This window comes from Erpetoichthys calabaricus, chromosome 18 (genome assembly GCF_900747795.2).
Source record: "Erpetoichthys calabaricus chromosome 18, fErpCal1.3, whole genome shotgun sequence".
Lineage (NCBI taxonomy): Eukaryota > Metazoa > Chordata > Cladistia > Polypteriformes > Polypteridae > Erpetoichthys > Erpetoichthys calabaricus.
This window is the reverse complement of record NC_041411.2, coordinates 49,285,484-49,429,662: the sequence shown is the minus strand read 5'-3', so window position 1 is coordinate 49,429,662 and position 144,179 is coordinate 49,285,484.

The following is a 144,179-nucleotide window of genomic DNA, read 5'->3' as shown; positions in this document are numbered from 1 at the left end:
TTCTAATAGCCTCATTGTATCCATTATTGCCAATCACTAAGATTTCAGTTTTCTCTTTATTTAACTTGAGAAAGTTACTATTCATCCATTCTGAAATACAAGTCAGACATTGTGTTAGTGAATCAAGAGATTTGGGGTCATCAGGTGCAATTGATAAATACAGCTGTGTGTCATCAGTATAACTGTGGTAACTGACGTTGTGCCCTGAGATAATCTGACCTAACGGAAGCATGTAGATTGAGAAGAGCAGCGGACCCAGGATAGAGCCTTGTGGAACACCATATAGAATATCATGTGTCTTTGAAGTATAACCACAACTAACAAAGAATTTTCTCCCTGCCAGGTAGGATTCAAACCAATTTAAGACACTGCCAGAGAGGCCCACCCATTGACTAAGGTGATTTTTAAGAATATTATGATCAATGGTGTCAAATGCGGCACTCAGATCTAAGAGGATGAGAACAGATAAATGGCCTCTGTCTGCATTTACCCGCAAGTCATTTACTACTATAATGAGTGCAGTTTCTGTGCTGTGATTTGTTCTAAAACCTGACTGAAATTTATGAAGAATAGCATGTTTATTGAGGTGCTCATTTAACTGCATAATGACTGCCTTCTCTAAAATTTTACTTAAGAAAGGCAGGTTAGAGATGGGTCTAAAATTTTCAAGAGCAGAGGGGTCGAGGTTATTTTTCTTAAGTAGGGGTTTAACTACCGCAGTCTTAAAACAGTCTGGGAAGACCCCCTTATCTAATGATGAATTTACTATGTCAAGAACATTATCAATTAGCACGCCCAATACTTCTTTGAAAAAATTTGTTGGTGTTGGGTCAAGGACGCAGGTGGAGGGTTTCATTTGAGAAATTATTTTATGTAAATCAGGTAAATCTATCCTAGTGAAAGAGTTTAATTTGTTTATAATGGAATGCTGGGGTTTAGGAGGATCCTTAGTGTTGGGGAGATATACTATGTTATTTCTAATATCATTAATTTTTGATTGAAAAATATAGCGATAGCCTCACAGGTTTTACTTGAAGTACTTAGGAGGCATTCCTTTGAGTTACTTGAGTTTAACAGACGTATATAATATACCATGATTGTAAAGAAATTACTTTGACTTGAAAAATAACAAATTTTTCCTTTAACTTATTTCAGTGTTGTTATTGTTTGCCACTGAAAATCCCCCACAGGAAAATTTAAGGTTGATGGCTCATGAAACTTAAAAGAGATTCTCATTGTTGTTTAATTTAAGAATCAACTTTGTCACCAATGTTTTTCATAAAATTCCATAAGAATGTCAAGATGTCATATTTTTTTCTGATCTAAGTGGAGCACAGCCATATACAGGGTACAGTGCATCCAGAAAGTTTTCACAGCGCATCACTTTTTCCACATTTTGTTATGTTACAGCCTTATTCCAAAATGGATTAAATTCATTTTTTTCCTCACAATTCTACACACAACACCCCATAATGACAACTTGAAAAAAGTTTACTTGAGGTTTTTGCAAATTTATTAAAAACAAAAAAACTGAGAAAGCACGTGTACATAAGTATTCACAGCCTTTGCCATGAAGCTCAAAATTGAGCTCAGGTGCATCCTGTTTCCCCTGATCATCCTTGAGATGTTTCTGCAGCTTAATTGGAGTCCACCTGTGGTAAATTCAGTTGATTGGACATGATTTAGAAAAGGCACACACCTGTCTATATAAGGTCCCACAGTTGACAGTTCATGTCAGAGCACAAACCAAGCATGAAGTCAAAGGAATTGTCTGTAGACATCCGAGACAGGATTGTCACGAGGCACAAATCTGGGGAAGGTTACAGAAATATTTCTGCTGCTTTGAAGGTCCCAATGAGCACAGTGGCCTCCATCATCCGTAAGTGGAAGAAGTTCGAAACCAACAGGACTCTTCCTAGAGCTGGCTGGCCATCTAAACTGAGCAATCGGGGGAGAGGGGCCTTAGTCAGGGAGGTGACCAAGATCCCGATGGTCACTCTGTCAGAGCTCCAGAGGTCCTCTGTGTAGAGAGGAGAACCTTCCAGAAGACAACCATCTCTGCAGCAATCCACTAAACAGGCCTGTTTGGTAGAGTGGGCAGATGGATCCCACTCCTTAGTAAAAGGCACATGGCAGCCCACCTGGAGTTTGCCAAAAGGCACCTGAAGGACTCTCAGACCATGAGAAAGAAAATCTCCAGGCACCGCTCATCACCAGGCCAATACCATCCCTACAGTGAAGCATGGTGGTGGCAGCATCATGCTGTGGGGATGTTTTTCAGCGGCAGGGACTGGGAGACTAGTCAGGATAAAGGAAAAGATGACTGCGGCAATGTACAGAGACATCCTGGATAAAAACCTGCTCCAGAGCGCTCTTGATCTCAGACTGGGGTGACGGTTCATCTTTCAGCAGGACAATGACCCTAAGCACACAGCCAAGATATCAAAGAAGTGGCTTCAGGACAACTCTGTGAATGTCCTTGAGTGGCCCAGCCAGAGCCCAGACTTGAATCCGCTGAACATCTCTGGAGAGATCTTAAAATGGCTGTGCACCGACGCTTCCCATCCAACCTGATGGAGCTTGAGAGGTGCTGCAAAGAGGAATGGGAGAAACTGGCCATGGATAGGTGTGCCAAGCTTGTAGCATCATATTCAAAAGACTTGAGGCTGTAATTGCTGCCAAAAGTGCAGCGACAAAGTATTGAGCAAAGACTGTGAATACTTATGTACATATGATTTCCCAGTTTTTTTATATTTAATAAATTTGCAAAAACCTCAAGTAAACTTTTTTCACGTTGTCATTATGGGGTGTTGTGTGTAGAATTCTGAGGAAAAAAATGAATTTAATCCATTTTGGAATAAGGCTGTAACATAACAAAATGTGGAAAAAGTGATGCGCTGTGAATACTTTCCGGAAGCACTGTAATTTAAAACAACTAATACAATTATTCAGAATCATGTACTGCTAAAACCTGGCAGGATATAATCAATAAAATTTTAGAATAAGCTCTTAAAGCACAGAGGAAGCAATTATCTCCGCATTTCTTTTTCTTCTCCATTCATCTCTACTGGCCTATTAAACTCATCAATTTAGGTATGTTTTACCCCATTGACCATGCTCTCTCTCTCAGGGGTGGGGGTCGACTTGTATTTCAATCCTATTTTTTGTAAAAATTGATCAATTTGTATGAATGATTACAATAAAATTAATAAAATTTAAAAAAAGAAAAAAGAATCAAGTACTGCATAGTCATGTTAAAGTGTTTTATTACCACAAACAACTGTCCATACATTTCACCAGATATTACTGAACACACAGTGCAAATACTTTCAAATTCCAAAACAATGTCAAGACATTATTTGGAAGACCTGAGCCCAATTGTGTGACTTTGCTGAGATCTCTGCTGAAACTCAAGAGGAGACTCTTCTTATGAGAATATTGTTTTTTTTCTTCCAGAAGAAAAATCTGAGAAGCATGAGACCAAAGAATATGTCTCCATTTTGTTTCTTTCTGATCTGACTGATGTCTTGGAGAAGCCAAAAAGGTATTGAGGAGATCTCTTTTTTGATACTTCATTCTTGGACAGGTCACCACTTCATTTCAGAGTGTACTAATGAACAGACACACAAAAATGTAGGATTGCCAAATGCCCAATGTTGCATGACTTTGAGATGTGGGAGGAAACTGAAATACATGGCGAACACCCAAGATGACACTGGGAGAACTGCATGAGCATGAGGTTTATGCATTCATTGTGTTCTCAGGGATTTCTACATCTCTGGTATGAAATCTAAAAGTCATGCTAAAGAAAGTGCAGCCAGATCATTTGAGTAGGATATCAGGATGTGCTGGTTAGTGTTTTGTGTAGGCAAGTGGACTCCCATGCATACCGTAGCTTTTGATTTGCATTAGTGTGACAGCTAGAGTCATGTTGCTCTCTTCATAAATACTATAGAAGAAAGCTTTAGGGTTTTTAGGGATTTTAGTGTTTTAAAAACCTCTGATTGCTAGTTTGCATTGGATTTACAGATTTTTTTTGGCTTTGCCAGCCACTATTTGACCATTTGTAAGGCTGTCCATGTGTACATCTGCATGCCACATAACTTCTGAACAGACCAGCTGATGACAATCAAACCTGGCACTCATGTCAATGCTACAACCCTTATTGATTTTGAACAACATTGGATCAAGGCAAAGTTCACTTTACTCATTTGCCATTTATCAGAAAAAAAATAATAATTTAGAGTAAATTTTTTTTTATCATTTATGTTTCCCAACACGATTCAGGATGCATTCGTGACTTACATGCCTGAGCTCTGGGTATTTGCCACTGTGCTGACTGCATAAATTGGCAGCAGCTTTTATATGGAGATGGAATCGGATTAGCAAAACCAGAGAGATGAACGGTCAAGCAGACTATCTCAAGTATGTGAAAAAAGAATCATTGTCAGAAAGCATTGAGGGAGTTGAAAATGAAAAACTTGCCAAAAAAACACGTAATCAGAGCCAATTCATTGAGTGTTAATCCTACTCAAAAAGCAAAGGAATAATTTCCAAATCTCGGATTAAGAAAGAAAGGTAAATGCAAGCAAAGGTCTTAAGGGAGAATCCAATAGCAGTCAAATGGGATATGTATGACACTGTTATTATAGCTATGACCCAATTAGGTCACGCGTCACACACTTCCACTTGACCCTCCATTGAAATGGCATAGCAACTAAATAGTCAAAATGGTGGTGCCCATATGGAAAACAAAATGGCGTCACAGAAGTGATGAACTTTGAGAAAAACAGACGGCACAAAAAACAAATGTGAGCACAAGGTTCCTTGACCTTTGATTCCCAAAATGAGGACTTGATGATTTTTAACGGGCAATAAAAAAATTTAATCCTAATCATGACACAAAAGGAATTTATAATGTGACTGCCGTGAAGTCATCATTGTGACAATCGAGGTGATATGGCACATCCCAGAAGTGTAAATAAGACTTTAAATTAAAAAAACGTTTCAAATAAGGTCAAAATGAACAAGGAATGACAAAAACAGACCATCAAGTTATGTGTATAGAAAATATTGTACTACACCATGACAAAGTGGTTAACAGGTATGACACAATGCAGACGTTTTTCATAAAATCTGCCTATTCGTATCTCTCTAACAGGTGATGCTTGATGTGCATGGAGAGGGGCAGGAGTGATGATCTCATGGCAGTGGGCAGCAGAACCCCAATGAACAGTCCCAGGGATATTGAGAAGCTCAAGGCGGTATTCTCAGAGGAGAGAGCAAAACACCATAGTGCACGTCTACAGTTTGAAGCTGAGCTTGTACACCGAAGGAAAGGATTCCAAGAGAGATGCATTGGAGCAGCGGATCTTTTACATGGGCAGACAGGGCAAGGCAATCAACAGGGTGAAGACAATGACTTGAGCATCTGTTCCCAAAGAGATAATAAGCCAAACCCGAAAGATTGTTCTGGTGATATAAAACAGGATTCAAAGCCAAACACAGACAGGAATTGGAGCAATGCAGCGAGACGTACACACACATGGTCATCTGAAGAAACCTTTGACTCTGGAAACAGTGTATCTTTGGAGGTAGGCGTCTTTGCCTAGAGATAAAATCAGGTCACGTGAGAGCTTTGGTAAATGGTTAAAGCGTATTTGAACTTTCTAGTGGGTCAAAGCCAGCAGCTCTGTGTGCCAACCTGCCTAGTGATTTTGTATTCTCAAGAGCTTGGGTGTTTCTCCTTGCATTAAATTATCTGCTGTGAGAGGAAAACCATAATTTGATTACTAAACTATATGACATAGAGGTGAAGCTCAGACATCTGGAAAAGTAGCCCTAGACAACTTGATACATAAGCACTGTCAAAAATGTGGCTTTGTGGCTTTCACTTACAGTAAACCCCTGGCCTCCTCCATCTCTTTCCATCTCTCTTTTAAACCGGTTAGTCTACAGCATCCTGAATTTCTGAGCATAGGGGTGACGTGTTGCATGTTAGTTGGAGATACAAATAAGAATTTCATGAAAATGGTATTCATTTATTAATTTTCTCTTTTTCAGAATGAGATAACTACCTTGAAAAGGCAGTTGGCTGAGATCACTAGCCAGCGTGATTTAGTATCGATGGAGAACAAGTTGTTGCACCAAAAAGTAAAGACACTGGAGAAGGTAAGAAGAACTAATGCCTTCTAGCTATACAACAAGCAATAGCTGTGAAACTCCGGTGCACTGGGAAATGTCTGAGTTTCATGAGACGATATGTTCACCAAAATGTTTGGGCGTTACTTTTACATTCAGTTTGTAAATTGTAAATTCTGAATTTATGCAGGGAGAATGTAACCGAGGGCAGCACGGTGGCACAGTGGGTAGCGCTGCTGCCTCACAGTTGGGAGACCTGGGGACCTGGGTTCGCTTCCCTGGTCCTCCCTGCGTGGAGTTTGCATGTTCTCCCCGTGTCTGCGTGGGTTTCCTCCCACAGTCCAAAGACATGCTGGGTAGGTGGATTGGCGATTCTAAATTGGCCCTAGTGTATGCTTGGTGTGTGTTTGTGTGTGTCCTGCGGTGGGTTGGCACCCTGCCCAGGATTGGTTCCTGTCTTGTGCCCTGTGTTGGCTGGGATTGACTCCAGCAGACCTCAGTGACCCTGTGTTCATATTCAGCGGGTTGGAAAATGGATGGATGGATGGAATGTAACCGAGGTTCTTATCCTGTTGTGGTCCAATGAACAGAAAATAGATATGTCAGTTAGCTGTTAGATTGCTTGTTGGTTTTTTTTAAATTTTGTTAATTTTATTGGAATCAAAAAACAATCCATACAAGCAAGTCAAGTTTATCAAAACTATGTTCAAAACGAATCAACCCCCACCCATGAGAAAAAGAGCCAGGCCAGCAGAGCAAAACTTTAACAATAGTAAAAATATGTAAATAAATGAATGAATATAAAAAACTAGAATAAAAAAGACGGGAAAGAATCCGTTTCCTCAATTTAAATGTTTATTTTAAAATGTTATTGATTAGACCCTGCCAAGATTTTAAAAAGTTTTGTATAGATCCTCTAAGTGAGAATTATATTTTTTCCAATTTTAGATACTATTAGGGGGCTTTGGTCCCTGCTCATTTCACTCGCCCACCCGCTCCCATCCTCCCCCCTGGGTGCGCTACGCTCCTGCCACTCCGCTTCTCTGCCGCTCGCGTTGTCAGGAGGTGGGAGAGGAGATTGGGGATGTTCTGAATGCACGCTGAGGAGATGTGGTCTGATCAGCTATTGTCTTTCTGCTGCTACTGCCTTGCTGCGTGTTCTGCTTGTCGCGCTGCGCGTCGATCATTTAAAAGCCTGTACAACAGCTGTCCTTTTGTCTCACTGCCTTGTCTCACGGGATGTCAAATTGTCTTCCGAGAAGATCACGTATCGTCTCCTTCCAAGCCTTCCAAGATTTTTTTTTTCATAATAGAGAGATATAACATCAGTTACCCACCGACTTAAAAGAGGTGAGTTAGGATTCTTCCAGTTGAGCAAGACAAGTCTACGTGCTAATAGTGAAGTAAAGGCAACTACAGTTTGTTTGGCCTTCTCCACTTTAAGCCCATTTTAAACACAGATGTTAGTGGATTAGGAGGGACTGTGATGCCCAGGCTGTCTGAAAGGCATCGTAGCTCTATTGCTGACGCCTTACTGCCGGAATTATCCGGCACATTTGCCTGTGGTTATGTGAATGCCTGGCGCGTAGTATAACTGACAGTTTGGCGTGGATATTATTACTACGTTGTATTTCGACAACTCTGTGCTTGTATTGGCCGATCACGTGATGTGATTCGAAAGTGAAAGCTGTGAATATGGCGAAACGTAAACTGACTTCAAGTGAGGTTTTGCAGGCGATTTTGGACAATAATTCTGATCATGATTGTAGCAGTTCTGAAGAAGATTTTAGTGACAATGATGATCAGCAACGTGCGCTGCTTGATACTGTGAATGATGACGCATCGGATGATGGCGATGAGTGGGTGTATCCCCAGCATCTCAACTGGACTGCTGCCCGAGGTAAACTACCTTTTCTGCATCCGTTTGAGGCAACGTGTGGCTTTATTGTTGATGTAAACAATTACACTGCTGAGCAGTTTTATGAGCTGTTTGTGTCACCTGATTTGATCAGACATTTTGCTCATCAGACAAATCTGTATGCAGCACAGTTTATTGAGAAAAATCCCAATTTACCTCCACATTCCCGTGTTCGTGCTTGGTTTGACACTGATGAAAACGAAATGAAAAAATTCATTGGGATTTTGATGTTGATGGGAATAATCAGAAAACCAGATATTGAGATGTACTGGTCTACAGATCCTATGTATGCAACACCTATTTTTGCAGGTATCATGACACGTAACCGATTCTCTTTGCTGCTGAAATTCTTTCATTTGAATGACAACAGAAATGAGCCAGATAAGAAAGATCCAAACCGCGACCGCTTGTTCAAGCTACGTCCTTTGATTGACCATTTATTTGAAGCATTTCAGTTGCCCTACATGCCAGGACCATCAGTTACAGCTGATGAAAGTTTATTGTTGTGGAAGCCTGAGAAAAGGTACATTTTGTGTTTTATTATGTGTTTGCCCATTTCTAGAACTTGCACAACATTTAGTAGTCAATACTGCTTGAATAAATGTAAAAAATGTAAAAAAAATGTAAAAAAGTAAAAAAACGAAAATTGTTCAGATTTCGCCTGGCGTGGGGAATATTTAAGGAGTTGGCGGTTAAAGGGTTAAAGATTTTGGTCCAGAATGATGTTAATTTGGTGTATGCCCAAAACATGTGGCCCAGTGAGGCTGGAACTTGACTGCAACGCTCGCAGGTTTGATCTTGCCCTGGAAACATTTAGGACAATTGTAAACAAGACAGATGTGCTCAATATATAATATTAAATTGAATAATTGTATGCTTTGCAGATATGGAGCTCGAGTGAATTCTGTGCATTGTTACCTTCCACTCCTTTTCTGAGATGTTGAGTGAGAGATTCTTTTCCTACTGTACTCTGGGATCTTTAAAAGGGAGAGATTTTAAAATGTTTTTATATATTACAGAAATCCTGTCTCAGTCTTCTAGACTGATCAATATTTTTTCCCAAATAGAGGTAGGTGGGAGATGAGAGAAATTGGGCAGATTTTGTTTAACAAAGTTTCTAATTTGAAGGTAGTGAAAGAAATGTGTTGCTGGAAAGATAAATTTGGAGTGTAATTGTTCATAGGATGCAAAGACATTGTCTATGTACAGATCTCTAAGTGATTTAATCCTAAATGTTTTCTGGACTTTAAAAGCTGCGTACATTTCAGAGGGAGGAAAAAGGTGGTTCTCATGCAGAGGTGCCACAGATAAAAGCTTCTCCATCTTAAAATACTTCTTACATTGGTTCCAAATTCTGAGTGAGTGAAGCACAGTTGGGTTATTAGTATATTGACGATGACTTGAACTTATTGAGGTACAAAGCAAGGAATATAAAGACAATACTGCAAGATTTTATTTCTATTGCGGACCAAGCCTGTGTCTATTCATCTATTTGTGTCAATTTCCAGGTTTTTATAGTTATAATAATAATTCTTTACATTTATATAGCGCTTTCTCACTACTCAAAGCGCTCTCCACACAGAGACGACCCAGGAAGCGAGCCCACAATCTCCCTACTGCAAAGCAGCAGCACTACCACTGCGCTACCTGTGAGGATTGTTTTAGAAGATAGTTTGTATGTTTGCTGCCCAGTAATAAACTTGAAAGTTAAGTAGAGCCATGCCACTTTCTGCCTTAGGTCTTTGTAGGGTCGCCCTATGGATACGTGGATGTTTTGAATTCCCAATAAATGAGATTATGATTGAATCTAATTTCTTAAAAAAATATTTATTGATGTATATTGGAATGTTTTGAAATAGAAAAAGAAATTTAGGAAGGATATTCATATTGACAGTGTTAATTTCTTTCAGCTAAAGTGAGATGGAAGGTAGACCATCTATGCAAGTCTTAATTTTTCTGTGCAGACAGCAAAATTTATTTGATAAAGAGCTTTATGTTTACTCGTGATGTTTACCCCTAGGTATTTAAACTGATCTTGAGAATTCACTGGAAAGAGCACACTTTTGTTCAAATTAGTTCTGAGACCAGAAATCTTTTGAAATTCTATAAGTGCTGTTAGTACTGCAGACACAGTATTTTGTGGATCAGATATATACAGTACCATATCATCTGTTCAAGTCTTTCTCTGATAATCCCCTTTATCTCATAAGCATTTCGACAGTGAGCTGCCAGTGGCTCAATGGCGATTGCAAAAAGCAGTGGTGACAAGGGGCATCCTTGTCTAGCACCACATTCTAGTTAGAAGTAGTCTGAATTAATGTTGTTAATCCAAACTGAAGCTTCTGGACTGGTATACAGTAGTTTGATAAATGCACAAATGTTCAGGCCAAACCCAAATTTCTCCAATATATTGAAAAGGTAGTTCCATTCAACCATATTAAATGCTTTTTCTCCATCCAATGATAAAAATATCTCCAGGGTGTTAGAATTTGTGCATGAATATATTATATTAAAAAGGTGTCGAAGATTGCAAGCTAAGTGTCTACCTTTAATCCAGTTTGGTCTTGTGATATTACTGAAGGAAGCACTTTCTCAATCCTTCTAGCTAGGACTTTGGAGAGTATCTTAACATCATTATTCAAAAGTGAGATTGGTCTGTATAATGCACATTGTATTAAGTCCTTTTTTTTTAAGAAAGATGTTAATTAAGGCTTGACGAAAAGTTTGAGGCAGAATTTTATTGTCTCTAGCTCCTGTAAATGTTGCTAATGAAAGTGGAGCTAGCTTAATTGAAAATTTATTATAATATTTGGCAGGGTATTCATCAGGGCCTGCTGCTTTCCCACTCTGAAGTGAGTTTATAGCATCTAGTAATTCTGGTAGTGCCAGAAGTTTATCCAATTCCTCTGCACTGGGAGTATCTAGTTGTGGCATCTGTATTTCTTCCAGAAATGAATTAGGTTGTGTCTTGTCTTCTTTAAACTCATTAGAATATAAAGACTTATAGTAGTCTGTATATTTTTATGGTCAATGATTTTGTCTCTGTCTGTGTTGGATTTTGCTGGGATTCCTGCTTGTGGATTTATTGAGCTAAAATCTTATTAGCTTTCTCTCCATGTTCATAGTAATATCTTGATTTAAAAATTAGATTTTCTGTTTCTTTAGTTGTCAAGAGGTAGAGTTCTCAATGCAAAGCCTGTCTTTTCCTATGAAGTACCTCATTTGGACAGCTGGCATGTTCTTGATCTTTTCTGGTAATTTCATTGATTAGCTCTGATACCGTCTTGGTTTCTAATTTATTTTTATGTTTAAGATATGAGATAATCTGTCCTCTTAAGATAGCCTTCAGAGTTTCCCAGAGTATTCGCGCAGAAACCTCTAAGGAGGTTTCTCTAAAAAATAATCAATTTGCTTTGATATATAGTCTGTACAGATCTCGTGTGCTAATAAAAGTGGGTTAAGACCCCATCTGTGAGATGAGTATGTGGGGCATAGTAATTTCAGCTCCATGATGAAAGGGGCATGGTCAGAGATAATAGCGTCATACTTATGAGATTTAGTCATCAAGAAATTATTATCTATAAAAAATGATCAATTCTTGAGTAGCAGTGATGCACTGGTGAGTAGAAGGAATATGCTCTTGAATTTGGGTTTAGAAATCTCCAGGGGTCTGATAAGTTGTGATCAGTTACAAACTGTGTAATTGTTTTTGCAGTGTTAGACATCATCGCCCCTGTGGCAGGAGACCTATCTAGGTCTGGATTTAAAACACAATTAAAGTCCCCAGCCATTATAATTTTATGAGTGTTCACATTGGGAATGGATGCAAATATGTTTTGGATGAGTCCCTATCATCCACATTGGGTACATAGATATTTATCAAAATCACTTTACAGTTAAATAGATTACCCATGATGATCACATATTGCCCTTCAGGATCACATACTACATCTGTCACTACAAATGAGATTGTTCTATGTATAAGAATTCCCACACTTCTAGTTTTCCTTGTAAAGCTGGAATGGAATATTTGGCCAGTCCAGTCTCTGTGCAGCCAAAACTGATCCTTACTTAATAAGTGGGTCTCCTGAAAAAATACTATTTTAGCATTTAGACCTGTTAGGTGCGAGAATACTTTTCTTTCTCTTTAATTCCTGATTTAACCCTTTAACATTCCAGCTCAAAAAGTTAACTGTTTGGTCATTTAACGTCATTTGTTCTCTTTCTTCCCTCTGCCATGCAGGCTCCTTTATACAATCTGATCGGTGCAGATGTGACCCTCTGCCCATTCCAAGGTGTGAATGAGGTATTTGACAGACTTGCAATTGCATGTCAGTGCGCGATCAGCCAAGCACTGCAATCAACCCTGGAGTAGCGCCATCACACATACACCTGCACCTGTTCTAAGCCTGCATGCTCTTGGGACATAATTACTCCTTTAAAAACTTGCACAGCACCATGAACTACTTATCACTTTCAAATTTTGCCATTCAATCAGCCTTTAATGAAAGTCCATCCTGTCGTCCTTGACACACCTCTTGGTCAGGCAGACTCAGCTCCCATTCCAGTCCAGTTGTAGTCTGTTCACATCCTTGCTTCTCAGCCACCTGTATTCTCCCAGGCTAGCTGGCTAGTCAGATAACACCAGAATGATGCAAAGCCTTAAATGTCCTAGTCCAGCACTTAAAAAAGGTTCTTTTCTGATCTTAATTGTCCCAGAGCAACAATTGGCGTATCCAGCTTCCTTGAATTTTAAAATTAGACAGTTGGACAATAAATTCCCTGAAAGTTTAAACATTTTAAAATATCATATTGTTATTAGCCCATATGCTTTCCATTACAATGAGCACATGCAGACGTTAATTCGAGTGTAGTTAATTAAGGGGAAGTTTTTTCTATTGGATTGCTATTTATTTGCCTTCCATGTAGAGGACCAGACACAATTTTGGGTCCTGCCTTGGATTTAGAACAACTAGGGTGCTGGCTATATGAGACAATCCTCAGTGCACACATGATGGCATTTAATTTGTGTAAGATTGATTTAACAAACGATACAGTATATTGCTTTACTCACTTGTCTTTGTGTTCCTCTCATATTCTTAGTAATTTTAAAATCGCCTGATTTAAGTGAGAAAATGTGTGTGTGTGTTCAGTTCAGAACTATATTTTCACTCACCTCCAGAAAACAGATGAATGGATCCTTCAACCAAAACATGCAAGGCTGTGTAAATGAAAAAATGTTAAACCAGTTTTAGAAAAAAATGAAACTGAGCCATTAGTTGCATCAAGCAATGGTGATGACAATGTGAATTGGACATCAAATGTTGACACAGATTCCGAAACTGATGCATGCAGCACTGCATGACGGAGTTCCGTAAATTCAGTGTGGCAAGAAAGGTAAAATGATTGTGAGCAAGTGGAAGGACATTAAAGACATTAGCTCCCTAAGCACTGTTCATACTGTAGCAACCATCAATGTTCATGTCAGGGGAAATGTGGAAGTCACTAAGCCTTGCGCTGTGGTAGCCTATAATAATACAAGGGTCGCGTCGATCATGCAGATCACGCACTGACATTCTACCCCCTCATGCTCAAGCAACAGAAAAGATACACGAAATGAGAACAATGAAAAATAGTTCTTCTGTCTTGATTACAACATTGGGTTGTGTGTTGGTGACTGTTTTAAAACATATCACACGAAGGATGTGTACTAAATCTGCATTGGTACAACAGTGGATATTAGACATACTGTATTCATGCTGAAGTTTTGGTATTAACATGTTTTTGTTACACAAAATAACATTTTTCTTGTTCAAAAAATTCATTGTTTTTGGCTTGTTCTCTCGCTGGTAGACATAATGCTAAGGATGCTACATATGAGAGCAATTAATAGTGCAGAGACTGTATCCACAGTCTGGCAGATCTTTTCAGCTCAACCAAGAAAGTTGCTAATGGGTCCTGTCTATGTCAAATGATCATGGACAGATAATATGGGTGAAAATAATGAAAACTAATTTTTTACTACTGCATCTTTGTAAGCTGAATACTTTATTCAAACAACAAACCTATAAAATATGTGTTCCAACTTGAAAACTGCTTTTGAAGGAGAAAGAATTTGGTGAATTGAGACATGTGCAGTGGGGAAGTTGTGATGGACTGGAAAATGGCAAATATTAGATGACAATTAATGTACGTAAATATCAATTTTTATACGTAGGAAGTACAAATGCTAGATTTGAATACACAACTGGAGGTCTGAAACTTGAAAGTACATCTTATGAGAAGGATTTAGGAGTCATTATGGACTTGACACTATTAGAATATCAGGTTAAGTAGCGGCCTGGTGTGTGGAGTACAACTCAAAGGAGGTTCTGCTCAATATTTATAACATACTGGTAGTGCCTCATCTGTAGTTCTGTGTGCATTTCTGGTCTCCAGGGTACAAAAAGGACATAGCAGCACAAGAAAATGTCCAGAGTAGAGCGACTAGGCTGATTCCAGGGCTACAGGGGGTTAATTATGAAGATAGAATAAAAGAGCTGAGCCTAAGCAAAAGAAGATTAAGAGGTAACGTGATTGAAGTTTTTAAAATTATGAAGGGAATCAGTACAGTGGACCGAGACTTATTTTAAAATTAGTTTATCAAGAACACGAGAAAAGTATTGGAACTTGTTAAGGGTAAACTTGGCACAAACATTAGGATCTTTTTCTTTACACAAAAAACCACAGACACATTGAATAAGCTACCAAGTAGTGTGGTAGACAGTAAGGCTTTAGGGACTTTCAAAACTCGACTTGATGTTATTTTAGAAGAATTAAGTGGATAGGACTGGCAAGCTTTGTTGGGCTGAATGGCCTGTTCTCGTCCAGATTGTTATAATGTTCTAATCAGGTATTGTGTTTCAAATGGTCATGCTTTTAATATTAATTGCTCCAGTAGTTAAATTACTTTAAGAGTCCTTACTTTAAGAGCCCTGCAAATTCAGTTCATCCTGGTTTGTCTGAGCAAAATTAAAACTTATTATAAACAGTCTGTAATTTCAAAGTATGACAGTTTAACACTCCAGGATAAAGGCAAAGATTCTGAACATCACTGAAGGGCTCAGTAAATTGAGTGAATGGTGGTCAAAGCACAGTCAGTTTTAGGTCAGGACCAAAACTGTCTGAAATGGAGGAGTTATGGCCAGAGCCTAAACTTACACTAGGGAGAGTTCTGATGCATTGAAGACTGGTGTTGTTGAATATTTCTGAAATATCTGTAATCTATCTGAAATCAGTTTGTTTGGTTTTCATTCTGGTAGACATCTGCAAGGTTAGACAGCAGGCCTTGCTTAGAAAAATGCATGCAAAGTGTGTCGTTGGTTTCAACTACTGAAACGGCAATGCTCATCTTTTCTATATATGAACACGCCCGCCTGATCTGCCACTGAATTCAGGGAAAGGTAATACTGTAGTTATTTTAGATGTTAATCAAAAAAAATGATACTGTGATGGTAACATTTGTTTGCTTTCTATGTTTTTAGCAACTGGAAGATGACCCTGAAAAGAACCGACAGCTAATGATATTGCGCAGCAAGGTGATTGAGAAGGAGAAGCAGGTTAAGAGATTTCTCCAAGTGCTTCAGGTAACTTTCTGCAAATTGATATCCTACAATATGTTCATTCTTTCAGATCATAAAGGCTACATTTATTTATTTCATCTGAGCAAATTCAAACTTTTTACGGTATCTGATTCATATTGAATCAGTCTCCCCTGCTGGAAATAGACCAAAAACAGAGGCTGATCCCCTTGGACACGAGCTGTGGTGCATCTAATCAGTTGTGATGCAGTTCCAAGTCCCAGAATGCAACTCATGCAAAAACATTGGAATCTGATTTTTGAAGATAATTGTTTTTTGATGCTACTGTCTGTACAAAGTAAATGATTAAACTAATCGAATTATGCCATATGTAAAGAATGATGGATGAAAAGTGATTGATACAACAGGTCACTAGGAGGTGATGTGGACAAAACTAGATGGAGATTTGATTAGATAAACTTTATTACTACTTAGGGGAAATTTTGATTCATACAATAGCAGAAACATAAAAAACAAAGATAAAGACTGATGGGACAAATAATGCAGCCAATCAGTCAATCAAATCAATCAATCAATAAATTAATTCATAAATTAAATTAAATAATTGTATGTTGTGCAGAAATTCCAAAATGATCCCGACAAGCATGTTGAAAGGAAGCATTGTATAATCTTGACATCAGCAGGCAGAAAAGACCCCAGAGGCTCTCCTCAGCACACTGAGGTGCACTAAGTCTGTGGTTAAGTCTTCAAGAAGAGCGCTCCCTGGATGGGGTTTTTCACAATGGCATCCAATTTTGCCACCATCCTCTGTTCTACCACAGCTTTGTGTGTCCAGGGTTTGCCCTGTGATGACACAGGCTTTCCTGATAAGTTTGTCCAGGTGTTGTGCATCTTTTGAGCTCATGTTGCTTCCTCAGAACATCCCACTGGCTACTATGCACTGGTAGAACATTTTCAGCAGCTTGCTGCATACATCAAAATAAAACCATATTTGAAGAATTATCTAATGGCATGGCTGGAAAGGTCTACAAGTATTAACAGATCCACCAAAACTAAAATTCCTTAAAGGTTAGGATGCGTGCAAACTCTTGCTCTCATGTTATGTCCTGTGTTTAAATCAAATGTTTCCTTGTGCTGTTTTCATAAGTGCATTGTCCCGTATCTACAATGTTAGTCATTTGTACATGATGGCCACTTCCGAGCCTTGCATGTGTAAACACAGAAATTGGCTATAGGTTGCATGCAGATAATATGAGGGTAACTAATTAATTATCTCCATTTTTGTATTCATTTTATCTGGTTGGCTGTACCCATTTCCCTGTGCACATATGGAACCCTGTTGTGTCTGTGGTCACAGTGGTGAAGCTTCGATCAGTTAGTTTCTCTGGTTGTTTTGTAGGAGTAAACATGGCCGCTTCACTCTGCGTTTGCACCAACGAAGAGCAGCGAGCAGTGATCTGCTTTATATGGGCTGAAGGTGAACCAGTAACTTAAAATGATCAAAACAACAATAAAACATAAAATAAACATAACTTTGGACCAATACATAATATTGCAGATGTCACTTGTGCTTGGTATTTAATCCAGCAACTGGCATATCGACATGTCCATGTTCTTGGATATCTGAACTCTACAGCAGATCTGTGGAAATCTTACTCGAGCTAGAGAAAGGAATCTTTAGTCACTGCCAGAAGCTTTTCCCTCTGTTTTTAGACTCCCGAGTTTTGATCAACATTTTAGCGTCATGAGTAGCAAAAATTGTTTTTATTTTAACTTGTTCAACAGTACCGCAGATATCTTGCTATAGTTTTAGAATATGTGAAAAAAATATTTTTAGGATTGGTTTCTATTTGGTGTTGTTTTCTACCATGGTAAGCCCCACTTATCCACAATCTTTTTTTTTTGTTCTTTATTTTGCCTTATACAATTTCTTGTATTAGGAATTTGTTAGTTTTCGTATACCCCTTGGGGTCAGAGTGCAGGGTCAGCCATTGTACAGCACCCCTGGAGCAATTGAAGGTTAAGGGCCTTGCTCAAGGGCCCAGCAGAGTAGGATCTCTTTTGGCAGTGAAGGGGATTCAAACCGGCAAACTTCAGGATACCAGCGCAGATTACTAGCCTCAGAGCCACCACTCCGCACTCCACAATCTTGTATCAGTAGATCCATCCATCCATCCATCCATTTTCCAACCCGCTGAATCCGAACACAGGGTCACGGGGGTCTGCCGGAGCCAATCCCAGCCAACACAGGGCACAAGGCAGGGAACAATCCTGGGCAGGGTGCCAACCCACCGCAGGACACACACAAACACACCCACACACCAACCACACACTAGGGCCAATTTAGAATCGCCAATCCACCTAACCTGCATGTCTTTGGACTGTGGGAGGAAACCCACGCAGACACGGGGAGAACATGCAAACTCCACGCAGGGAGGACCCAAAAATCGAACCAAGGTCCCCAGATCTCCCAACTGCGAGGCAGCAGCGCTACCCACTGCGCCACCGTGCCGCCCATCAGTAGATCCAGCTTTGCAAAAGGAGGATGGATGAATGGATATTTTCTAGAGTTCTTAATAATTATGACTCTTTATGTATTTAATGATCCTCTCTATATTGAGCATGGAAGCAATATGACACTCAGTATGTGGGGTGTAGAAGTAATTTGATTGATGTAGGGATTGGTTGTTTTTATTTTATTTAACTAGTGAATAATGTGAGTATCCACGTTTCCCATATACAATCAATGCCATAACTAAGCATTCTTTGTTTATTATCGTGGAAATCACCATGTTTGTGAAGTGTTGTCGTACTCTTAACACCCTATGATTGACACACACATAGAAAGAATCACAGACCCTATCCACTTGAGCACTGATTATGAGTGAAACCTGCACAGCCTGTCACTCATCTGTACTCCACACAGGGACTAACTAGCTTTAGCATGAACAACACACGTGTTTTCTTCAGACATAACTGAGACCTAAACGCTGGCATACCTTGGTCCCCTAGAATAACCTAAACACACAAAGGCTGACACCCTTTCATATTCTTCCAGACATAACCTAGGCATATGGTAGCTAAAATACCTTGAGTAATACCACTTACCAACCAATGATGCTTTACTATCACTGTGGTGTTCTCTGTTGGAGGCGTCTCTCCTCAGCCTACTAACTTGTGGGAAAGAAACTGGCATTCTACCTACACCAGATTCTTCGTATCCACTTTATCCTTCAATCACTCAAGATATACAAAGCATAAAAATTTAAAGGCAAAACATTATTAAGAATAGAGCTAAATATAATAACAGAAAATACAGATTAATAGAAAAGTATGGATATAAAGCCCTGTATAATTAACACAGGGACAAGAAAAAAGGTTTGTGGATTCACCCCATATACTTGAAAATAAGTGATTGCAATGAAAGATCTTTACAATTGTGAGCTCCAAACAGAACTGATCATGGTAGAATATCACTTTGCTCGCCCACCCCACAACCCCCACCCCCAGGGGCGCGCTTCACGCTAGCCACTTCGTGTCTCTGACGCTCACATTGTGAAGGGGGGGGGGGGGTAGGTTTGAATCCTACGTTAAGGAGAGGTGGACAGATCAGCTGCTGGCTTGCTGCTAGCTGCTACTGAGCTACGTGATCTGCATGTCGTGCTGCGCGACGATCATTTAAAAGCCTGTACAGCAGCTGTCCTTTTGTCTAACTTCCTTGTCTCATGGGACATTATAGTGTCTCCGAGAAATTGTTTGTAAGTAGGCCGTGACTTGCAAGTAGTCTTGCAGGACTTCAAAGTGTCTTTCCGAGATGATCACGTCTCGACCCAAAATTTTTTTATATAATATATATATATATATATATATATATATATATATATATACACATACAGTTGTCACAAAAGCCACAAAGAGCCATAGCAAGGTTTGGGGCAGCCACCCGTGTATTTGGTGTCCTGGCAGCAAATCGAGAGTAATGATAGCACTGCTGTGCACAAAACTGAGTTCAAAATAGAACTATGGGAATAGGGAAAAGGTGGAGGCTTTTAAAGGGAAAGACAGGAAGTGAGGTCAAAGGGGACGGGCTCATGAAGGTCTTCAGCCATAGGCTCGAGCCCGGACGTGACATCACAGGGGCCGGAGCCGGCAACGTCTTCTTCCATAGACTCAGACCTGGAAGTGATGTCAAGAGGGCCAGGTGGAATCTCCCATGAATGGTTTGCAGGAAAGGGAGAAAGAGTCAGTGCACTCTGTCACATCCCGGTATGATTCGGAATTGCCCTTACTTAAGCCCCTTTAGCTGCCTCCCATGCACACGTGTGTGACACAGTATTTAGATATATACAGTATATATATATATATATATATATATATATATATATATATATATACCCCTCACATTTTTGTAAATATTTTATTATATCTTTTCATGGGACAACACTGAAGATATGACACTTTGATACAAAGTAAAGTAGTCAGTGTACAGCTTGTATCACAGTGTAAATTTGCTGTCTCCTCAAAGTAACTCAACACACAGCCAATAATGTTTAAACCACTGGCAACAAAAGTGAGTACACCCCTAAGTGAAAAATGTCCAAATTGTTCCCAATTAGCCATTTTCCATCCACGGTGTCATGTGACTCGTTAGTGTTACAAGGTCTTAGGTGTGAATGGGGAGCAGGTGTGTTAAATTTGGTGTTATCGCTCTCACACTGTCTTACTGGAAGTTCAACATGGCACCTCATGGCAAAGAACTATCTGAGGATCTGAAAAAAAGAATTGTTGCTCTACATAAAGATGGCCTAGGCTATAAGAAGATTGCCAACACCCTGAAACGGAGCTGCAGCACAGTGACCAAGACCATATAACGGTTTAACAGGACAGGTTCCACTCAGAACAGGCCTCGCCATGGTCGACCAAAGAAGTTGAGTGCACGTGCTCAGCGTCATATCCAGAGGTTGTCTTTTGAAAATAGACGTATGAGTGCTGCCAGCATTGCTGCAGAGGTTGAAGGGATGGGGGGTCAGCTTGTCAGTGCTCAGACCATATGCCGCACACTGCATCAAATTGGTCTGCATGGCTGTCGTCCCAGAAGGAAGCCTCTTCTAAAGATGATGCACAAGAAAGCCCGCAAACAGTCTGCTGAAGACAAGCAGACTAAGGACATGGATTACTGGAACCATGTCCTGTGGTCTGATGAGACCAAGATAAACGTTTTGGTTCAGATGGTGTCAATTGTGTGTGGCGGCAACCAGGTGAGGAGTACAAAGACAAGTGAGTCTTGCCTATAGTCAAGCATGGTAGTGGGAGTGTCATGGTTTGGGGCTGCATGAGTGCTGCCGGCACTGGGGAGCTACAGTTCATTGAGGGAACAATGAATGCCAACATGTACTGTGACATACTGAAGCAGAGCGTGTTTCCCTCCCTTCGGAAACTGGGCTGCAGGGCAGTATTCCAAGATGATAAAGACCCCAAACACACCTCCAAGACGACCACTGCCTTGCTAAAGAAACTGAGGGTAAAGGTGCTGGACTGGCCAAGCATTTCTCCAGACCTAAACCCTATTGAGCATCTATGGGGCATCCTCAAATGGAAGGTGGAGGAGCGCAAGGTCTCCAACATCCACCAGCTCTGTGATGTCATCATGGAGGAGTGGAAGAGGATTCCAGTGGCAACCTGTGAAGCTCTAGTGAACTCCATGCCCAAGAGAGTTACGGCAGTACTGGAAAATAATGGTGGCCACACAAAATATTGACACTTTGGGCACAATTTGGACATTTTTCACTTAGGGGTGTACTCACTTTTGTTGCCAGTGGTTTAAACATTAATATATATATATATATATATATATATATATATATATATATATATATATATATATATATATATATATATATATATATATACACATATATATACATGACAGACAGGAAGTGATGTAATTGATAGGATCCTTTGAATGGGAAATGACATCAGGGTAAGGCAGATCTTGAACAACAGAAGTGGAAGTGATGGAGGGTGGCTTCTGAGGACCGGAAAAGGTTTTATGAGGAGGATTCTTCTGCTGGTCTCTGACAGAATGGAGTACAGCTCTCTCTGTCTATTGTCTCTGTTTGCTCACCCTTGGACAGTCCACTCTTTAATCCAAAAGGCATACTTAGGATCCTGGACCTCATGATGTTACACACCACTAGCTGTACTGGGGATGGACAGCTCTGCTAAAATAATGTGGGTACAAAGCACTATATCTTGTCAAAGGCACATATTTGTTGTATTTCCAGTGACTTTTACTCCTGTCTAAAGTTTAAGTTGTAGGCTTTCAGTTCTTTCTATCCTAAGATTATGTGAGTTATACACTTAGAAGGTATCTCACAGTGTTGCTCTTTGCTAGGTTTCAGTACACTGCATTGTGTAAGGTAATTGTGAGTAATGTCTAATTTACAAGTCATTGATAGATAGATAGATAGATAGATAGATAGATAGATAGATAGATAGATAGATAGATAGATAGATAGAGTACTTTATTAATCCCAATGGGAAATTCACATTCTCCAGCAGCAGCATAATGATACAATAAATAATATTAAATTAAAGAATGATAATAATGCAGGTGAAAAACAGACAATAACTATGTATAATGTTAAATGTTAATGTTTACACCCCCGGGTGGAATTGAAGAGTCGCATAGTTTGGGGGAGGAACGATCTCCTCAGTCTGTCTGTGGAGCAGGACAGTGACAGCAGTCTGTCGCTGAAGCTGCTCCTCTGTCTGGAGATGATACTGTTTAGTGGATGCAGTGGATTCTCCATAATTGATAGGAGCCTGCTGAGCGCCCGTCACTCTGCCACAGATGTTAAACTGTCCAGCTCCATGCCAACAATAGAGCCTGCCTTCCTCTCCAGTTTGTCCAGGCGTGAGGTGTCTTTCCTCTTAATGCTGCCTCCCCAGCACACCGCCGCGTAGAAGAGGGTGTTCGCCACAACTGTCTGATAGAACATCTGCAGCATCTTATTGCAGATGTTGAAGGACGCCAGCCTTCTAAGGAAGTATAGTCGGCTCTGTCCTTTCTTGCACAGCGCATCAGTATTGGCAGTCCAGTCTAATTTATCATCCAGCTGCACTCCCAGATATTTATAGGTCTGCACCATCTGCACACAGTCACCTTTGATGATCACGGGGTCTATGAGGGGTCTGGGCCTCCTAAAATCCACCACCAACTCCTTGGTTTTGCTGGTGTTCAGTTGTAGGTGGTTTGAGTCGCAACCTTTAACAAAGTCATTGATTAGGTCCCTATACTCCTCCTCCTGCCCATTCCTGATGCAGCCCACGATAGCAGTGTCATCAGCGAACTTTTGCACATGGCAGGACTCCGAGTTGTATTGGAAGTCCGATGTATATAGGCTGAACAGGACCGGAGAAAGTACAGTCCCTTGTGGCGCTCCTGTGTTGCTGACCACAATGTCAGACGTGCAGTTCCCAAGACGCACATACTGAGGTCTGTCTTTAAGATAGTCCACGATCCATGCCACCAGGTATAAGTCTACTCCCATCTCTGTCGGCTTGTCCCTAAGGAGCAGCGGTTGGATGGTGTTGAAGGTGCTAGAGAAGTCCAGAAACATAATTCTTACTGCACCATTGCCTCTGTCCAAGTGGGAGAGTGATCGGTGTAACATATAGATGATGGCATCCTCCGCTCCCACCTTCTCCTGATATGCAAACTGCAAAGGGTCAAAGGCGTGTTGAACCTGTGGCCTAAGGTGGTGAAGCAGCAGCCTCTCCATGGTCTTCATCACATGTGATGTCAGAGCAACAGGCCGAAAATCATTCAGCTCACTAGAACGTGATACCTTTGGGACTGGGGTGATACAAGATGTTTTCCAAAGCCTCGGGACTCTCCCCTGTTCCAGGCTCAGGTTGAAGATGCGCTGTAGAGGACCCCCCAGCTCCGATGCACAGACCTTCAGCAGTCGTGGCGATACTCCATCTGGACCCGCTGCTTTGCTGGCACGAAGTCTCCTCAGCTCTCTGCTCACTTGCGCTGTTGTAATTATGGGTGGGGATGTCTCTCCTATGCTGGTATCAGCAGAAGGATGTGTGGAGGGTGCAATACTCCGAGGTGAGAGTGGGTTAGGGTGGTCAAACCTGTTAAAGAAGTTGTTCATTTGGTTTGCTCTCTTCACGTCTCTCTCGATGGTGGTACCCCGCTTCGAGCTGCAGCCAGTGATGATCTTCATCCCATCTCATACTTCTTTCATGCTGTTATTCTGCAACTTCTGCTCCAGCTTTCTCCTGTACTGCTCCTTCGCCGCCCTGAGCTGGACTCGGAGTTCATTTCAGTCTATCTGTGTAAAAATGTGTAAATGAGGCAGATTGCATCTTGCCTACTGTTCCAAAATGATGATTGTCCACTCCATAATACCCTATCCTACACACCACTTTCTACTATTGCTATGATTTCTTCAAGAATCTCATGACTTGTCTGTTTCCAGAGTGAGGTGGCGTTTCTGAAGAGGCAACTAGTTGATGCCACTGAACAGCGAGATTTGGTTTCGGAAGAGAACAAGTGGTTACACGAGAAACTGAAGACCTTGGAAGAGAAGGTAGATGTTAATCACTGGGCATCCCAGAAAACGAAGGGACTTTTATCTGAGTTATGGCTCATATTGTTCTCATTTAATATATTATTGTATTGCTTCTGTTCAGTGATGACTCTTATTAGTGGGTTGAAGACTCCAAATTCTCCATGAATTCCAAGTATTTAAAGCTATTTAGGCTATGTTCACATTGCTGTTTTAGTTTAAAAATGCGGACATTAGTCTTTGTTTTCGTGTTTTGTCCCACACTGCCCTGGTGTTGTTAACCTCTGAAAGTGGATGTTTGAATTGATGATAGGTTTCTTCACCAAGGAATAAGGGGGAATGGAAGGTTTCAGTTCAAACACACAGCATTGTAGGAATGATGTCTTCACTGTTTACATTCAATGCAGTGTTTCCGGAAATAACTGTTAATAATATATTAGTGCAAAATGCATACATTTATGACTATACAAATGGATATCTGACATTTGTTGATTATACAACACAAGTTATGTGACAATTTGTTTTCTTTTTTAACATCGTTTGGCAGTGTTAAGCATTGCCCACCTATGGAGTTCACTGAGTTTAAAAATTCTATATTTATTTTCTCCAAGAAAACATGAGAATAAAAATTTTTCTCAGCCACTGCTACAAACTACATGGGGTAAGAAACATTTTTAACAAAATATCATTTTTGGTTGAAGTATTCCTTTAAGAACCACTACCTTAGACAATGGGCTCATCCAGGACTGAGTGTAAGAACATTGTAGATGGAGAAAATGCAAATGTGTTATGGTGATTATCCACTTGCTGTCTCAGCATGTGTACATCTGACCAAAATTTTTTCTTTTTGTGTCCTTAGCATATCACTGAGGATATTGAAGAAAAGCAGCAGTTAGAAAGACTTCAGAGCAAACTGCTAGAGAAGGAGAAGCAAGTTAAAGACACCGTACAAGTGCTTCAGGCAAGTGGATTAAGCTGGCTAGTTCGTCTAAGTTTGTGTGCCGGTTGCTTGTTGTGCCCCTCACAGATAATTCAAAGCCATTCTTGCTCTGATTTTCCTTCTCTCCCTCACTTTCTGCTTAATTTCAATATAATAAACTCCACTTTTAAAGTGTGCAAGGCTTTGGATTGACCATTGACAGCAGGGCATATTCTTACATATGCTAACACACACATAGGATAAGTTTGAAATCAAGAACTAACATAACACCTATGTGTTGGAGATGTGAGAATAAAACTGGAGAACATTTGAAAGATTTTGAAAAGAACAGGCCACTCAGCTCAAAAAGCTCATCCATCCTACCCACATAATCTCTTCAAAATTACATTGTCAAGTTTTCAAATTCTCTAAAGTCCCATTCTCTACAATACTGTTGGTAGTTTATTCTATGGTTCTCTATATGAAGAAGACATGTTTGTGTGAAATTTACCCATAACAAATTTCCAACCATGTCTTCATGTTTTTGATACTCATTTTAAAGCAAGAACCTTGATCCAATTTACTAATTTCTTTCATAATTTTGTATACTTCATTCATGTCACCTCTCAATCTTTGTTTGCTAAAACTGTAAAGGTTTAGCTTCTTTAATCTTTCCTCATAGTGCACACCTAGTTGCTCTTCTCTGGATTTTTTCTAGCACTGTTATGTCCTTTTTGTGGCCTCAAAGCTGCACGCAGTACTCCAGGTGAGGCCTCATCAGTGTGTTATCTGATGAAATACCAAGAAACTCATAGGGAATGTGAAAAGTCCACACAGGCTGTGACTGAATATGAAATTTAAACCCAGGATGCTAAATTCATTAGGGTTCAGTGCTGGATACTGCACCAGCATGCTGCCCAATCTTCAGTCTGTACCCTGCAGCAGAATTAAACAGGCTAACTCTTCATTAGAGTGCAAGCAGGAATCATCTTCTCTCCTATCAGATATTAGGGCATCTTGCCATCTACTCTACTGGCATGTCAACAGAGGTGGTTACATTCTAAAATGAAGTGCACTAGAAAAGGGAATAGTGAAGTATGTATGTTTAGACTTTTGCCTGTTTGCATGCACTCTTCTCTTCAGTTGTGCACCTGAGCATGAGTCCATTTGTTCTTCCATAGACCTCCATCTGTCAATTTTCTGCCACTTATCCATGTCACGGGGGCAGTATCTAAGCAATGATGTCCAGACATCCTTTTTCCCTGCCAGCTTCTCCAACTCCTCCAAGAGGATACCAAGGCAATACCAGGCCAGCCAAGATATATAACCTCTCCAGGTTGCCCTGGGCCTTCCCCAAGGTCTCCTCCCAGGTTGGAAATGCTTTGAAACACCTCACCAGGGAGGCATGTAGGAGGCATCTTTATCAGATGCCTGAATCACTGCAACTCTCTCCTTTAGATGAGGAAAAGCAGCGGCAGCTGTATTTGGATTTCCCCTGAATGTCTTCAATTCTGACCCTATTTGTAAGGCTGAGCCCAGACACCCTGCACTGGAAACTCTAGTTCTTTCACTCACTACTCAAAGCTCATGGGTGAGGGTAGGAGCATACATCAACCAATAAATCAAATGTTTCACCTTATCGCTTAGCTCCCTTTTCACTACAACTGACCAGTACAATGACTGCATGTCTGGAGATGTTCCCCCCATCCACATGTCGATCTCCTGCTCCCATCTTCCATCACTCTTGAACAAAATACTCGAGCTACTTTAACCCTCCACTGGAGGCAGCACCTCATTCCCAACCTAGAGAGGCCACTCCACCCTTTTCTGACAGATAACCATGCCCATAGACTTGAAGATGTTGATCCTCATCCTGGCCTCTTCACACTTGGCTGCAAACTGCCCCAATGTGTATGTAAGGTCACAGCCCGATGGCTGCAAAAAGCAGAGATGTGATCCTGAGGCCAATGAACTGGACCACCTCCACTCCTTGGCTGCATTTAGAAATTCTGTCCTTAAAAATTATGAACAGAATCGGTAACAAAGGGCAACCCTGGTGAAGTCCCACACTCATCCAGAGCGAGTCTGACTTACTGCCAGCAATGTGAGCTATGCTTTCATTGTGGTTGTACAGGGATCGAAAAGTCCACAAGAGCTAGCCATAAATCACCCATGACACAGGACACCCCTAGGGACTCGGTCGTATGCCTTTTGCAAGTCCACAAAACATATGTAGAGTAGATTGGGCACACTCCCATGAACCCTCCAGAATTCCTCTGGGGTGAAAAGCTGGTCAAGTGACTGGGACAAAATCCACATTGTTCTTCCTGAATCCGAGCCTCAACCATCGGCTGAATCCTTATTTACAGGACCCTGGCATAGGTCTTTCTAGGGAAGCTGAGGAATGTGATTCCCCCTAAAATTGGAACACACCCTCTGGTCCCCTTTCTTTATTATGGGGTCACCACCTCAGTTTGCCAATCCACAGGCAGTGTTCCTATCTCCACGCAATGCAGAAGAGACATGTTAATGAGGACAGCTCAACAACATCCAAAGTCTTTAAGAAGTTAGAGCAAATATTACTCACACTCGAAGTCTTACCACCAAGAAGTTTTTAATTACCACAGCAACTTCAGCTACAGCAATGGGTGAGTCCTCTACTGAGTTCCTTGACTCTGCTTCCTCAAAGGAAGGAGTGTTGGTGGAATTTAGGAGGTCCTCAACGTTTTCCTACCACTGCCCCGACTATATGCCTAGCAGCACTCCATTTTTCATGGCCTTACCAAACTCCTCAAATACCCTAGTTTTGCTACTCCAACTTCCATTGCCATGTTCCGTTTGGTCCATCAGTACCGATCATCTGCACTCTGAAGTTCAACAGGCTGACCAACCTCCATCCATCCATCCATCCATCCATCCATTGTCTCCCGCTTATCCGAGGTCGGGTCGCGGGGGCAGCAGCTTGAGCAGAGATACCCAGACTTCCCTCTCCCCGGCCACTTCTTCTAGCTCTTGCGGGAGAATCCCAAGGCGTTCCCAGGCCAGTCGAGAGACATAGTCCCTCCAACGTGTCCTGGGTCTTCCCCGGGGCCTCCTCCCGGTTAGACGTGCCCAGAACACCTCACCAGGGAGACGTCCAGGAGGCATCCTGATCAGATGCCCGAGCCACCTCATCTGACTCCTCTCGATGCGGAGGAGCAGTGGCTCTACTCTGAGCCCATCCCGGATGACTGAGCTTCTCACCCTATCTTTAAGGGAAAGCCCAGACACCCTGCGGAGGAAACTCATTTCAGCCGCTTGTATTCGCGATCTCGTTCTTTCGGTCACTACCCATAGCTCATGACCATAGGTGTGGGTAGGAACATAGATCGACTGGTAAATTGATCACCACGACAGACCAATGCAGCGCTCACATTACTGCGGATGCTGCACCGATCCGCCTGTTGATCTCACGCTCCATTCTTCCCTCACTCGTGAACAAGACCCCGAGATACTTGAACTCCTCCACTTGGGGCAGGATCTCGCTACCAACCCTGAGAGGGCACTCCACCCTTTTCCGGCTGAGGACCATGGTCTTGGATTTGGAGGTGCTGATTCTCATCCCAGCCGCTTCACACTCGGCTGCGAACCGATCCAGAGAGAGCAGAAGATCACGGCCTGATGAAGCAAACAGGACAACATCATCTGCAAAAAGCAGTGACCCAATCCTGAGCCCACCAAACCGGACCCCCTCAACGCCCTGGCTGTGCCTAGAAATTCTGTCCATAAAAGTTATGAACAGAATCGGTGAAAAAGGGCAGCCCTGGCGGAGTCCAACTCTCACTGGAAACGGGTTCGACTTACTGCCGGCAATGCGGACCAGGCTCTGGCACCGATCGTACAGGGACCGAACAGCCCTTATCAGGGGGGCCGGTACCCCATACTCTCGGAGTACCCCCCACAGGATTCCCCGAGGGACACGGTCAAATGCCTTTTCCAAGTCCACAAAACACATGTAGACTGGTTGGGCAAACTCCCATGCACCCTCCAGGACCCTGCTAAGGGTAAAGAGCTGGTCCACTGTTCCGCGACCAGGACGAAAACCACACTGTTCCTCCTGAATCCGAGGCTCGACTATCCGACGGACCCTCCTCTCCAGGATCCCTGAATAGACTTTTCCAGGGAGGCTGAGGAGTGTGATCCCTCTGTAGTTGGAACACACCCTCCGATCCCCCTTATTAAAGAGGGGGACCACCACCCCGGTCTGCCAATCCAGAGGCACTGTCCCTGATGTCCATGCGATGTTGCAGAGGCAGGTCAACCAAGACAGTCCTACAACATCCAGAGCCTTGAGGAACTCCGGGCGTACCTCATCCACCCCCGGGGCTCTGCCACCAAGGAGTTTTTTGACCACCTCGGTGACCTCAGTCCCAGAGATGGGAGAGCCCACCTCTGAGTCCCCAGGCTCTGCTTCCTCATTGGAAGGCATGTTAATGGGATTGAGGAGGTCTTCGAAGTTCTCCCCCCACCGACCCACAACGTCCCGAGTCGAGGTCAGCAGCGCACCATCCCCACCATATACAGTGTTGACACTGCACTGCTTCCCCTTCCTGAGACGCCGGATGGTGGACCCGAATCTCCTCGAAGCCATCCGAAAGTCGTTCTACATGGCCTCCCCAAATTCCTCCCACGCCCGAGTTTTTGCCTCAGCAACCACCAAAGCCGCATTCCGCTTGGCCTGCCAGTACCTATCAGCTGCCTCCAGGGTCCCACAGGACAAAAGGGACCGGTAGGACTCCTTCTTCAGCTTGACGGCATCCTTCACCGCCGGTGTCCACCAACGGGTTCGGGGATTGCCGCCACGACAGGCACCGACCACCTTACGGCCACAGCTCCGGTCAGCTGCCTCAACAATAGAGGCATGGAACATGGCCCATTCGGACTCAATGTCCCCCACCTCCCTCGGGATGTGGTCGAAGTTCTGCCGGAGGTGGGAGTTGAAGCTACTTCTGACAGGGGGCTCTGCCAGACGTTCCCAGCAGACCCTCACAACACGTTTGGGCCTACCACGCCTGACCGGCATCCTCCCCCACCATCGAAGCCAACTCACCACCAGGTGGTGATCAGTTGATAGCTCCGCCCCTCTCTTCACCCGAGTGTCCAAGACATGTGGCCGCAAGTCCGACGACACGACCACAAAGTCGATCATCGAACTGAGGCCTAGGGTGTCCTGGTGCTAAGTGCACATATGAACACCCCTATGCTTGAACATGGTGTTCGTTATGGACAATCCGTGACGAGCACAGAAGTCCAATAACAAAACACCACTCGGGTTCAGATCGGGGGGGCCATTCCTCCCAATCACGCCCTTCCAGGTCTCACTGTCATTGCCCACGTGAGCATTGAAGTCTCCCAGCAGTACGAGGGAGTCCCCAGATGGTATGCCCTCTAACACACCCTCCAGGGACTCCAAAAAGGGTGGGTACTCCGAACTGCTGTTCGGTGCATACGCACAAACAACAGTTAGGACCCGTCCCCCCACCCGAAGGCGGAGGGAGGCTACCCTCTCGTCTACTGGGGTAAACCCCAATGTACAGGCTCCAAGTCGGGGGGCAATAAGTATACCCACACCCGCTCGGCGCCTCTCACCAGGGGCAACTCCAGAGTGGTACAGAGTCCAGCCCCTCTCAAGGAGATTGGTTCCAGAGTCCAAGCTGTGCGTCGAGGTGAGTCCGACTATATCTAGCCGGAACCTCTCAACCTCACGCACAAGCTCAGGCTCCCTCCTCTTCAGAGAGGTGACATTCCACGTCCCAAGAGCCAGCTTCTGTAGCCGAGGATCGGACCGCCAAGGTCCCCGCCTTCGGCCATCACCCAACTCACACTGCACACGACCTCCTTGGCCCCTCCCATAGGTGGTGAGCCCATAGGAAGGGGGACCCACGTTGCCTCTTCAGGTTGTGCCCGGCCGAGCCCCATGGGTGCAGGCCCGGCCACCAGGCGCTCGCCATCGAGCCCCACCTCCAGGCCTGGCTCCAGAGTGGGGCCCCGGTAACCCGCGTCCAGGCGAGGGAAAACGCCGTACAAAATTGTTTTTCATCATAGGAGGTTTGTTTAACCGCTCTTTGTCTCATCCCTCACCTAGGACCAGTTTGCCTTGGGTGGCCCTACCAGGGGCATAAAGCCCCGGACAACAGAGCTCCTAGGATCATTGGGACACGCAAACCCCTCCACCACGACCAACCTCAAAAATAGATTCACAGAACATTCCCCATTTGGGTTCAAAATCCCCCACCTCTCTTGAAATGCAGGAGAAAATTTGTTCAGAGGTGAGAGTTGAAGATCTCCTTGATAGTGGTGTCTGCCAAACATTCCCCTTCACTGTAAATCTGAGATTACCAGGTCTGTGGTATTTTCCCCCTGCAATCAGATCCAATTCACAACCAGGTAGTAATCAGCTGACACCTAATCACCTCACTTCACCCGAGCATCCAAGACATAAGGCCATAGATCTGATGACACGCGTACAAAATTGATTATCGACCTACAGCCATAGACTTATCATAAAACTCCTGGTCCAGACAATGCCTTTCGCTGCACATTAAGATACTCTGCCAATCAGTTAGCTCCTGTATTTAAAGATGTTTAGCTCAATGCAAAGTCCCTCCCTGTTTCAAAGATTCCATAGCCATCCATGTGCCTACAAAGTAAAATATTTCCTGTTTAATGACCAGTAGACTTATTACAGGATCCTCTGTAATAATGAAAACATCTGAACATCCAATTCTTCAACATCACAAATCCATCACAAACCCTCTCCTTGACCCACTACAGTTGGTGGGTAATTAATTTGTCTTGTTATGATATTTTAATAGTTTTGAAGCTTGAATTTTACAGTATATCTTACAGTAATTAAGCACATTTAGTACATTTGCTATGTGATTTAAAGGTGTTCTCATGTAACCTACAGCAGCTGAGAAAGGATGCAAGCAGACTACATTAGGGTGTCAGCAGGAATCTATATGTTTTACTTACTGCATGAGAAAGGAAGCTGCCTTCAGCTTCTGTGCCGATAAAGAAAGGAGCTGAGAATGAAAAAAAACTCACACGCAATGCTGGATATTAATGATCTGTCTATAGGACAATTGTATGTGTTTTTCCTGACCATGCATACTTATAATACTGTATGGTTCATTTTGCCATGTGTCTGGCTAGCAATTGGAAGCAGCCAGTGATAAGAAACTTTGTACGATGTAAGTAATCTAATTTTGTACCTTTTACTTGTGCATAAAAAGACCTCAACTAGCAGAAGAGATTCTGCATCTTGTTACAGAATGCTGTGTGCATCTTGTTAAAGTGTCTTGTGATAGGAGTGCTCCCTCTTCGAAGAGAATAAATGGTCTATGATTTAAATTTCCTTCTGCCTGTTTTCTCTTTAGGTTTTAGTTCACCCAGGGGGTGACAGTCATTACTACCACATTTGCTTACCGTGCCAACAGGTCAGCCTAGGATGCAAGTAAACATGGCTCTCCACCACATCTCGCAGCATTTAGTCACCTTGTCTATTTATGGCAGGATCCTATTTGTGGATTTCAGAACTGTCTTTAACACAGTCGTACCAGAGCTTCACCATGACAAGCTGATTAGTATGAATGTGGACTGTGCCACATGTCTCTGCATCTCTGTCTTTCTAAGGAACAGATGTCAGAAATCTCTCACAGTTCCATCCCATTTTAACTAGACTGGTGTCACCTGTTGCTGTTGCTTAATCTGGGATCCTGAGGTGGTTTGCAGTGTAGTGGGTGCCCCCCTGTGACTACAAGGTTCACTCAAGGGTGTGTTTTATCTTCTCTCCTTTTCTCTCTCTACATCAATGACTGCACCTCAAGTGACACATCTGTTAAACTGCTGATGTTTGCAGATGACAGCACCCTGACTGGCCTGTGCACAGACGAGGATGAAGTGCCATATTAGGTTGAAGTTGGTGCAATCTCAACAATGTAAAATGGAATTCCCTGAAAACCGCAGAAGTGGTTGCAGATTTTAGAAGAAACTCCTCACCTCCTACACCCCTAGTTATAAATGATGTCACTGTTAGGTGGAATCTTTTAAATGTCTTGCCACAACTATCAAAGTCTGAGTTGGGATGAAACCATAACTGCTTTCATCCAAAAATCTCAACAGTGTAGGCTTTATCTCCATTAAATTAAAAAGGTCTTACTTGCCCTAATCAGTGCTGATTCAGTTTAATAGACCAGTTATTGAAATTATCCTCACTTTCTCCATAACAATGTGGTATTTCAATGCACCGACTCATTTGAAAACATAAACTTCAGTGTGTCATTCAGTCAGCAGAAAAAGTTATGGGCCTTAAGCCAGATCTATTTAGGTTAGGAAACCTGCTGGAAATGCACAGTCAGTCAAAACTTTAACTGACAGGGAAAGTGAATAACATTGGTTATCCCATTACAATGCCACCAGTCAAGGGGTGGGATATATTAGGTAGCGAGTGAACAGCCACATCTTGAAGGTGATGTGTTGGAAACAGCAAAAATGGACAAGCATAAGGATCTGAGCGATTTTGACCAGGGTCAAATTGTGATGAATAGACAACTGGGTAAGAGCTTCTTCAAAACAGCAGGAGCAGGTCTTGTTGGGTGTCCCCAGTATGCAGTGGTTAGTACCCCAAAAGTGTTACAAGGAAAGACAGCTGGTGAACCCAGAACAGAGTCATGGGCACCAAAGGTTTGTTGATGCATGTGGGGAGTTAAGGCTAGCCCATCTGGTTCAATGTAACACAAATGCTGGCCTTGAGGGAAAGGTGTCAAATCACAGTGCAATGCAACTTGTGTAGCCGCAGACCGGTCAGAGTGCCCATGCTGACTGACCCCTGTCCACTACCAGCTTACAATGAGCATGAACCATGGAACAATGGAAGAAGGAGGCTTGGTCTCGTGAATAATGTTTTCTTTGAGATTATGTTCACCCTAACATGGCAACTGTATTGCCAGATGGCAGCGGGCTCTTTCAGATGGGCAATGCACCCAGCCACACTGCAAAAATTATTCAGGAATGGTTTGAGGAACATAACAAAGAGTTCAAGGTGTTAATTTGGCTTCCAAATTCCCCAGATCTCAATCAGATCAAGCATCTGTGGATGTGCTAGAAAAACAAATCTAATCTGTGGAAGCCCCACCTCTCAATTTACAGGGCTTAAAGGATCTGCTGCTAAAGCTGTGGTGCCAGATACCACAGGACACCTTCAAAGGTAAAGGCCAGTAACGTGCGGTGAGGTTCATGGCTGGTGAGGCACTGACTCTTTCAGTGTCAGATTTACAAATATACAAACCCCAAAGAGTAGCTTATTCACCATTCAATTGGCAACATGCACAATGACTACTGGTTATGTTTCATATCTCATCAGAATTCTTTACACACAGATAGGTAAGGTACATACTTGGATAAGAAAGAACGTTACATTTATAGCAGCGAGAGAGAGCGGAGAGAGCACATTTGCTCTGCACCCTCCATGTGTTCTAAATTTGCTGTTGCAATTCCATAACTCATTCAATACAAATGAAAGTATAGAGTGGTGTACAAAAAAGGGATTTCAATTTTGACCTTAACTGAAATATTTAGTTGTTTTTAAAAGCTTGTAATTCTGATGCTTTAATCAATTATAATGCAGACTGTTCAACAAAAGGATAACAAGAAAAACAAAGGAATATTTTATTTAAGGTCAAAATTTAGTTTTTAAATGTTGGATTGTTTTTTTCTTAGTCTGATCCCATTTTTTATACTAAAATTGCAAAACGTTTATGGTCTTACATTTATTTGTAAATGAAGTCCATGCGCCTATCCTTCTCCACGAAAATCTCCATCACTTTCTTGTAAAAGTCCTCCTTATTTTCCTTTAGTTTTAAAAATCTTAATCTTCCATTTTGGCAGTCCGTTGGGACAAAAACTAAAAATAGACGGCTGCTGCAGTGCACTTGACTTTCTGATATCACTAACTTATTGCCACCTCTGCGTAGAAGAACAGCAACAACGAGCACCTGTTGGGCTCACATGTGCCCTCTTTGGTGCAGCACAGTACTGTCTGCCTCACCTTGTGCCTTTTCACTGCGGTTTTATGTTCGATCAGCAACACTAAACATGTCCCACACATTCATTAAAGATATTAGCCAGACTGTGGAAAGTCAGGGTGTATAATGAACGTGTCTGCAAACATTATATTGGCGACATACAGAGGGACAGCAACAGGCAGGCGCCAACTGCATGCATCAACCCAGTGTGTATGGGACAGCGCAGTCTGAGGTGCGGTTTGTCGCTGCCGCACCTCGTGTTTCTCCCCAGTATTTGAACAGGAAATGTGCCAATTCAGCGATTTTGACTATAAAATGATGAAAATTATCATACAGAAAACAAATTTATAGCACAGACCAGTAGACAAATTTATTTTATGTTTTCATCATTAGTTTTTTTTTCACCTGCCTCCCCTGACCTCACATCCCTGGTAAAGGCTGTGTTGGTTGTACACCTACACAATGTAGAGATAGGGCACACTTGGCCCAAAGATGACACCCAACGTCTCAGGACAGGCAGAAGAATCAAACTTTATTGGGCAATGCACATACAGACTCAAATCAGATGATTCAAGCAAAAAGCAACTGGGCTACCTTACATTTATTCCAGTCCTTTTCAAAAGTTTACCTCACTGTTCTCATTTGTCACCCCTATCTGATTCCCAACATCCTGTTGCATTGGTCCTGCTTCTAATTAGTTCCACCAATATTTCCCAGCCTAATGAGCATGGTACTCTATCTTATCCACTATGGCCACCTGGCAGGCCCTCTCCACACCTTGAACCCGTCTAGCTCCTGCCACCATTATCTCTACTCTTCAGCTCATGTTTACCACCTGGAAAAAAAAGAGGGGTGGGGACTTGCCTGTCAGCCTCTCTCTGTATACTTGACCTGGACACATTAGTGGTTTCCGGCTTGCTAAGAAAAATAAAAAATATACAGGCACAAGCCTTTATGTGATTTAACCTTTACTATACTGACGTGCACTAGGATATAATGCTAATTTTCTTATATGCTGATGATTCTATTTGAATATATGCAAATCATCAACTTTAAGAATATACTATTCTATACTGACTGGTGTGTCATTGAAGATGACACTGACCTGGGCAATCAGTGTCACCAGTCGCTAAAGGCAAACTGCTAGACTTACAGAGAGTTTCTTTCCTACTGCAGTCAGTCTGGTTAAAAACAGCTGTGATTCACCTTCATCTTTTGTTGATTATTTTAAACTCCTCCATCCAATCTAAACTATACATTTTATTTTCTGCTAATTTTTAAGTACTTGACATACAGTATTACTGGGTCGATTCTTCTTTACTATGCTGTTTTATATATCTTTGTTTTGTGCAATTTATTTTTCACTACTAATGTATGTAATGTTGTGATGGTGTCATGTATTGGATATTGTGTTGTTCAGTTCTATGCAGCTTGTCATGTGTATGGATGTAACATCAGGAGAAGTTCATAGCAACTATTTTGCCTTGCATTAAAGTTCAAGTTCAACAAGAGTTACTCTCAGCAGAATCATTTAGACATGTTGGAGTGTACCACTAACTCAATGGCTCCCACAAACGTGTTGCTCCTGATACTGTTTAGCACAGTCCATAGCTCACCAGTAGCTTCTTAAGACCTCCTTCTGTTTTCATCTTCTCCAGAAAGAGGTGGCACTTCTTAAATGCCAGCTTGCTGAGGTCACTGAGCAGTGTGACTCGGTTTCCGAAGAAAACAAGAGGCTGCAAGAGAAATTGGGGACCGTAGAAAAGGTAAAGTAAACCACTAACTTTCACGTTAATCCCAGATTGTCTGGACTTTGGTAAATGGCAGTGGGCCTAGGCAATTGGCACCTGAATCAATACAAACCTTGTGAGGGGGCACTACTGCACTACACCCCCACCGTAAAGGTGAAAAGAACATGTGCTTAAGTATTTCAAATGTGAATTATGTCTGTGGCGAAGAATAAAAGCACATTACTGCAATCACTCATTTTTCCATTTGTGACCACCTTGTAAGAATTATTAAAGGCCCAACAGCAGAAATGTCTTGTTATAAAACTTTATGTTTTCAGCATGAAATTTAGAAACTAGTTTAATATCTTAAATAATAATTTAAACATTTGCTGTATGTGTTGTTTACCCCATGTAGTGGTAGCCAAGAAAAATTTTAATTTCATGTTTTCATGCTGAATGGAGTGAAAAAGATTATAATCCCACCTTAATAAAAGGATAAGTGTCGGTGTGTCTGCCTGTGTGTCCATCAGGTTGGCAGGTTTCTGTCATTCCAAAAGATTGCACATCACCAACATTTTTAGTAATAAAATGCATTGCATTAATCATTACAGTAGATGGCACATCACAAATATTTTACACTGAATTTACGAATCCCACAGCAAATGGAATGTATTGGATTGCTCATTCCAACAAACGGCACATATCAAACCTTTTTAGTAATAAAATACGGTACAATTCTATTTGCAACCAATAGCACATCACAAACATTTACACTGCTTTTACAAATCCCATACCAAACAGCATATAACAGATACATAATGCATTGCATTTGTCATTCCAACAGATGGTACATATCAGACCTTTTTAGTATAAAAAACATTGCATTTGTCATTCTAACTGATGGCACACATCAAACCTGTTTAGTAATAAAATATATTGCATTTTTCATTCCAACAGATGGTGCATATCAAGCCTTTTAGTAATAAACACATTGCATTTATCGTTCCAATAGATGGTTCATCAAATACATTAACACAACATACCAAATGGCATACAGTATAACAGATGTTTATACATTGCATTTCTCAGTCCAACAGATGGCACACATTAAACCTGTTTAGTAATAAAATACATTGTACGATAAAATACATTACATTTATCATTCCAACAGATGATGCACATCAAGCTTTTTTTAGTAATAATCACATTGCATTTGTTGTTCCAATAGATGGTGCCTCACAAATATGTACACTGCTTTTACTTACCCATACCATATGTATTGTATTTGTCACTCCAACAGATGGCACATCACATACATTTTTAGTAATAAAATGCATTTATGTCTTTAATTTGTCATTACAATAGATGGTTCATCACAGACATGTTTTGTATTAAAATGCATTGCATTTGTCATTTCAATAGATGGTGGAACACAAATATTAACACTGCTTTTATAGATCCCATACCAAATGTTGTATACTGTAATAGATTCATATGCATTACATGGTCCACTGCACACTTTAATGCTCTTAGACAGGCAGCACAGCTAGTATGATAGAACCCAGTGGTGACCAATTCTGTATAACGCAAACAATGTGCGTGGGATAAAAGGGAAATAAATCTTGTGTTACTTGTGTTGCATAACCCACATGTCTGTTATACGGTCGTATGCACTTTTTGAACTGAAGACAGGATTCTTGACCAACAAATGAGAGGGGGAGATGGGGATGGGTCTTCACATCAAAATGTCTGTCTCCCATGAGGCTTTACTTTACTGTTTCTGATGTGCGCTGATAATTCCAGAAGATCAATTTAACAGTATTTTTAGCAAAAAAGCTTGTGTTTTGCACAATTTGTGCATCGAGCTGGACAGCTGACATGTGGATTATGTGACACAAGTAAAGTGAGATTTTTTTTTGTTTTCTTTAACCCATGGACTCTTTCACATCCTTTGCTGTTGTACAGCATTCGTCACTGTTGCCTTGTGTTACATCTCATAAGCCTCTTGCACTTCACTCTGCATAAAACATGAGACTACAAAAGCTACAAACTATGTGGAGTAAGTAAGACATCATTTTTTGATGGTATATTTCTTTAAGTTTACTGATTTTATTTTTCTTTTCCTTTAAAAATACAACCGCTTCATAATTCTTCAAAGCATTCTAAAAATGAAATCCAGTAGGTGGTGGAGGCAGGAATGATCTTCTTTGAACAGCGATTTCATAAAGCGGAAATAGCAGCAGTGCCCTTATGTAGAGCCGATTGGCAGTTTTAGTCTTCGATTGTCTTCTGTCATGAAGGTGTTTTTCAAAGTCCTAGATGTGAAGCAGAGGCTGGACATGTTCTCCTCTTGGAGGGAAAGTGTTAAGCTCTAACTTCCTGGGGGTGTTTAATTGTCAGAGCGAGTTGAAACACCATGGGTTAAGATGGACATTGATGGTATACTCTGAACTACAGGAGCTTACTGACTGAAAGTGGTGGTGATGATGATGATGATGATGATGATGCCACACTATGTCGATAAGTTTAAAAAAAAAACATCTTTCAAGATTGATACAGCTTCAGTATTATTTGTTTAAATAAATAATACGACAAGGCCCCTACATATGTATTCTTTAAGATGGGTTTTGGTTTTTAATGGGTCTGGCTCATCACTACATAAAACAAGAGGCAGCTCAAGCCGAACTTTCTTAAACAGGTAGGTCTCAGGTTATAGGAGACTCGATTTATAGCAATTCTGCAGATATGACTGAGCAGATAAAGCCCCAAATGTTTTCTTTTCGATTCATTTTCATTTAATCTCTTCATATTTTAACTTAGGCGGCATGGTGGCGCAGTGGTAGCGCTGCTACCTCGCAGTTAGGAGACTCGGGTTCACTTCCAGGGTCCTTCCTGCGTGGAGTTTGTATGTTCTCCTCGTGTCTGCGTGGCTTTCCTCCCACAGTTCAAAGACGTGCAGGTTAGGTGCATTGGTGATCTGAAATTGTGAGTGGTGTGTGGGTGTGTGTGTGTGTGTCCCCTGTGGTGAGCTGGGGCCCTGGCCAAGTTTTGTTTCCTGCCTTGCACCCTCTGTTACCTGGGATTGGCTCCAGCAGACCCCCGTGACCCTGTATTCGGATTCAGCAGGTTGGATAATGGATGGATTTTTTAACTTAAGCAAACTAGTTTTGTTGTCGATGAATGTGTTGCACCCATCACTAACACCAAGGCATAGTACAGTACATTACTTATTTTTGTAACCATTTTCATTCATTTTATTTATTCGTCTGCACATGTAAGCAAATGTAACTGGTGGTGAAATGGCACCATGCAATAAGTCAGTCACAGGTAAGCTGCTACATTGGCTGAGCAGTAAAATCCACTGCTTGTATTTGCTAGCATCCTAAGCTTGTATCCCAGCCATGTGGACATGGGGAGCATCTCTGCTGGGAAGGCTGAAGAGCAAATCGTCAGCACAGGCATCAGGCACTTAGGGGTGGATGTTTGTGCCATCCTTCTGCCTTTTCCAGCTCCATAAGATAATGCATCATTTTCAAAACCTGTAGGATGTTGAACATACCCATGGTTTGGTTTAGTTTAAATTACACTGGTCTGCACCAAAGTCATCCTGCACAAAAATGGTGTACTTTATAGATTTTGGTGTGCTGAATCCACTTCTGAAACAATAAACTACATGGGGAGTGGTGGCTCCGAGGCTAACGATCTGTGGTGGTATCTGGAAGGTTGCCAGTTAGAGCAGTCTTCCTCATTCTTAATGCTAGTTGAGGTGTTAACAAACCAACATCGACTTTTTGCTACACATTTTTTGCTCTCATGGTTTTTTTCCCTCTCTTCTAATAAGAAGATAATAATAATAATAATAATAATATCCAAATTTTTATTTATTTTAAGAAGGTCAGAAAGATGCCCTTTAATTGTCCAGAAAAAAATAAAAAAGAAAGTTGTAGTCTTAATATGCAAGGTCAGGTTGATCCATCCATTGTCTTGACCAGGTAAGAGGTAATCAAACAGTAAAAGAGAACATGGAATTTGTCTTTGATGAAAATCTGGGGAGGTTCCACCAGGACATCACTTGAACGGACAGACATGATATTGGAAAGTGGGGGGACTCCATGTTAGCAGACTTCTGTTGGTCATTGCACCGTGAAACGACCTCAAAGGATTATAAGAGGAAAAAACTGCAAAGTGACTACTTTTTGTAAGTAAGAATTATATTTCAAACATTTGTATGAGTAATGTATAACTTTTTCAAATCTAACTATTTTAAAAATATATACAGTATTACATTTTTTTCTCTAAAATAGTGTTGTTTTTTCATTTTAAACATTTATCATCCCATTCTATAGCCAGATTTAGATTCAGCACCCTCAAATCTGTCGAGGACACTTACAAAATTTGATGGGAGTAAACAAAAACAATGTGTTTGCAGACCAGTGTTACTTGTGTTTTTGGAGTTTTAAAATACAGTAATATTACTTCACTGTTACTTTATTAACAAATGTTCTTTTGTAAAAAAAAAATAATAATAAAGCATTGTATTTTTGCTGATTTTACATTAACTGTCATTTTTCAGTGCCAATCTGCTCTCGTCTATGAAATACTGTAATGTTTTCCTCAGAAAAACAAAAGTCTCCAATATCATAAAAACCTGATAGGGCAGGATGAGAATGGTAAACTATATATTTAAAAAATGATATATAAAATGTCAGTCTGTCTGTTAGAGTATCACACAGAAACCACTGTACCCATTTCTACAAAAACTTGCAGTTATTCCAGTATAGTCTGTGGTAGAAATTTAACACCTTATTAAAGAAAGAAACATCCTCTAATAGGACAATTCAGTAATCAGGCTGGAGAAAACCTGCTCATTGTATCTTTTAATTACTCCTTGGCAAAACGCCTCAAAAGCGGTCTGTTACAGCATAGTCAGAATGATCAGAATGGTCCAAGAAACAAAGGATAGAGGTTCATTTTATAAACTGTTGAATTTACATGCAGTGTCAATCAATGTGTACATTTTACTCTGGTTGCTTTGTTGGTTTTCAACCAAATGGTTATCTACTGTATATATATAATTCACTAAGCCGCCGACAAGTAGACACCCATGGAAAGCACGCAAGACAGCCACGCCCACCAACTCTAAGACCATTGGATACGACGACAACTTGCAGAGCCACGCCCACCAACTCAGACGCGACAACTCGGAAAATATGGCGTCATTTATGTTTGTCTGTGCTAGAGTCCACATGCATCTCTGAGCCATGTTGACTGTTCATAGAGGCATGTTTCTTGCAGATATGAATGGCTGTATGCAGCGTGTAAAACAGTTTGCGAGGGGTATCCCATGGGATCCTTAAAACAATCCTTTAAAACTGAAGTTAAAACACAATGAAGGAAGCAGTCTTTAAAAACCAATAAGCCCTGTGCCTCTTTTTGATTACCGTCTCACCTGCTTCACCGATGCAGGCCCTGCAACAGTCGAGACACTCTCTCACCAGCTGACCTTCTCTGTGCCTGACTCCACTACTGTCAGTCGCCTGATTAAAAATGGCCTTTTGAAGGGGAGCTATGGACCCGCTATACCACAGGAACACATTGCCTTCAAGCCTGCTCTCGCTCACTCTAACATACCGGCTTTCTTTCTTTCTCTCCTCATTCACTTGCACACTGCACAGGGGAGAAATGCCCGCAGCACGACTCCACCCGGAAACTGTTTCAGCCACACTTCCACGCCCCTCGCTACACTGCGAGTGCAATGATTATTTATTTAAAAATGGCCTTTTGAAAGGGAGCTGTGGACCCGCTATACCACAGGATCACCTGTGACATTGCCTTCACATTGTTTTCCTTTTATTTCTGATCCCGTTGAGCAGATCAGACACCCAGGCAAACAACACTGAATAATCAATAGCTGCAACTACTTTGCCCGCCCCAACTCCTCACCTGAGTTGGTTTCGTCTGTGTTCAGCAGTGTTTCCCAAACTCGGTCCTGGTGAACCCCTGTGGATGCAGGGTTTTGTTCCAACCGGATTCCTAATCATTAATGCCGGTGAAACTCATCCGGGATAAGTCGGTTTTTCAAACGCAGCCGTGTAGCAGATTAGTTTAGCAGGATGTAATAATCCGAGATGAACGCGCGCCCCCACGCTGAGTGAAAAGCCAATGTATATTGAGTCTAGAAAACATGATCAGCAAGTCTTTGATAGGCTGCAACAAAATGATGAAAGAACGGGCACATTTTTTTCACACAAGCTGGGTGGGTGGGTGTTAGTTAGTTAATTAGTTACTCGAAGGATTTCAGGATTTAATATGCACAAGCAGTAACACTGCAAAAGCAGCCCAAACCAGAAAAGACGGCTGGCAAAAAGTGGCCGACAAATTAAACGCGTGTGCATTGTACTTACTGAAAGCAGCGTTACGGATTTTGCAAATGTTCATTTTTTTTCCCTCTGCTTAAAAAATATTACAAAAGCGGCGTGATTATGCAGTGTATACTATGCCGCGGGTTAGTATGCAGCGTGTAAAACAGTTTGTTTGTCACGGATAATTTGCCTTTTACTTTTACACGATGACAATTTCCTGTTAGATTGGCCTTTGCGTTTACAATTAACAAGGCACAGGGCCAAACTTTCAAAAAGATGTGCATGTATCTGCCAAAACCAGTTTTCAGTTACGGACAGTTGTATGTTGCTTTCTCCAGAGTTCCATCTTTTCATTCACTTACTGTTGTATCCTCAAACCCACCCCTTTTAGGCAACTGTGTCTTTCCGGAAGTGTTCAGCCATCAATAAATAATTATGCGGCGTATGCCTGCAGGAACACGTGCAGCGAGCGAGCAACACACACACACATACAGGCACGCGCACGCGAGAGAGAGCGCTGGACACGTAAGAATAATAATACTTCATTACATTGATATAGCGGTGTTCTCAGTATTCAAAGCGCTATCCACACAGGGAGGAACCGGGAAGCGAACCCACAATCTTCCACAGACTCCTTACTGCAAAGCAGCAGCACTACTACAGCGCTGGTATACAATAAAAGTCTATTATATCTTTATACCCTTGAGTTGAGCCACCACCCATGAAATTTCTGTGCATACAACAACTGTCCGTTCTCGTTTATAGGACATCTGCTGATTTCTTAGTCATCTTTCAGTACATTTTGTTGTTCACTTGACCTTTATCGGGTTTCCTGATATGCCTGAAAAGGTTTCTGACATTTATTAACCCTTTATGCTTTCTTTAAGCTATGTTACCCTAAACTTAATCTTCCACAAGTCTAACTTTGAATGTAGCCTAGCACAATTTAATATTTTCGACATATAAATATCCATCCATCCATTTTCCAACCCGCTGAATCTGACATATAAATATCTATATGTAAATTAATTAAAACACGGTCTGTGGCATCTGTGCTTATTTCTCATTCCCATGTCATAAAATAATTGGAAAAGAAACTTGGAAACTGGAATAAATGCATACATTAGTAGTACAAAACAAAAGGGTGCCTGTAATTAAAGTCCTCCTGGTACGTTTAAGCAAAATAAATAAAATGTAATATTAACAGTTTTCGTTTGAAAAATAAAAGATTTTCCACATCAGAATATAGATCTAGGTGGGTCTGTGAGTCATCATTTCTTCTTCATCATCCAGTATGTGCTCTGGTAGGGTAAACAAGCTGTCAGCTATCTTCATTCCTATATCTCTTGGAGTGTGTGTGTTTGTGTACTTTAGTGTATGTGTATTTAAATAAATTACTGTATGTAGCTCAACTACTCACACCAGAATTTTGCTAATTAGTTTTTATTGACTGTGGTAGAAATGGTATACATCTATTAACAATTGCCCAAAGAACCAGGTAGGAGGAAGCTTGTCCGTTGCATCTTTTATTTTTCACATGAAGATGGATACATTCCAAATGGTCACAAAGTAAAGACAGAGAGCTATATTTATAGATACCTGAATTTGCTGAACTAATGCTTACTCTGATTGGTTCACAAGCTTGCATTCACTCTGGTTGGCTAAATGACATGAGGTGTTTCCAGCAGAGAGCATTAACCAGTTTTCATACCTCAAAATAAAAGTCTCATTTCATTACATTCTTGGTCCTTACAATACTTTTCAATACTTCTTGAGTTCCTGTGTGTGACACCTGTCAAGACTTACTGGGTACATAATAGTCAGCCAACTTCTTGAACTATCACCCAGGACCTTCTTGCTCTTTGTTTTTCACTTGAACTTTATCTGGTTTCCAGATATGCTTCAACAGGTTTCTGACATTTATTAACCTCTAATATGAAAAGCATACCAAAACACTCCATACACAATAACTATATTATCCTTAAATGACTATGTGACCCCTAAGTCTCATTTTTCTTCCTCAGGCCTCATGACAATATGAAGCAGACTACAGATCTCCTGGGTTAAATTAAAACTTTTCTGTGGCAGTTATTCTTAGATATAGGCCAAGCTTTTTTTGAAGGACATGGGGATAAGTACTGGACCAAAAAAAAGTGTTCTTGGATCCTGTAATAAGGCAAACACAATGCGACTTTTTTAAAGAAGATAGGTCATATGTTATCGTTGTGCAGAAGTCTCGGCATTCAGGATGGATATGTCAGAGTCCACTTGGTCTAAAATGTTCTGTTTTTGCTAAGGTGTAGTCATCCAGTAGCTCTCCACAATGGCAATGCAAAAGAAGTATAATTTTCCAACGGAAATTGTCATTTTAAGATGTGAAAATCAGTTTTGATATTCCACAGACAGACACACATACACCATCACCTTTTCTCAACATTTTAAACATTGTAGAGTCATAATCTGAGCTCAGCTCAATAGCCTGTTTTTGACCCCAACACCAAAACTCCATTGAGAAAGAAGTAAAACATCAATTCGGTCTAAGTACAACCAATCAATAAAACAGCAAAGAAGATCAGAAAGTTACCATTGTGGCAGGCGGCTGGGGGCTGTGCCCAGCCAGGACGCCGAGAAGGACCGGGAGAGGGACTATGCCTCCTCCGGACCATGAGAGGGCAGCTGCCCTGGTTTATGTGGGGGCCTTGGGAATTGAGCATGGAAGCTCAACCCTATAGGGGCCCGTGGCCACCGCCAGGGGGTGCCCTGAAGACTCTGAAGCCCTGGACGTCAGCACTTCCGCCACACCCGGAGGTGCTGGCGGAAGTATTACCAGGACACCCGGAGTGCTTCCGGGTGCTCATGCGGCACTTCCGCCACACCACAAAGTCCCGCAGGAAGCTCATCAGGGTGTACCTGGAGCACGTCCGGGTGGACAGAAAAGGGGCCGCCTCCCTCCAGTCATCAGTTGGAGTCAGGTGGAAGAGGACGAAGCTTAGAGGAGAGGAGTGGAGGCAGCGAAGAGAGGACAGGATTGTAGTGAGAGGCCTGGACTGAGGGTGCTTGGTGCAGTGGCATTGGGTTGTGTGTGGGACACTTGTAAATAATAATTGTAAATAAAAGTGTGGTGGGTTTGAACATTGGTGTCTGCCTGTCTGTGTCGAGGATGATCTTCAACACCATGAAATAATAATTATTTACCCATAGTGCATAATAGCAAATCACCATGAGAGTGTGCATCTTCATTGATGGAAACAGTATTTTGTTATGTAATTTTCTAGAAAGAAGTGCCTATTCTGAAGAGACAGCTTACTGAAATTATAGAGCAGCGCAATTCTCTTTCTGAGGAAAACAAGGGGCTGCAAAAGAAGTTGAAGAGCATGGAAGAGGTGAGTTAAAAAAACTGCTTTTCATTCTAAGTTTATAGAATGTGTGTATTCTGATAGACATCAAAATGGCTTACCTGCACTGCCAGAGGTTACATTTCCCTCCACTTAGTCAGTCAGTCAGTCATTCTCTAACCTGCTTAGTACGGAACAGGGTCGCAGGGGTCTGCTGGAGCCTATTCCAGCAAGCATAGTGTGCAAGGTATGAAGAAACTCTGGACAGTGTGCCAGTCCATCACAAAGTGAACAAACCCGCACCCCCAAGCACACACACTTGGGCCAATTTAGGAATGTCAATCCACCTGACCTGCAAGTCTTTGGACTGTGGGAGGAAACCAGAGCACCCAGCGGAAACCCACACAGACACGGCTAGAACGTGCTAACTCCATGCAGGGAGGACCTTGGACATGAACTCAGGTCTCCTTTCTGCAAGGCAGTAGCACTACAACTGCACTACCCACTCCACTTACTTCTGCCTTTCATTTCATTTTTAGCTGTGGACCAGATGTTATACTTTCTAAAAGGAAAGCAAAGTTTATTTTTTGGATAGGCTTTATAAGGACAGTTTCTAGTTTCAGGATCTGAGGCTTCTACAGTCATATGAAAAAGTTTGGGAACTCCTCTTAATTCTTTGGATTTTTGTTTCTCATTGGCTGAGCTTTCAAAGTAGCAACTTCTTTTTAATATATGACATGACTTATGGAAACAGTAGTATTTCATCAGTGACATTAAGTTTATTGGATTAACAGAACATATGCAACATGCATCATAACAAAATTAGACAGGTACATAAACAGAGATATTACATCAATACTTAGCACTTTATTCCAAAATGAATCTGCTTATCTACATGAGCATTTGCATACAACAAGCAACTCTGTTTGTGGCGTGAGTGCGGAAAAGGCTTTGAGGATCCCATGCTGTCACTCTTCAGAGGAGAGTCAAAGGGAAGCACAACTTGCAATTGACCACCTTAAATATCTTTATACCTCATGATTGGACACACCAGTCTATGAAGTTCAAGGCTTAACGAGCCAATCCAACCAATTTGGTGTTGCAAGTAATCAGTATTGAGCAGTTACATGCATTCAAATCAGCAAAAATAAAAGGGGACGCAAATTTGTGCACAGCCAGTTTTTCACATTTGATTTAATTTCATACAACTAAATACTGCTTCGCTAAAAATCTTTGTTCGGATAACACCCCAGTACTCAGATGTTCCTAGGAAATGAAAGACATACCACTGTTATCATTTTTGTTGAAAGTAGAGTCACTTATTATGCAAACTGAGAGGGGTTCCAAAACTTTTTCATATGACTGTATCTCTAATGTTTACTGATGAAGCTATCTTCATTACCTCTTCAGACTACAACCTCTGGGATGCGTTGTCAAGGCTGTTACGATTCTTATTATTTACTGTCCTCCATCATTTCTGAATATTTTTGAAAACATTAACATTTCATTTGCTCTCTTTTTTTTTACTTTTATCATCATAACTGTGATATTATTTTAGTGCCGTTTTACTTTTTGGTTTCACGGTGCTGCCATCTATTTCCAGTTTCCAGAGCTGTTGCTGTCAACATGACAGGATGGTGCATTGCTGTGATGTCTTGTCCTTTTCTCTGTAAATGATGACTACTCTCTGGGCTCGTTATCCAGGCTTTGGGATAAATCTAAACAACATTCACAAGTGGTTCTTTTGGAAATCTGTTAGTTTGGACTTTTTGCTTGGTTAGTTCTGCTTTTGTCCCTGTGAAACTTTGACCACTGAGCTTTGATCTTTGAGTTGAATTTTTTGCTCTATAATTTTTTTTCTCTCTTTGTCTTTCTGGCCTCCTGACTTTTGCTTTCTTTTTTGACTATTCCCCAAACATATATTTTTTTTTGTTTTCTTGGTCAATTCACGAAGTCCTTACCTTCTAGTGTAGACTTGTTTTTTGAGGGTGTTCACTACAGAGGCTGACAGGTGTGTGTGTGTGAGATACAGTTGAGAGGAGACTTAGAATCTCCATATCTGAAGTCATGGCCCTCTCCTAAGAAGTGGCTTGGTCTCTGCAGGTGAAGTGGAGTAGCTGCCTCGGGTTGAGAAATTCAAGTACCTCATGACCTCCTTGGGATTTTTAATGCTATTTACTGGCTAATCGGTAAAAGTTGTGTGATTAGGTGAAACTATTATCATACACTGATAATTTCTGTATTATCTATATCTATTATTATTTATTTATTTATTATATTACATATTTATATATCTAGATTGCAAATACTATGCATTGCATCAATGTTCATATTGCTTACTACACGTCAATATTGCTGCTACATCTTTGTCTTGTCTTTGCACAATGTCTTGTCTTGTTTGTGTATTAATTTTAAATTTAAATTTTAATTCTATTTTGAATTTATTATTTGCACTTCATGTTGTTCCACTGTGGACCCTGAGCTTTACAATTTCATCTATCTTTATACTGTACTTGTATATGGTTGAGATGACAATAAAGTTCACTTTGACTTTGACTTTGAACCGCTATGGATGTTCTTGAGAAAAAATAAGAGTTTAAATGACTGAACTTGCTTGTTTGGAATGATAACACCAACATGAAGAATATTGAAAGAAAGAAAAAAAGATGACATATATGAGGCCAACTGTGTGACCCTGAGCAAGTCACTTGACCTGCCTGTGCTCCAGCTGGAAAACCAAAAGAAATGCAACCAATTGTATCATAAATGTTGTAAGTCACCATGGATAAAGGCCTCATTAAAATAAGTAAATATAAATGAAAAGACACAAGGACAGTACCAGAACATGTGGAGAAAACTGCCAGGTAAACCAAAAGAACAAAGTCGATCAGCAGTGAGGCCCATCAGATGGCACTTACAGGGGGAGTAGGGTAAAGTCTGCATAGAATTCTGAGTTGGGTGCTGATAGTTTGGATTTGCAGAACAAAACCTTACATTGGAGAAAACAGAGGGGTCAAGAGGGAGGAGAGAGGTTAGAGGTCTTTGCACTAAAGAGAAACCACGTTCAGAGGTTTAATGCCTTGCAAAGTAAAGAATAGGGTGTGGACACCATTTTTTTTCTTTTACAAGAAAGAACAAAATAGAGAGTACAAATTCCACATGTTCTGAGAACTGATCAAAGTTGTAGATGGAGAAAGAAAGTAGAACAGTATAAATTAAAATGAGCTTGTAATGACTGGAACATCGTAAATTTTGAACTATTAAATCCCCCAGAACACTGATTACTGTATGCTGCCAAGAATGAAATGTACAACACCGGCCATCTATTCAGAGAGTGAGATTATGAATTATGGGTGTGAGAGAATGCTATTTTCCAGGGGGTGCAAGTAACTTTTTCATACTGTGACAGATGCTGATGGCTTATGACAGGATAGATCCCAAGAAAAGTTTGGAAGGTTTAGACCAGTGGCGTAGCTAGGGGTGGTCCTCCCCGGGCGGCACATTTAAGGGGGCGGCATTAATGGCCAAAAGGCTCAGTAGAATTCGTGTGTTAGCAGCAGGGTTCGGAAAAATATCACTCATGAATGAAAAAAGTAAAATTCTCTGATTTTTATCCACAAATGCTTCAAAAATAATTTTCAGACTGTCCTTCTGTGACGGCATCAGACACAGCAGTTGAAATTTATGAGGCAATAATAAAAATAAACATAAACATTACACCGATAATAATTTCTAGGAAGATAAACAACTAATTTACAATTTATAATTTTGTTTCGTTATCAATCCGAATGCGTTCTTGCTCTGCGCAGAAAACATCCTCACCTATCACTTGTACGCTACACTGGTTCTGGTTTCCACAGCATAATTATATTAAACTAATAATTAGAACATGGCATATCAGTGGGTATACACTATATTCTTGTCTAGTTGATGCTTATAAATAATTATATGTGAAAAATTATTGCTGTTTCTCTATATATGAATACATCTATGCAAAATTTATCTTAATTTTTCTCCATATGTCATTTGAATTTTCTATTTAAATAGGTTAGCGTATTCAGATATGTTGGAGGGCGTCAAATTGAAGCACCGCCCCACCCCGAGCGTCACAAACTCGAGCTACGCCACTGGTTTAGACTTTAAGGTGGCAAACAGAATTCCACTGAAGAGAAAGTGGGAAAGAAAAGGTGAATTCTGTAGGGAACCACGGAGAAGGATGAGGAGGAGGACACAGCCATGACCAAAGTAGTGCACAGGGTGAAAGCCCAGTGGTATAATTCTAGGCAGCGATACACCTGCACTCAATCTGTCGCTAACCAGGGTTGAATGTTTAAGGTTTCCTCACCTGGCATTTCAAAGGAACCTTAAATATTTAGCGGGAGGGGGAAGTGGTAGCATAGAAGTTAAAATATTAAAATGGGCTATATTATTAATTTTGATAATAGCCAAGTGATATTTGAAAGAAAAGAGAAAATTTGAAGCAATTTTTAATGGAGGCTCTCACATCAGCGAAATTATGATGATCATTGTTAGATGATATGTCTGAGACTGACACGGTAATATCACCTCCCAAATATCATAGACAAGTAAAGACAGGGATGATAAATGGCAAGGATCCTTGAGGGCACATATCATTTAGAGGCAAGAGGGAAGATTTAGAACAAATAAGTTCATAACTAGACAGGGCTTCAAAAGACTTGGAACAGTTCTACTATACAAGAGATATCAGATAAGGCTTTATCTAGGCAGAAAAGGACATCATCAGCGTATAAGGATACTATATGAAAGGAATCTGAAACTCTTGTGGGAGTTAGAAGCTGGGAATTACAGATGACAATTGCATGTGGTTCAAGAGATAAGATGAAGAGTTAAGGTGACAGAGGAGAGCTCTGTCTAGGCTAGTGCTCCCCTACTAATGGGGAAGGCACATGAGATACAAGAGTCCTGCAGAGGGGGAAGAGTAAAAAGTCTTGACCTGATTTGGAAAACTTGAACAAAAGCCCATTCTGTCCATGACTTGTCATAAGAATTGTCAGTTCATCTGATCAAAAGCCTTCCTGGCATCAAGGGAAAGAGGAGCAGCAGGGCTAGAAAGAGAATGCACTGAATCAATGACATGCAGAAGTCTATGCATGTTATCAGAGGCTCACAGTGAGCATATGAAACCAGGCTGATCTGGATGAATTGATTTGCTAATGACTTTTTGTAAGTGTCAGGCTAGAACTTTAGCTAATAGTTTTGTATTTGAGTTAATGAGAGATAGAAAGAGAGGTCTGTAACTTTGGTACTTTACCTTGCTTCAGAAGTAGAGTAATAACTTCCGTATTAATACAAGGTGGCTTCATTAATAATCTCAAAGAGGAGACGTTATGTATGTGTTCACAATGGATACATTACATCGGGTGGGAGTCCATCCATACATCCATGAGGCCTTGCCTAGCCTCATAGAGTAGAGCGCCTCTTTAAATTCAGCCAATGAAATAGTGGCATCTAGAAGAGAAACATCTTTCTTAGCAAGACAAGGGAATGGAAATGTGTTGAGGAATGATTTAACATTTGAGAGGGTGGAACTAAAGTTGTCAGTAAATCGTTTATTAAATAATTCATTATTGATTATCTGGGGATCATTTGGAATTAAACCAGACTTTGGGTGCATAGAAAGTATGGAGGCAAAGGAGGATTTTTTTCTTTGATTCTAGAAGCAAGCAGCCTGCTTGGCTTGGCCTTGGAGAAATAATAGTGAGCTCTAGTACAGTGATTTAAGAATTTGTCTCTTTGAATTAAATGGCTATTAAGCTCATTTCTGGTATTGGCAATCAGAAGTTCATAATCTTTATTGAGCACAAGGGGGCAGGCTCCTTCTAAGGATGAAAGTTTAGACTCGAGCTCCTTAATTATTTGGAGTTTGCTATGGGTTAAATGTGAGATAAATGACATAGTAAAGCCTTGAATGAAGTTCTTAATTGCCTTAATGGCACCTGTAATATCTATGGATCTAATATTAAGCAGTAAAAACTCAAGAGACGTGCCTTGGGGTGGGAGACATAAAAAAATGGAAGGTGCAACTGCAAAAGGTTATGTTTATAGTCAGATACAACAGATGAGACCAATGAGATATCTGAAACCAACGAAGCAAGGTTACATAATCTGAAAATAATAAAGAATTTCCCATTGGGATTAATAAAGTATCTATCTATCTATCTATCTATCTATCTATCTATCTATCTATCTATCTATCTATCTATCTATCTATCTATCTATCTATCTATCTATCTATCTATCTATCTATCTATCTATCTATCTATCTATCTATCTATCTCATATAATCAGTACGAGATTGTGAATTATGACAAGAACAGAAAAGGAATTCTCTGGCTGAAGGATTAAGTAAACAAAATTAATCTCTTACATTAAGATTGGCAGTAAAATTACATAAAAGAAAATGTAGGTGGAGGAGATCTGTCTAACAATGGGGTTTAGTGCAATGACGACCAAAAAGTCACAGTCTGAGAATTTAAGAATATGGCTGGTGAGGCTGGGGAATAAACGAGGGGTGTTACGGGATATTGCCAATGGCTGAGACCTCTGTTGAAGAAAAAAACAACAATTATTTAGCTCATAGAAATAAATATTTATTTGTACCTCAACAGAATGCAGAGTTGAGACACTCGGACAGATCTTAAAGTATGTCTAGACCATAAGAGTTTTTAAAGGTTTGCTCTGACCGGGCCGCCCATAATCACCAGTGCATATCATTGATAACATCTTCCCTTCTAAGGTCAGTTACACTTAGCCAGTTTTAAGTAAAAGACAAACAAATTCAATTCTACTCTTGTTGAATCCTCCTACCTGGAATTATTAGGTTTCAAACATTACTCTTTATAAAGTGTTGTGCGGTTTCCTAACTGTTATTGACTACAGTTTCAAAGGTCAATGAATTCTGTCTGATTAATCTAACAAGAAATCATTTTATACAGACATCTTTAACAGTGTTTAACAATGTTAAGATTATACTTTTTATCACTTCCTCACTCCCCCCTTTTCATCCACTTCGAATGAACTATGGTTCTCTATTTTGAAAAAGAAATGAAAGGTCAGAATCTTAGGGGGCTGCCATATGTACCCCAAGTGTATCTGGAGTAGTGTGAAAAAATCAAAAAGAACATGCAATCTTGACTAATACTATGAAAATAACAACAGGTCCCATAATGAACATAAAGAGTTTCGTTATCCACCTAGGCATCCAAATCATCCAGTTTGTCAGGGAATAGTCATTTGAATCCTCATCCGTTCCAGAAAGGATATTGTTCACTATAGATGTGATATTAGAGGAACTGCCAGGTACATATGTGCAACCAACTATAGGACACATTCCTCCTTCGCTCAAAAGGACCATGTCGAGAGGCATCCTGTTCTAAAGATCAATAATATGCACAGCAACCATTTGTGCTGACATCTCACTGATCCCTTTTGTAGTCTAGTTGGCGATGGACTCCAGGGCTTGGGCTAGCTGATTAATGCACAGACCATATCCAGTAGCAGTTGTCCCTGGGAAAAAAGGGATCCTAGGACCATTTCGAATTTTAAGATTTATCCTTTTTAACACTTCCACATCTCCCAGGTCAACCTTCATGTAACAAAATCGATCTAAATCACCGCCACCTCATTCCAATTTGCAAACTTTGGTGCACTAGAATAAGAATGAGGAAGACACTGCCACCCAGTAATGCTTGTTATTACAACATGAGACACCCGTGGCCAACAGGTACGATTTCTGAATTAAAGCCACGTCCACATGGTGACAGTGGAGGAGATCTAAGAAAAGAGTGCTGCTGACCTGAGGTGAATGCCCTGACATTCCACAAAATAATATTAAGCTTTGCCCTAATTAGACTGAGAAAAGACAAATTGAAATAACAGGAAAGGGATGTATTTGTATACTGTTGTGCAGCAAATTATATTTTTACAAATATAAAAACCCCAAACCCCTTGCGACTGACCCACAAACTACCCCCAACAGCACGATCCTAACCCTGAGTCTCTACAAAAAAAATATTAAAGCAAACAGGCCCAAACCAACCATCACATCCCAGGCCAATCCACAAACTAACCCTAGCAGGAGGCCCAATCCTTGGAGTGAAATCGAGAGAAACTACTAGAAAACAATGAAACAAGAAGCCAAAACCCCCCAATCCTCACCCTCACCCACACTCACATGATTAAAGAAAATAGAAAATTATGGCTTAAAATAGTATGTGCGATGCAGAGAACATGTAAGACACAGAAGGTGAAATACTGGAGGGAGAGAAGGTTAACTGTGGCACCTGGTGACCCACAGTGATGCCAAAGACACTATCAGACTCCCGCTCCGCCAACACCCTGAACCCATCAAACATATAAACAATGGGAAAGGTCCCCCAGTTTAACACCACTGTACATTTAGAATATTAATGACATTGTATAAAGAATATAAAAAACAGATCAAAAGTTAATTCTAGTCAATAATAAAGTTCTTTAGTAAATCAGTAACCTGAAGAGTGCCATTCCTCGGCTGATACCTGAATAATGATGTGCCAAATACTAACAGTGCAACTCGGGATAAATAAGGACATCATGGTGAAAATTGTCAATCGCTGCAAGTGCTTCAGAGGGTGAATCGAAGAAAGTGGTGCGCTGATCTAAGACTTATTTTCAGTCTTGCAGGAGACAACAATAATGGCTGAAGCCCAGCGTCACGCACATTTTGAGCAACTGGCATCATGACCTACCTGCACTGTGTTGTAAATGAACTGAAATCCGGAAGAAAGCGGATCTGTGAGCCTTTGAAATGGATGTTTTGAACAAAACATGCTTCCTTTAGAATTAGCTAGCAGTTTGGTAACCTCAGAAATGTAATTATAAGACGTCAATGGCCACTAGCATCTGCACACCCAATGTACTCCTGATGAGCCCACATGATCCAGGGGGCACAGTTGGAGAGATTTAGGAAACCATTTGGGCCACATTTGGTTGTTCTTCTCGGGCCCTTCTTTAAGTCTGATAATTCTTAAGTTGTCCCTTCAGGCCTTGTCTTCATGGTCAACCAGTTTAACTTTGAAGTCAGCAACACCTTTACGGATCGCATTCGTCTCCCAAGTCATGATGAGATACAGTGGAGTTTATTCACTTTCACCTGCTTCTCTTTAATAGCTTTCAGCTCAGTGCGTATGACAGTGAAGGTGGTCTGCATCATAGCATTCAGCATGATGGTGTGTTTGAGGAGGAGATTGTTCATCGAGTCCCAGTAGGCGTCTATGTTTTCACTGAATTCAGATGGAGGATGTTGCAACTCCTTTCGTGAGTTAAAGGCCGAGGAGTGGTGTCACCGACCAGAAGAAGACATTTGTTCTTGGTGACAGTGAGCAGTATAGTATGTTGGATAAATATTAAAAAGTATCCCGGGGCAAAAAGTCGAATAATGAGCTCTATTGGTGTGAAGGGCTGGAGATCGAGTTCTAGTCAACCGTCATGGTGAAGTGTCACATAGCTAAAGCAGAACAGGATATTGATAATATCATTGTTCTTACCTGTTTAGTCCTGTTATCAATTATTATAACCCCACAGTATGCATCAAAAATGTGAATTAAACACTTAACTATAGCTAATAGATGTTCTTTTTAATGATCTCATAACTATACAGACCAGATAGATATTTTCAGGACCAGTCACTGGCTAGGGCTGACCACACAGTGTACCTGATTGCCCACTAGCAGTGTAAGAGAAACACTGAACAATTTAACTCGTTTTTAAATGTGGCTTTTAACATCCTCATGGCAGTCTTTGGTTCCAAAAGCAGCCATTCACAGCTTCTTCTGACCATAGCTTGTCTTCCCATATGTAGTTTATCATCTTCTTGTGATGATGGTGCCTAAGTGGATAATGAGCTTTCACATGTGCATTTAGTCCAGAAGATGGGTTGCATTAACACACAGTCCTCACAGGTGGCACAGTGGTAGTGCTGCTGCTTTGCAGTAAGGAGACTGTGGAAGATTGTGGGTTTGCTTCCCGGTTCCTCCTTGTGTGGATAGCACTTTGAGTACTGAGAAAGGCGCTATATAAATGTAATGAATTATTATTATTATTAAAAAAATTAGACTAATTTTTTGGATTTCTCTGAGAATGGAGTAAGGCGCAGTTGTGAATTTGTTGAATGTTATTCCATCTCTTAAAATTGCATTTGTGCATCTTCCAGAAAAATCAGTTGACATCAAAACCAGAAAACACAATTCACAATGAATTGAGCTTTTGATCTGAAGACAGGACCCCTGACCAATGAGAAATGTGTTTCCTGTTCACGATGTGTTAAGATTTTTCCAGAAGTATTAATTTAACAATGTGTTATGCATGTTGTGAACAAGCGACTGGACAACTGACATTATGTGTCATAAGTAATGTGAGTTGTTTTCTTTCATCTTGCTTGTTGTTGTACAGCTTTGGTCACCACTGGTTTCTTTTATATAATAAACTTTTTTGCAAAGCACATTGGGTAAGTAACAAATAAAAAGATAGCCATTTTTTTGAGCAGCATTCCTTTAAAGGACCACTTTACTTAATTTCTTTCTCTAGAAAGAAGTTCCTGTTTTGAAGAATCAGCTTGCTGAGGTCACCGAACAGCGTAATTCAGTTACCGCGGAGAACAAAACACTGCAGAAGAAACTGAAGACCCTAGAGAAGGTAATGCACCTTCAATGCACTGAACAGCCAGACTCTGGTAGGTACTCCTGTGGTGAGAAAATGGCCACTGGTACTACTTACACTCCAGAGTAGATGAACCAGACGAAACGTTACACTCAAATAGTTGGTGGTCATGAAAACCTAAGAAACAAACTTGTGATATTGAGATGATTTTCATTTCTTGAATTTGACTTTATATGTGAATATTTTGTACAAAATTTTATCTGCTTTCGTGATGAGCACAAGATGTGAACTATATCCCCTTTTTCAGAAGAATGGTGTAAAGTGATCATAACACAAGATAAAAATCTCAAACCCACTTAATCCAAATCATAGCCATGGAGGTCCAGAGTCAATCCCATCTGCAGGGTGCAAGACAGGAGTTTTCCTGTGCAGAAAACACAGTAATGTGGACAATGATGTGTTTTAGTGTGCTTTCGTGTGTAAAATATGTAGCGTATCACAGCATGTAGCAGAGTCACACAACCTAATAACAAAACATAAAGTGCCATTAAAGACGCAGTATTTTATAGAGTGTACATTAAGCTAAGAGTATTAAGAACATGTTATAAGTTCCAGTACAGAAAAACAGTATAGCATGGTATTGACTTTAATGTCAGATAACACGTTTCACACTTTTTTTACTCCATATTTAATTCAATATCGTTTCTATACAAAATACGACCAATAGTTTCCCCTTCCAGAGGAGGTGGGACAGCGCAAAGCTTCCAAGCAGTCTAACCGCTCCCAGTGCTTGAGAGATGTTTGAAGCTTTAGATATCATGTCATGTGGTAATGAAGCCTCGTAGCACAGCGTGTTTTCGTAAAGTGATGAAAGCCCCAGAGGTGCTGACAAATTTCCCTCCCCAAGTCTTATCCCAGCATACCATCCTAAGGATCTGGATGGAACAGGTGATTTGAGAGAGAGGGTAACACGGTCAACATACAGTAAGTTAAGTATTATCCAAAACAGATAGGTTTTATGTTTCCTTTCAAAATAATGAATTGAGCTAGAAGATTCAGGGTGACCATTCTAAAATCTGGGTGCAGAAAAGCTGAAGGCTCTGTCACCGGCCAGAACACTGGTTAGTTAGAAGCACAAGACGATTGCCAGCATCTGTGGACTCCTGGGGCCAGACAGGGCTGTAGTGCTGCAGGAGGCTGCTAGAGGTTACTGATGTAGTCTGGTGCAAGGCCCTGGAATGCTCTACAGGTTAGCAACAGCAATGAAGACACAGACTGTGGGTGAAGATGGAATAGAGCAGGCGATGCGTGCTGACTGCTGGGAGTCTGAGAAAGGATTATTGCAGTAGGGCTGTTTTGAAGCAGGTGAAACTGACACAATAGACTAGAAATAGACACCTGCCATTAGATAGTGGGAGAAAACAATGTAGAATGTGATGAAAGCATCTTCTCACTATCAGAGAAGGAGGCGAACAAGTAGCTACAGGACATAATAGTAACATTTGCAGCCATTGTGGTTAAAAACACAGGATGGGGCCTTTGTATCCCAGCAATGGTGTAGCTGTAAGCAAGGCAGTAGTCTCACCAATAATGGGTCACTGGTCTCATTTTAAATGCCAAAACCAATGTGACACCCTCACTCCATCACATTTACTGCTGGATCATTCAGAAGCATAGGAGTTCTGAGCATGTACACACGAATAATTTGAAAATGTTAAAAGAAAGTTACAATTTTTCTTGCTGTAGGAGGAACTGCCTGTTTTGAAGAGCCAGCTTGATGAGATCACTGAGCAGTGCAATTCAGTTTCCCATGAGAACAAGACACTGCAAAAGAAACTGAAGAACCTAGAGAAGGTAATCAAACCTGCACTGTTCACCCCGAGTGCATAAAAGTATGAATGATTTTGGCAGATTTAATGCAAGCTGTGATCAAGAAGAATGTCAGTCCCTGAATAAATTAGCATGACTCTGACTGGTTTTATTCAAGACGTGGTAGAGAGAAGACCACAGGTAAGACAGATGCGGGTCGATCAATCAAGTGAACTCTTCTTCTTCAGAAATCTGACAATTAAGATTAAAAGTCCTAATCAAGATTATTTACTTTTGTTCTTTAAGATTTAGAGAATCTTTATTTTTTCATGTAAAAGATGAATGGTTAGTCCTTGTAACACCAAAGGCGGTGTTTGATAAACCATCAATTGGCGCATTGCAGAAATCAAGTTGCAAAAGGGAAGCATCCCTCGAAAAACAATGAGAAAACAGAAAGATGTCATCAGCGAGTAAAACAATAATGACACAATTTTCTTAAAGGGAATGAAAGTAAATTTACCATGCAAGTGATTCAAATAAAAACCTTCAAGGCCTCCTTCTTTCTTTAGGAGGAAGTGCCTGTTCTGAAGAGCCAACTGGCTGAGGTCACTGAGCAGCGCAATTCCATTTCCAGGGAGAACAAGAAACTGGCGGAGAAACTGAAGATCCTTGAGAAGGTAAAGTACAAGTTTCACCCTCGGCCAGTTGAACAGCCTGACTCTGGTAGCCATCAGCATGGTGAGGAAACAGGCACTAGTACTCCAAAGTAGATGGACCAGATTAAGTGTTAAACTCAAATCATCTCTGTTAATGAATGAAGAGATAGCAAATATTTTTAAATTATTCTCTTACTTGTACCATGGCTAGTTTACTATAAAGTTGAAAAAAAAAATCAACTTTAACAGGTGAAATTTGGCTTGATGTCATGAATTTGTTTCTACAGGGTGTCCCAAAAAAAGTATATGCACCTTGAATGATTTTAAATAAAATGTTTGATTGGATACGTCTAAGTTTTATAATTAAAAATAAAGAAGACAAATATAGAATCATTTTAAGTTATCACAAGTGTTTGAACTGCTAACCGTTCTGTACCAGGCACTGCTGATAATTTATAATCATTCAAAGTGTGTATACATTTTTGGGACACCCTGTAGAAACAAATTCATGACGTCAAGCCAATTTTCATCTGTTAAAGTTGAATTTTAGACTGTACCTGTCTGTGGTGTTGAAACAGGAGCCGGTGTCTAGAGACGAAACTCTGTTAACAGTCAGTCTACATCTATGTCCTCACCTATAGTCAGGAGCTGTTGGAAATGACTAAAAGAATGAAAACGCAAGTAAAGCGGCAGAAATGAAGCCGCTTAGCTGAATGTCAGGCTGAGTTGACATTCACTGATAGGGTGAGAAACTCAGCAATTCAAGAAAGCCTCAGAGTAGAGCCCCTGCTCCCCTGGGTCAAGAGGTGCCAGTTCTGGTAGGGTGGGTTAGGGTTAGGGTTAGGGTAGGGGATATGGCCATAAAGGCATGCCCGGGTACTACACTTCCCGATATTATTCATTTAATTTTTTATATATTTGTTTTCAGTGTACCCTCTACTAAAAAAATCATAAATATGTAATAAATACTTAAAAAAATGCAAATAAATAAATAATTAAATCCATAAATTCTCAATTAGATCTATGATCCTTTTTCCCAAAATTCTTTATTAAAAATCCCCCCCTAAAATTTCTTTTTGTTTAAAAAATTGCCCCCTCACATTTCCCCTCCTAAAATACATGAATAAATATTAATAAATAATTAAATAGATAAGTAATTAATAAATAATCATAATAAATAAATAAGAGTTAAATAAATAAATAAATAATTAATGTGTTAAAATATAAAAGATAAGAAATAGATCGTTAGATAAAAAATAGAATTTAATTACATACTACCAATCTATTTATTTCTCATTTAGACCCAATGGGACCCAGGTATTTAAGGCCATCATCCATCTGCGTTCTGCCTTCAAACGTCTGGTCTTATTCCAGTTCCCCTGCTGCTCCAGACCAAACATAACTGGTCTATGGCCCTCCATCTTAAAGTGTTGGTAAAGCACCATTTGTTTTTTCTGGTTGGCGATGAACCTGAGGTGCTGCACAAATCGGTCCCTCAACGTGTTCTTCGTTTCCCCAATATAGATGAGGCCACAGGTGGAGCACTGGATCCCATACACACAGTTTTTGTAATGGAGATGAAACCTTTGAAAGATTGGTTTATCCACCTTTGCCAGTCTATTATAAATGTTCTTTTTCCTGGCAAAGGGGATTTTCCAGGCAGTTTTATTTCTTTGTTTTTTGTTGGGACACCTTGCATGAACTAAGATGTCCTTTAAGTTTTTATTTCTTCTGTATGCAGCGATCAGTTGAAATTGTTTTAATGGTGGATGGGTGCCCTGCGTCCCCATGAAATTTGAACGCAGGACACCCATAACAGTCCTGGCATGATGTGAAAATGTGATGACTACCGGTATTTTATGGCTGGGACCCATACTGGATAAGTGCCCCACCTGCGGACCCCCCATTCTGCACCAGACCAATCTCACCTACCCCAGATGCCCGACCCGGAGCTTCATGGACCCCTATCCCCACCAATTGATTCTCCAGCTCCCCAGGGGTGGGGGCCCTAGCATCAGGGTCCCCCACTCCTAAGTTCTTAGGGTTAGGGCTAGGGAGGGTTAGTGATTCCCTTATTACCATAGGGGTGGGAGTTTTAACCTCAGGGCCCCCCACCCCTAAGTTTTTAAGGTTAGGGCTGGGGAGGGTTGGCGGGTCCCTAGTTTCCCCAGGGGTGGGAGTCCCGGCATCCGGGTCACCCACCCCTAAGTTTTTAGGGTTAGGGCAGGGGAGGGTTGGCGGGTCCCTAGTTTCCCCAGGTGTGGGAGTCTTAACATCAGGGTCCCCCACCCCTAAGTTTTTAGGGTTAGGGCTAGGGAGGGTTGGTGGGTCCCTTATTCCCATAGGGGTGGGGGTTTTAACATCAGGGCCTCCCACCCCTAAATTCTTAAGGTTAGGGCTGGGGAGGGTTGGCGGGTCCCTAGTTCCCCCAGGGGTGGGAGTCCCGGCATCCGGGTCCCCCATCCCTAAGTTTTTAGGGTTAGGGCTAGGGAGGGTTAGTGGGTCCCTTATTACCATAGGGGTGGGAGTTTTAACATCAGGGCCTCCCACCCCTAAGTTCTCAAGGTTAGGGTTGGGGAGGGTTAGTGGGTCCCTTAATCCCCCAGGGGTGGGAGTTTTAACATCAGGGCCCCCCACCCCTAAGTTTTTAGGGTTAGTACAGGGGAGGGTTGGTGGGTCCCTAGTTTCCCCAGGGGTGGGAGTCTTAACATCAGGGTCCCCCACCCCTAAGTTTTTAGGGTTAGGGTTAGGGTTAGGGTTAGGGCTCCCACTCATAACATAAGCTCTGATACCATTTTTTACACCCAGTTGCTAACAGGACATGGCAGAATGGAGATACCTTAAAAGGTCACTATCAGCCTGGTCCACTTGGCTAGATGGCCATCTGTAGGTTTTGTTAGTCTAAAAGTCCATGACCTTAAGCTGCTAAAGTACACGGTAGTCATATAAGTTCTGTATGCCCACACAGTTTCAAGCTTATCCTGCACAGTCCAGTCAACCACAAGTTCCCTCTTTCACTCTTATCATGACTTGTCAGTAAGCACGCCCTCGAAGGAAAGCACCTTCAACTTTTATTTGTTGAAGCTGTACTGTTACTGCAAAACTAAATAATAAAACACATTTAACTGCACTTTTCTTACTGTTTCAAACGCCAAATTGTACCTCAGCTTTTAAGCACAAGCTCAATAGAGTACAGACTCATCATAAACCAAATAAGCAATGTAGCTGTTTTTCTTGTCTTGTCAGTACACCTACGATACATTACAGGCCAGGTGCACACCGAACCTGTGGTTAAAATTCAACTTCTACAGGATACCCAAAGAATATGATAATACTATATGCCCATTTAGTCTATTAGGAATACAACTGAAATGTAGCAATGAAAAGCCAAATTAAAATAGTGGTGGGTTGTTAGCAGTTTAAAGTGTTCCACAGTATTATCCTGGCGAATTTCTATCAGTAAAGTATTCCAGATTTTAGGTACGTAACAGCAAAAGGCCATCTCACCTCTTCTTTTAAGCTTGGCTCTTGGAATAATGAGCAGACCTCTATTTGAAGATCTAAGGTTATGCTTTGAGGTATAAGGGGACAGGCATTCCAAAATATAGGACAGAGCAAGATTACTTAAAGCTTTATAAAACAATATTAATATTCTGAAGTCAATTCTAAATGACACAGGTAACCAATGTAACAATGCTAAAGCTGGTGAGATGTGCTCAGATTTTCATTTTCTTGTTAAGATTCTAACTGCTGCATTCTGCACTGATTGTAACCGATTGGTGTCTTTATTGGGTAGACCTATTTGGAGTCCATTACAGTAATCTAGTTGACTAAAAACAAAGGTCTGAAATATTTTTTTTTTAACTTTTGCTATTTTCCTTTAGTGAAAAAATGCAGACCTAGTAATCTGGTTAAAGTCAAATTTAAAATTTAGGTCAGAGCTGATCTTCTTCTTCTTCTTCTTTTGGCTGCTCCCATTAGAGGTCGCTACAGTGGATCATCTTCTTCCATATCTTTCTGTCCTCTGCATCTTGTTCTGTTCCACCCATCACCTGCATGTCCTCTCTCACCACATCCATAAACCTTCGCTTAGGCCTTCCTCTTTTCCTCTTCCCTGGCAGTTCTATCCTTAGCGTCCTTCTCCCAATATACCCAGCATTTCTCCTCTACACATGTCCAAACCAACGCAATCTCGCCTCTCTGACATTGTCTCCAAACCGTCCAACTTGAGCTGACCCTCTAATGTACTAATTTCTAATCCTATCCATCCTCGTCACACCCAATGCAAATCTTAGCATCTTTAACTCTGCCACCTCCAGGCCTCTCTCCTGCTTTCTGGTCAGTTCCACCGTCTCCAACCCATATAACATAGCTGGTCTCACTACCATCCTGTAGACCTTCCCTTTCACTCTTGCTGATACCCGTCTGTCACAAATTACTCCTGACACTCTTCTCCACCCATTCCACCCTGCCTGCACTCTCTTTTTCACCTCTCTTCCACAATCCCCAGTACTCTGAATTGTTGATCCCAAGTATTTAAACTCATCCACCTTCGCCAACTCTACTCCTTGCATCGTCACCATTCCAGTGACCTCCCTCTCATTCACACACATGTATTCTGTCTTGTTCCTGCTGACCTTCATTCCTCTCCTCTCTAGAGCATATCTCCACCTCTCCAGTGTCTCCTCAACCTGCTCCTTACTATCGCTACAGATCACAATGTCATCAGCAAATATCATAGTCCACGTGGACTCCTGTCTAATCTCGTCTGTCAACCTGTCCATCACCATTGCAAATAAGAAAGTGCTCAGAGCCGATCCCTGATGTAATCCCAGCTCCTACTTGAATGCATCCGTCACACCTACCGCAGACCTCATCACTGTCACACTGTGTGACAGTGGTCAGAGCCGATGATTACCACTAAATTCTAACTTTCCTTTTAAATGTGACATTTTTCCACCCATTTTTAGTTGAAATTCACTCATAGTTGTTTCCAAACATGTATATAATACGTCTGGCTCTGTGAGACTACATTTGTTGTAATGTGGATGCAGAACTATTTGAACTTTGTAAAAGTAAGACATTTCTCAGTAGAACATTCTCAATGATGTGTTCATTTAAAGCAAGGGTTCCCAAACTTTTTTCAGCCTCAGACCCCTTTACCAAAAACTTTTAAAACCGTCGACCCCCTAATTACATGCAATGGTTTTTCATATCCGCACTTGCTTTGATATGTTCGATAAGACAATGAACAGACATGTTTGTGCTACATGTATTTTCATGCATTCTTACGTGTGACTCTTTTAATGACACATTTTAACTTTTCGTTCGCAAATTTGGTATGTAATGTGTTTTTTTTAAATGATTTTACTTCTTAATTAGGTACCTATTGGAATCATAGATATTTTGAAGTAACAAACAAATAGCAGTAGTAAGGGGGTCTATTTTTGCTGTCGTTGACCCCCAAATTTTTTCATTGAAACTATCGACCCCTAGAAAGTTCAAATCGACCCCAGGGGGTCAATATCGACCACTTTGGGAACCCTTGATTTAAAGGATCCTGGGTATGGTCAATGAAATCAAATGTGAATCAGCAATCACAGACTGAAATTCCCTGGTAGCACTGGTTGTAGCTAACTCAAATCCTTACTCTTTTGTGTCCTACTTCTAGCAATTAGCAGATGATCTGAAGAAAAACCAGCAGCTACTGGTGCTGCGTGATAAGGTGATGGAGAAAGAGAAACATGTGAAGACATTTGTGCAAGTGCTACAGGTCAGCTTGGGGTCGGGGGTGGCCAGAATGAGCTTTGTACTACAACCTCCTGTTCTGAATGCATTTTAACACTTTCATCCATACATCTATTTATTAAACCTGCTCAATCCAGTTACTATGGCAGTAGGAAGTGGAACCAATCAAATGCAAGGCAGCACACAAGCCTGCAAAACACACTGATCTGCAAACATCCCAATTAGTCACTAATGAAGCACCGGTGGTGTCCATTTTGTGGGAAATTAGCAAGACTTAACACATTTTTAAAATACCATATATACTGTATGTATTTATCCCTTAATATAGTAGCTGTTATTTTGTGGCATATTTTTAAAGCCGCATTAGAAGGTATCACAAATCTATCAATTATTTGATCTCTACTTGTGCTAACAACTTTATTCTGTTGCTTATTCATTTAACTAGCTGGATTCAGATATTCAGTACTGTAGAAATTGAACCAATCACATTTAATAAAATTTATAAAGATTGTACTTACACACGCACTATTTACAGCATTTTTCAATTGATCGTTACAAAAACAAACATAGCAGCACTTGAAGCTGTGCAAAAGAGAGCAACCAAGAGCCCCCCAGGATTTAATGATATGTCCTTCTCTGAGAGACTCCGAGAATTAACCCTGTTTAGTCTCCAGCAGAGGAGGCCATCTGGGGACCTAATCCACATTTTGAAAATTCCCAAGGGCAACAATAAATGAGATCCTGCAGAATTGTTTTAACTTTAACAGCGAATCACGTGCTCAAGGACACTAGTTGAAACTGATTGGAAGTGCAATTTAAGGCTTTTTCGTACTCATAGTCTGTTTGCTTTGTTCTGAATCAGGATGCATTTCATTACTTTGCTTCAATTTCCAGTTAGTTGGTCACATTTCACACTGTAAACTTTTAAGTGAACTAAAAATATAAAAAAAAAACCCTGTGGCCGTGTTGTGCACTTCTTTCATTGGGTAGAATCATTTTTTACCCAGGAAAAAATATCATGGTGGGTATTTGCACACCGCTGCATTTTCCATAAGTTTTAACTGGAAGACTACTTGAAAATTATGCACTAGTAACTTAATGCATTTAAGGACACATTTCGAAGAGACAAGTGTACAAAAAAAAGACAAGCACTGCTGACGGCACACACCTATGTGCTTCAGTTTTACAGCAACAGACTTGTCACGTAATTTTCATTTTCATTTCATTTCATTTCATTTTGCATGTTTACTCTCCAGCAGCCACAATATTAACATAACCTTAATCTGGTTTATCTCAAATTACATGTCTACTGTCTTAACTCTTGTATACATCCATCCATCCATCCATTTTCCAACCCGCTGAATCCGAACACAGGGTCACGGGGGTCTGCTGGAGCCAATCCCAGCCAACACAGGGCACAAGGCAGGAACCAATCCTGGGCAGGGTGCCAACCCACCACAGGACACACACAAACACACACCAAGCACACACTAGGGCCAATTTAGAATCGCCAATCCACCTAACCTGCATGTCTTTGGACTGTGGGAGGAAACCAGAGTGCCCGGAGGAAACCCACGCAGACACGGGGAGAACATGCAAACTCCACGCAGGTTCACTTCCCGGGTCCCCAGGTCATCCAACTGCGAGGCAGCAGCGCTACCCACTGCGCCACCGTGCCGCCCATTTGTTATTAATATTTACTTTGGAATGTTTGATTATTTGCGCATCAGAAAGATGCCCCAGCTGTGCGCATGGCGTATTTGTTTTGTAAGATTAGGACATTTGATCAGCTGTCTCACGAGGCACTTCTGTTGCATATTTTGTATCCTCTGTATGTGATCTGATCAAACCGATCACAAGTAAGTTTACAGCTGTATTTTTGCTGACCAATTGCGCATGACCGCGAGGCCTCAAGACTAAGTCAGGTGTTGCTCAGACTGAGCAAGTAATTGTGTGAGTCATTGTATGCAGATTGTGTTATATTTGCCCCTGTGTATTTATTTATTTTTTTACCTTTTTAATGATTTTAATGGTCCATGTTAATCCTCGACTCATTACGATGTGAATGAGATTCTCAGATTAACGGTAGCAGAAGCTCAGCGTGACTACCACAGCACACAAAATGTCACACATAATGCATAGCATTTCATGTAGTTAAATTGGTCCCGTGCTGGATCGCGTTTAGACCTCATGTGAACTGTCCCAGGGTTTGCTTGGTACCACACAAAGACCACCCTTTCCAAAGAGTCTCGTATAGTTGTTTTGGCCTGCAACAGAGAGCGATTAGTGTGTTCTCATCTACCTAAATGAAGTGGACTTTCAGATGAATTACACTGGTTCCAAATAAACTAGGTGTGAAAACGCACACTTCATTATGTAAGGAGTTCTGGGACTGTGGAATAAACTACCGAGACATGTCATTGAAGAAGAAACCTTGAAAACCTTAAAGAAGTATCTGGATGAGACACTGAGACAGCTCAACTGTTAGCTAAACAAGCAAGATAGACTGAATGGTCATTGGTCAAGTTTCTTATGTTCATATATTTAGTAGTTTCCATTTGAATCATCCATCCATCCATTATCCAACCCGCTATATCCCAACTACAGGATCACGGGGGTCTGCTGGAGCCAATCCAGCCCTCACATGCTTTGTCAAAGCAAACAGATGACTGGTGTGTTTAGTGAATGTTAGCATTCAGATAAGCAACATCCAAAGAAAAAGTAAGCTGGCAAGATTTTGTAGCTGTGGACAGAAAGACCTCATTGCTGCTTGTGATGCTTTAGCCATATTCTTATTTAGAAACACAAGAAATTTGAGAAACGAGAAGAGACCATTCAGTCCATCAAAGCTGTTTGTTTAGCTAATTTTATATTTATATTGCAACATCGACCTATTATTATTATTATTATTATTATTATTGTGATTATTGTTATTTCGTTGTCTAAACAACAGTGTCTGTGTTTATGTGACAGGTTAAGGGGCGACCCTCTGTTTCTCTAGGGCAGAATCCCAGGGCGTTCTTAAAAATAACGGATGGGTCAGTTCACTTGTTAATTTATGAACGAGATAAAGTACTGCTTTAGTTACGAAGGAGTTTGGGAAACACTTGTTAATTAACAAAAGAATTTAAGAATGAGATAACAAAGTACTTAGTGTTATGAAACTTTTGGGGATACACACCTGTGCAAGAAGCAATACTGGTCATATCATGGCACCTTTATCCCATTCCTTGGTTACCTAATAGGCTGTCTGTCTTGCCTGTCATGTCCAGAATGAGGTGATCTTTCTGAAGAAGCAGCTGGTTGAGGTCACTAACCAACGAGATACGCTATCGGTGGAAAACAAGTGGTTGCAAGAGAAACTGAAGGCCATAGAAAAGGTAAAGTGAACTTCATGTGCTGAGAACCTTCAATTTTAGGCATGCCAGGGATATTCAGTAGCTTATTCACCTTATAGTATTTTTTAACAGAGTGCATTTATTGTACTATCGCAGTACCAATTTCATTTCTTTAGTCTCAGTGGTGCAGTATATTATGGAAGAGGTAAGTTAGATCTTAGGCTCCTCCTTGGAGTGAATTGTATTTATTTATTTAGGTGAGGTGTCAACAAGCAAACAGACATGAATCAAAGTCAGTTAACAGGCATATAATTAACTGAACTGTCCAATGCTTACCCAATTAGCAGCTGGAAGATGACCCGGAGCGTAACCGACAGCTTCTCCTGCTTCACAACAAGCTGATTGAGAAAGAGAAACAGATTAAGAAGTTCTCGCAAGTGCTCCAGGTGAGGCCTTACTCAACACAAGCTATTCTTTGTTCGTCCATACTTTCCTGCACCATTAGTCTTCATAACAAAATATAAAAGAGAGCATCAAAGCTTTAGTGTCCAAGCCAAGAATAATCACTTTTAATTTACCCTTTGGGAAAAGTGATGGATATAAACAAGCCGTTTAGCATCCATGGTGTTGCATAGAGACCTGCTCCTTCTGACGCCAGTTCCAACAATGCACGCCTATTTTCAGCAGCGGTTGTCCTTTGTACGTGGTAACCCCTGAAGAGATGGAGGGTTGGATGTAATGATATTCATCTTCAGGCGGTTTCACTCATATTTTAAGGATTTAAAGCTAAGATGCATTGGTGACTGTACATCTCTATCTCCTTCCCCAACATTTCCCTTCACAAAATGTTTCATACTGCACTCACAAGCTCACGTTTCTGACAACTTACATACCTGAAACTCTTGTAGTGAAAGGGAAATAAAGTTCCAACATCCAGCTGTTTTCAAGCTTGTTAAATACAATTACAGTAGAGGCTCATGTAGGCCAGAGCTTATCCTGGCAAAACTGAGAGGAACCATACCTTTCCGGTATCATGGGGCACACTTGCACACTGACATTCACTCCATGTTAGGATTTCTTGCCTGACTCATATTTTCTTTGTCTTTATTTTATTATTTTTTTCTTTGCATATGTATATTATTTATTTTGCAACAGTTCATTATTTTTGTTTACTTCTGGTCGCCGTCATTTTGTGTTGCTGTTTCGCATCTGATTATGGTTTCTGGGTTACATTTAGTGTCTGATGATCTCTCTGTCAGTCTTCTGGTCATCTGATTCATTTTGGTTGCATTTTGGTGTCAAACTTAACCTACCAAACTGCTTTAGAACTGGCAACCAATCTGACCTGCACATTTTCGAGATGTGAAAGGACAGCTGAAGTTCCAGAGAAAAGCCCACCTAGTTGCTTGTCATTTAAACTCAGGTTCTTGTAGCTGTGTGGCAGCAGCGCTATGCACCATGCTGCTATTAAAGAAGAATATGAATTGATATATCTCAGACGTAGTAAAATCCGAAAATGTGCTGGGCAGCAAAAAAGAAGTGTAGTCACAATATGCACAGCATATTGGAAACTGGATTGTTGGGTTCACTCATGCGCCACCGAGAGTGGCAGCCTTTCCAGCAGCTCCGTGTACGACTTTATCTTTCTACCTTTCTACCTTTTTCTCTACTTCATTGATCACTCCTACCACTTTCTTTTATGTGGACTCGTTCCCTGGACACTTTTTACTACTTTTTACTACTTGGACATGGATTTTTACACGCCGAGACTCATCTATTCAAGCAGTCAACTTCAAGCGCTAAGAACAAATAAGCTCGCTGGTGTGGTTCCCTATTTACCTGAAGAGGTAAGAAGACAGTATCATGGCAACAGAGTCAGAGCTAAGCTAAAAGCTAAGCATCTTTCGAGAAAGTGGCGATACAAGCCTTCTGTGCCTTCTGTGATCCTGGGAAATGTGAACTCACTACCAAATAAGACCGATGAACTGGCTGAGCTGGTGAAAAATGTCAGGACCTACAGAGAATGCAGTTTGTTGTGTTTTTGCGAAACGCGGCTAACAACTACCATCCTAGATGCTAATGTGGAGCTACCCGGATTTACCACAGTTAGAGCGGAAAGAGTTGCAAATACCTGCAGGAAGCAGAAAGGAGGAGGACTCGCTGTCTATGTAAATACAAGGTGGTGCAACTCTGGACATCTAAACGTCAAAATCTCCACTTGCTGCAGGGACATCGAACTGTTGGCCATAAGTCTGCGTCCCTATTACTTGCCCAGAGAGTTTGGACACGTCATTGTTGTTACTGTTTACATCCCTCCTCGGGTGGACGTGGAGATAGTGGGTGACATCATCCACACCGCTGTTGCTAAATTACAAACACAGCACCCTGAGGTGCTTGTGCTAATCTCTGGAGACTTTAACAATGTGACACTGGACAAAACATTACCTGCCTTCTCCCAGTATGTGGATTGTAACACCCGGGGAAATAGGACTATTGACCTACCGTATGCAAAATTTAAAGATGCATACAGTGCCACCCCGCTGCCTGCGCTTGGGAAGCCATGGATTACAAGTGACATCAAGGGCCTTTTGAATCAGAAGAAAAGGGCTTTTAAAGGCGGTGATCAACATGAGGTCAAGCGCGTGCAGAAGGAACTCCGAGTCCCGCTCAGGGCGGTGAAAGAGCAGTACAGGAGAAAGCTGGAGCAGAAGTTGCAGAACAAAAGCATGAAGGAAGTGTGGGACAGGATGAAGATCATCACTGGCTGCAGCTCGAAGCAGGGTGCCACCATCGAGAGAGACGTGGAGAGAGCAAACCAGATGAACAACTTCTTTAACAGGTTGGACCACCCTAACCCACTCTCACCTCGGAGTACTGCACCCTCCACCCATCCTTCTGCTGATACCAGCATAGGAGAGAGTTTCCCCCCACTCACAATTACAGCAGCCCAGGTAAGCAGAGAGTTGAGGAGACTTCGTGCCAGCAAAGCAGTGGGTCCAGATGGAGTATTGCCCCGACTGCTGAAGGCCTGTGCGCTGGAGCTGGGGAGTCCTCTACAGCGCATCTTCAACCTGAGCCTGGAACAGGGGAGAGTCCCCAGGCTTTGGAAAACATCTTGCATCACCCCAGTCCCAAAGGTATCATGTCCTAGTGAGCTGAATGACTTCCGGCCTGTCACTCTGACGTTGCATGTGATGAAAACCATGGAGCGGCTGCTGCTTCACCACCTCAGGCCAGAGGTCCGCCATGCCCTCGACCCTCTGCAGTTCGCATACCAGGAGAAGGTGGGAGCGGAGGATGCCATCATCTATATGCTACACCAATCACTCTCCCACTTGGACAGAGCAATGGTGCAGTAAGTATTATGTTTCTGGACTTCTCTAGCACCTTCAACACCATCCAACCTCTGCTCCTTAGGGACAAGCCGACAGAGATGGGAGTAGACTCATACCTGGTGGCATGGATCGTTGACTATCTTACAGACAGACCTCAGTATGTGCGTCTCGGGAACTGCAGGTCTGACATTGTGGTCAGCAACACAGGAATGTCACAGGGGACTGTACTTTCTCTGGTCCTGTTCAGCCTATATACATCGGACTTCCAATACAACTCGGAGTCCTGTCACGTGCAAAAGTTCACTGATGACACTGCTATCGTGGGCTGCATCAGGAGTGGGCAGGAGGAGGAGTATAGGAACCTAATCAAGGACTTTGTTAAATGGTGTGACTCAAACCACTTACACCTGAACACCAGCAAAACCAAGGAGCTGGTGGTGGATTTTAGGAGGCCCAGGCCCCTCCTGGACCCCGTGATCATCAGAGGTGACTATGTGCAGATGGTGCAGACCTATAAATACCTGGGAGTGCAGCTGGATGATAAACTGGACTGGACTGCCAATACTGATGCTCTGTGCAAGAGAGGACAGAGCCGACTATACTTCCTTAAAAGGCTGGCATCCTTCAACATCTGCAATAAGATGCTGCAGATGTTCTATCAGACGGTTGTGGCGAGTGCCCTCTTCTACGCGGTGGTGTGCTGGGGAGGCAGCATAAAGAAGAAGGATGCCTCACGCGTGGACAAACTGGTGAGGAAGGCAGGCTCTATTGTAGGCATGGAGCTGGACAATTTGACATCCGTGGCAGAGCGACGGGCGCTGAGCGGGTTCCTGTCAATCATGGAGAATCCACTGCATCCACTGAACAGTATCATCTCTAGACAGAAGAGCAGCTTCAGCAAGAGACTGCTGTCACTGTCCTGCTCCACTGACAGACTGAGGAGATCGTTCCTCCCCCACACTATGCGACTCTTCAATTCCACCCTTTGGGGTTGGGGGGGGGGGGGGGGGGAAACGTTAACATTATTCAAAGTTATTGTCTGTTATACCTGCATTTTTATCAATCTTTAATTTATTGTTTTTTATCAGTATGCTGCTGCTGGAGTATGTGAATTTCCCCTTGGGATTAATAAAGTATCTATCTATCTATCTATCTATCTATCTATCTATCTATCTATCTATCTATCTATCTATCTATCTATCTATCTATCTATCTATCTATCTATCTATCTATCTATCTAGCCCAGAATCCATTAAAGCCCTGGTCAAAATTAAAATATTTAGAAGGGAGACTACTACCTTAAAAGTCAATAATTTTCAAGAAATGTATTCTTTTATAAATTTACTTTATATTAATTGTTTAATATTTATAATATCATATTATTTTACGATAATTAAATACCCCAGTAAACTGCAGAAACATTTGCAAAAGTAGTCCAACATGTATCAGCCCCAACTGCCTTAAATATGTTATGTAATTCATGTTGTAACATTTATTTTTATGATGAGAGCACACACAAAAAAATACACATTTGATCATTTAGAAATGAAAACTGCAGAAGAGCCTTAAGTGGGAAATTTAAACTAAAATGTTAAATGGTAAAAATTAATTTGCTTACTCGTTTTTAGCTTACAGTTAACTTTCATGTTTTCATGCTACACAGAAGATTTGTAGCTGCCCACACTCCGTCAATGTCATTTTTTACATTTCTACATTGTAGGTATTGAGAGAACTCTCTCTAGTGTCTCTGCACCTTTAAAATAAAAGACTCCATAGTTAATAAATATGTTTCTTATTCTCTAACAGTATAAAAGTGTGGAAATGTAAAGGAGAAAGTTTTTTTTTTTTTTTTTTTTATATTTTTATTTTATTAATTTTCATTGTAATCATTCCATACAAACAGATCAATTTATAACCCAACAAAATTGAAGACAAATCAAACCCCACCCCTGAGAAGGAGAGCTTAGCTAAAGGAAAATTGCTTAAGGCTTTTTAATAAGGCAACATTAAACAAATGAAAGGGAGAAGTAAATATATATGTAAATAAGAGATGGAGAAGGGAGTTAAATGTGGTAATAGTTATTTCTCTTATTCTAAAATAATATTGATTAAATCCTGCCAGGTTTTGAAAAAAATTTGTACAGATCCTCTAACTGAGAATTTGATTTTTTCCAATTTCAAATAATATAAAACATCGGTTTCCCACTGACTTATCAGAGGAGAGTTAGGATTCTTCCAATTTAACAAAATAAGTCTGCGTGCCAAAAGTGTAGTGAATGCAATCACCGTTTGCTTGTCCTTCTCCAATTCAAGTCCATCTGGAAGGACACCAAACACAGTTGTTAATGGGTTAGGAGGGATTGTGATACCAAGGCTGTCTGAAAGGCACTTAAAAATTTTTGTCCAAAATGATATTAGTTTGGTGCAGGCCCAGAACATGTGACCCAGTGTGGCAGGAGCTTGGTTGCAGCGTTCGCAGGTTGGATCTTGCCCTGGAAACATTTTGGACAGTTTTAAGCGAGACAGATGAGCTCGATATATAATTTTTAGTTGAATAACTCTATGCTTAGCGCATATAGAACTCGAGTGAATTCTCTGCTTTGCTACCTTCCGCTCCTTTTCTGATATATTGATTAAGAGATCTTCTTCCCAATGTCCTCTTGGATCTTTGAAAGGTAGGGACTCTAATAAGATTTTATATATTGCGGAAATAGTGTTTATTTCCTCGAAATTAAGCAGTATTTTTTCCAGCATTGTGGAGGGTGCAAGGTGGGGGAAATCGGGCAATTTCTGTTTAACAAAATTTCTAATTTGAAGATAGTGAAAGAAATGTGTAGCTGGGAGGTTGAATTTTGAACATAATTGTTCAAAAGATGTAAATATGTTGTCTATATAAAGATCTCTGAGCATTTTAATCCCAAAACTTTTCCAGGTATTAAAAACTGAATATACTTGCGAAGGTTGAAACAGGTGGTTCTCTTGCAGAGGTGCCGCGGATTAAAAGATTTTTTATCTTAAAATGCTTTCTAAGTTGGTTCCATATTCTGAGTGAGTAAAGCACGATTGGGTTATTAGTATATTTGCGATAACTTACATTTATTGGAGAGCAGAGCAGGGAATATAAAGAAGTACTACAGGATTTTACTTCTATTGCGGACCAAGCCTGTGTATGTTCATTTATTTGTGTCCATGTTTTTATGGCTTGTATGTTTGCTGCCCAGTAATAAAACTGAAAATTAGGTAAAGCCATGCCACCTTCTGCCTGAGGTTTTTGTAAGGTCGCTCTTTGGATACGTGGGTGTTCTGAGTTCCAAATGAATGAGGTTATTGTTGAATCTAACTGTTTAAAAAATGATTTATTGATATATATTGGAATGTTTTGAAATAAAAAGAGAAGTTTAGGAAGGATATTCATCTTAACAATGTTAATTCTTCCGGCTAGAGTGAGATGAAGGGTTGACCATCTATGCAAGTCTTGCTTAATTTTTTCCATACAGACGCCAAAATTTTGTTGATAAAGAGCTTTATGTTTACTTGTGATATTTACCCCTAGGTATTTAAACTGATCTGCTATGGTAAAAGGTAGGGTGTCTAATCTAATATTATATGCTTGTGAATTCACTGGAAAGAGTATACTTTTATTCAGATTAATTCTAAGACCAGATATCTTTTGAAATTCTGTTGGTGCTGTTAAAACAGCAGGGACAGTGTTTTCTGGGTCTGATATATATAAGACCATATCATCTGCATATAGATAAATTTTCTGTTCCAGTCCTTCTCTGACAATCCCCTTTATCTGATAAGAATTTCGGCAGTGAACCGCCAGTGGTTCAATAGCGATTGCAAACAACAGTGGCGACAAGGGACATCCTTGTCTGGTACCACGTTCTAGTTTAAAGTAGTCTGAGCAAATGTTATTAATACAAACTGAAGCTTCTGGATTGGTATACAGTAGTTTGATCCATGCACAAATATTCGGGCCAAACCCAAATTTCTCCAATGCAGTGAAGAGGTAATTCCATTCAATCATATCAAATGCTTTTTCTGTGTCTAATGATAGTCATATCTCTGGGGTGTTTTGATTTTGCTGGTAACATTAAACAAGCGTCGGAGATTTGAAGATAGGTGTCGGCCTTTAATAAATAAAGAGTTTTTGCATGAATTCCTTATCATCAACATTGGGTGCATAAACATTTATCAAAATCATTTTACTGTTATATAAGTTGCCCATGACCATCACATATCTCCCTTCAGGGTCCGATACTACATCTGATGCTACAAATGGAACTGTTCTATGTATGAGAATTCCCACCCCTCTAGTTTTCTTTATAAAGCTAGAATGGAACATTTGGCCAGTCCAGTCTTTTTGTAGTCTGAACTGATCCTTGGTTAGTAAGTGGGTCTCCTGTAAAAATACTATAGAAAGTTTTTTTAAGAAATTTTTTGGGGCGCGGCAAAGGTAGTACCACTTGTATTTGTTTTGGTGACATGGAAAATAAATTTTCACCACCTAAAATGTTATTTGAAAACATTAAAATTGTGTTACCTTTTATCATGGGGGCTGACATTAGAAAATGTTAAAATTGTGTTATGTTTTATAGTCAGTATCGCCATTTGAAAATGTCACGTTTGTGTCATGTTTTATTGTGGGCAGCACCATTAGAAAACATTAAAACTGTGTTATATTTTATCATGGGTGCCACCATTAGAAAATGTTAAAATTGTGATACATTTTATTATCAAAGCTATCATCAAGAGGGCTGTTTTGTTCACAGTTGCTATGATTTTCTTACCCAGAGTTCTTTGGGAGTGTGCAGCTTGTAATGTTATTGTCATGATTCTTTAAAAGGTTGGTAGGTAACATGTTCTGATTATTGGAGATTGTGAATATTTCATTGAAGCTTTGCACATGATTTTCTTTGTTCTAAATCTCCTGGTAATTGACTTGTAGTAATAACTTTTGACTTCAATGTAGGATTTTGCTTTTGCTTTTGTTTCTTGTGTATTTTGATCTTTTGGTATCCACATTAGCATGAGTCTTTCTGTGTCCAGTTCCTTTTGCCAGTGCTTTTTGTAGCTGCGACACAGCTGAGCTTCTTTATCTGGCATTAAACATTTTTTTTCTTTCTACCTTTTCCTCATTGGTAGGACAAAAGAAAGAACACAGGATACCAAACAACCAATCAGAAAAGAAATTCAGAAGTCTGTCAGGGCCTAAGTGAACATATTTTTGTCTTTGCTCCTGTCAGTTACCTCACTGGCTCACACACTCACTCTCATTCTCCCAATATCTTAACCCAATGGCCTCATTGTCAGTGAATTTTCATCTCAACACATCAATAAAATTTAGATTAAATGACAGTTTACATCCTTTAAAATTCATTGTTTTGGGACCACCAAGCTAAAGGTCTTAAAGATCTGCCCAAAACCCACAAAACCTCTCCTACCATAAAGTATTGGATCTCCAAGTCAGGCTCTGAGATGAGCTCTCTCTTGTTTAGGGGAAGCAGAGTTCTCAGGAAGGATATCATTTAGCTGACATCTTCTGTCCTGGATGAGTTATGTTGGCCTCTCACAGGACCTCCTGTGTGAGTCTCTCTGTCATGGAGGGTCTACAAGCTTAAGGGTCACCTCTAATGTCCTTGGGTAAAATTACATTCTCTCTTCCTGGACACTGAACTTTACCTTTGGGGCACAGTTAATGATTAGGCTGCATACTTCATCTTTGTGACACCTGCTTAGTCATACTGACATGTGGGGATGCTGTCCATTTATTATAACTGTAAATTGCTCTCTCCATATGTGATCCCTGTCAGGTCCCCACTATATTCCATGCTACTATTCCCAGCTGTAATAGTTGATAGTCTCATTGTAACGTATTTTCCTCCTCATTATGTCTTCATGCCTGTGAAACATAGTAATCAAGAAGTGCTGATCATTACTAGGAGATGTCATTCCATCAGCTGGGAACCCATTCCATGTTGTCCTTTCCAAACTAGTAATTTATATCACTTTCAGGAGTCTTCTAAATATTTACTTACCTTGCCCTTTTTCTCCAGAATGAAGTAGTTCTCCAAAAGCAATTGACTGAGATCACTAGCCAGCGGGATTTAACATCAGAGGAGAACAAGTTGCTGCATGAGAGAGTGAAAACCCTAGAAAAGGTGAGTAAAAAGATGTGTAAAAAAACACAGTTTTATTAATTTAATTTGGTAATAGACACCTAAAAGTTAAATCTGTGTCAAAGATCACACCAGAGTTATGGATTCAGGCAAACTAATCTTCAAACTCTTAAAGAGAACAGTTGTTTGAAGCAGAAGTAGCTGAAACTGATATAGGCATGGGAGTAGTATCTGTCACTGGTTAGTAAATATAGTAATGTTTTTCTTCAATTTTTATTTATTTATTTTTCATTTCTTTAGTTCTTTGTTTGTAGTGTAATCACATATGATAATTTTGGAATGTTGTCACTGTGTGGTTTCATGGCTCATGGCGGTCATCTTTACAAGAATTCACTGTGTGCTCAGAAAGCCAAGGTTATTATCATAAACAAAAACTAAAATGATCTTGAACACTGTTATCAAAAACATTTTCATTAACATAAATGAAATAATGTATAAATCCAAAATGAAAAGCTAAAACAATATGAAATTATTAAGGTGGTTTAAAGACTAACTGAAATGAAATAATAAATTATTATTGTTAGTTTTGTCACAACCAGACATGTACATGGGCCCACCTGGCCTGCAGAATCAATCAAAATATATGAATACATATTTCTTCTTTGTCTCTCTATTATAATAAAAAAAATCCTGGGACGAGACAAGACTTTTTAGCCTGGGATGAGACGTAACTTTTTCAGAGAGATACTTTCATGTCCCGTGAGACGAGACTTTATGTCAAGAGATTTAACCACACCCAGGGCTGGAAATAAAAAACAAAGAGTAGATGACAAAGTAGAACATTGTAAAGAATTCAAAAACGTTGGCACGATACACATGCAGAGCAGGTTACAGATAATGAAAGTACTAAAATACAAAAGTCTCAAAAAAATGATAGTAAAGATCACATTAGCACAACCAAACGGAAATTAGTACTCGGTGAAATAACAGAACAGCGAAAAGAGATTGCATATATTGTTCAGATTTAAACTTTAAGTCGGAGACTTGTAGATCAGCTAATTCGTGTTGCAATCAGGGAAAAGCAGTGTTTCTTCTCAATGAAGAGGCGTATCCACAAGAATTAAAAAATTTGTTGTTTGGTGAAAGTGAAATCCAAATACACGAGTGTCAGAGACGTGAAGTGGCTGGTGCCTGGTTTTTCAAAATAAATATTCTGGCTGCTAGACAAGTCTTTTAAAACTCTTTACCACTACCCTGGGCCTTCTGAGATGACTCATCCACTGTTAGCAGCATGTGCACCATCATCTCTAAGTTAGTGAACAGAGAGCGGATGTTGGCACAGCGTTTGTGGGGACAGGGCAAGTGGAATGCAGAATATATAGCATGTGAAGAAAAAAGTGATTTATTGTGTGATTATAGTGAAAATTCCTCAGAAATTGACAGTAGCAGCATGGCAGAATCTGGTTCTAGTGTTAGTGGAGCATACAAAGGTGATGATTTTGCTCAACCAAGAAATTATGATTCTACTTTCAAAGCTGCTGTTAACTGGCTCTCCAGGGTGCAAGACAGATATGTCACATGCAGAGGAACCCTTACAGTATTTCAGTCTGTTCATAAATGACATCATGTTAGCTGTAATTGTGTGGAAGAAGGGCAATGGCTGTCTTTGGCCTCATCAGTCCTCCAGATGGTTCTCCTCCATTCTAAGGCAAACAGAAGCTGGGTTAGTTGTGGTGAATTGCTGTTGAAAAGGAAGACGGTTTTAGCAACAGCACCCCCTTTTGCTCTGAGGTGGTACCGCTAACCTTGTGTGGCCAGGTGCAGGAAGACAAGTAAGACTACAGAAAAAGTTGAGACACCAAGCAGCTTGTCCCGTTTACTTCTTGGCATTTTTTATAAACAGAAAGTCATGAAAATCAAACAAAACAATTGCTGCTTGGGCTTAACACAACAGGCTATGCTAGTACTGAAAGGGTCAATCATTCAGGAGCTCCAACTGGTGGCTTGCTCTCGAGACAGTGACAATTTCTTCCAGGCAGCTGAGCTACTTATGGTGGCGCATCTCAGTAGGCCTGGGACTAACTGCCCTCATTGAGCTGTTTTGCAGATCTGCAGGGAAAGAAAGGAGAAGCGAGCATCAGTGTCAGCGTCCCCTCTTGCCCCAGCGGGTTATCACATACCTTGTTTGAGACCATGAGATGGTCCTCCGGTGTGCATGCATGACACTTGACAGAGCCAGGATGGTGACTCTCAGGCACACATGCATGACAATATTGTATATATTCTTGTGTTGTCTTCTAGTGGTTCTTTGCACAGCCAGAAAGGGGTCCTCTTAATAATTCAAGCCCAACAGTCCCTTGCCAGTAAGTCCCCAGTTGGTTTTCATAATCATATCTGTCAGAACACAGTAAAATCTCTTTTCTGATTTTTGATACCCTTTCAGGCATTTAGGTGTGAAAAATTTGTACATAAACTTTCTATGACTTTTAGAGATCAACATATGCAATAGAAAATGACAGACCCCTGTATGGGAGTTTCTTGAACACAACATCAAAAGCAGACATAGCAGGTGTGTTGTCTTAGAACAGGATATGCTGTGTGTTATACAGACTAAGGGTAGAAAATGCACAAACCTCAAAATTCACTACAACAACAACAACATTTATTTATATACCACATTTTCATACAAATAATGTAGCTCAAAGTGCTTTACATGATGAAGAAAGAAAGAAAAGGACAAAATAAGAATTAAAATAAGAGAACACTAATTAACATAGAATAAAAGTAAGGTCCGATGGCAAGGGAGGACAGAAAAAACAAAAAAAACTCCAGACGGGTGGAGAAAAAATAAAATCTGCAGGGGTTCCAGGCCACAAGACCACCCAGCCCTCTCTAGGCATTCAACCTAAAATAAATGACCTCAATCAGTCCTCTTTGTATTTAGGGTTCACATGGAAGGACTTGATGGTGACGGTCATTTGGACTTCTGGTCTTTAATCCATCAATGTAGAGACATCACGGTGCTTTGATTAGGTGGTGGTGGCGCAGATCACCACCACAGAAACCGGAAAAAGAACAGAAGAGAGAGTAGGGGTTAGTACGGATTTTGGAGCCACCATGAATAATAATGATAGTTAATTGAATATACAGAGCGTCAGGATTAAACTAAAATGAAGATATGAGAAAACCATGTTAAAATAATGTGTTTTTAGCAGTTTTTTAAAGTGCTCCATTGTATTAGCCTGGCGAATTCCTACTGGCAGGCTATCCCAGATTTTAGGTGCATAACAGCAGAAGGCCGCCTCACCACTTCTTTTAAGTTTAGCTCTTGGAATTCTAAGCAGACACTCATTTGAAGACCTAAGGTTATTATTTGGAATATAAGGTGTCAGACATTCCGATATATAAGATGGAGCGAGATTATTTAAGGCTTTATAAACCATAAGCCGCATTTTAAAGTCAATTCTGAATGACACAGGTAACCAATGCAGTGACATCAAAACTGGGGTGATGTGCTCAGATTTTCTTTTCCTAGTTAAGATTCTAGCAGCTGCATTCTGCACTAGTTGCAATTGATTGATGTCTTTTTTGGGTATTCCTGAGAGGACTGCGTTACAGTAATCTAGTCGACTGAAAACAAAAGCGTGAACTAATTTCTCAGCATCTTTCAATGATATAAGAGGTCTAACTTTTGCTATATTTCTTCAGTGAAAAAAATGCTGTCCTAGTGATCTGATTAATATGTGATTTAAAATTCAGGTCACAGTCAACAGTTACCCCTAAATTCTTTACCTCCTTCTTGACTTTTAATATTAATGCATCAAGTTTATTTCTAATAACCTCATTATATCCATTATTGCCAATTATTAAAATTTCAGTTTTCTCTTTATTTAGTTTGAGAAAATTACTACTCATCCATTCAGAAACACAAGTAAGACATTGTGTCAGTGAAACAACAGAGTCGGGGTCATCAGGTGCTATTGATAAATACAGTTGTGTGTCATCAGCATAGCTGTGGTAGCTCACATTATGCCTTGAGATAATCTGACCTACGGAAGCATGTAAATCGAAAAGAGCAGCAGACCCAGGATAGAGCCTTGTGGAACACCATATAGAATATCTTGTGTCTTTGAAGTATAATTACCACAACTAACAAAGAATTTTCTACCTGCCAGGCAGGATTCAAACCAATGTAAGACACTGACAAAGAGGCCCAACCACTGACTAAGGCGATTTCTAAGAACATTGTGATCAGTGGTGTCAAATGTGGCACTCAGATCTAAGAGGATGAGAACAGATAAACGGCCTCTGTCTGCATTTACCCGCAAGTCATTTACTACTTTAATGAGTGCAGTTTCTGTGCTGTGATTTGTTCTAAAACCCAACTGAAACTTATCAAGAATACAGTAATCCCTCCTCCATTGCGGGGGTTGCGTTCCAGAGCTACCCGCGAAATAAGAAAATCCGCGAAGTAGAAACCATATGTTTATATGGTTATTTTTATATTGTCATGCTTGGGTCACAGATTTGCGCAGAAACACAGGAGGTTGTAGAGAGACAGGAACGTTATTCAAACACTGCAAACAAACATTTGTCTCTTTTTCAAAAGGTTAAACTGTGCTCCATGACAAGACAGAGATGACAGTTCTGTCTCACAATTAAAAGAATGCAAACATATCTTCCTCTTCAAAGGAGTGCGTGTCAGGAGCACAGAATGTCACATAGATAGAGAAAACAATCTCTAGCAAACAAATCAATAGGGCTGTTTGGCTTTTAAGTATGCGAAGCACCGCGGCACAAAGCTGTTGAAGGCGGCAGCTAACACCCCCTCCGTCAGGAGCAGGGAGAGAGAGAGAGAGAGAGTTTGTTTTTCAGTCAAAAATCAATACGTGCCCTTCGAGCTTTTAAGTATGCGAAGCACCGTGCAGCATGTCGTTTCAGGAAGCAGCTGCACAAAAGATAGCAACGTGAAGATAATCTTTCAGCATTTTTAGACGAGCGTCCGTATAGTCTAGGTGTGCGAACAGCCCCCCTGCTCAATCCCCATACGTCAGGATCAGAGAAAGTCAGCGCAAGAGAGAGAGAAGTAAGCAATCTAGCTTCTCAGCCATCTGCCAATAGCGTCCCTTGTATGAAATCAACTGGGCAAACCAACTGAGGAAGCATGTACCAGAAATTAAAAGACCCATTGTCCGCAGAAATCCGCGAACCAGCAAAAAATCCGCGAACCAGCAAAAAATCCGCGATATATATTTAAATATGCTTACATATAAAATCCGCGATGGAGTGAAGCCGCGAAAGGCGAAGCGCGATATAGCGAGGGATCACTGTAGCATGTTTATTGAGGTGGTCATTAAGCTGCATAATGACTGCCTTCTCTAGAATTTTACTTAAGAACGGCAGGTTAGAAGTAGGTCTAAAGTTTTCAAAAGCAGAGGAGTCAAGATTATTTTTCTGGAGTAGGGGTTTAACTACAACAGTCTAAAGGCAGTCTGGGAAGACCCCCGTATCTAATGACAAGTTTACTATGTCAAGAATACTATCAATTAGCATGCCGGATACGTCTTTGAAAAAACTTGGTATTGGGTCAAGGATGCAGGTGGAAGGTCTCAGTTGAGAAATTATTTTATATAAATCAGGTAAATCTATCCTGGTGAAAGAATTTAATTTGTTTATAATGAAGTACTGCAGCTTAAGAGGATCAGTGTTGGGGAGGTGTACTATATTATTTCTAACATCATTAATTTTTTGATTAAAAAATGCAGCAATAGCCTCACAAGTTTCACGGGAAGTATTTTGGAGGCATTCCATTGAGTCATCACAAATACAAATTGGCCTACAGTCTGTTTTTGGGCAAAGACAAAAAAAGGTTGAAGAATGGCAACAACCAGAGGGCACATACAAGTGTAAGAACACATAATGCAAGACAACAGCCAATCATGTCTGCAAAGGGCTTGAGTAACACAGAAAAACAAAGAAGCCCAAGTTTATTTGTTCGTTGCAACCAGCATGTCTACAAGCCTGTTGTGACATGGAATTGTTCAGAAAACTTGCTACACACCTCAGATTTGACAAGACCTGTGACGCAGGTGTAAATGTAATGGTCTGAATGTAGAAAAGTAAATTGTGCAATGGAGAAAGAAATACTCCGTTGATTTCCATTTTTGTAGTATTAGGCTACTTCTGCCATTTGTTTTTTGCATTATTCCAGTTACATTTAAATTGATTATTTGCATACAAAAGTGCAGCCTGTTCAGCACAGAAAGGCCTCTTATAAAATTGTTCATGTTCTGTTTTTAATGTTGTTAGCAGGACATACCCAGAAGCTTTTACTAACAGTAAAGAAATATTATTTCCAAACCCATTAGTTCTGTAGTTCTGTCTGATTGTGACACAAAACTACACACTCCATAATACCTCTTAAACCATACCATAATTACTAAAACTAAAACTGAAAATAAGCATATATTTTGTAAGTTCTATATGGGAATGTCCGGCATCAAAACCAGGGTGGAAGGTAACAACTCCTTTGCCAGGAAGGAAGGCCGAATAATGGAAGGGATTGGGTAGGTAGACTTTTTAGAATGCATACTTACCCGACACGAACGAAAGCAGTTCTCCTTTGTCACTGCACTCGTTTACGGATGGTTTTGAGGATACGACTGTAGGTGAATGAAAAGATTTAACTATGGAAAGGGTAACATACAATACAGCGTTTTACACGCTGCATACAGCGATTCACATCGAAGCATAGACACTGCTAAGACCATGGGATACCCCTCGCAAACTGTTTTACACGCTGCATACGGCGATTCACACCCGCAACAAGCAAATTGTTTTACATGCTGCATACAGCAATTCACATCCACGACAAATATGATTCTTCTTAGATGGTGCTGTCGCATCCACCCTCGCTCTCGAAGCATACACACTGCCTGGTCATGTGCCCGCTCACAAGAGCAACTAAAGAAGACCCGCCGACCAACTGTAAGACCATGGGATACCCCTCGCAAACTGTTTTACATGCCGCATACAGCGATTCACATCCGCGACAAACAAACTGTTTTACACGCTGCATACAGCGATTCACAACCACGACAAACATGATTTTTCTTAGATGGTCCTGTCGCGTCCACCCTCGCACTCAAAGCATACACACTGCCTGGCCATGTGCCCGGTTGCAAGAGCAACTCACGGAGACCCGCCCAGCAACTCTAAGACCATGGGATACCTCTCGCAAACTGTTTTACACGTTGCATACAGCGATTCACATCTACGACAAACATGCTTCTTCCTAGATGGTCCTGCCGCGTCCACCCTCGTTCTCGAAGCATACACACTGCCTGGTCATGTGCCCGCTCGCAAGAGCAACTGACAGAGATCTGCCCACCAACTCTAAGACCATGGGATACCCCTTGCAAACTGTTTTACACGCTGAATATAGCGATTCACATCCACGACAAACAAACTGTTTTACACGCTGCATACAGCGATTCACATCCGCGACAAACATGCCTCTTCTTAGATGGTCCTGCCGCGTCCACCCTCGTTCTCGAAGCATACACATACATATCAAAATGAGAGAAGTCAAATCAACCGGAAGCAAATTATAGAAAAAACCCCGATCTAAATCTGTTAAGTAGTTCTCTCATGAAAAGCGGACAGACAGACAGACATACAGACAAACAGACATTGGATTTTATGTATTATATATTAGTAAACCTTCGAAATAATGTGCAGTTAAAGTCTCAACAGCATCCTCAGCATTTCTGGTGCTTAGAAGAGCCAGATAACTATAAGAATCTTCATCAAGCAGCTCTGAAAATGTCTGTTTTGTTTGGGTCTGCATACCTCTGTGAGTCTGCCTTTTCTGACATGAATGTCATGAAATCAAAGTTCAGAACAAGACTGACAGATGAACATTTAAATGACTCCATAAGAGTGAACCTAAGTGGCTACACTCCACCATACACCTCTGTTGTTGACTCCATGCTGTGCCAGTCATCTGACTAACTAAAAAACACACCATACATGCAACCGGACATGTGAATACTCTTGTGAAGTGAAACAGTGACATGGAACAAAATGATTAATGAATAAGTAATATCTGTGTATTTGTAATTGCATTGTTTTGTTTTGACAGCATTCATGTTTTAATTGTATAGTGTGAAATACACTAGAAAATGCATATAGACATACAAAATGCACTTGCAGGTGAACTAAATATTTTTTGTAACGTTTTAATGCAAAATGTGAGCTGTGGGCACCGACATTATGTAAATGTTCAGGCAAAACAAGCTTATTCAGTTTGTTTGGGTTGAAATAAGCTATGAGAATAAATGTTAGAAAACATGAGTAGCTCTCTGCCATTTTCATTTTATAAAAGTAGCTCTCAGGGGAAAAAAGGTTGGAAACCCCTGCACTATAGAAATAAAAACTCTGCACTTTGTGCTAAGTAAAGGAGAGACTTGTCTGCAAAAGAAAGACAACATTTGGTTTCATGGGGGTTTAGTGCTGTTTTTGTATTTTGTTTCTATAGCTGTTTCTAAATTATTTTCTTTAGGTTTAATTTCTATTAATTATTTTGTAGTTGCTGATTATGTAGCATTAGTCTCTTTTGTTAGTAATTATTTCCTCTTCGTCTTGTTAATTGTGTTACTAAGGTGTCCAACTGAACACAGGCACACAGTTGGAAACTTGTTAAGGGTAAATTTTGCACAAACATTAGGAATTATTTCTTTACACAAAGAACGATAGACACTTGGAATAAGCTACCAAGTAGTGTGGTAGACAGTAAGATGTTAGGGACTTTCAAAACTCGGCTTTGTTTTTTTGGAAGAAATAAGTGGATAGGACTGGCGAGCTTTGTTGGGCTGAATGGCCTGTTCTCGTCTAGAGTGTTCAAATGTTTGATGGTAGATTGATCAGAGCCCTCATTAGGTAACTGACCTCAGCAGCTTCAGTTAGATTTTCTGCAGCAGTGGGGACTACTTCAGCTTCAGATCGCTGCTGTATCTTTGCTATGGCTGTGCCCGTCACTCATGTCTGGCTTTTTACATTGGCTTGTTAAGTTCAGAATTTCATCTTGGTATTTTGGACTTAGTTTTTTTGGATTTTTGGTTTAGATTCATTTTGTCGTCTCTTTTTTAATTTTGAATTGGCTTAGTTTTTAATTTTTTTTTTTTTGTTAGCGTAAAGTCCTAAAAACTTTGGCAGAAACCCAAACAAAAGAAAGAATTTGTCAATATTTGGTTTGTGTAACACATGAAAGTTAAAAATCTTTATAAATAAAGATATTTATTGTACAAAAAATCCTCTGAACATAAGGACAAACATAAAAGGCACAGAAGGGGGTGCCTGAAATAGGCAGTCCAGTAGCAAACAAGCAGAAAATCTGAAAGAATAGTCAAAACAGCACAAAAATTCACAAAATCCAGGAATCCGTTAAGTGCAGTAATAAACACAAGAACTCACCAACACCACTAAGCACATTCAAATGAACCACAATTGTTTTTTACCTCTGTTAGTGACTTTGACGTTGATTAGCATATTATCTTACATTTGGCATAACAATCTTTTTGAAATTTTTTACACTAATATTTCTTGCTGCATTTATTGTTTCTTGCTGTTGCTTATTCTTTTTCCTGACACCTCTTTTAGGCGGATAAGTGGTTCCCTGGACACGACCAGGAATGCCTTGGTGGAAGTAACGTGAACTTAACCATTCTTGACTGCCAAATATTTTATGTTTAAAAAAAATCACAATATCCTAGTTTATCTTCATCCAAGAGCACATTCCTTCCTTTGTTCCTTTTAAACTCTTGAGTTTCTTAACTGCACCTACTCACCCAAAATTCTACCACGCTCCTTGTGATAACTGTACATTTTTGACATCCCTCATCTTATTAAGTTCAGTTCTGGAATTTTTGTACGTTTATTTCAGCTTGATGACATTTTTCATCTTTGTACTGGAGATAGCATGTTCTTTTTTGTTTTTCTATATTATCCACCATTTTCTTAGTACCTCTTTTTCTCTCAGGTAAACTTAGTAACTTCCATTATGATTAGATAGATAGATAGATAGATAGATAGATAGATAGATAGATAGATAGATAGATAGATAGATAGATAGATAGATAGATAGATAGATAGATAGATAGTTTCTATCTATCTATCTATCTATCTATCTATCTATCTATCTATCTATCTATCTATCTATCTATCTATCTATCTATCTATCTATCTATCTATCTATGTAATAAATAGATATGGAGAACATTATATTAGATAGAGTGAGATAGAAAAGGCACTATATAATATCTAATTAGAGAGATAGATACAGTGCATCCAGAAAGTATTCACAGTGCATCACTTTTTCCACATTTTGTTATGTTACAGCCTTATTCCAAAATGGATTAAATTCATTTTTTCCTCAGAATTCTACACACAACACCCCATAATGATAATTTGAAAAAAGTTTACTTGAAATTTTTGCAAATTTATTAAAAATAAAAACATTGGGAAAGCACATGTACATAAGACATGTGCCTTTGCCATGAAGCTCAAAATTGAGCTCAGGTGCATCCTGTTTCCCCTGGTCATCCTTGAGATGTTTCTGCAGCTTCATTGGAGTCCACCTGTGGTAAATTCAGTTGATTGGACATGATTTGGAAAGGCACACACCTGTCTATATAAGGTCCCACAGTTGACAGTTCATGTCAGAGCACAAACCAAGCATGAAGTCAAAGGAATTGTCTGTAGACCTCCGAGACAGGATTGTCTCGAGGCACAAATCTGGGGAAGGTTACAGAAAAATTTCTGCTGCTTTGAAGGTCCCAATGAGCACAGTGGCCTCCATCATCCGTAAGTGGAAGAAGTTCGAAACCACCAGGACTCTTCCTAGAGCTGGCCAGCCATCTAAACTGAGTGATTGGGGGAGAAGGGCCTTAGTCAGGGAGGTGACCAAGAACCCAATGGTCACTCTGTCAGAGCTCCAGAGGTCCACTATGGAGAGAGGAGAACCTTCCAGAAGGACAACCATCTCTGCAGCAATCCACCAATCAGGCCTGTATGGTAGAGTGGCCAGACGGAAGCCACTCCTTAGTAAAAGGCACATGGTAGCCCGCCTGGAGTTTGCCAAAAGACACCTGAAGGACTCTCAGACCATGAGAAAGAAAATTCTCTGGTCTGATGAGACAAAGATTGAACTCTTTGGTGTGAATGCCTGGCGTCACGTTTGGAAGATACCAGGCACCGCTCATCACCAGGCCAATACCATCACTACAGTGAAGCATGGTGGTGGCAGCATCATGCTGTGGGGATGTTTTTCAGCGGCAGGAACTGGGAGACTGGTCAGGATAAAGGGAAAGATGACTGCAGCAATGTACAGAGACATCCTGGATGAAAACCTGCTCCAGAGCGTTTTTGACCTCAGACTGGGGCGACGGTTCATCTTTCAGCAGGACAACGACCGTAAGCACACAGCCAAGATATCAAAGGAGTGGCTTCAGGACAACTCTGTGAATGTCCTTGAGTGGCCCAGCCAGAGCCCAGACTTGAATCCGATTGAACATCTCTGGAGAGATCTTAAAATGGCTGTGCACCGACGCTTCCCATCCAACCTGATGGAGCTTGAGAGGCACTGCAAAGAGGAATGGGCGAAACTGGCCAAGGATAGGTGTGCCAAGCTTGTGGCATCATATTCAAAAAGACTTGAGGCTGTAATTGCTGCCAAAGGTGCATCGACAAAGTATTGAGCAAAGGCTGTGAATACTTATGTACATGTGAGTTTTTTTATTTTTAATAAATTTGCAAAAACCTCAAGTAAACTTTTTTTCATGTTGTCATTATGGGGTGTTGTGTGTAGAATTCCGAGGAAAAAAATGAATTTAATCCATTTTGGAATAAGGCTGTAACATAACAAAATGTGGAAAAAGTGATGCGCTGTGAATACTTTCCGGATGCACTGTAACTATCAGTCCCAGTGAGGCTTCTTGCAGACATATTGCTGTTGATATAAAGGATCCCCAGTTGCATTTCATGACACACTTCTGCTGAATAATTTGTTGACTGAAAGTCAACAGTGTCAGTGTGTCAGAGAGAGGATGTGCAGCATTGTTCATAATGGCATTCACTTTTGTTTTAATTCTCTCCTTCACTACAACCTCCCAGGGGTCCAGATTGTGAAGGATGTCACTTCCCACATTAAAGGAAGGTAGTCTTCGGAAAAAAGAGCCAGCTCTGCCCTTTCTTATATAGTTCCTCTGTGTTCTAAGACCAGTCCAACCTGTCATTAATGTGAACTCCTAAGTACTTGTAGAACTCTTCTCTACTACATCCATAACACTGGTCTACAAAAAAATATTTTTGTTTGCGTCTGGGAACTTTAGAGCATCTCTTTATTAAGTTTTTTACACTGATTTCATATATAAAATCGGAATTAAGCTAGCACATCAGGTTTTTGAAATACACATCATTGACGTTTTGACACTTTTGAATATCAATATAATATATCAACATGATCTCTGGAGTTTGGACTATGTTCCATCAAAATTATTTTGATGTGTTTATTCTGAAAACAAACCAGAAGATGATACCAGAGACACGTTAAAGCATATTTATGTCAATTTACCTCAGCGTGCCCAAAAATGTTGGAGGCACTTGCTTTTGCGCTTGTACTGCACATCTGTCTCTCTTTGAACCATTGGTAGTCACCCATCATGCTCGGAGTGAATTTTTCCTGATATCAGTTTTCCATCACCTTTATATCTTGATGAAATCTTTCCCCATGGTCATCTCTGACATCGCTTAGATTTGGCGGAAAACAGTCGAGATGAGAATGTAAAAAATGTGTCTTCAGTGACATTCTGGCTCTCAACAAGCTCAGCATAATTCTCTGCTCTGTGACCGTCAAGAAAATTCTGGACAACCTGCATGAATGAGGGTGCTGATTCAATTGGCTTCAGTTTCCTTTTGAACTCATCGTCAAGCATCAGTTCACTGATTTTAGGGCCAACAAAAACACCTTCCTTAATTTTGGCTTCAGCTTTTCTCGAGACCAGACTTATTTCTTAAATGCTGAAAAGCATCGCCTTTACTGTCCAGTCACCCTAGTTGTCCAAGACCTGGAACATCACAACTAAAAGATGGGACGTGTTGGACGAAAGCGGTTTTCAGATTTGGAGTCAGTAAGTAAAATTTGTTAAAGTATAGGTGAAAGAATCCCAGTAGCAAAATGCTTGTTGACCAGTCAATTCAGACACCTGTCAGGATATAACAGGCTGGTTTAAATATTTACCTTTGCCAAAACGTACTAGAAATGCTAATAAATGTACATCAGCCTTTACTCTATGGGTGTAGACCACCTATTTTATTGGTGTCTACAAGTTCATCATTGGTTTACAGTGAAAATCTTTTTGTCCAGTACTTTACAAATATTTAGGATAGAATAATAGAACACCTGAAGAAAACGTTTCCATTATTCTCAAACAGATTGTTTTTATAAAAGCTATATATGCAATTGGCTGAAGCTGTACATTACAAAGTCAACTCACCTCAGCAAATGCCTGACCCCCTTGCGAAACACTTTTATTTGGTGAGTCTATGTAAACTGTATTTATTCAAAGTCATAGCAGTGACAGTAGGTACAGTAATGTTATTTAATCTTCCTAAACGTCATAGGTAACAGTCTGCACTTGTGTGGGAATACCTCCAATCTAATTAGAAACTGAATATGTAAAATACAACGCAGAGCATCAATGCACAAGCCAGTCGTTTAAAATGGCATTGGTGGGTCAGTCCATTTGTGTTGTGCAATCAGACATTCTGGTGAAGGCAAACTAATCAGAGTGAGAGACACTGGGGCATTGAACCGGCAATAGAAGCTACATCTTTATTTGATTACTAATTGTGTGAGGCATGTTTGCATATAAATGTTTGATATATTCTGAAGTGTTTCAAGTATGACGTTCACAAACTAATACGTTTGCATTTTTTAATATGAATAATGCCATTATTTAGTTATGCAATGCACAATTTCAGAACCATAATGTACTTAGGCATTGATCTGCTCTGGATTGCCTCTCTAGCTTTCTTTATAGCAAACACTTGTGGTGGTTACAAGATGCTTAGATTCAGACCATCCTAAAAAGGTGATTTGTTTTGTTTATTTTGGGGACCCCAAGAACACACCCAGCCTTGACTCAGTTGACACAAACTCACATACAGAGACACGTAATAAAGTGGCCTAAATGAGGCAATAATAAGGAGTATATTAAACACAAAGTGAGTATGCAAATCCCAGTGAATTTCCCCAACAGTGATAATTATTTAATTAAAAAGAACAAAATCAGACACACCACTAAGTACAAAAAGATCAACAATAAACATGACAATAAATGGTCCAAACAAAGTCCACTTTCAGATACAGATGGCAATTATATGTGATAAATGAATGGAAGTCATGAAGTGAACAGCTTTCTGTACAATGTAAAGTTTAGTCCTACTCTGATGGGATGGAATTGAAGAGAGTGGGAACGCTCCACAGACAACATTTACCAAGTTAAGATCATCGGGCACATGATGCGAACACAAATCCAGAAAACTGTAATCCCTAGGTATCTGATATTGGGCTAAAGCAATGAAACCACAAAAGATGGACGACTGAGCTCTTGCTGGCTTCTTCTGGCTCACCTTTAAAGTCTGCCCCATACCTTATTTCCCCCAGGAACCGCTGCGGCAACACTCGAAGCTGCACAATGGCAAAGTACTACTGGTGCTGCTGGGATTTGTAGTCCATTTAAATAGCACTGCTACACGCTTTTCCTTTTTGTATTATTATTGATCAACTATTATTTTTTGATCAACTCTTGAAAAGGCAAGCACTGCCTCTGTTACATGCTCGTCTATTTTACGACAATTCAATAAAATTCTTTAACGTTTCAAAGCTGAAACTCCATACGGTGTAATGCTTAAAGTCACAGGTACTCAGTCTGCCGATATTGCACCATCATTTGTACTTTTTGCAGGTACTGGGAGAAAAGTCACAGTCAAGGAAAAACTGAATGGAGCAAAGTACAGAGATATATGCAATGAAAAACACACTTTTGCTTTACATTGTAGTCTATAAGGCACAGACGAAAAGCTTAAAAACTTACTAAATACATCCATTTTCAAAGCTAAGACAGTTGTTGAGTATTGATCTGCATCTTGCGATTGTACGCAGATTGTAAAATAATTTATGCATGTTATTTTTGAACCAAAAAAAAAATCAATATTGTGATAAATAATCGGCAATTTCTGAAGAAGACTAGCTGTGTGCAATAACTCAGCTCTTAGACTTCCTACACAACATCCTTTTACCCTCCCAAGATGTGGTTTCCTCTCGAAAGACCAAATCACGTTAAACTTTTCATGCCATGGGGTTAGTTTTGTTTTGATTAACTTCTGTATTTATTTGAGAATTCACACAAGCAAATAGAAAATGTATCCTTACCAGAAGAAAAATAATATTAGGAATATGCAATAAAATGAGTATTTCCGGATACCTTTAGTTGTGACAAACGTATCAGAAACAAGGAAGGTGAGGATCAGTACTCAACAACTGTTATGACTTGAAAAATCGATCTGTCACCATGACACCCATTTCTTAAAGAACAGAATAAAAAATTAATTGATAAATGTAGTGACTACAGAAAAAGGATGATTCCATATTTATAATGATACAAAGGATGGGATTAAAGATAGACAAGACAAATAAACATAACATAGGAGTAGCTGTTGTATATACTGTAGAGTTTTTCTGGTGTTCTAGAAAGCCAGAGGTTTCAATTTTTGATTCTGCAAGTATTTTCATCAAGTGCTTCCACTTTGAAAATTTCATGTAACATCACAAGTAACTTTCTGTTTCTCTGTGTCTCTGATACACAACCATGAATGAGAGAGATGAATGAAACATTATGCTGTGACAACAACGCTCCATTGTGTCCTATGAATATTTATTCACTTTGAATTCAAATGTTTGTAAATGCCAGTGGTTTTCACTGGTGCCATTTCTGCAAACCTTGTAAGAAAGAGATGATGCATGAGAAAGCAATGCATTGATGGGATGTTTACCCAGCATTCAGAATCTTATTTTATTTTAACATACATGTTTAACAAGCTGTTATGGTTTCATGTTGGTCTCACACTGTTTTTTTCCTGTTTGTTTTCTATTGATTTGCTTTTTTACTTAACTGCCCTGTTTCAGTCTTATATCTGTTTCATTGTTATCTATATCCTTTTAGTTTCCTTTGCTAGTCTCATTTATTTTTAATTGTCTTTTTGTGTTTGATTGACACAACGTGAGCTGCTTAGATTACAGACCTTAGGTGCAGTAGTCAGAATCATTTCAGCACCTGAGGACTATGTAAGGTTCTTATAGCCATTGTCTGCTGTGATTTGTTACCACAAAAATACTAAAAAATTAAACTTTACATCCCAAATCTATACCCAAGCTTTACTGAGACCTAGTGTTCAGAATGTTTTTTCCCCAAGTGTTAAGTGGGCTTCAGCCTACATGGGAACAAATCAAGGGAAAGCCCCAAATCAGAGTAATTCTAAATAACCTTTATTACCAAAAAATAACAAACAGAGAGACAGAAATTCTCAAAATACTAGCTCTTTTCAAATACCGAAGATGTTAGTATAAAAAAAATAACTACTTACAAATAGTAAAAACCATAAAAACGGTGTGCTTGAAAAGGCAAACTAGAACAAGCAAAGCCAGCCCGAATAGTAAATTTAAAAACTGAAAAATCAAAAACAAGGAATAAAGAACTTTCTCCAACAGCACTCACTGATGACCATCTGGGTGGAATAGATAGGGTGGACCCCATCTGAAATATCACAAAGAACTCAGTCCCCCCCCAAAACTCCACATAAAGGAAGCATGGCACTTAACCATAACTAAATATATTAATTCAGCAAATTACAAAATACATTGTGGCCAACGGGGGCACTCTAGCTCCCCAAACATCTGACACAGACAGGCTCTGGACACAAGTACTGCAAACACAATACTTTTTTTGTGAGGACCTCTTCCCTGCCAAGTGTATCCCACACCACAACCAAAGTACAATGCTCAGTAGCACATAATAATGCTCTCTGCCGTCTTCTCTCTCTTAGTCAGTCTCTTTGCCTTTACTCCTCCCCACAAGCGTTGTCCTCCTTCCTAACGACTCTGGCTTCAGGAGTTGTAGCAAGCAGCTCCTTTTAAGTTACCCCCTGAAGTACTTCTGGTGCCCCAAAGGCTTGGCCCAGGAGCACATCTGGGTAAGGCGGGAGCCCCGTGAAGTAGGGCTTGCTAGTTCCTACAACACCCCCCTAGCGTTACCCACAAACCCAACAGTGCTGAGTCAAACAACTGCAGTTCCCATTCTTCTTTTGAATTTTTTATTTTATTTATTATTTTGTTTTTTTAGATTTTTTTCTATTTTGTGTTCTTATTTCTTTTATTAACTATTTATTTCATTCAATTAATTATTAAGTAATTCAAATTGATCAAAGTGTAAATAGGGGTTTGATGCTTTTCTTTCTAAGCAGCAAGTTTTAACAATAAGTAAATGTCACATGTTTTCTGACTGGTACTGTTGTACTGGGTCTTTCCCTTTGGATATCAGCTTTGACCGCTGGGGTCTTTAGTCCTAACTTACTGTCTTTAATTAAACAAAGTGAAATTTGAGGGACCAACAAAAGGCAAATCAGAGATTGGAAAAGCCAATACACTGATTAATTTTCAAATTGAGAAGAGTTTTATACATTAGTAGTCTAAAGGGTTGATACTGGGAATCTCTAAACTAGCATGTTGCTCAAACTGGTTTTTCCATGACATCTATCCTTTATTTTATAGCATAGTTTGCAAGTTTTTCAACCTACAGTATGTGTGTTACGAACTAGAGAGTTCCCAAGCACAAAGATCCCCAGAAATCCTCCAAATGCCTGCCAGTGGAGGAAAACCATCAAATCCCAGCTAGATATGAAGGGCAAACATCTTTATCTTTAAAGGATCTTTATACATAAAAAGATTTATTATAAGAAATGTTAAAAAAAAGAAAAGGTGAAAAGAGCACAAATAACACAGATGGCAATGCCTTTAAAAATTAGCAATCAAAAAAGCAAACAAAGTACAAATAGGAAAATCCAAGGAATGATCAAAAGGCAGTGCAAAAGGTCACAAAATCTGATAAATCACAATAACCAAAAAAGAACCATAGACACAAGAGAACTCACTGCTGCCAACACCACCATCATGAGGGCATTCAATGAGCCGCAAAGAGCTGCCTTTATAGGGCTGAGGGAAGTCCCTTGCAGTGATGGGCAGGTGGCCCTGTCTCTTGGGGAACCATCCAAAAACCACAAGGAACATAGCAGAATGCACATCGACATATAAAAACTAAATAATCAACACTATTAATGTAAAAAATTAATAAAACAAACATAAAGGACACTTTTGAACCCCAGCTTACCCTGGCTGATACATGATAATATGTAATTATTCTTCTTCTTTCGGCTGCTCCCGTTAGGGGTCGCCAAAGCAGATCATCTTCTTCCATATCTTTCTGTCCTCTGTATCTTGTTCTGTTACACTCATCACCTGCATGTCCTCTCTCACCACATCCATAAACCTTCGCTTAGGCCTTCCTCTTTTCCTCTTCCCTGGCAGCTCTATCCTTAGCATCCTTCTCCCAATATACCCAGCATCTCTCTTCTGCACATGTCCAAACCAACGCACTCTCGTCTCTCTGACTTTGTCTCCCAACCTTAAAGCAAACCTGGACTGATCAAACTGCTGTGGGCCTCCCTCTGCTGACGATGTCTTGTGATTCAAAGGCCAAAACATCCAGGGATGCTGAGGATCAGACCTGAAGAAGGGTCTTATGGGCATCTACCCCAACACAATCCCACTCAAGTCAACCATCAGGGATTGTAACACCCGGTCCTATAAATGAATTAAAGCAGATGCAAAAGAACAGAGATGGAGTGGGGACTGTCTGTCAGCCATTGGGTGACATGATACAAACCTGCCCACCCCTTCTCTGAGGGTCCACAACAAAAAAGAAACATACAGCTCTTAAATAAGCTGTCTCCTTCCTCTTTTCAGTGCACTTATGTAGATGTTGGTGCAAGTAGGCGTCATATTTACAGAGAAAAAACAAGTTGCCATGGTCAATAGTACTGTCTTGTGAATGCCATCAGTTTTCCAATCACTTTTAGCACTTCCACAACACGCTCTGTCGTGGGGATGGCTGGAGGTGAAACTAGAAAAACAGATCAAGATCTTCGGACAAGGGATGTGCAAAGTAATCAAAGCTTGCAGAAGACTTGTCCACATTACTGTCATCTGCCTGAGTATTGCCTTCTGTATCCCGCTCCGCTGCTGTTGCCTCTGTCATTTAACCAGAAGTACAAACAGTGACGTAGCTCGAGTTCGAGCCTCTTGGGGAGGGGCTTTAATTTACCGCCCTCCAACATATCTGAATATGTTAACCTATTGAAAGAGAAAATGAAAATGATGTATAGACAAAAAATTAAGATCAATTTTGCATACATTTATTCATATATAGAGAAACAGCAATAATCTTCTTCTTCTTCTTTTGGCTCCTCCCGTTAGGGGTTGCCACAGCGGATCATCTTCTTCTACAGTGGTGTGAAAAACTATTTGCCCCCTTCCTGATTTCTTATTCTTTTGCATGTTTGTCACACAAAATGTTTCTGATCATCAAACACATTTAACCATTAGTCAAATATAACACAAGTAAACACAAAATGCAGTTTGTAAATGGTGGTTTTTATTATTTAGGGAGAAAAAAAAAATCCAAACCTACATGGCCCTGTGTGAAAAAGTAATTGCCCCCTGAACCTAATAACTGGTTGGGCCACCCTTAGCAGCAATAACTGCAATCAAGCGTTTGCAATAACTTGCAATGAGTCTTTTACAGCGGTCTGGAGGAATTTTGGCCCACTCATCTTTGCAAAATTGTTGTAATTCAGCTTTATTTGAGGGTTTTCTAGCATGAACCGCCTTTTTAAGGTCATGCCATAGCATCTCAATTGGATTCAGGTCAGGACTTTGACTAGGCCACTCCAAAGTCTTCATTTTGTTTTTCTTCAGCCATTCAGAGGTGGATTTGCTGGTGTGTTTTGGGTCATTGTCCTGTTGCAGCACCCAAGATCGCTTCAGCTTGAGTTGACGAACAGATGGCCGGACATTCTCCTTCAGGATTTTTTGGTAGACAGTAGAATTCATGGTTCCATCTATCACAGCAAGCCTTCCAGGTCCTGAAGCAGCAAAACAACCCCAGACCATCACACTACCACCACCATATTTTACTGTTGGTATGCTGTTCTTTTTCTGAAATGCTGTGTTCCTTTTACGCCAGATGTAACGGGACATTTGCCTTCCAAAAAGTTCAACTTTTGACTCATCAGTCCACAAGGTATTTTTCCAAAAGTCTTGGCAATCATTGAGATGTTTCTTAGCAAAATTGAGACGAGCCCTAATGTTCTTTTTGCTTAACAGTGGTTTGCGTCTTGGAAATCTGCCATGCAGGCCGTTTTTGCCCAGTCTCTTTCTTATGGTGGAGTCGTGAACACTGACCTTAATTGAGGCAAGTGAGGCCTGCAGTTCTTTAGACGTTGTCCTGGGGTCTTTTGTGACCTCTCGGATGAGTCGTCTCTGCGCTCTTGGGGTAATTTTGGTCGGCCGGCCACTCCTGGGAAGGTTCACCACTGTTCCATGTTTTTGCCATTTGTGGATAATGGCTCTCACTGTGGTTCGCTGGAGTCCCAAAGCTTTAGAAATGGCTTTATAACCTTTACCAGACTGATAGATCTCAATTACTTCTGTTCTCATTTGTTCCTGAATTTCTTTGGATCTTGGCATGATGTCTAGCTTTTGAGGTGCTTTTGGTCTACTTCTCTGTGTCAGGCAGCTCCTATTTAAGTGATTTCTTGATTGAAACAGGTGTGGCAGTAATCAGGCCTGGGGGTGGCTACGGAAAATGAACTCAGGTGTGATACACCACAGTTAGGTTATTTTTTTAACAAGGGGGCAATTACTTTTTCACACAGGGCCATGTAGGTTTGGATTTTTTTTCTCCCTAAATAATAAAAACCATCATTTAAAAACTGCATTTTGTGTTTACTTGTGTTATATTTGACTAATGGTTAAATGTGTTTGATGATCAGAAACATTTTGTGTGACAAACATGCAAAAGAATAAGAAATCAGGAAGGGGGCAAATAGTTTTTCACACCACTGTATATCTTTCTGTCCTCTGCATCTTTCTCTGTTACACCCATCACCTGCATGTCCTCTCTCACCACATCCATAAACCTTCGCTTAGGCCTTCCTCTTTTCCTCTTCCCTGGCAGCTCTATCCTTAGCATCCTTCTCCCAATATACTCAGCATCTCTCCTCTGCACATAACCAAACCAACACAATCTTGCCTCTCTGACTTTGTCTCCGAACCATCCAACTTGAGCTGACCCTCTAATGTACTCATTTCTAATCCTATCCATCCTCGTCACACCCAATGCAAATCTTAGCATCTTTAACTCCGCTATCTCCAGCTCTGTCTCCTGCTTTCTGGTCAGTGCCACCGTCTCCAACCCATATAACATAACTGGTCTCACTACCGTCCTGTAGACCTTCCCTTTCACTCTTGCTGATATCCGTCTGTCACAAATCACTCCTGACACTCTTCTCCACCCATTCCACCCTGCCTGCATTCTCTTTTTCATCTCTCTTCCACAATCCCCATTACTCTGTACTGTTGATTCCAAGTATTTAAACTCATCCACCTTCACCAGCTCTACTCCTTACATCCTCACCATTCCACTGACCTCCCTCTCATTCACACACATGTATTCTGTTTTGTTCCTACTGACCTTCATTCCTCTCCTCTCTAGAGCATATCTCCACCTCTCGAGGGTCTCCTCAAGCTGCTCCTTACTATTGCTATTGTCATCAGCAAACATCATAGTCCACAGGAACTCCTGTCTAATCTTGTCTGTCAACCTGTCCATCACCATTGCAAATAAGAAAAGGCTCAGAGCTGATCCCTGATGTAATCCCACCTCCACTTTGAATGCATCCGTCACTCCTACCGCAGACCTCACCATTGTCACACTTCCCTCGTACATATCCTGTACAAATCTTACATACTTCTCTGCCACTCCCGACTTCCTCGTACAATACCACAACTCCTCTCGAGGCACCCTGTCATATACTTTCTCCAGGTCCACAAAGACACAATGCAACTCCTTCTGGCCTTCTCTATATTTCTCCATCAACACCCTCAGAGCAAACATGGCATCTGCGGTGCTCTTTCTTGGCATGAAACCATACTACTGCTCACTAATCATCACCTCACTTCTTAACCTAGGTCTCTATACTCTTTCCCATAACTTCATGCTGTGGCTCATCAATTTTATTCCCCTGTAGTTACTGCAGTCCTGCACATCCCCCTTATTCTTAAATATCGGCACCAGTACACTTCTTCTCCACTCCTCAGGCATCCTCTCACTTTCCAAGATTCCATTAAACAATCTGGTTAAAAACTCCATTGCCATCTCTCCTAAACACCTCCATGCTTCCACAGGTATGTCATCTGGACCAACGGCTTTTCCATTCTTCATCCTGTTCATAACTGTCCTTACTTTCACTATCTCCACATCATCCAACCTCTTTGCTCTCTCATTCTTTTCATTCATTAGCCTCTCAAAGTACTCTTTCCATCTGCTCAACACACCCTCCTTGCTTGTGAGTACATTTCCATCTTTATCCTTTATCACCCTAACCTGCTGCACATCTTTCCCAGCTCGGTCCCTCTGTCTAGCCAATCGGTACAGGTACTTTTCTCCCTCCTTAGTGTCCAACCTCTCATACAACTCATCATACGCCTTTTCTTTAGCCTTCGCCACCTCTCTCCTCACCTTGTGCCTTATCTCCTTTGTACTCTTGTCTACTTTCTGTATCTCTCTGACTATCCCATTTCTTCTTTGCCATCCTCTTTCCCTGTATACTCTCCTGTACTTCCCCATTCCACCACCAGGTTTCCTTTTCCTCCTTCCTCTGTCCAGATGTCACACCAAGCACCCTTCTTGCTGTCACCCTTACTACATGTGCTGTAGTTTCCCATCTGTCTGGTAATTCTTCACTACCACTCAGTGCCTGTCCCACCTTTTCCCTAAACTCAACCTTGCAGTCTTCCTTTTTCAACTTCCACCATTTGATCCTTGGCTCTGCCCTCACTCTCTTCCTCTTCTTGATCTCCAACGTCACCCTACAGACCATCATCCTATGCTGCTTAACTACACTTTGCCCTGCCACCAGTTTGCAGTCTTCAATCTCCTTCAGATCAACTCTTCTGCATAGGATGTAATCTACTTGTGTGCATCTTCCTCCACTCTTGTACGTAACCCTATCTTCCTCCCTCTTCTTAAAATACGTATTCACCACAGCCATGTCCATTCTTTTGGCAAAATCTACTATCCTCTGACCTTCTTCATTCCCCTCCTTGATACCATACCTACCCATCATCTCCTCGTCTCCTATGTTCCTTTCACCAACATGTCCATTGAAATCCGCTCCAATCACCACTTTCTGTCCCTGTCCCTGTTCATCACTTCATCCAACTCACTCCAAAAATCTACTTTCTCATCCATTGCACACCCAACTTGGGGGGCATATGCACTAACAACATTCATCACCACACCTCCAATTTCCAGCTTCACAATCATTATTCTGCCTGACACTCTTTTCACCCCCAAAACACTCTTGACATACTGTTCCTTCAGAATAACTCCTACTCTATTTCTCCTCCTATCCACACCATGATAGAACAATTTGAAACCACTTCCAATTCATCTGGCCTTACTCCCCTTCCATTTAGTCTCTATAGATCAACCTTCCTTCTCTCCATCATATCTGCTAACTCTCTCCCCTTACCAGTCATACTGCCAACATTCAAAGTTCCTACCCTCAGTTCCACTCTCTTTACCTTCCTCCTTGTTCTCCTTCTTCTTTTTCAGCCAACAGTAGCCCAATTTCTGCCAGCACCCTGTTGGCTAACAGTACTGGTGATGGTCGTTGTTAACCCGGAGCTAGATCGATCCGGTATGGAAATATGTATTGTTGTCCACATATTGATTTGGCAAAATTTTACACCGGATGCCCTTCTTGACGTAACGCTCCCCATTTATCTGGGCTTGGGACCGGCATGAAGAAACACACTGGTTTGTCCATCCCCTGTGGCTGGGTTACATGATAATGAGTAATAAACCCTTTAATTATTAAAGAACTTTTGTTTTATTATTTGGGTCACAGGTTTTGCATGATTTTATAAGCTCAAGCTCTTTTTGAAGAGCCATCTTCTTGAGTTTGTGGCCAGGCTTACTTTACGATGGTGAGGCCTGCAAGATTTCTCATTTGATTTTTGAGCTTTAAGACCTCTTTTTCAGTTTTGTGAGTCTGCTTCACACAGTGCATGCAGTACAGTTTTGGCAACACACAACATCCTTACAACCACAAACACAAAAATGTGGGCACCCATTAAAAACGAGGGCACAAAATGACATAATAAATAAAAATACAGAAAACAGCAGTGGTTGTGTTATTTGTCCCTTATAATTATACAAAATAATCTGAATCTTTCTAACTCCCAGCTAATATGTAATACAGCTTTCTGGCATGTGATCTCGGTGCTGTGAGTACCTTCTTGAGGTGAGTCTATCACTTCACCCAGGTTTATTTGTGTAGCTGGCACAAGGGCAGAGCCTTGAAGAAGAGTGATGTTCCTGTAGAGCAGTTAGAGCTGGTGAGCCAAGACTGATCCGAGAGAGTTAGATACAAATTTACACCTGATTTTAAGACTAGATGTGGCCTTTGTTGATTAGATCAGAATTAACTTCCAAGATTCTCCTTAACCTCCAAAGGCTGCTCCTTTGACATAAATACTGTAGGAGCCTGAGTGTGTGCATCAGAGTATCAGAGTGGGCAGGAGATCACCTTGCAGTTGACAAGTTTGAAATGGATGTTAATATACATGGCTCTTATTCTGGCAAAATATTCAAAATTGTCATGTTATCTTGCTTATAACTTCTGCTACAAATAAAATTCAGAAGGCTAGCTTAAGATAGGTGCCTGCATGTTGGCTGTTGGTACAGAATGCAAATACAGTGCATCTGGAAAGTATTCACAGCGCATCACTATTTCCACATTTTGTTATGTTACAGCCTTATTCCAAAATGGATTAAATTCATTTTTTCCTCAGAATTCGGCACACATCACCTCATAATGACAACGTGAAAAAAGTTTACTTGAGGTTTGTGCAAATTTATTAAAAATAAAAAAACTGAGAAATCACATATACATAAGTATTCACAGCCTTTGCTCAATACTTTGTTGTTGAACCTTTGGCAGCAATTACAGCCTCAAGTCTTTTTGAATATGATGCCACAAGCTTGGCACACCTATCCTTGGCCAGTTTCGCCCATTCCTCTTTGCAGCACCTCTCAAGCTCCATCAGGTTGGATGGGAAGCGTCGGTGCACAGCCATTTTAAGATCTCTCCAGAGATGTTCAATCAGATTCAAGTCTGGGCTCTGGCTGGGCCACTTAAGGACATTCACAGAGTTGTCCTGAAGCCACTCCTTTGTTATCTTGGCTGTGTGCTTAGGGTCGTTGTCCTGCTGAAAGATGAACAGTCATCCCAGTCAGAGGTCAAGAGCGCTCTGGAGCAGGTTTTCATCCAGGATGTCTCTGTACGTTGCTGCAGTCATCTTTCTCTTTATCCTGACTAGTCTCCCAGTTCCTGCCGCTGAAAAACATCCCCACAGCATGATGCTGCCACCACCATGCTTCACTGTAGGGATGGTATTGGCCTGGTGATGAGCGGTGCTTGGTTTCCTCCAAACGTGACACCTGGCATTCACACCAAAGAGTTCAATCTTTGTCTCATCAGACCAGAGAATTTTCTTTCTCATGGTCTGAGAGTCCTTCAAGTGCCTTTTGGCAAACTCCAGGTGGGCTGCCATGTGCCTTTTACTAAGGAGTGGCTTCCGTCTGGCCACTCTACCATACAGGCCTGATTGGTGGATTGCTGCAGAGATGGTTGTCCTTCTGGAAGGTTCTCCTCTCTCCACAGAGGACATCTGGAGCTCTGACAGAGTGACCATTGGGTTCTTCGTCACCTCCCTGACTAAGGCCCTTCTCCCCCGATTGCTCAGTTTAGATGGCTGGCCAGCTCTAGGAAGAGTCCTGGTGGTTTCGAACTTCTTCCACTTACGGATGATGGAGGCCTCTGTGCTAATTGGGACCCTCAAAGCAGCAGAAATTTTTCTGTAACCTTCCCCAGATATGTGCCTCGAGACAATTCCTTTGACTTCATGCTTGGTTTGTGCTCTGACATGAACTGTCAACTGTGGGACCTTATATAGACAGGTGTGTGCCTTTCTAAATCATGTCCAATCAACTGAATTTACCACAGGTGGACTCCAATTAAGCTGCAGAAACATCTCAAGGATGATCAGGGGAAACAGGATGCACCTGAGCTCAATTTTGAGCTTCATGGCAAAGGCTGTGAATACTTATGTACATGTGCTTTCTCAATTTTTTTTATTTTTAATAAATTTGCAAAAATCTCAAGTAAATTTTTTTCACGTTGTCATTATGGGGTGTTGTGTGTAGAATTCTGAGGAAAAAAATTAATTTAATCCATTTTGGAATAAGGCTGTAACATAACAAAATGTAGAAAAAGTGATGCGCTGTGAATACTTTCTGGATGCACTGTAGATTTTACTGTTCCTCATCTCAGCAGTTCCAAAATTTTTCAAAATTTCACCTTGGACAGAGTGATTGTGCAAAGCATGAGGAGGAATGGAAGGCCACTTGTGCTTCTTCTGAAACAAGCCCTGAATCTTTTTCACGTCTGTCATTTAAGCATACAAAGCCTCACGTGCCACTGAAAGCCTAACCAAAAAGGACATTGTCCATATTTACTCTACAGAATCAGTTTTTGTGCTAACTACTAATAATGATCATTTCTGGCATCATTTCTGTTTCTAATCCTTCAGAACTGCTGTTCACTTTAATGTTAATCACAGTCTCCAACAAATCAGAGCAAACCATTTAGTCCATCAAGCTTATTTAATTATTTAATAGTTCATTTATCCCGATATTCAGTAAGTGAAAACACTACAAAGAAAAACAGGATTATGTCTTCATATAGCCTAATTATGTTTTTTGAATCAAAATGTCATGCATTCTTGCCTATTAAGCTAGACTAAAAAGACATTTTGGTTGGTTGCCTTTTTTACATCGTGTCCCCTTTCACTTTACACAAATTTGCCCCTCATCTAAAGTTCAGTCAGGGTAGCTTTTAGGTTATCCAAGGAAATAATGGCCAGGTTCATCCAGTCTTTGTCCTGCTTGGGTGTGTTTCTCATTTTTAGCCTTCAAAAGATCACTTGGACTGTGAAGAAATGAAGACAACGTTGAGGCAACCAATGGTCTTATGTGAGTTGTTTGTGCTTCTCAGGGCACAACTGAAAAAGGCCAGTTATTTAATGATTTGAGAGACTCTGACTTGACTCTTAATACTTTTGATTTTATTGATTGCATGGGTCTATTTATTTGTTCTAGTACAGACAAGTCAGTCTGATTTTCCACAGGCCAGTCTGGGTCCTGAGATGTGCGCTCATTACAAATATCTTGTAGTTTATGCTGTGATTAAAATAATAGTACAAATAAAACCTTATAGATAACATGAAAAACACTTTTTTAACATTATTGTCTCTGCTGGTCTGAATGTTTAATAGTTAGATGTTGTGACCTCCCTTGGGAGTCCTCTGGAACATGTCCTTGGCTTGAAGGACAACACTTCTATAATTTCTTAATTGATAACGACTTGGAGAGAGTGGTGCAATGGTAGCGTCGCTACATCTCAGTAAGGAGACCCGGGTTTACATGATGCTTGCATGTCCTCCCGTGTATGTGTGGGTTTCCATCCATGAAGGTTAATTGGACTGGTGACCCTAGAGGGTGTGTGGTGTATGCATGTATGTGTGCACGTGTTTTCCTCTGATGGACTGGTACTCTGTCCAGTGGATTGTTCCTGCCTTGTGCCCTTTGCATGCTGAGAGAGGCTCCAGCCCCCTGTGACTCTGCTCAGAATTAAGCAGGCCTATAAAATGGTATGGTATGGTATATTAAATTGGAAAATGTAATGTAGAATGCCCAGGAGAGACACGCTGGCCACTTAGGCGAGCTTAGCTAATCTTTGTATTTTTCATCTTGTAAAGACTGTGTGCTGTTCAGAGGAGACACACAAGTATTATTTCTAAAGTTTTCTTTACTAAGAGAGCTCTGGTATGAGTCACAGTCAGTTGAAATGATCGATTTGTGCTTCTAGCAACTGGAAGAGGAGCCTCAGAGGAACCAACACTTAATGATGCTCTGTAACAAAGAGGTAGAGAAGGACAAGCAAATTAAGAAGTTCTTGCAGGTGCTTCAGGTGAGTTTAGACATTAATTAATTAGTTACTTTTATAACTAGATTAATTAATTTAGCATATTTATCTATCCATCTCCGACTACCACTTAGTTGAATGCTGATTCTTGGGTGACCAAAGCCTATGCTTGCAGCTTTATGCACAAAAGAGCAACATTCACAGGTAGAGTCATGGGCTAAAGCCTCAGTTTTCATCATGCGGCCAAAGAAGAGTGTTACATTTCAGCCAGGTTTCTGGGGTTCAAACATATCTTTTATGTTTATTTTCTTCACTGTTTACGTTAACATCATTAATTAAGTTTCTTTACGTTTACGGTTCTTTTATTATGTGCCATGTGTTTTGTGGGTACTCCTCCAATAGGCAGGGCCCACATGCCCATCACTATCAACAGCCCTCTAAGGGCTGTGAAAACCCATGGTCCCTTGTGGTTCATTATAAATGTGCTTATGGTGTGGTGAGTTCTCTTGAGATTGTTTGTTTTTTTTTTTTTGCTCTGTTTTTTGACTTTGACTTTTTGAATTGGGACTGTGTTTGCTATTAGGATTGCCTATTTTGAAGCATTATCTTCTATGTCATTTGTGTTCCATAGCATTTTTGTGGATAATAAGCCTTTTTATTTATATAGAGTCTGTGTTGCCCTTTGTGTAACTAGCTGGGATTTAATGGTATTCCCCCACTAGTAGACATTTTTTGGGACTTTCATGTTTGGGAACTCTCTAGTTCATAACAAAGAGTATATCTCTCCCAAGTTCCCCCTGAAATGGTTAACATTGGGCAGGATCTCCTGGCAAAAACTGCCAAAAATTCCCATCCTCTCCATCAACACAGATGGTTAGTTGCCAGTTTTTAGCGTCCTGGAGTAGCATTCTTTAAATCCACTCTTGTATGTTAAATAGCTAAGCCTAACTAAGCAAATATTGCCAGAAGCTGTAACAAAAAAATGAGAGTGGGCCATATACAGCCAAACATTCTGTTTGGAGCTGCAAATTCTGTTATGCACATTATTCCTTCATACAGTGGTGTGAAAAACTATTTGCCCCCTTCCTGATTTCTTATTCTTTTGCATGTTTGTCACACAAAATGTTTCTGATCATCAAACACATTTAACCATTAGTCAAATATAACACAAGTAAACACAAAATGCAGTTTTTAAATGATGGTTTTTATTATTTAGGGAGAAAAAAAATCCAAACCTACATGGCACTGTGTGAAAAAGTAATTGCCCCCTTGTTAAAAAATAACCTAACTGTGGTGTATTACACCTGAGTTCAATTTCCGTAGCCACCCCCAGGCCTGATTACTGCCACACCTGTTTCAATCAAGAAATCACTTAAATAGGAGCTGCCTGACACAGAGAAGTAGACCAAAAGCACCTCAAAAGCTAGACATCATGCCAAGATCCAAAGAAATTCAGGAACAAATGAGAACAGAAGTAATTGAGATCTATCAGTCTGGTAAAGGTTATAAAGCCATTTCTAAAGCTTTGGGACTCCAGCGAACCACAGTGAGAGCCATTATCCACAAATGGCAAAAACATGGAACAGTGGTGAACCTTCCCAGGAGTGGCCGGCCAACCAAAATTACCCCAAGAGCGCAGAGACGACTCATCCGAGAGGACACAAAAGACCCCCCAGGACAACGTCTAAAGAACTGCAGGCCTCACTTGCCTCAATTAAGGTCAGTGTTCACGACTCCACCATAAGAAAGAGACCTGGCAAAAACGGCCTGCATGGCAGATTTCCAAGACGCAAACCACTGTTAAGCAAAAAGAACATTAGGGCTCGTCTCAATTTTGCTAAGAAACATCTCAATGATTGCCAAGACTTTTGGGAAAATACCTTGTGGACTGATGAGTCAAAAGTTGAACTTTTTGGAAGGCAAATGTCCCGTTACATCTGGCGTAAAAGGAACACAGCATTTCAGAAAAAGAACATCATACCAACAGTAAAATATGGTGGTGGTAGTGTGATGGTCTGGGGTTGTTTTGCTGCTTCAGGACCTGGAAGGCTTGCTGTGATAGATGGAACCATGAATTCTACTGTGTACCAAAAAATCCTGAAGGAGAATGTCCGGCCATCTGTTCGTCAACTCAAGCTGAAGCGATCTTGGGTGCTGCAACAGGACAATGACCCAAAACACACCAGCAAATCCACCTCTGAATGGCTGAAGAAAAACAAAATGAAGACTTTGGAGTGGCCTAGTCAAAGTCCTGACCTGAATCCAATTGAGATGCTATGGCATGACCTTAAAAAGGCGGTTCATGCTAGAAAACCCTCAAATAAAGCTGAATTACAACAATTTTGCAAAGATGAGTGGGCCAAAATTCCTCCAGAGCGCTGTAAAAGACTCATTGCAAGTTATCGCAAACGCTTGATTGCAGTTATTGCTGCTAAGGGTGGCCCAACCAGTTATTAGGTTCAGGGGGCAATTACTTTTTCACACAGGGCCATGTAGGTTTGGATTTTTTTTTCTCCCTAAATAATAAAAACCACCATTTACAAACTGCATTTTGTGTTTACTTGTGTTATATTTGACTAATGGTTAAATGTGTTTGATGATCAGAAACATTTTGTGTGACAAACTTGCAAAAGAGTAAGAAATCAGGAAGGGGGCAAATAGTTTTTCACACCACTGTATATATATATATATATATATACACTAGGGGGCTCTGCCCCCTGCTCCTTCGCTCACCAACCCCTGGGCAGGCACTACTCACTTCACAGCTTTGCCGCTCGTGTATAGGGAAGCAGATGTACAATTTAAACAGATTGTTATTTTCATGGGAATTGTTACATATGCATAATAGACCTAAGTATTTTACATTACAGCAAGTAATTAACCATAGTAAAAAATAGTAAAACGTAATACATTGAAAGAAAATTATGTTTCATGTTGCGTGAGAGGTATTTGTTGTGTTATACGTTTTCGTTCTGTTTGGCTTTGAAATTAACACGCAAATACTTTTTAAACTTACACTTTTACTGTAAAACTTCAGTAAAAACAATATTTGGAATTAACTTTTTGTCAATATTGCTTTGAATTTGATTACGTGTTTGGAGTTACATCATGACAACGCAACGCATAACTGCCCATGAGTAAATATGGTTTCTTTCTCTTTAATAAATAAACCGACTTTTTTTTGAATGCTTGTCCCTGTGATTTGTTAATTGTAATATCAAAATATATTCCAACAGGAAACTGTAAATGTTTTATTACAAATGGCATATCAAGATCTCCTTTGGTGTCTAATGTTTTCCGCGGAAGAGGTACTACATTACCTTTCTTGTCGCCTGTTAAAACTTTACATATCAGAATTGTTCAGCCAATTTTGAATACAACTAATCTTGTCCTATTGCATAGCCCATCAACTCATACATAAATTACGCAATAACATTACAATACATCCTTCTTTCAACAGTAATTCGGCTGGTGGAAGACCGGACGATGTTAACGCTTGTAGATATTCTACAGGATATTTTAAGTTGATGTTTTCATCTTTAGCATGGTCACCACCAACTATTTCAGCAAAGTCTATTGATACGCATTTAACCTATCTGCAGTGTAACCGAGCAACAATTTTCGCATTAATTCGTTTCTCTGTATTAGGATTGCCCGTGTACTCATTTCTTGTTGATAACCCTTTGGGATGAAATTCTTCATTAAGACGTGGACATAATAAGTCTTCTTTTATTGGGAACTTAAAGTGAGGGAAACGTAAAAATTTACAAGAGCTGAAAGCACAGGACCTGTGTCTGACAAAAGTATTCACACGAATGAGAGATGAGAGGACCGCGGGTGTGGGCTGTTTAACCGGAAATGGTGGAGAGGAGGATGGGACTTGAAAAAATCTCTTGGCAATAGTCTCGTCTCATCTCAAGATTTTCTCATAGATTAAGAAAATTTCCATTCACTTACTCAATTCCACAATTTACCAGTTGTTTCAGGGAATGTGAAATGTCACCTTTCGGATGAACTAAAATATTCTGAAAACATTTAACAATAATGAGCTAATTAAAATGATGAAAAATGTCTCTTTTATTGATTTTAATTAATACCATTTATGGTTATGAATCTCTGCATTTTCTAAGCACAAGGAAACAGGAACAATGTGTCTGTGTTTCTAAACAGCCATACTCCTCTCAGAGAGATCAAAGATGGCACTTGTATCTCCTCATATGAGAAAATTCTCTTTTCCAAGCACAACAAAATGTGTAATTCCCCCACTAATCATGATCTGCATGAAGTCAAGCCAATTAGTTTAAAGGCATACCTTGTGTGTGAGACCACCAAAAGCACTGATAGAGCAGATAAGATTAGATATACTTTATTTGTCCACAAGGGTAAATTAAAACTTTACAGAAACTCAATGGAAAAAAAAAATATAATAAACAGAAAGTGCCCCAAACATACATAAAGTTCTGGCTTGGATAATAAGGAGCTGCTGCTGTCAATAAAAGACTTGTAGGCGGCAGTAAGATGGCGAGACCTGTCCAGATGTATGACAGCTTTACATTTGAATGGATTAATATTTGAATACAGCAGGTCCTGCTGGCTGTGTCCACAAAAGGAACATGCCAGTTGTGGTCGAATAAGGCACTGCAGGTACAGAAAAACGTTGGGGCGCCAACTTGGTTGTTGCCCGTTTAATACAATCCAATAAATGAAACAAAAAGTGTCAGTATGAACACCTCTATAATTAAACAGCAACAAAACAAGGCCAGTAAGCCAGTATCTTCCTTTCTTCTTTGCTAAGTTTTTAGGAGCTCCGTCATATGGTTCAGTTGAATCAGAACTGACCACCTCTTTCCAGCAGTGGTGGGCTTTAAAGGCAGAAGACAGGAAGGGAAGGAGTCAATTGGCCTTATTGGGTATCTTCTCGTGGCTGCAGGGGGAAGGTTAGTGCGAGTGCCCCCTCTTGGCCCGAGGCTGTATTACCAGCTTCAGGCGAGCCCAGATGATCCAGTAGATCCAAAGTTGCCTGGCTGTACACCTTAAGGGTGTTTACAATGGAGTGAGTCATTTCTGTTGCTGAGTTTAAAAATAAGATACAACAGGATGATGGACAACTCGTCAGCAATGTGGATGAATTTAGATGCTTTTCAAAGCTTTCAAGCTTTAATTGTAATGTGCTCGCTTTTATAGTATAAAGTAGCTTCCTCATGTAGGTCTCCAGACCCCTTTTCACACCGTCTGATCATATCAGATGTAACCGGTCCAACATCAAATAGCATCTGGAGGTTTAAGCCAGTTCTCTGTGACAGCTAGAATGGCACAATACCTGAACCTGTTATAACTCGCCATGAGATGTGACAATTCTATTAACTTAAAAAGCATTTGAGGAGTTCTTTCAACTTAAAAAGTGATCAAGGCTGGCCAGTTTTGGATCATTTCTGCCTTACTTGTATCCTCGCTCTGCATCTTTGCGCTTGCCATCCTCGGATGATCAGTTCCTTGGTGAGAGAGAGCTACTATGGCGGCAGGAATCGCAGTGCTACCAGCAGAGTACAGAACTCCACTGGGGCTTCTTTATACTGGCAGCGATATGTCTGCATAATACTTCACTGGCAAGTTTTCTTTCTTTTCAGTCATTCTGATGTGTATTCAGACCATAGTGTGGGTGTATATTTTTATTTATTTTTCTATCTATTTATGTATGTTAAAGAGCTTCTGTAAAAGCCAAATTTCTGCCTGGAGACAAATAAAGATCTATCTATCTATCTATCTATCTATCTATCTATCTATCTATCTATCTATCTATCTATCTATCTATCTATCTATCTATCTATCTATCTCTGGTGAGGTCACTATTTTCAAACCTTTTTTATAAGGGCATTGACATTTTGTACAGTTCTTTGTATGAGAGCCTCCATCTTGTGTTTTTGGTTTTTTTGGGCACTGTCCTTTTGTGCATCTCTTTGCTGTGATGCCACACAGTTAATCTGTAATTCATGGCAGCCATGTTATTAAAGAATGCTGTGCGCTTCCACACTTTGTTGGAAAATAAACAAACGACTAAGCAAGAAAACTGTTTTGATCACCAGGATAAACTGTCTAGCTGTCTGGGTGTTCTTTGTGTTCTCTCTTTCTCTGTGCTTAATCAGGTACCCAAAAGTAGAGGACACAATTCAGTTTTTTTTTTTTTTTTGGAAAAAAAAAAATATTTGGCAAAATCAGAACTCCTGCACTTTCAGCAGGGCACTGCGAAGATTACGTTATATCTTCAGCAAACCAAAAGTGTGACTGCTCTAGCTACAGTATATATGTGCCGTACTAACATATATTCTGATAAATTTGACTTCTGAATTGCAGTATGATGGCCATTATGAACAATGCTGATCCTCTTTCCAACAGGCTAGCATTGAGAAAAAGTGTGTAAAGAAATGCTGCTGGAGATCCTTCATACACTCCTTTCTGATGTCTCACTGTGACTGTTACTGTTCTCTTATCATTCCCAGAGTCAGAAGTTTATTTTTCTTTTTTGTGATTCTTGTGTGTATCTGAGGTCTGGTGGTTGTTACTGTTATAATATTTTTGAGCTTCTGTAAAAAGTTAAATTTCCCCTCAAGACAAGTAGAGTGCTAGCTAGGTATTAGTATTTTAACATGAAAAACCACAGGCAAATTCAATAAGATATATTCATTTTAATATACAATACCTGGCAAAAGTAAAACAAATGACAAAATCCATTTCTTTATACCTACAAAGAGACAAGAAAGATTTACAGTATATGTCTGTGTATTTTCTATATACATGAAGGTTATTTCATGTGGCAGATTGCCTGGAGTCGCCTTTTCTCTGCATTTAAGGAAGAAGCCAACCTGTCAGGCGTTTGTTTCTCACACTCTGATGTGTTTATCCATTTTTCCAGTTGCCCATCTGGACCTTCCCCTTCTTTTTCTATTCTGGTTAGTCCGGTTTGACCTCTTCTGTCAAGACAGTAAAAGAAACCTTTGTGTGAAATCTTCAGTTTCTTAGCAGTCCGTCACATGGAATTACTCATACTCTGTAAAAAAATAATTGACTGACTTGTTTCTTGAGAAAGCTGATTTATTTTGGCCATTTTTGAACCCAGAGATGAACTTTAGGAATTTAAAACCTGGTAACCCAAGTGAACTCAGTAACAGGTTTCAGTGTTGCTAATGCAGTTACGAGGTTCCTCTAATAACCAATGAGCACTAACACATGACTAAGGACAAGTGAAGGGAGCTGACCATTAGGACACTGAAGGAATGGCTGCTGAAAAAGGCCTCATTTGTGAGTAATAAAACAAAAATCAGTCATTTCAAGCAGTAATAGCTACAGTGCTCAGCATAAATGAGTACACCCCCTTTAAAAAGTACGAATTTAATCAGAAGCTCAATGAACAAAAGAACAATGTCCAAAATTTTCACAAGGCTGAGTTTTATTGAACACTTGTTAAACTCCATAACATGAAATTAAGGTTAATAATATAACTTAGATCACAAAATCTTCAGTTTCACTCAAATTGGTTGAAGCAAAAATGAATACACCCCGCAACAAAAACTACTACATCCAGTATTTTGTATGACCACCGTGATTCTTAAGGACATCACCAAGTCTTCTAGGCATGGAATGAACAAGTTGGCGACATATTGCAACATCTATCTTTTTCCATTCTTCAAGAATAACCTCTTTTAGAGCCTGGATGCTGGATGGAGTGTGATGCTCAACTTGTCGCTTCAGAATTCCCCACAGGTGTTCGATTGGGTTCAGATCAGGAGACATACTTGGCCATTCAATCACCTTCACCCTGTTCTTCTTCAGAAATGCAACAGTAGCTTTAGATGTGTGTTTTGGATCATTGTCGTGTTGGAAAAGTACACGACGACCAAGTGCACGGAGTGATGGCAGCATCTTCTCCTTCAGTATAGAGCAGTACATTGTTGAGTTCATGATACCATCAATGAAATGCAGCTCCCCAACACCAGCAGCACTCATGCAGCCCCACATAAGGACACTGCCACCACCATGTTTCACTGTAAGCACCATGCATTTTTCTTTGAAATCCTCACCTTTACGACGCCATACAGTTTTGAAACCATTAGTTCCAAAAACAGTGATCTTTGTCTCATCACTCCAGAGTATAGAGTCCCAGTAGTCTTCATCTTTTTCAGCATGGGCCTTAGCAAATTCTAGGCGTGCTTTTTTGTGCATGGGCTTTAGGAGAGGCTTCCTTCGTGGACGATACCCATGCATGCCATTCCTCTGCAGTGTGCGCCGTATTGTGTCACGGGAAACGGTCACTCCAGTTTGGCTTTCTACTGCTTTAGCTAACGGCAGTGAACTTGCATGGCGATTTTCTTCAACCCTTCTCATCAGAAGACGCTCCTGTTGAGATGTTAACTTCCATGGGCAGCCTGGACGTCTCTGTAAGATGGTTGCACTTCCATCTTTCTTAAATTTTTGGATCACTTTTGCTACAGTATTTTGACTGATATGTAAAGCTTTGCTGATCTTCTTGTAGCCCTCACCTTTATTGTGTAATGATTTCCTTTCTCAGATTTTTTGACATTTCTCTTCCATGTGGAGCCATTGCTGACAGCATGAAATGGGAAGGGCTTTTCTTTGTTAAGTAATGCCCTTTTATAGTCACCTGTCTGCTGGACACCTCTTAAATGAATCATTAGACTCACCTGTGGTTGAATGCCTGTTAATTGGACTTTTGTAGTCTTAAGTGTGGCTTTTCTCCTAAGACTATAATTGGGGTGTACTCATTTTTGCTACATGGGCTTGAATGAATTTGTTAGGATAATCACTTTTTTGTGTGTGCAAATTAACAAATCTTGTTTGCAATCAATGGCCCACATTTGTGGGAGTATTTTGTAGTACAGTATCTCATAGACAATGTTGATACTGAAAGGAAACTAAAGGTTTTCTGACAAATGTAGTGGGGTGTACTCATTTATGCTGAGCACTGTATTAGCAATGCAAGTAATGTCTTATTTTAATTATATGTTTTCAATCGGTTTAATGATATCTTGATAAAAAATTTCTTTAAAAAATATGAACATTTCTAGGTGTCTTTGGACTTTTGACTGGCAGTGTATATACCGATGTGGATAATCTGTTGGTACCCCTCCACAAAAGAAGAAGAACCCACAATTATCTCTAAAATAACTTGAAACTGACAAAAGTAACTGGTGCTCATCATTGTTTATTCCATATTTAATAAAAATCAGACATTGCTTTACAGAGTTGTGATACATATTTCAAATAATAACACAAATGAAGATGGCATGGACAAAGACGATCCCTGCAAACAAGTGATTCCTGGAGCTCTCAGTGAGACTTCTGCCCCTGTCAACAGGTACTTTGGCCCACTCGTCCTGAGCAAACTGCTCCAGTTGTGTCAGATTTGAAGGGGGCCTTCTCCAGACTGCATGTGTCAGTTCTTTCCATATATGTTTGATAGAATTTAATTCAGGGCGCATAGAAGACCACCTCAGAATAGTCCAATGTTTTGTTCTTGGTCATTCTGGGTGCTTTTAGTGGTGTGTTTTGACTCCTTGTCCTGTTGAAGGATCCGTGACCAGTGAATGAGACAGGGCTTTCTGACACTGGGCTGTAGGTTTCACTCCAGAATGGCTTGATGAGATTTCATTGTTCTACCTGCACAGACTCAAGGTACCCCATGCCAGACGTATCAAAGCAGCCCCAAAACATAACTGAGCCTCCTCCATGGTTCACAGTAGGTATGTTGTTCTTTTCTTTGAACGCTTTTTTTTTTTATCCATGGTCATAGTGCTGATGTGACTTTCCAAGATTTTATTTCTTCCGTCCAAAAGATATTCTCCCAAAAGCGTTGTCAATATTCATTTTAGCAGATTCCTGTCTGTCTATGTTTTTCTTTCAATGTTGGAGTCCACCAGGGTCCACTGCCATTGAGTCCACTGTCACTCAGAAAGTGACAGATGGTACGATCAGACCTTGACCTTGCAGTTCAGCTTGTATCTCTTGGGAAGTTGTTCTTGGCTTTTTGTCTACCATTGTTGCTGTCCTTCTGTCCATTCTGGGGTCAAATTTCTTCTTGCGGCCACATTCAGGGTCATTCGCTACAGTCCCATGGACCTTAAACTTCTTGATATCATTTGCAACTGTTGTTGCAAGAATATCAAGCTACTTGGAGATGGTCTCATAGCCTTTGTCTTTAACATGCTTTCTGTATCTATAATTTTCTTTCTGCTCTTCTCAGACAACATTCTCCTTTGCGTTCTCTGGTCCATGTTCAGTGTGGGACACATGATGATACCAAACAGCAGAGTGGCTACTTTTTTCCATTTAAATAGGCTGAATGACTGAATGCACAGTTGGAGACACATATGATACTATCCATCCATTCATTATCCAACCTGCTATATCCTAACTACAGGGTCACGGGAGTCTAATTAAAGGAAATTGCTAAGTTTACAAAATTGCTCAAATCTGATTGTTTATGATCTTTTCTGGGAGCAACAAACAAACAACAGCAAACAACAAATGTGTCCTGGCCATTTTAGAATAAGCCATACTTGATCTCTTTTCACACTTGCTTTGCTTTACTCAATGACATATCAAAGGATTGCAGGTATATGTGGGACAACTGCTTTTTATTTAGGAGGCATACAGCACTTTTTCAATGATCTGTAAGGGGACCAACAAATTTGCCCATGTCTTTATGTATGTATGTATTAATACAAGCCATCTCTCTTTAAACTTGATGTACAATTACCTGACCTTTAGTGTTTTCAGTCAGGCTACATAGAGGACATGAAGAGCCTTTCGTTTATTGGTAGCAAAGTTCAGATGGTGGCTGACCCCTTGTTTTTAACATCATGACACCCCCTGCATCATCAATTGACGCCCTGCAGTGGAAAGGGGTCACTAACAAACTTCATCTTGCATAGTGCCTAATGTAATCAATGACTTGACTAAACAGTGAAAAATAAATACAAATTAAATCCAAGGAAGCAAAAGCTAGAAAACATTTTTAAAGCACTCCAACTTAAATACAGTAGCTGCAGATCCTGGCAGGGTTCATTCATAATTAAAAACCATAAAATTAAAAATCATAAATAAAATCCCAGAACTCTAAAAGTATTCTTTACTTCTAGAATGAGGTGGACCTCCGGAGGCAGTTGACTGAGGTGACTGGCCAGCGGGACTTGATCTTAATGGAGAACAAATTACTCCAAGAGAAAGTGAAGACCATAGAGAAGGTAATTTCTCTGATATATGGGGTTTGGATGTTCACTTGGGTTAAAATACTTATGTTTCATTTCCTAAAACCACATACTGTAACCATTGTAACCATATTGTAGCAATTGTTTGTTTAGTGAGTTTCTTCATCAAACTAACAATTTTATGTGTTGTAATGCTAGTTTGTTATAGATGTAGCTGGCTCTTCACGTACCTCCAAAGCACACCTAGTCACTATATTGTCATGTTTTACTATTCTTCAGATACAAAGTAATATTGAAAAAAATTCTATAACAAAGCTTAACATTCTCAAATCTGATTAATATAATTCATGGACACGTGGGGCCAGAGCCTATCCTGGCAGCCCTGAGCGACGGCAGGAAATATCTATGGATAAGGCTCCATTTCATCACAGAGTCAACTCACAATCCCAGGCTCCAGTTAATCAAACCTGCACATCCTTGAGGCTGTGAAAGGAAATCCATAGCAGACACGGGGAGAACATCATTCCACACAGAGTGGGAACTGAACCAAGAATCCTGGATCCATGAAGCTGACGTGCTAACCACTGTGCCACAATACCACCCACACAATGAAACCCCGGAATAAGAGATCATTTCCAGTCACATTCTGACGTTGTGAGGCAAAGCCTAAAGACAGGATTCAGCAGGTGCTGGACCAGAAGTGTTTTTAGTATCCTCCCTTGGATCTCTTAAAAATACAAAGTGGTATAAAATGTAAGGAGCTCCTTCGCATCAATGTGGATAATTAAATCCACCTTAATAAAAGGACTAGTGCCTGTGTATCTGTGTGTATCCATCCAGTTGTGATGTCTGCCATTCCAACAGATAGCACATCACAAACATTTGTGGTAATAAGATCCATTGAATTTATTATCCCAACAGATGGTGCATCACAAACATTAACAGTGCTTTTAGGAATCCCACACCAAATGGTATATAACAGAGACATATGCATTGCATTTGTCATTCGAACAGATGGTGCTTCACAAACATTAACACTACTTTTAGGAATCCCATACCAAATTGCATATAACCAAGACGTATGCATTGCATTGTCATTCCAACAGATGGTGCTTCACAATCATTAACATTAATTTTAGGAATCCCATATCAAATGGCATATAACAGAGACAAATGCATTGCATTTGTCATTCCAACAGATGGTGCTTCACAAACATTAACACTATGTTTAGGAATCCCATACCAAATAGCATATAACAGAGACATATGCATTGCATTTGTCATTCCATATGATGGTGCTTCATAAACATTTGTGGTACTGTAATGCATTCTATTACTACAACTGTTTGTGATGCACCATCTGTTGGAATGAAAAATCAATGCATTACTGCATGCATTACAAAATACAATCCAAATAGATAGGTGCACTGCAAATGTTAACACTGGGATCTACATTGATTACTTAACAGGCAACACAGCTAGCATTATTATTATTATTTGCAAAAAACATTCTATAAACCTGAAGTTTATTAAACACTAACTATGTTTAAACTAAATAATATTACTGCCTGAAATTTGATAGAGAAATAAATTATGAATCTTGCTGCTTGTTATATTTGTAATATTTATAATTCATAGTTATATTTTTTCTTCTCTTTTTATTTAGAAATTTATTATGATCAGTGATGTTGCAGCATTAAGGGCCAGTAGGGCCAAGCCCCATTATAAGTTGTGCAAAATAAGTAATAAGAGTCCCACAGTATTTTTTTTTTTATTAAAATGTTTATAACAATTCTGAGCTTTGTCTTTCTAAAAAATATTTCAAATTTTGAAGCATATGCTCAATATAATTGTTTGTCTATTACAATAGGAGCTCCATGTACAGATTGATTATTCTGTAGGCAAGAATCAATTTGAACATAATGTGTGCTGCTACAGAGAGCCAGTGGGGCCACCTAAAAAGAGAAGTGATAAGCACCCATCTTGGCTGGTTGAATTTAAGCTCCATTTTGAAACATTCTTCCTTGTTTTATAAATAGAAGGATTATAACTGTTAATGTTATATGTTACATGTTAACTTGCAAAACTGTAGTCTGTTAAAGTATTATGTGACATTTCATGTATAGTAATCTATGCATGCAATATAAAAAATAGAATTGAGGAAGAAGAAAAAAGGATAAAGTTTTCTTGTGCCCACATCTTTTGGCAAGTGAGTTATGCTAATGGATGAAACACTTATAAAGCTGCTAATTTGTAATATAACCGTTATTTTAATTGAAAAGTCAGGTAGAGACATGAATGGAATCCAGGAGGAATCCAATAAATGCTCCTACAGAGAAAATTGCAAGCTGCTTTACTCAGTTGCCTGCTCTTTTTGAATCTTTTCTTTTCTAGTGTTATTAAATTTTTAGAAGCTAAGGCAAATCACTGTGTAAACTTCATATCACATGATTGAATATTATTCTAGTGAAATACTACAATAGTACTTTTAATTTGGTTTTTAAGCTGTTTGTTATGACTAGGAGCCACAAGGCATGTTAAAAATTGCTAAAGCACGTCCTGCAATGCCCACTAAAGGGGGATATACCCCTAAACCCTGGCTAGATGTATGGACAAGCACAGAATCTTTATAAAAATAAAAAGATGTATTCCTCACAAAAAGTCTTCCAAGCAACATGAAGCTCTGTGGAGCACAAAGCCATACTTGGAATTGCCTAAACTATTAGGCAAACCAACCAAAGCAAACAAGCACCCAATACAGAAATCAAAGGAGTGGGCAAAAGAGAGAGCAAAAAGGGTCAAAATCCAATAAGTCATAATAAGCACAAATAACAGCAAAGTCATAGTAACACTCACCAACTCCCTTGCACATTTAAAATGAACCTCTAGAAACTATGGGAGACCTTTCAGATTTATAGAGTGGAGGGCGGTTACTGGTGGTGATTGGCAGGTGGCCCCGCCTCTTGGGGAACCACCCACAACACATATGGAACATAATACAGGCTTTGACAACAAAGCAGATAATAAACAAATGTAACATTAACATAGATAAATGACTCAAATATGCAGTGTGAGACTTTCCCAGACACCATCAGACAGACACCACATCTTTATACAAAACTCACGTTTATTTTTTTGTTCTTTTGCACACAACATAGTCCCGCACAGCACACTATGCTCCTAGCCCCAATCACCTTTCTCCTGGGCCTTTCACTCACTGTCCCTGGGCCGCCTTTTCCTCTCTCCTCGGGAGCTTCATCCTGCTCCCACTCCCGACTCCAGCTCCCTGCTTTGAGGGAGGCAGCCCCTTTTATTCTTACCCGGATGAGCTCCAGGTGCTCTGCCTGACGACACTTTCTGGTGTGGCGGAAGTGACGGGAGAGCACCCGGAAGCACTCCGGGTGTCCCTGGAAGGATCGACGTCCATATTCCCGGGTGTGGCAGAGGCTCTCTGAGACTCGGGGCGCCCCCTGGCGGTGGGCATGGGCCCCAACGGTCTTGAGTCACCTTGCTCCCCTTCCGTGGCCCTCTCCTGATCCAGGGCGGTTGCCCCCTCATGGCCCGGATGATGAACACGCCACCTCCCGGTCCTTCCAGGCGTCCTGGCTGGGTCTGTCCCCCAGCCTCCTGCGACAGCAGAAAAGAACATAAAACAAAGATTTGAACCCCAGCCAGGGGAAGAGCCCCTGAAACAAGACACTGTTCGTAAAACATATACTGTATGCTCTGTGAGCACACTGACTGATAAGCTACAGAGCACGATGGACCTAGAAAACAAAACTAAAAAGTTTGATAACAAAATCAAACCAAAGTCCTAAAATAAAACCGGAATTCAAAGTCGAATGGATAGAAAGTGTTAAAACCAAAAGTAACTCATGAGACGAGAGTTAACAAGGGTTTTGGTATCAGTAGATCAGATAAGGAAGTGAACTCAAAGCTGTCGTTTTATCCAGTTGTGTTGATAATCATGGGTCACGACCTCGGAGACCACGCCCCTAGAAACACAGGAAGCAGACCTAACAACGGGAGTCAAAATGGCGCCGTTTGAGGACCCAAAACAGAGTTGTAAAACAAAACAAAACATTGCAGAATAAAATCGAATGACAATAACATGTCTGTTTACTATACTGCATATTATAAGCCACAATTATCAGACATATAGATTTAGTGTCCTGCAGAGCATGAGTTGCAAAGAACTAAAAATAAGATAGTGAAGTCAAAAAGATAAATTAATTTTACAGAATTTAAACAGAGAAAATGCAATATCCTCCAGCATTCTGGGTGTATAGAAAATTGATACAGCTGCTGTTTGTGTTGCCAGCAAATCGAAGACGATCCTGAAAAGAACCAGCATATACTGGTGTTGCAAAACAATGTGCTGGAGAAGGAGAAACAGGTTAACTTGTTTCTGCAAGTCCTTAAGGTAAGCCTATAAATTCAGCCTTTAGCATTTAAGAATAATATTCAGTAAGTTGCTGTGCCATTATACTTTCTTTACTGCATCTCTCTGCATGTGGAATGGAAAGAGCAAAAAGCTCGCTGGGAGATGGGAAAAAAAATTAATTAAATGTGAGATCTCATATGCGCTCAGTAACCATTTTCAGGTACACTTACTTAGCGTTGGGTAAGACCCCCTTTTGCTTCAGATAATCTGTAATTATTAAAAGCACGGTGAGTGTTAAGCACTGTGCTCAAAGCATTTCTTCTAATCCCTGCTCACTCAATAGCATCATGCAAGTGATGAACCTAGCAGTCCATTTCATTCGTAGGTGCACTATTGGACTGAGCTCAATGGACATTGCAGGCCATTTTAGAAAACTGAAGTTACTGTCAGTGTCCCTGAAACAAGTCCAGATGATGTGTGCGTTGTCTTTCTGAAGGCATCTGCTTACACTCAAGGGCTTACAGTTATCACCCATATTGATGGCACCCTTGCATTTTCGGTATACAATACAATACATCCATCCATCCATCCATCCATTATCCAACCCTCTATATCCTAACTACAGGGTCACGGGGGTCTGCTGGAGCCAATCCCAGCCAACACAGGGTGCAAGACAGGAAACAAACCCTGGGCAGGGCGCTAGCCCACCGCAGCAACACAATACAATTCAATTTATTTTTGTATAGCCCAAAATCACACAAGGAGTGCCGCAATTGGCTTTAACAGGCCCTGCCTCTTGACTGCCCCCCAGCCTTGACTCTCTAAGAAGACAAAGAAAAACTCCCAAAAAACACCCTAGTAGGGAAAAAATGGAAGAAACCTTGGGAAAGGCACATCAAAGAGAGACCCCTTTCCAGATAGGTTGGACGTACAGTGGATGTCAAAAATGGGGGGGGGGTAAATATAATACAATATATAGAACAGAACACAAGTAATCCTCAATACAATATAGCAGAGCAGAATTCAACAGCAGATGATATCACATTATAGGATTCAGATTTGTATATGATGTGTAATATCCCCTGAAGTAAAGTGTGGTCTCTATACAGTGAAGCGCAGAATTAAAATATTATCAATTGAAAAAAGACATGTGTGGAAATTGCATAAAAACTGCCATGACATAATTACTGGACACCCTTTTGAGCTCAATCTGACTGGAAGAACTAGATTGTCATTGCAGTTAAAATAAATTTAAATTTAAAATAAGTTTAAATACATAAATCACAAGACACAAGTTAACCAATGAACTATGACTTTAATGCTTAATAAAATGCCACATTCTTCCCCTGTTCCTATTGACAATCCAACAACAAGAGAGCTGTTTGAGTCCGTCAGAAAAATTATTGTCCCCTAACATAAAAATACCAAAGAGACATTAGCATTCCAGCTCCATGTTCACCATAAGAAATTTAATGCACCTGAAACTGTGAAAAAAAAGTTTCGGACATGGTGGGAAGAGGAAAACTGATTAAAAGAAATCTTCACTGGTTGGTGCAACCTGTTGAAAAAACACCATGTCAAACATCTGAAGAACTTAACTCTTTGAGGGCTGAATATTTTTTTCCAAAAAATGTAGTTTTCTGAAAAGCACACAAGGCAATGCTCTCACATAATAAATCAACATTAAATGTCTGCTACTATGTGCTGTGGCTGCCGTTGGTGCATGTTTGGCATGTCTGGTGGCAGTGGCTGAACAGGGGCACCTTGATGTTCAGCAGGAATGCATGGTGGGCCGGCTGCCTGGCTGTCTGCGCACAGCAGGTGGGTGGCAGTGGTGGTCGCAGTGTGACGCAATATGGTTGGTACCTCCTGTCATCATAAGTGGTGGTCCTCCCAGGCGAACGCTGCAATACGAAAGTGTTCAGCGCCATGATCAGCTGGGGACCAATCAGATGATGCTGGTACCTCACTCACCTCCAGGTCACTTGCATCAAAGTCAGAGTCCTACTCAATGAAATTACGTAAAACGTCCATGCTTTGCACATTCACGTTGGTCTCTCGCCAGATATCGCTGCCATTTTAGAGGTTGTTTGTTCTTTGCTACTCACACACACGTAGGGAAATGAGGTTAAATCAACAAAGCTATGTAACTTTCCTTCTAGCCAAGAGAGTTGAACTAAAATGTAAGGGTGGGTTTTGTTGCAGTTTATAGCTGATTACCATCCTCTGCCCCTGAATTTTGACAAAAGTAGACATCAGCCCTGAAAGAGTTAAAGCTGACCTGAGTGGTGGTTTCAAGTGTGCCATACTAAACCACACAAACAGGGAGGGGCTGTTATGTTCCGTTTAAACTACATGGCATCTATTAGCCAATGAACATCACATTTTTCTATGTTTAAAGTCAAACTTTTAAATTACATTTCACGCTTAAATGTGAGTTTGTGTCAAAGCATTACTAACAATGGTATAATAAAATGGTAAAAGGAATAATTTAAATTGTGTGTTAGACATGAGCTGGTGAAGGTCCAGGTAACTGTCCTGAAGACAACAAGCAGTAAACCTTTTCTTCTCTTTCTGTATCTCTGACTGCTTGGGGGTCTTCCATAAATGTGTTTGGTATCTCATGATCTGGTTGTTTGTCTATGCAGACATCATAAAGTGCACTGTTTGTATTAATGCCTTTAGATTTTCCACAGGCTCAATTTGAAATGCCACATCGACATCTTGAACCCACTAAAGAGCTTGTCTCCCATGAAGTGCAGGTACAAGCTGGACCGAATACCTCGCAGGATGAAGGTAACGTGCTTCTTGTGGTGCTGCTAGCTGATTAATATTCAGTCTGGTAACCCTGACTTCAACTTCTGCATAGTCTCAAGTAACAGTGACATTCCTTGTCCATATTATAAGACCAAGCAGGTTCTTCCAATATTTATGAGGTTATTTAATATAATCATCTACTTTTGGCACTGCCATGCAACAAAAAAAATTGAAAGTAAAAAGCTGCATAGAAGACACACTAATGGACTCTAAGTTGTGGCCAGGTGGAAGGAACATTCAGTGCTCGTACAAAATGTTGGAGTACCAGCCAGGTCACCCCTTTTAATCTTTGTGAAAATAAACAGGCACTTGATGTCGCAATAATAAACGTAGATCGCCTTCATGGCTGAAGTGAAGGAAATCTGTCAAGCGTTGAAAATTAGGGTGTTCTCTGTCTAAGATTTGTGTCCAAATGAGACACCAACATCTGGAGATATCTCCATTTTCTAGTGGTCCCACAAGAAGGGGAGTCATGGGTTGCCCTCAGGGGATGTCTTCTCTGTGCCAAGTAAGAAAAAAAGAGACAAACCTGTTAGCGGCAGTGCCCTCTCTCACCCAGATGGGGTATTACAAACCTTGAATGAGTACTTGAGCCGTCCCTCAGACGTGTGTGACAAAGCTTAATCAGTCTTCCCATTCGATGTTGGATATTTGTGACTTTCCTTAATCTGATGCAGTGATTTCACTCACCAAAGGATTCCAGTAGTAACATCCAGAGTTTATTAAACCTCAGTTTGAACACATTCTCTCCTGGCCCAGCTTCATCCTGTTATTCATTCTGCAGATAACAGAAAATTCAGGAAAGTTTACATTTTTTTTAACTATTCCTTATGTACTGCTCACTTACTGTATGCAAAATATTCTTTGGTTTGCTTTTGGAATTGAAAAATAACTGAATACGTTCACTCACCATTTGCATGTCTGAAATTAACGCTGCGCAGTGTGGTGTAGCGGTTTGGACTGCGAACCCTGAGGTTGTGGGTTCAAACTTTGCTACTGACACTGTGTGACCCTGAGAAGCCACTTCACCTGCCTGTGCACCAATTAGAATATCTAAAGAAATTCAACTAATTATACCTCAAATGCTGCAAGTTGCTTTGGATAAATGTGTCCGCCAAATATTAAGTAATAATAATAAACGCAAGGAAACTAAAATATAAATAAGTACCAAGTGATTAAGATTTTAATCATTTCTATAATTTATATAGCTCCATTGCTTTTTATCTTGATTTTACACAAAATATAATGGATAATGTTATGAATGGAAAAAAACATAATTCCATAAAAGAGAAGATTCTGGTATGAGGAATTTGGTTTTAGGGTGCCCTATACTAAAAATATCTTTGCATCGTCAGTGAGTGTTGTTTACATGCACACACATAATCGGCATAAAGTGAGTAACCCGGTCAAGTCAGAAACCTGTTTTCTTAAAAATCTGCATTTACGTGAGTAAGTAATCGTCAGGAGTTCTCCATTCTCGTCATTAAACAGCATAAAAAAAATGAAACATCATCAGTGATCACCGTGAATCTGAAAACAAGCATGAAGCCTGTGATAATTTTGTTGCATTTTAGATATTTAGACATATGTTTAGTCCTTCATGTGTTCTGTAGTAAGTAACATTCGAAGATTTGCATTATGAACACTGTTCTATCTGATCACACTATTTCAACATATCAGGAGCAAATGGCTGTTGTGTTCTGTAGAGGGTGTTGCAGTACCTCAAACCACAGACACAAGTCCAAAGTTCAAAGACAAAGTTTATTACAATAATAATCACCTTATCACACTGTGAGACTCGGGTCCAAACACCACCAGACTAACACTAGCACTTTATCAACCACACGTTTACAGCACACAGTGCCACCAGCACCAATCACCCTCCACAGGCCTTTCTCTAAATGTCCGTGGGCTGCCTTTCCTCTCCTCACGGGAGCTTTGTCCTGCTCCCAGTCCTGACTCTAGTTCCCTGATTGGAATGAGGCGGCCCCTTCTATTCCCACCCGGATGTGCTCCAGGTGTCTGATGACACTCTTCAAGGCCACACTTCCTGGTGTGGCAGAAGTGCTGCCCTTGCACCCGGAAGCACTCCGGGCATCCCTGGAAGGTTCTTCCTCCACCTTCCCAAGTGTGGCGGAAGTGTCGATCTCCCGGGTTCCACGACACTTGAGGCGCCCCCTGGCGGTGGCCACGGGCTCTAGTGGGCTTGAGGCTCTTTGCTCCTTTCTCGTGGTCCCCTCAACATCCAGGGTGGTTGCCCCATCGTGTCCCGGGGGACGTATAAGCCACCTCCCCGTTCTTCCATGTGCCCCATCTGGGTCTGATCCCCAGCTTCCTGTGACACACACACACAAGCTTCTTTCTCCACAATCACACAAAGTGCTACATTTCTTTCTTTCTTTCTTTCTTTCTTTCTTTCTTTCTTTCTTTCTTTCTTTCTTTCTTTCTTTCTTTCTTTCTTTCTTTCTTTCTTTCTTTCTTTTTTCCCTTGCAATCTGTGTCTGATCTCCACACCCAACTCCATCTCCCCCAGGTGAAGCGGAGCAGTTTCCTTTATTCCGGACTCGGCAATACTTCTGGTGTTACCACAGGGCAACCAGGAAGAACTTTCTGGGCCAAGTGGAAACTTCCTGTGATAGGAGATCCCACCTCTGGTATCTCCCCCAAGCAGAACTCAAGGATCATCCCACAAACACTACAACTCCCACGCAGCACTGTGGGAGCCATACAAGTGTACTAGGGGAATCTATGGCTCTTAAAGGCAGTCTCCCTCCATCCTTCTATTGCAATGTTCTCCTGACTGGGAAAGGTACCACTAACAAACCCAGTCAGGACTCCTGTCCATTCTTTTTGTTCTGTTAAAAACGGCCTCCCTGCCTGGTAAGGGACCATTCACCCTAGACAGGATGCCAGCCAATCAAAACTAAACTGGCACTGGTCCGAGTCAGCTCCACTCTGCCTTGTCTTGTCTGAGAGCTGATAGATATAAACGAAAATGACACACTTACAGCAATGGGTAGATGCAAAGGTGACAAGTGCTTTTATTAAGAAGCCTCCTAAAGAGCCACTCACATTTGCACATGAATGCATGATCAGCCATGCACCACACTCAGCCCTGAGTAGCGCCTTCATGAGCCCACATGCACCCGTTCTGGACTTGATTATTTCTTTAAAACCTGTACCACACCACAGACCACTTATCACAGCACTTTATTAATATGTTTCTATTAGCGGATTGCATGCAGCACACTGTTTCTGCTTGGCTGTGTGACTGAGCCCTACAAAGAAGTGGCACACCGTTACATATTCTGCTTCTTACTTTATACCTAGTGCTCCTGTGATAATAATAACTCAAGATAATTTTACTTCAATAAAACAAATATTGTGTTAGGTTACTTGCTACTTTAAAAATGTATTCTGACTACGTAATGCGCATTCTTTTTAATGCGTTACCCTTATTCCTACGTTCAGCTCATCGACAAAAATAACGATTTCTGAAATACTGAGAGAGATTATTTCAGACAGGAGAAAGGATAATGCGATCACTTGAGCATTTGACTGAGGAAATTGATCTTCTTAAGAACACATCTACCTGTGGTTGCTGAAAGCATGTGCAACGCAAAAACCTGACTGGATGACCGACTGCAGCAGTCATGTGTAGATTACAAACTCCATAACTGTAACCTAGTTAAGGGTTTGCATGCCCTGATAAGTCGGTTACTTGCAGAAAAATCTGTCTGTTAAGCTGGTTTCTCAATAACCCAGTTTTTTTAACCAGAATAAGTATTTCTGTGGCATTTCAGAAACTGGGTTTTTGTGAATAACCAGGTTATTAAAGTACATATAAATGCATGCAGTATATTCATTTTCACTGCGGTGGGTTGGCACCCTGCCCGGGATTGGTTCCTGCCTTGTGCCCTGTGTTGGCTGGGATTGGCTCCTGCAGACCCCCGTGACCCTGTGTTTGGATTCAGCGGGTTGGAAAATGGATGGATGGATGGATATTCATTTTCAGTAAAACGTTCTATACTTTTATAACAGTTTAACTTTGTTGTCATGTGTATATAGTATAATGAATTTCTTATATAGTGGCATTAATACAATACCTACAAAAGATCAAATAAATGAATAAATTATCAACAAAATTATATACATAAAACACAGACATTGAAATTCAAAATGAAGTGTGAATATAGTGAACTAGTGTCTATCTATCTATCTATCTATCTATCTATCTATCTATCTATCTATCTATCTATCTATCTATCTATCTATCTATCTATCTATCTATCTATCTATCTATCTATCTAGTGAAACATGCAGACCCACTGTCCAAATAAAAGATAAGGAGCTGTTGATACTTCTTATGTTCTGTAAATACTTACAATACAATACAATACAATTTATTTTTTGTATAGCCCAAAATCACAAAAGGAGTCCTGGAATGGGCTTTAACAGGCCCTGCCTCTTGACAGCCCCCCAGCCTTGACTCTCTAAGGAGACAAGGAAAAACTCCCAAAAAAAACCCCTTGTAGGGAAAAAATGGAAGAAACTTTGGGGAAGGAAGTTCAAAGAGAGACCCCTTTCCAGGTAGTTTGGGCGGGCAGTGGGTGTCAAAGTAAAGGGGATAAACATAATACAGTACACAGAACAAAAGTAATCCTTAATACAATACAATAGTGCAACAGAAATATTACAAGTACAGAGCAGAATTTAACAGTAGATGATATCACATAATAGGATTCGGATTTGTTCAGTGTCCTGGAGACCTCGGCCATCAAGCTGCCTTCCCCTGTTGGCCATTCCACAGCTGAGTCAGCGCTGAGCCAGCCAATCTGATTAAAAGGACTCCTCAACCCGACAATTCCTGCGATCCTCCATCTGGGATGACTTTTCCTTAGGCAGGCAAAACAACTTGGCAGGTGGGCCGTGGCACCAAGTGCCACATTTGAGTACCGAGAAGAGAAACAGAATAAGCGAGGGTTAGTAACAAATTATAACTATCATGTTACTTATGTACCCTGCGGTGGGCTGGCACCCTGCCCGGGGTTTGTTTCCTACCTTGCGCCCTGTGTTGGCTGGGATTGGCTCCATCAGACCCCCGTGACCCTATAGTTAGGATATAGCGGGTTGGATAATGGATGGATGGATGTTACTTATGTTTTAGTGCTAATGACTAACAATGGAGATGCAGTCTGTACAGTTAATCAGCAGCTCATGTAGTAACAAATGCATTGTATTTCTTCATTTCAACAGATGGCACTTCACAAACATTAGCACTACTTTTATGACTACCATACCTAATGGCATCTAACAGAGACATAGCAACCAGATAGACATACACAGGCACATGCACATACAGACACTTGTTCCTTTATTAAGTGGATGATAAGCATTGTCTTGAGCTTTTGAAGGCTAGAACATGAGGGTTTATAGTAGTAATAGTTGCTGAGACCCTAGTATCCTAGACTTCCTGAGTAGAAACATTTTTCTGCTCTCTGCTGGTGTGTAGGATCTTCTGTGGCTTCCTAGCAGTCCATCACTGTCTCTTTCTTTACGGCATATTCAGGCAGTCTACGACTATGTTAGAAGCAGGAGATACCTGTTTGCAGATTTCAACTATGTAGCCTGGAATATGAAAGCACCACGAAATTTAAAAGGCAAAATATCACCAAGGGAAACAGGCAGAAGTAAAAACTAAAAAAGATAAACAAGTATCATGAAAATCAAAGTCCAGTCTTCTTCTTCTTTCGGCTGCTCCCGTTAGGGGTTGCCACAGCGGATCATCTTTCCACATATTGATCTGGCAAAATTTTACACTGGATACCCTTCCTGACGTAACCCTCCCCATTTATCCGGGCTTGGGACCACCATGAAGAAACACACTGGTTTGCCAGTAAGCAAAATCGTTGAACTCCCTACTGAGACTAAATGCACACAAGAGCTCTACACAATATCCTGAAACTTTACAAACAAAGAGCAGAACACCGCCACGCTATCATGCTGTAGTGATGACATTATATGTCGTGTGGTACCTATATCACATGACCAGCAATGGGCATTAGAACATTAGAACACTCTAGACGAGAACAGGCCATTCAGCCCAACAAAGCTCGCCAGTACTATCCACTTATTTCTTCCAAGAAAACATCAAGTCGAGTTTTGAAAGACCCTAACGTCTTACTGTCTACCACACTACTTGGTAGCTTATTCCAAGTTTCTATCGTTCTTTGTGTAAAGAAAAACTTCCTAATGTTTGTGCGAAATTTACCTTTAACAAGTTTCCAACTGTGTCTCCGTGTTCTTGATGAACTCATTTTAAAATAACAGTCTCGATCCACTGCACTAATTCCCTTCATAATTTTAAACACTTCAATCATGTCACCTCTTGATCTTCTTTTGCTTAAACTGTATAGGCTCAGCTCTTTTAATCTTTCCTCATAATTCAACCCCTGTAGCCCTGGAATCAGCCTAGTCGCTCTTCTCTGGACCTTTTCTAGCGCTGCTATGTCCTTTTTGTAGCCTGGAGACCAAAACTGCACACAGTACTCCAGATGAGGCCTCACCAGTGCATTATAAAGGTTGAGCAGAACCTCCTGTGACTTGTACTCCACACATCGTGCTATATATCCTAACATTCTGTTAGCCTTTTTAATGGCTTCTGAACACTGTCGGGAAGTCGATAGCTTAGAGTCCACTATGACTCCTAAATCCTTCTCATAAGGTGTACTCTCGATTTTCCGACCGCCCATTGTGTATTCAAACCTAACATTTTTACTTCCAATGTGCAATACTTTACATTTACTGACATTAAATTTCATCTGCCACAAATCTGCCCAAGCCTGTATGCTATCCAGGTCCTTCTGTAATGATATAACGGATTCCAAATTATCTGCTAATCCACCTATCTTGGTATCATCTGCAAACTTAACCAGCTTGTTCCTTATATTACTATCTAAATCATTTATATATATTAAAAATAGCAGCGGCCCTAGCACTGACCCCTGTGGAACACCACTCTTAACATCAGCCAGTTCTGATGAGGTTCTTCACACCATCACCCTCTGCTTCCTGTGTCTGAGCCAATTCTGCACCCATCTACAAACATCACCCTGAACTCCCACCTCTTTTAATTTGATGCCCAACCTCTCATGTGGCATCTTATCAAATGCTTTCTGAAAGTCCAGATAAATAATATTATAAGCTCCACTTTGATCGTAACCTTTTGTTGCCTCCTCATAGAATTCCAGCATGTTAGTAAAACACGACCTCCCTCTTCTGAACCCATGCTGACTGCTTAGAATAACTCCTGTCCTTGCCAGGTGTTGCTCGATCTTATCCTTAATAATTCCTTCCATTAATTTTCCTGTGATGCATGTTAAGCTTACTGGCCTATAGTTGCTTGGATCTGCCCTGTCACCCTTTTTATATAATGGGATGATATTTGCCATTTTCCAGTCCTTCGGAATCTCTCCAGTGCGCAGTGACTTCCTAAAAATATGCGTCAAGGGTTTATATATGTACTCACTAGCCTTCTTAAGAACATGAGGATAAGTATTATCTGGTCCTGGTGATTTGTTCGATTTCAGCTTATTTAATCTGAGCAGTACTTCTCCCTCTACAATTTCCAAATCCCTCAGTACCTCCTTAGTAGTCCCTGTTACCTCTGGGAGGTTATCCACTTGCTCACTTGTAAACACGTCAGAAAAATGTAAGTTTAAGGCATCCGCTATTTCATTGTCTGTATCTTTTAATTCCCCTTTACTATTCCTGATGCACTTGACCTCCTCATTGACTGTTCTTTTACTACTAAAATACTGAAAGAATCTCTTAGGGTCTTCTTTCACCTTATCTGCTATATTCCTCTCCAACTGTCTTTTAGCCTTCCTGATATCCTTCTTAATGGTTGCCCTCATGTTCTCATACGCTCTACAATTCACTTTGCAGTCATTAGTCTTATATGCCGTATAAAGCAGTTTTTTCCTTTGTAACTTCTTTTTTAAATCTTTATTAATCCACCGTGGAGTTTTTTTTCGTTTCCTATTAATTCCAAATTTAGGGATGTATCTGTCCTGAATAGTGACCATAACAAAATCTATATCTGTTCTTTGGGTCTTTTCTTCCTACACACAATCTAATCCAGTTTTGACAGATTTTTCTCAAATATGATGGACACTCACACAAACAGGTCAGGTCAGGTTGGGGAGCATTCACTGGTACAGTGCATTGCCGCCCCCACCACACGACAAGGCAGCTCGGAATCCTGGTTGGCAACAACCCAGACAGACACACAGTCCAGTCCCACCTTCCACCATTTATTTGCTGCAGCCAGGTGTTACATGGGCATCCCCTTGGCCTGGTTCAGCCACTTGGGTCCTCAACAGTGAGGATCCTGCGAGTCGAATCACCCTCAGGGAATTGTGCCACATGGCCATAGTGCCATAACTGACACTCCCTCACAATGCAGGTAATGTGCCTCATTTGAGACTCCATGAGCAACACAAAGTCAAACCAGCGGTACCCAAGGATTTTCCGAAGAGAGAAAGTACAGAAGGCAGCGACATTCATGTCTCTGGCGACCCTTCCTATGAAGACAGTAGACGAATTGGGAGAGCACGGGGGGTCATGAAGTCGCTGGAAAGGGGTGTGTGGTGTTCCTGATATCTATACAAAATTACACACACAGATATAATACTGAAAAACATTGAAAAATCATTTGAATAATCTTTCACTCATCTGCAGTTTCTCTATACATGCCTTTAAGATTCCTTAATCTCCTTTATAATGGTTGCCCTCATTCGTTCATATGTCCTATGATTTGCATTGGTGTTGTCAGTCTTAAATACCTTATACCACCGTCTTTACCTTGGCAGCTTGTCTGTGTGTGTGGCATATTCATAAGAGAAACAGGAATTGTTTTAACAGAGATGTTATGGCCTAAATCTTTCTGATTCCCAAAACTGCTTTAATTATAGCTTCAGATTTGTGTTTGTGACTACTCTCATCAGATTTAAGAGAAGTTAACAGCAAATCTTCTGAACGGTCTCACATGAATTGGTTCACTAATTATTGCAGGTAGCCTTTTACAAACCCTCAAGAGAAATCATGTTTGAATTATTGATCCTGCTCACTTAAGTTGGAGAGTCCTCCCATATCCACCTCCTCTATGGCCAAGGCTTGTCAGTAGCAGCATTTAAAGTAGGGGTTGCTAACTCCAGTCCTGGAGGACCGCTGTGGCTGCAGGTTTTCATTCTAACCCTTTTTTTTTAATGAGTGCCCTGTTTGTGCTGCTAATTAACTTCTTGTGAATTCATTTTAATTGACTTCTCTTTTAAGATTTGTTCCCCTGAATTTCTTCCTTGTTCCTCTGAATTGCTTCATTTCTTTACTTAAATGACACCCAAGGAGAAATGAAATGTGAAGTGAGTGAGCCAACAGAAGACCAACTAAGTCAGGGCCTCAAACTCCAACCAATTTCATTCCAACCAGTTGCTGAATTAGGCCCGAGTCTTGTTGTTAATTAAACTCACTCTTTAATTCCATGGCTTGTTGCTGCTCTCATTGTGCAGTAGCATACATTTACAAAACTGTTGATTTTCTCTTTTGTAGTACTGATAAAGTATTTTGGGGACCTGAGCAGATTGACATTCCTGAGACCTTCACCTTTCTTTATTTTCAGATATTGTATGATGGACACCAGTTGTTCTGGCTCATGTTGTATTTCATTATTGTTTGGCTGCTAATTAAGGAAAAAGAAACAATTAAGGGGTCTGAGTCTTCAAGAGCAAGTCAATCAAAATTAGTTCAAAAGAAGTTAATTAGCAGTAAAAGCAGGTCACTCATTAAGAAAAGGGTTAGAATGAAAACCTGCAGCCACGGTGGTCCACTAGGATCGGAGTTGGCAACCCCTGATTTAAAGAACATCGATCCAACTAGATAATCATAGGTTCAGCACAAGCAGAAAAAACACTGCTTGGTTTAGCTGTAAAGAAGTTTTAGCTTTGATGAACCTTGCATCAGGCATACCTCCATATTTTCCACACATGCACTTAGTAGACGTAAACAAAACACAAAGGTGAAATGCAGTGGATTAGAACATTAAAAGAATTTTGATGATCTTGGCTACTTTCAACAAAGCAATCCTATTCATCTAATTTCTCCAACACAACATCAGACTGAGTCTTGAAGTTCTCTAAAGTCCTACTCTGTTATCACACTGCTTGGTAATTCATTCTTTATTTCTATAGTTCTCTGTGTGAAGAGAAACATACAAATGTTTGTGCAAAATTTATCTTTAACAAGTCTCCAAATGTGCCCTCACATTCTTGCTCTTAACAGCCTGGATCCACTGTACTAACTTCTTCCAATAATCTTAATCTCTGTTTGCTTAAACTGTAAAGATTCAACTCCTTTAATCTTTCCTCATACTTACCTCATACTTACCTCTTGGATCTGGAATCATCCTAGATGCTCTACTCTGGTGCTTTTAGATGCAATACATGTCTTTAACCAGCTGTTAAAAGAATTGAGTCTAATACAGGACAAATTTCTTCTATCGAATTTCAGAACAGGGCCAGACCCAGTTAAATTCTCACATTTTTGTTCCGTCTACTAAGGAATGACACAGACAAGTTTTAAATGAATGGACCAGAAGAGCAAACAAGCCAAATTTCTCTGTCTGATCTTTCATCAAACTCAGATTTAATTTGCACTGACATAGAATATCATAATGAAAAGACCATTGCCGGCAACTTTGTTCATGTTTGCTTTGATGTCAAATACAAACCTGGAGAAGATTTTACTTGCCTTTGTGTTGTCATAGCTTTCTACAATTCTGACATTCTAGAAAAAGAAATCTCTAATTCTAATAATTTTATTTGTAGCATAAACAAAACCCACTGCCAAGTGCTGAGTATTTTGTTTTGTTGAGTTGACTGGCTAGGCTTTAACCTTTGAATGTTTAGACTACTCTGACTGAAATGTGCTGTCTGTGGGTTGTGCCACTGCAGAATTTTACCTTTTTCCGTGTGAGGTTGTATCATAAATAACCAAATGATCTAAGAAAATCCTGTTGTTGTTCTGGTGTCATTTATTCTAATATGAGGATATTCTTCAGTATTGACAGAAATTAAAAGACACCACAATAAGATGAGCTTGAATTCGAATTTGGTAATTTTCCGCTGAACTTGAACTGTTAAAAAATCAGCAACATGCTACAGCTTCCACTTTATAAACATAATTAAGCTAATGACCACTGATAATATTAAAAATACCATAAAATATGAGTATTGAACATAATGAACACTCAAATCTAAGAAGACACACTTGTAAGCCTTAGACTATGAATCATTCACAGATTACACAAGAGGAGCAAATGCACTGGCTTTTTTCCTGACACATCAAAAACAATCATCAAAAGATCCTAAATTGAAATTTCTGAAATGCTGCAAGTCTAATAAAATGATGCAGTTCTCTTAATGCTAATTTAAATTTGAAGATATTATAAAGTCATGATTTCTGTTTCAGATTGGTAAGTTGTGGAGAGTCTCAGAAATGTGTACCATTTGGTTGTCATACAATGGAAGTCAACTTAGTGTACAGTAGCTCATGACTGATCTATAGTGACCACCCCACTGTAACCTGCTTTTAGATTTGTTCAAATCCAAAGACTCTCAAGTCAATTCTTGGCACAATGAGTCACAATGTTATATTGAAAGCAGCTTTTGATGAAGCATACAGAAGGTTAAATTATTTATTTCATGCAAAATTGCCCACAGCTTCACCTTCACCCTTCCTATCCATCACTTTTTCTTTCTCTTGATATCTGTAGCTCTTACATCAGTATTTACTCTTGAAAACAATATCTTAACTGTTTATGTTTTCTTGAAGGATTCCCCGATAATGCTACGGAAAATCAAGACGAACAAGTACTCCAAATGAACGAAAGGGCTTCGAAAGAGACAGAGCCTGAAGTGAGACTTGCTTTTTCAAGGGAAACACAGACAAACCTGAACCAGACTACTTCAGTGGAAGTGCAACCAGAAAAGATACAGTCAGCCTCAAAGGAAACCCAGACCCAGCTGAGCATGGATGCTTCTGTGGAGGCTTGCGCTCAAATGAGTGTGGCTTTTACAAAAGAGACACAGACTCATTTGAGTTTGACCACTTCCAAACAGACACAGACACAAATAAGCCAGTCCACTTCTGTGGGCACCCAGCCACAAACTACACTGACTCTGTCAAAAGGAACCCAGACACAACTGAACCTGGCTGCTTTCAAGCAGGTGCAGACAGACATGAGCCAGCATGCTTTAGAGGAGGCGCAGCCAGAGGAAAGCCCATCTACCTCACAAAGAAAGCAATCACGGCTGAGACGTCCTTTTTCAAAAAAGAAACACCTCCAATTGAGACAGGCAGCTTTGAAGGACTTACAGTTACAAGAGGCTCAATCTGCTTTAATGGACACACAAGACAGCTTGGACGTACCTAAAGACATGCAGTGTCAAGAAAGTACTTCAAAAGAGAAGCTGGTCCAAGGGAAACAAGGTTCTCCTAAAGAAAAGCAGGCTCAAAATAAGCAAGACCCTGCCAAGGAGAAGAAACCACAAATGAAACAAGCAGCAAAGTTAAAGGAAGCTGTTCCAGTAGAAGCAGAGCCTCAGTCTGAACAGAGTGCCACACAGGTGACAGAACCACAAATAAAACAGAACACAGCAAAGGAGACACCAACGCAACCGAGAAAGACTCCCCAAAAGGACACACCCCGGCAAGCAAGAAAGGCTGCTCCAAATGAAACTCCAAACCAAGCGAGACAGGCAGATTCAAAAGATACCACTCAACAGGTGAAAAAAGCTCCTACCAAAGATACTCCACCGCTGCCACGAAAGGCTCAGCCAAAGGATACTCCACCAGAAACAAGGAAGGCTCCTCAAAAGGATACTCCACCAGAGACGAGAAAGGCGCCTTCAAAGGATGCACCACCAGAAACAAAAAAGGCTCCTCCAAAACAAACTTCACCAGAAGTAAGGAAGGATACACTGAAAGATACTCCACCAGAAACACGAAAGGCTCCTCCAAAGGGTACTCCCTGGCAAGCGAGAAAAGTTCCTCAAAAAGATACTCCACCAGAAGGAAGGAAGGCAGCTACACAAGATACTCCACCAGAAATAAGTAAGGTACCTATAAAAGATACTCCACCAGAAGCAAGAAGAGCAATTCCAAAGAAAACACTGTCACAAGCAAATCAAGCAGATTCAAACAAAGAACAAACTCAAACAAGACCCTCCCGTTTAAAAAAGCCTTCATCAAAATGGCGGCAGATCATTTCAAAGGAAACACTAGTGACGCAGACTGCTTCAAATGAAGTATTGACACAGTGGAGTCAGTTTGATTTGGAGGACTTTGATCCAATGTGCACGACTTCTGGCTTAAAGGAGCAGGAGTCAGATTTGATTCAGTTTGCTTCAAAGAATTCAGGTCCACATAAAAAACACTCTAAGAAACAAGAGGAACAGCACTGGTTCCATCCATCTTCTGAGCAATCAGATTCACAGTTAGGGCAGTTTGCTTTAGAAGAGTTGCAGATGGAGACGAGCCAGCCAGATTTAAAGGATTCAGGTGTGCAGGGGAGCCATTCTGCCTCAGGGCCGCTAGAGCCACTATGGTGCCAGTCTGCTTCTGAGGATACGGAATCATCATGGAGCCAGTCGGCTTCAGAGGAGCTTGATCCATTATGGAATCATTCGAATTCAGAGGAAATGCAACCACAATGGACTGAGTTTGACTCGGATGATCAAGAACCACTGTGGAATCAGTCTGATTCAGACAAATCATCACCTCAATGGCAGAAGAACGAGATGGCTAAAACAGAGCTGCCTTCAACACCTCCATTTAGCCTGCCTTCTCTGGAAAAGACAGAGCTGCAATGGAGCCAATTTACTTCAAAAGACACACCAATGCTGTGGGACCAGTCTATTTTAGAGGAGCCAGAGCAATTGTGGATGCAGCCTGCATCTGAGGCTCAGAAGTGGGCTCAGTTTTCTACAGAGCTGACCCAGCCACAATGGAATCAACTTATTTCAGAGGAGCCAGAACCTGAATGGAGCCAGTCAACCCCTGAAGATGAGCAACCACAGTGGAATCAGCTTATTACAGAGGAGCCAGAGCCACAATGGAGTCGGTCTAGTTCTGACGAGCAAGAACCACAGTGGAATCAGCTTATCACAGAGGAGCCAGAGCCACAGTGGAGCCAATCTATGTCAGATGAACAGGAACAACAGTGGCCACAGTCAGTTTCTGAACAGCCGACTGTACTGGATGAGTCAGATTTACCTCTGAGTCAGTTTGCTTCACATTTGACAGACTTTCAGTGGAGTCAGTTTACTTCCGAAAAGATACAACAGCAGTGGGGCCAGACAGTTCCACAGGAGTCTGGCCAGGACTGGAATGCTTTTGCTTCAAAACAGTCCCCCTGGAGTCAGGTTCCTTTAGAAGGAGCACAACTACAGTGGGGTGAGCCTGTTTCAGAAAAGCCCAAACGAAAGCACAGTCAGGCAACTTCAGGAAACCTGGAGGCACAATGGAACCAATCGACTTCCAAAGAGGCAATGTCATCATGGAGTCAGTCAGTTTTAAAGCAGCCAGAACCTGAGCCAATGTTGCAGTGGAGCCAGTTACCGTCACATAATCCAGAGGCAAACTGGAGCCATTTTGATACAAGTGAGCCAGTAGCACAGTGGAGCCAGTTTGATCCAAATGAATCACAACCGCAGTGGAACCAGTTTCCTTCCACTGACAATGGGCCACAATGGAGCAAGTTAACATCAAATGAGACAGAGCCACAGTGGGTACCGTTAGCATCAAATGAGGCGGAGCCACAGTGGGTACCGTTAACATCAAATGAGGCGGAGCCACAGTGGGTACCATTAACATCAAATGAGGTGGAGCCACAGTGGGTACCATTAACATCAAATGAGGTGGAGCCACAGTGGAACCAGATAACATCAAATGAGGCGGAGCCACAGTGGGTGCCATTAACATCAAATGAGGTGGAGCCACAGTGGGTACCATTAACATCAAATGAGGTGGAGCCACAGTGGAACCAGATAACATCAAATGAGCCGGAGGCACAGTGGAGCCAGTTAACATCAAATGAAGACGAGCCACAGTGGGGCCAGGTAACAACAAATGAGATGGAGCCTCAGTGGGTCTCATCATCAAATGAGGTGGAGCCACAGTGGGGCCAGGTAACAACAAATGAGATGGAGCCTCAGTGGGTCTCATCATCAAATGAGGCAGAGCCACAGTGGGGTCAGGTAGCAACAAATGAGACGGAGCCACAGTGGGTCCAATTAACATCAAGTGAAGAGGAGACACAGTGGGACAAGGTAACAACAAATGAAGCAGAACCGCAGTGGGTCCAGTTAACATCAGATGACCCAGAGACACAGTGGGATCAATTTCCTGTAAATGAAGCAGAGTCACAATGGAGCCAGTTTCCATCAAATGAGGAGGAGGAGGCACAGTGGAGCCAGGTTCCACTAAATGAACCAGAGCAGGAGCCAGAGCAAAGTCAGACAGAGTTTAAAAAGCCAGAGCCTTATCCAAGGACGTTTATCTCAAAGGTTTCAGCGGCACCCTGGAGAGAACTTAATTCAGATGAGCCAGAATCACAGTGGAGCCGGTCTGCTTCTGAGGGACCAGAGCCACTGTGGAGCCCATCCGCTTCAGATGAGTTACACCCACAGCGTAAACAGAGTAAACTCAGTCATTCAACACAGGAAGAGTTCTCAACACGAAAAAAAAGAAAATTCTCTAGAAAATGGAAAGCTTTGAAAAGAGCCTTCTCCTGGAAGAAAAAGCGCACAAAAACTTATAATAAGTTTTTTATTCCACCAACCTAACAGTGTGTGTAGTCACTTAAGATAAAGTGACCACCAGCCATTTTAAATGTTCAAGTGTTCCCTTAAATTTCTTGCCTAATTTTTATATTAGGAAGATACATATGACTTTCAGAAAAGTGGGAAGGCTTATCATGGAAACATCTAATTTCATTTATCTGATCTTCAAGGTGTTTGCTCTTCCAGTTCTTTGACATATTCAAATTTTAGCAAATATTTGGGCTGTGCTCAACAAAGGTATGTGGAATTTCATAGGCCTATGGAGGCGAGCAGGATTAGCATGACATCGCACTACCATACAGCCCTGAATGGCAGCACTATGAAGTGTAGAAAGAGTGAAAGACCAATGGGCAAATAGTGCAGTCCTAGACATATGGCTAGTTAACTGCTTCCACTTATTGGAATGGAGAGAGAGAGAGATCATTGGGATAAATGAGCACTAATGTCTTTAAACAAGTTAAGTACTTATTGGGAAAGATGGTTCTTCTCTCACGTAGTGATGCTCTTAAAGTTGCTGGACCTGCTCACGACCTTTAGGGTGGACTTTTCACTCATTTTTTAATTGCCTTCTACTTATGCCTTTTCATTATGTCTTTAACCAAACTATGCCATAGCTGCCTTTTCACATATGGTACCTCAAAATGCAGAACGTAACAATTGTATTCTCTTCATTCTTGGCCATCTTGATTTATCTGAACCCTTTAGGAGAGAAGGATAGGTGACAGATGCCTCCTGGAGCATAGAAAAGGACTGGCTCAATGTTTGACCTGTTTGGTATTTTATTTCTATTCATTCTGTTCTTTCATTTGAGAAAAAAGCATTTGGTTTATTTCTCATTCTTGTATACGGTATGATTGAAGCCTACATAATAACCTACATTGTGATCGTGAGTATTTTACTTTTTGAGCAAAAGACTTAACATGGGACAGTTCTCAGAATCATGCAATTCTCATGGCATTGCGTACATGAAAAATAGAAAAAATCTTTATAAAATGTATATATATAAAGAAAACATAATGAAAAAAGAAAGTAGACCGCCCATTATGCTAAATTACTCCTAATATACCCTTGCTGAAAATGAGTTTAAACTGACATTTTTATGTTGGTTCCTTCAACGGTTTTCTACACTCACCTTTGTATAGGTGGGCAGCTTGAGTGTATGCCTATAATAACTAGCTATTAATGAGCTAAAAACACAAAAAGCAGGCACAGATAAAAAATAGGCATACACGAAGAAGGTTTTACTGCAAACAGCTAAGCAAATATGCATCAGAATGAGTTCCATACTTGCCAGGCTTGATATTTAAAGGGGAGAAATGGCTACTGTTTTGTCAAATGCCAATTTAAATGATCAGATTAGCCATGTCATTTTACACATTCCCTTCACTTTGTCATGGCCATCCTGGAATCCCATGGTGAGAATGCAAGACTATCTGTAGAGAAAAAGGAAGAACATAAAAATGCTTACAAACGTCAAAATCAATGTGAACTGCAAAACCTGACAAAATGATTGTGTATAATAAGCATCCCGTTCCCCAAGAATGAACTGTTATGTCTTATTTAACTTCCTACTGATTCAGAAAAGTCTTCAGCAGCTAGTTCTGATATTTCTCATCTAAAACTTGGAAAACAAGACAAAGAACTCTTTGATCACCTGTAATGCACTAGCAACTCATATGCAGGCCTATGACTTTTTGTAATGCACTAGCAACTCATATGCAGGCCTATGACTTTTCCAAATATGCAGCAAACAGTATGCTGCCTGATTTGGCTATCCTTTCAAAGCTTACATGCTCTGCTCTGCCTGCAACAGAAAGTGACAAACACTACTCTTCATTCAAGCCGTGGCTAGTACCAAAACAGCCATAGTGTGACTGATTCTGTTTCATTTGAGTCAAGGAGACCTGCCTCAGATTTTGCTTTAAAGAGACACAATGGACACTTGGCATATACGCATTGACAAAGCTAACTTAATTGGCAGCAGCAGAAATGTATTCTCTATCCTATCAGATTATGAAACTCATGATTCACCAAGGGGAAGGAAATTCCATAAATGATATCCAGGATGAGCACCCTCAAACGTGCAGGAGGTTAGGCTGTGATGCCCCAGTTTGTTGATTTCCTACAACCTACAGTATACGCCTCAAATGCAAAATGCTTTTCTGCATTGAACTGCTACAGCTTTGTAATAAACATAAATATGCCTCCTGTGCACTGTAAGATTTCACCACAACTTAATGTGTTACCTTATAATCTTGTCTCATTTATGGTCATTTGGCATGCCATTTGGCTCATCATCAAAAGAAGGGGGCAACTACTACTTTTGAATTTTCTCCATTGGTTCATCTTTATACGTCAGCACAATTTTACACCATTGGTTCATATTATTTTATGTGTAGTGCTTATAGCATATCTGTCCATTCAACTGAGAAACAGGCCTGCTAAGACAATAAATTATCCTCTGTAATTATTTGCATTGACATCAAAGCCTGTTGCAACTCTTACATCATGTTTTTGTGTGGCGTTACACAATAGGCTTATTGTCTCTCTTAGAGGAAACACACAGCTTCATTTATCACATACTTCCAAGCTCAGATGTACATTTAGAGGGCTGCGGATATACCTTTTCACATGTCATGTCTTCTACTACTCAATGACAGGTAAGAAATTGAACAATCTTTTATTCCCATTGTATATTATATGAAAGTTTCACTTTGTTTCCTAAACATTTAGTGTCTGTCCCCTTGGACTCATCATTGATATGTGTTGACCTGCACATTTCATCTTCATCTCCGATTTGCTATGATGCTTTTTCATTTGACGCATTTCTCATGTGTTTATTGTTCACCCTTCCTGAGTTAACAGCAGTATATCAGTAATATTTGTTTTTTCATTTAGGATATGTGTAAGTTGGTGTACACTTACTGGCTTGTTTCATTTCCATACAGCATGACATTATTCTTTCTTAATTAGATTAGATTACATAAATGTTATTAATACCATAGGGGAATATAGATGCCTGCGGTGGGTTGGCA